Raw genomic sequence first — 144,179 nt, 5'->3', positions numbered from 1 at the left:
TATTTGGAATTCGCAAAACGGTATGTATGTACAAAATCGCTATTAAATAGCTATTCTTTACCATTCCTAATTTGCGACTAGCAAATTGCTAATCGCAAATTACCCATTCATTTCCATGGGCCAGGAGGCCCATAGGAATGAAGGTGCAATTTGCGATTAGCAATTAGCTAATCGCAAATTAGGAATTTCTTCAAGGGTGCAGGGGTGTCTCAAGAACACCCTGCTGCACCCCTGAAAAAGACATTTGGGTGCATATGGCGCACATACATGCCCTAAGGGCATGTATGGGCGTCATATGGCACCTTTTGTTTTCTGGAAAAAAGCTTTTTGAAAAGAATTCGCAAATTACCACCAACTAGAAGTTGGTGGTAATTTGTGAATCCTTAATGGCATTTTCTGAATATTTTTTGTTTGATACATTGCATTTAAGGAATCGCAAAATTTGCGATTCTTTAAGTGCAATCGCAAAATAAGGAATAGCAAATTTTGCGATTCCTTATTTTGATGCAAAAATGTTTGATACATACCATTTAGGTAATTAGCATTCGCAAAGGCCTTTGCGAATGCTAATTAGCTTGATACATATGGCCCATACTGTCTTATGCACAACAGGCAGAAGAATTTGGGCTCCATAAATTACAACTCTTCCTTTATTAACAACGTAGACACACGCTAAAACTGTATAAGGAAAGTCTTACTGCCCTTCCAGATTTCACCCCACTGGTGTCCAAGATTACCACAGAACCCATAATAGAAAAGGGAATTTCACAGATTTACAAATCACTTGCAATAAACACACTCAACCTCTACATGGGTTTGAAGGAAATGTGGGAGCGTGATTTGGGGCATCTGTTAGATGATGCATGGATTGAGGCAAAAATGACAACCATGACCCTAATAATAACAGCCTGACTCTAGTTTAAGTATTTGCACAGGGCTTATCTAACACAGGAGAAACTATGGAGTATGGGTTGGAAACCTGATCCCATATGCCGCAGCTGCAAGATGGAACGGGGCACCTTTATTCATGTAATTGGCAATGCATGGTCATTCAGAGACTTTCATCCAGAGCCTTTAATGCGCTAGAGAAGGAGGTTGGTTTTCATCTAGATAGAGACCCCAAAATGGCATTGCTGGGGGTATACCTGGGCTGGGATGGCCATGCAGGAAATAAAAAACTAGTTGGATTTGAATCAAAAAGGTACATAGCGGAACATTGGTGCTCTGTTGTGACCCCTGTGTTCTCGTAATAGCTGAGGGGTATGCACTACAGGGCCCTTGTTGAAGTATCAGTCTATAGGGGCCAAAGGCAGCCCTCAGAAATATGCTTGGATTTGAAGATCCTAATGGGAACACTTCAGTACTGTGCAGACAGCACCAGGCGTAACCCAATCAGGCCCTAGCTCTGCCTAAGGAGCAGAATCTGTGCAGTAAATATCAAACCATTGTAGTTTTACAGCAATTGATTAAAAATGAGTGGTGGTAATGTAGTGCTGTGCACTGGAGTTGCACACAGCTGATACGTTGTGAGGGCGGAATGTATCTGGTTTAACCTGTGTTTTTCTGAGTTTTGAAGCTGCGAATGAAAAACGAATCAAAAGATGTTTTTAAAAAGACTGGCGCTGTGTGTTACACTGCTGCAGTTACACAAACTTTTGCCCACAGTAGAAGGATTCACTCGGGCTGTATGAGCATGAGCAATATTTAAAATAATCCTAACACAAGATTTAAAGCATTATTAAAACCAGTGATACAGGGTGTATATGACTGGTACATATGTATTTATATATTTATAGGTGTATATTTATTCTATCCATTGTATGAAATAGACACATATATACTATATCCATGGCAGAAAAATAGGGTAAAAACGAAAACATCACACATGCTATTTACCTACGATAAATCAATATATTCAAACAAAACAGGATATCTGATAGATTTAACCCATAATCTTGCAAACAGAAGTATAGGGATCTTATGGTATTTAAACCGATATTTATGGCAGAACCTAGTTGTAAAACATTTAAACGACCAACATAATATTGTCTAAATTCTAACAAGCTGACATTAATATGACATTGCTGATAAGCGGATAATGACAAATAATTGCAAGCATAGTCTTATATATCTTCCATCAGCAAAACGGCACTGCACTTTAACATTTATACACACTATGCACTAAGAGCACTTTTAGACTGTCATATCAATAGGGAAGATTGAACGTCTTATCCAAAATGTGTTATTCCATGGTCTTTTTGTAATTTACACATTGGTGAAAATGTGTACAATTATATTTGAATTTTTTCATGAAGGTGACTAAGGCAGCCATATGAGGATGAGATATATTTAATCTTCTGTGGTGCAGCACAATATGACTTAAGGCGTCATTATTAAAAAAATGTCATTATGAAAAACAAAACATTTTTACATTGATGTACTTATTTTTACTCTTTTAACAAATTATTTGCAGTTTTTAAACACGAATACCAGGATGCATGCTGCTAGTAAAATCATCAACGTATTTATGAAGCATTTTACCATGTCATTTTAAACATACCCTGTGAAACTACAAACTACAAATTAAGTATCTCTTCCATTGCTATGACGGTCGTACATGTGAGCACAATGTTATGTTATGTTATGTTATGTTATGTTAACCGGATTTGTAGAGCGCGCAGCTGCCCCAGCAAAGGGGCGTCCCGGCGCTATAATGGACAAAAAACCGGACACAAGCAGTACCAAAGACACAACCATAACAACTCTAGGAATCCAAAGGAAAAAGGAAGGTTTTTATGGCCTTCCTAAAGACCAGAAGTTCGTCAATAGCGCGGATATGGACAGGAAGAGAGTTCCATAGCCTGGCAGCAAGCACTCTGAAGGAGCGGCCACCGGCCCTAGCCCTCTTGAAGCGCGGGACTGTGACCAGATGGAGTCCTGAAGATCTTAGAGACCGCGGGGGTACATACGGTGAGATAAAATGCTCCAAGATCTGAGGAGAGGAGTGCTTCAGAATTTTAAATGAAAGGCAGAGAGACTTGAACTTAATCCTCTGAGCAACAGGGAGCCAATGGAGTTTATAAATGTTTTTTTTGGCCGAACAGAATCTCGGCAAGCCTACCAGAGCCCTGGCGGCAGCGTTTTTTTAACGCGTTGAAGTCTGGAAAGTTCGGCCTGATTAGCTCCAAGCAGAAGGGAACTCGCGTAGTCCAACCTGGACAAAATCGTAGCTTGTACAATAAGCTGTCTGGTAGGAGCATCAAAGAATTTAAAAATAGGTCTGAGTCTACGAAGAGTCCCGAAACACGTGGCAGCGGTTTTCTTAGTGTGAGAGACAAAACTAAGTTTAGAATCCAACCAGACCCCTAGGTTTTTGACCTCAGTGGCAGGGATAGGGGTTGGGCCGAGCTCAGATGGCCACCAATGATCACCCCAGAGATGACTCTGCCTGCCAACAATGAGCACCTCGGTTTTTTCGGCGTTCAATTGCAGGCAATTGTCTGTCATCCAACAGGCCACTGAGCTGATTCCCTCACGGAACTTACCCACCTCAAGGTCGGAGGCCCACTTATTGCAACCGCCAGCTGCGTGTCGTCAGCGTAGGACACCATAGTCAGGTTCCAACGCTTGGCGACAGCAGCCAGCGGCTGCACATAAAGATTGAAAAGTGTGGTGCTAAGAGCCGACCCTTCCGGAACACCCTGTTCCGCAGGGTCACTTTAAAAAAGAAAAAATATACCGGAACATTGTCATGTGATCAAGGCTAATTTTGAGTTGAAACGCGTAATGGTGGCTGTGTGAAGGCTGTGAGCGCCGCTCGTCCTGCGTTCGTCCTGTGCACCGAGTATGGTGTAATCACCCCAACGGAACCCTCCGCAATGAAACCTCCAAAATCTCCAAACTCTCTTAATGGAGAGAGGTTGCTCGGTACTCATGGTAGTGCATAGTCTCTACTTGCAGGGGATACGAGCGAGAAGAAGAATCCCCTCACGGCATTTCGTGTCAATTATTGGCGAACTTGGCAGCGCAGCCTCTGGTCTGTGTACGACAGTGGCTGCAGCAGCGGTGGTACTAGTCCAGGCTGGATCAGTTGTATCGGCGGGGGAGAGGAGTGCAATGCCTCCCAGGCAACCTCGAAGTGACAAGCAGGAGAAACCTGCAGCTGACAGCACAGGAGTTGAGACGGCAGCAGAGCGGGCGGCTGCAAGGAAAACCCTGCATGGAGTAAAACCCGGGGATGCCATTACTACAAATGGACGCCATGTTGGGGAAGTTGCCAAAAGCAAGACACAGGAGCAAGTCGGCGTTCACGATGGGGTCACAAAGCCGCAAACTGTTCCTGGGATGTTTTCAGGGCTTAGGAAACCTACCAGTAAGCTGCTGAATGCCGAAACGGTGACACCCCCGGGATTGGGGGTGGGGACAGAAATCTGGAACTGATGTAACCCCTGGAATAAGCGCGAGTGCTGATATGGTGACGGTGGAAAAAAGGGATATGTTCATTATCCCACTAAAGGAGAGGACTAGGCTGGATCTGCCCCAGAGCAGGTAAAGCGGGGAGACTCTGAAAATCCTGCAAATTTAGGGTGGAGCGAGGCTGTCGCAGCTCTGGATGTAAACGCAGACAAGTTTGTAGCTCAGATGGGGGGGTGTCTGGGACAGAGATCACTACAGATAATTCAGCAGACAAGACAGGGACTCCCTCCCACCCATTATCAACTGACATTGCAACTATATCTTCTCATCTGCTACCAATTGATATAGCTGTTGCAGTTGTTGCTGTAGAAGAGGACTTGCGAACACCACAACTCAGAGACAATTTTTTCTCCCTTAATGAGGACTCTGAATTATCAAATGTAAGTAATAATTCTGAACTAGAGAACTCTGCATCTGATAGTCCTCTCTCTAACCCTAGCACTCAAAAGCGACTCCCCTGTAAATTAGCTGTACCATTGAGGGGTCTGGGGAATCAGGGTCTGACCACAGCCAGCTTCGGTGGGACTATTCGACTACGGAGTTAGTGGGAAAACATGGTGGCTCAAATCAACTCTGCTGAGAGACTGGGAATACTAAAAGCACCGGAAAGCCTGATTATTCCAGCGAGACTCCCCCTTCAATGGCCTTGATCTATGCCACCCTCAAACAAATTCAAGGGGAGGCTAGAGCAGAACATAAGCGCGCTCATCTTGCAAATAACAAACTTCAGGGCGCAATCCGTAAAGTTAATAAATCATGTATAGAGATCATGGAGAGAACAACTGCTCTAGAGGAGCGAGTAGTGGCTTTAGAAACAAGAGCAGAGGCGTCAACTTGTCACACCTTCTCAAATAAAGCGCAAATGACTGATGTCATGTGGAAACTTGAGGATTTCGAGAATAGTCAGCGCCGCAACAACTTAAGACTTCTTGGCTTTCCGGAGTTTGCGGAGGGGAGCGTCATCAGAGGCTTTGTCTTGCGTCTAATGAAAGAGGGCTTCCCAGATCTCAGGCAGTGGGACTGGGAGAAGGAAATTCAGCGGGTTTATCGCTTCCACCTAATGCTTAAATAGAAAAACGACTCCAGCAACGCTGACATTAAACCCAGAGCTATTTTAATTTTTTTCGGTAATTTCCTACTTCGCCAGGCTGTATTTGACAAAGCTAGACCCGAATCTTGACGATCGGCAGAAGGATTTTAATTTTTCGTCAGGCCGGAATTTTTGTCACAGTACTGTAGAGAGAAGATGGAAACTCCGGCAGTTAATCTCTCCTTTTCAGAAGATTGGAGCACAGGCATTTCTTCTCAGTCCCGCTCGGCTTAAAATCATTTACAAAGGCACGACACAAATGTGTACTTCAGAAATTCAAGCTCAGGATTATTTGAATGATATTTCCAGGACTACAGTCCCAGCGGGACCTGAGGGTTAGGGGTTAAGGGATGACTAGCTTGGAAGATATTAACTTCCTCCAGCCCCTCTTTTTCTCTTCTTGCTTTAATTCTGTTATTGAATCGGGACTATAGGATTTATGTGATATATGAGGCCTACTGGACATAGCACTGGTGAAGGGGGTTTGCGGAGGGGCTGGGGGTGGTTCTTACTTTGCTGTCTTCATTTAAATAGGACCAGTTGGACGGGCGGCGGGGGGCTGCGCCTTCATGCAGGAGGCATCACAAGGTCCACTGAACCCTTTTGCCTTTGGATAGTTGGGTTGGGACACACGAGGGGGGGAGGGATGTTTTTCATTTAATTTTTGGGTGGTATGTAAGATGTCAGAACTGGTAATTTTTGGTTGTAAGATAATGGAAGATTGTAAGGAAGGCGGAATGGATAATAATTTTTTAATGGATATTTTGTTCTGTCTAAATGGGGTTGAATAAATTAAGGATAGCATCTATTAATATTTGCGGTCTGAATAATCCTGCGAAAAAACAAACGATTAATATTGAAATGCAATATTTGAAGGCGGACATAATTTGTCTCCAAGAGACCCATATCAATCAATCAATCAATCAATCAATCACTGCATTTGTAAAGCGCGCTACATACCCGTGAGGGTCCCAAGGCGCTGGGGGGGGGCTGGTGTTGATCGAAGAGCCAGGTATTGAGAAGTCTTCTGAAGGCCAGCAGGTCCTGGGTCTGTCGTAGGCTGGTAGGGAGAATGTTCCAGGTCTTGGCGGCGAGGTAGGAGATGGATCTGCCGCCGGCGGTGGTTTTCTGGATGCAAAGGACTGTGGCGAGGGCGAGGGCGAGGGTGGCAGAGCAGAGGTTGCGGGAGGGGGTGTGGAAGCTGAGCCGGTTGTTGAGGTATGTTGGTCTGGTGTTGTGTAGTGCTTTGTGTGCGTGGGTGAGGAGTTTGAAGGTGATTCTCTTGTTGACGGAGAGCCAGTGTAGACTTCTCAGGTGGGGTGTGATGTGGCTGCGTCGGGGGACGTCGAGGATCAGTCGTGCCGAGGCTTTCTTGATTCGTTGTAGTCGTCTCAGGAGCTTGGTTGTTGTTCCTGAGTAGAGGGTGTTCCCGTAGTCGAGTCTGCCGGTTTGAGGGCCTGGGTGACGGTTTTTCTCGTGTCAGGAGGGATCCATTTGAAGATCCTGCTGAGCATCCGGAGGGTGTTGAAACAGGACACGGAGACGACGTTGACTTGCTTGGTCATGGAGAGGGTGGAGTCGAGGATGAAGCCCAGGTTGCGTGCGTGGTCGGTGGGTTCCGGGGCTGTGCCTAGCGATGTGGGCCACCAGGAGTCGTCCCAGGCTGAAGGGGTGGGTCCGAGAATGAGGACCTCCGTCTTGTCTGAGTTCAGCTTTAGTCTGCTGTCCTTCATCCAGTTGGTGACGGCCTTCATTCCTCTGTGAAGGTTGGCTTTAGCAGTGTGGGGTCTTCGGTGAGGGATATGATCAGCTGGGTGTCGTCGGCGTAGGAGATGATGTTGAGGTTGTGCTGTTGTGCGACGTGAGCGAGAGGTGCCATGTAGATGTTGAACAGCGTCGGGCTAAGGGAGGATCCTTGTGGGACGCCGCAGATGATCTTGGTGGTTTTAGAGCGGAAGGGTGGGAGGCGGACGCTCTGGGTTCTGCCGGAGAGAAAGGATGTGGTCCAGGCCAGGGCCTTCTCTTGGATTCCGGCGTCATGGAGGCGTGCTGATAGGGTGCGTGGGCAGACCGTGTCGAAGGCAGCTGACAGGTCCAGGAGGATGAGGGCGGCTGTTTCTCCTTTGTCCATAAGGATCCTGATGTCTTCAGTGGCGGCAATGAGGGCGGTCTCGGTGCTGTGGTTGCTGCGGAAGCCGGATTGTGAGGAGTCCAAGATGTTGTTGTCTTCTAAGTAGCAGGTTAGCTGTTTGTTGACAATCTTCTCTGTCACTTTTGGCGGGGACGGAAGCAGGGAGATGGGCCGGAAGTTCTTTAGGTCCTTGGGGTCCGCCTTGGGTTTTTTCAGCAGGGCGTTGATCTTGGCGTGCTTCCAGCTTTCCGGGAAGGATGCTGTCTCGAAGGAGATGTTGATTGTTTTCCGGAGGTGGGGTGCGATGGTTGTGCTGGCAATGTTGAAAACGTGGTGAGGGCACGGGTCGGAAGGAGATCTGGAGTGGATGGAGTTCATGGTTTTGATGGTGTCTTCGTCGCTGACTCTGGGTCAGGTGGTCAGGCGACTGGTGTGGATGGAGGTCTTGGGGATGGTGGTCTCGGTGGTGGGTGCGGGGGTGTCGCAGTTGAAGCTGTCGCGGATGTCGGTGATCTTGCGGTGAAAGAAGGTGGCCAGGGAGTCACACAGTTCTTGTGATGGTGGGATGTCGTTGGTGTTGGAGCTGGTGTTGGAGAGTTCTTTCACGATGCTGAAGAGCTCTTTGGTGTTGTGTGCGTTGTTGTCTAGGCGGTCCTTGAAGGCGGTCCTCTTGGCGGTCCAGATGAGTTGGTGGTGTCTGCGGGTGGCGTTCTTGTGGGCTGTGAGGCTGTCTGGGGATCGGTCACGGAGCCATTCCTTCTCAAGCTTCCGACAGGTGTGCTTGGAGGTCCAGTGGTCCTCGGTGAACCATGAGGCTTTCTTGTTGGTGTGGTTGGTTGTGGAGATCTTGAGAGGGGCGAAGGTGTTGGCGCAGTCGTTGATCCACTGTTTGAGATTGGTAGCAGCGGAGTCAGGGTCGCTGGGGTCGGCGGGTGGTCTCAGGGCAAGGGTGGTGGCCAGTTGATCTTTGGTGACCTTGCCCCAGCAGCAGCGTGGCAGCTGTTGGGTGCGGTGGTGTGTGGTGGGTTTCCTGAAGGTGAAGTGGACGCATCTGTGGTCGGTCCAGTGGGGTACGGTGGTGTGGTTGAAGGAGACGTGGGGGCTCGCGGAGAAGATGGGGTCCAGCGTGTGTCCAGCGGTGTGGGTGGGTGTAGTCACGAGCTGTTTGAGTCTGAGGTTGGTGAGGTTGTCGATCAGGGTGGTGGAGTTGGCATTGTTGTTGTTCTTGAGGTGGAAGTTCAGGTCCCCGAGGAGGATGTAGTCCATGGAGGCAAGGGCGTGGGTGTTGACGAGGTCGGCGATGGAGTCGCTGAACTGTGGTCTTGATCCAGGTGGTCTGTAGACGAGTGTTCCTCTGAGGGTCATTTTGGGGTCGGTGTAGATCTGGAAGTGCATGTGCTCGGCCGTCGTGAGGGTTTCATCGGTGTTGGTCGAGACTCTGAGGGTGTCTTTGTGGACGATGGCAATTCGACCTCCAACTCCATTGGCGCGGTCTCTGCAGGAGATCTTGTAGCCCTGTGGGATGGCAATGGCGATGTCCAGCGCTAAGGTGGTGTACAGCAAGGTCTCCATCAGGAAGGCGAAGTTGGGGCGATGGAATCTAGGAGGTCCCAGAGTTCGATGGCGTGCTTGTGAGCAGAGCGGTTGTTGAGGAGGATGCAGTGGAGGTGGTTGGGTTCTCTGTTTGGGGGTTTGGTGAGCTGGATGCTGGTGAATCTGCAGTCCCGGCAGGTTAAAGGCCCTTGGGTGTGCTTCGGGATGGCCTGGTAGCAGGGGTGGTATCGTCCGGGTTTGAGTGCGTGGAGGGTGCTGGAGTCGTAGGGGAGTCTGGCATTGCGGGGGACATGGAGGACAGGGGTTCTGGTGCTGGGAGCGGACCAGGCGCGGACGGGCGCAGACAGGCTTGCCTTTGGCTCGCCGCCGGCGAAGGCTAGCAGGGCTAAGGTCAGCGAGCTCGATGGATATTAGTTAGTCTTAGCTATAACTCAAGGGTCTCTTACTAAAGGGGTGGCTATTATGGCAAAGAAAAAGCTGGGTTTAAGCTTCTCGCGCTCCAAATCTGACCAGTACGGTAGATGGGTCATTACTCAATGTGATATGGGGGGTCAAGATTTAACTATTTGCTCCATATATGGATCTGTGTTAGATGATTCAACTTTATTTGAATGGCTGAATGTGGAATTGGTAGGCTGGCCCCTTCCCGTTATTATCTGTGGAGATGCTAATATAAATCTAACTAATCACACAGGAGTAATTGGTGGCAGTTCTTATATAGGACGTAAACTCAAAGTTTTTAAGGCAGTTGCATGCCTGGTCCAAATTGAATATGCATGATGTGGGATACACTTTTTACTCTGCCCCACATCAGAGTCATGCCAGACTTGATTATTTTTTCATATCTCAACAACTATTAATCAATGCTAGCATTCAGAAATACCCACGGGTGATGTCTGACCATAGCCCGCTAGTGTTGAAAATTTCTGCACAGATTAATAAATCCTCTATTTCTCGCTGGACATTTAATAGAGCATTAGTCTACGACAACGAATATCGACAACATATGAATAAATCGATTCCACAATTCTTGGAAGAAAACATAGGAAGCACTTTGGTTGAGACTATATGGGACACACTGAAGGCCGGGATCAGAGGGGAAACAACTAGGTTTGGATGGGTGGCACAATCTAAAGAGAAACAATTTTTACAAGAGCAATATCAGAAATTAAATGTGGCTGAAACTCGACTGATCCAAGCTATCTCTAGCAATCAAGATATTGAACAGGCTCAAAATAGGGTAGCTGTATCTAAATCTGTTATTACGGAAGCTTCAGCAACTAAAGCAGCAGGGAAATATATCGCCAGGCGCTCAAGGTTATATGAATGCGGTAAAAAGTTGGCCAGGTATTGGCTATGCGTACTCGACAACGCACCGTTCAGGAAAACATTGTAGCTATAAAAAGGCCAGGGAAAGGGCTGGTGGTCGAACCAGGCGAAATACGGGCTGCTTTCCATGAGTATTATTAGGAACTTTATCAAGAGGATATTGATAACTGTGATGAAGCAATTGATAAATATCTTGATAGCTTTCTAAGGGAGAAACTCACCCAAGAAGAGCAAACAGCTTTAGAAACTACTATATTAACAGAAGAAATTCAGGATGCCATTAGCTCACTGTCTGGGGTAAGGCAGCTGGCCCGGATTCAATACCGGGAGAATTTTATAAGACGTTTGCTTCATCACTGTTAGAAATTATGAAACAGGTTTTTTTATTTTTTTATTTGAACCAGTACAAACAGGAGTTAAAACATAGAATACACAGTTACAGAAGTTCAGAACATACTAACACAATGCTGTACAAGAATACTAAAAAAAAGATTGTTGCACGGTAACACAGAGAATTAACATTGCTTAAACGATACAATAATGATTACACACAACACTGTCGGATTCAGCCATTTGATGACTCAGCTAAGGTTGCTAATGCTAGGAATCGAACTGATACAAGCTTTCCAATTAGTAACTGGAAGCCAGATCACCTCCCCCATTTTCCTTGCTTTAAGACCCCTTGTGGCATATATGGCAGTTTCATAGCTAAAAACAACCAAAAAACGAGCCAACCACATCTGGAAGCTAGGTGGGTCAGCATCCTTCCATCGTGCGGACAAAATGATTCTTAATACAGCTGTACCAATAAATACCATTCTTTCTTCACTTCTTGAAAGATTCAGAGAGTTATCGTATCCCAATACATAAAGTGTCTCAGACTCAGGGATTTTATGCCTGAACAGCTCTTCCCAAAAGTCTGATATCATACTTTTGATTACAACAAGCTCACTACAGTTACTAAACATATGAATTAAAGTAGCTGGTCCCTGTAGGCATCTGGGACACAGATGATTATACCTTTTACCCCATGCGTGTAATTTGGTGGGAGTATAATAAAGACTGAATATAGTTTTAAAAAGCTGTGCCTTAAGATTGCTTTACATGAGAAGGCGATGGGCCAGTTCTAAGCCTCTATCAATATCCACATTGGGGTTTCCTAATTTACCCGCCCAGCTTATTTCAGATTTTTCCAAATCATCTTGAATTCTAGTCAGTAGGATATCATATAATATGCCAATTCTAATAGTTGATCTATTCATTGCATCGATAATTTTTATTCTTAGCAAACAGATAGTTGATTCTTTTGCTTTAAGCTTAGCAATCACCTGTACAAATTTAAGATAATCTCCATTAGACAATTGATACTTCAATTTTAAATCTGACAAAGTAGTTACAAATTCTTTAAACAAAAAATCATTAACTGTCCTAATTCCCAGCATTTCCCATTTCCTAGATATAACATCAAAATCGAGGCCCATTGTAGCCTTTGAGTGCCAAAGAGGTGTATACCTATTTATTTTCCCAATATGCATATGTTTAGTGACCTTAGACCAAACCCTCCAGGCAGTAGTTACAATTCCAAATTTTTGATTTTTTTTATAGTATATCGCATCTGTTTGCCTCAGGAAAAGACCCTTACCTTTCTGCCCAAGTACAAGCTCATATATTGAAGGTATTAGGCTAGTATCTGTATTAGTTAAATTATCTGAAGAGCTAACCAATGGAGCCATTTGTTGAAGAAATGTAGCCCAATAATATAGAATGGTATTAGGAATGGCAAGCCCGCCTCTATTCGGCGGTAGTGAAAGAAGTTTGTGGGATCTCCTGATCTTGCCTTGCTGCCATACAAATTTGGACATAATAGAGTTAATGTTTTTAGTGTCTTATCATCAATGGCGAGAGGGATCGCTCGGAATAAGTATAAAAACCTGGGTAACACATTCATTTTCAAAAAATTACCTCTACCTATGATAGATAGGTGAAGACTATTTACACGATCCAGATCTTTTGGCAAGAAGTGGGTCAAAATTAAGATTAGGTATAAGTTTAATATTAGAGCTGATAGTAACACCCAGATACGTGGCCTTATTGACTCTCCTTTGATCCGAAAAAATAATATTATCCGTACATAATATAACTGTCTTCCCCTTATTCAGGGAGTATCCCGAGTGATTACCATACTCGAGTGTCACATTCTCTACTTCATTCATAGTCTCAATCGGATCAGATGTAATAATCGCAATATCATCGGCATATGCCAATACTTTCGTCTCGAATTGACTGCAGACAACCGGTTTAATTGCCTGATTCTCCAAAAACTTTAGAATTAGAGGATTTATATATAATGCAAATAATAAGGGTGAGCAGGGGCACCCTTGCCTGGTGCCCCTGGAGATGTTGATGTAACCGGATTCTGAACCCATCATCTGAAGCTTTGCCTTGGGGGATAAATACATAGATTTAATGGATTTAATAAATTTAGGGCCAAAATTGTTTCGTGCCAGGACTGCCCATAAGAAGTTCCATGAAACACGGTCAAAAGCCTTTTCTGTGTCCAGTAGAATCATCGACATCCGGCCCCCCGTAACAGACATGGCATCAAATAAGGTAATAGCCCTACGTGTGTGATCGGTGGTACCCTTGCCAGGGACAAACCCATGCTGCCACGGGGAGACCAGGTGCTCGACGACCCCACTGAGCCGAACGGCCATCACTTTAGCATATAATTTGGAGTCCGAATTAATTAGTGAAATAGGGTGATAAGAAGTTAATTGCTCTGGGGATTTACCCTTTTTAGGGAAAACAATTATATTAGTCTTGTTCCATGACTCGGGGGGGGGGGGACCCGTTCCATTGTATCCCTAAAAATAGATCATGGAGTATGGGACCAAGTTGGTGACTCAATATTTTATATAGGTCGAGCGGTATCTTGTCAGGGCCAGCGGCTTTACCAGATGAGAGTGATAACAAGGCTACCAACACCTCAGCCAGTGTAATTTCTTTTTCAAGATCCTCCCGAGAGGCATCATCTGGTATTCTCCCAGCCTCCGGGGTATTAAGAAGATTATTAAGATATGAAAATGATTCACTTTCACTCATAATTAAGTCCTCTGTATATAATTTCTGATAGTATTGTTGGAAGGTATAGATAATTTCTGGGGTTTGTTTGTAGGTCTGCCCTCTATCCTGTATGGAGCTAATATTGTTAAAAACATTCTTCTGTCTAGTGTGTAGTGCAAGTTGCTTGGCAACCCTTTCACCACTCTCATATATATCCTTCCTGTGGGCTCTATATGTTTCGACTGCTTTCTGACTAAGGCTCGAGTTGAGTTCTGATTTCAACACTGCTACTTGCTACATAGCACGCTTGCCGTCTCGCCCCTGTGAAATTTGTATAGTGTACTCTTCTTCTGCTTTAGATAGGGCTCGTATCTTTAAATTATATTCATTGTTTGAGTGTTTTCTAGCCCTACTTTGTAAACTAATTGTTTCCCCCCTAAGAGCAGATTTGAAACAATCCCAGACCACATTCTTTGAAGCACTAAATCGATTGTTGTTAAAAAATTCTTCAACCCAGCTTTTAATGAAAGTAATATAATCCTTATTTGCCAAGAGTTTGCGATCAAACGTCCATGGCCTATGTTGTTTAAATGAGGCTATAACGTTAATTGTAAGAATGAGTGCATTGTGGTCTGAAATGATTTTTGGGCATTTACTATTTGAAGATTGTGAGGCTAGATCACTAGAAACAAGCATATAATCTATCCGAACATGCTTCTGATGTGGACATGAGAAGTAGGTATACCCCGGATCTTGATGTTTCGTATGATCCCCTATGTCAATTAAGCCAAAGCTATCCGTCAGTCTCTTAACAGCTTTGTAAACCTTCGGCTTGCGACCGGTATATTTCTGTTGCGGAGGGTATTTGCTTGATTGTAACTTGAATGAAATATTGAAATCACCGCATATAATAAGTGGGCCCTGCCATGTAGCAAGCTCAGATTCTAAATATTCAAAGACTGCGGGATCATCTTGATTAGAATCATAGATAGTACAGATTGTAATACCGAGGGCAAGTTTCACAATCGCCCATCTACCATACGAATCTGAAAGCTGACGTGATACCGCACCAAGAGACTTTTTAGCTAAGATCGCTACCCCCCTAATTTTCGATTTTTGTGTCGATGTTACTAATAAATGATATCCCTTTACTCTCAGTATTGATCTCTTAGCCCAGGGCACATGCGTCTCCTGGAGGCATAAGATATCAACGGGGTTTAAGCTAATTAATTCGCCCAGTCGATGTCATTTATCTGCAGTCAATTAACCCCCAACGTTCCACATTTGAATATTCAACCTACCCATTGCTTTATAAAACATTTTGACCCAGTAGCCTTCCTAACATACCGTTTATTGAAATGCCATGACTTCCTTCTCTTTAACTTTGTTTTACTTGCAAAAGTACCAAAGAAAGGGCAAAAAATAAAAAACACTATGACTCTTGTTAATAGGCCTGGTTCTTTTTTTAGATTTGAAATTTTCCCTCCCCTACCCCTCCAACCCCTCAACCCACCTCATAACACCCCCCCCCAAACAAAGGCATACAGACTCCATAACAGTCTGGGTGATAAAACGCAGTGCGACACCCGAGCTACCACCTTGCAATGTGTAAAAAGACAAACAGAAGAAAAATGAGCCACCAGAGAGCTGCTAATTATTAACCAATAAACATTCTAAGGCTCTCATTATGATGTAACCATAAGCATCTGATTACTTTCAATACACCCCCGCCAATTCAGTCGGCCCTCACCTTTCTTCCTAATAAACTAGTAACAAATAGCTCCGCTAAATACCATATAGCTAAAAGATGGAAAGACAACACTTTGTTCATTTTCATTTTCATATGAATTAGTAGATTAATCCATGTGCTAATCATTCCCTCTTATTATATCTCATCCAAAAAAGCTTTTGCTTTGATCTCTGAAAGAAAGAATTTTGTCTGGCCACCTCGAACAACTTTCAGCCGTGCTGGATTATTCAGAAAGGCCTGGACTCATTTATCCTGAAAAGGCTTCATTAATGAGCGCAATCGCCAGCACCTTTCGACCGTTGCGTGGCCAAAGTCTGGTCGCGTAAAGTACGAGAAGTCATTAAACGTAGGTTTGTGATCGGGTCTAGCTTACTCCGCAACTGTCTGCCTTAACAGAAAGCTTCCAAAATACACCAGTATTGCTCGAGGATAGACTCCAGGTTTAGGTGGTGGGTTGAATGGCATCCGATGAGCTTGTTGAATTTCAACTGTAGCAGGGTTTCCGTTCTCCCACAGAACTGTGCATAAAGATCTAGAACCTCAGTGAGTTAGGATGATCCAAAACTCGCCTCAGTATCAGAAATCCCCTTACCTAGCTATCTACAGTGTCTCATGGATCATTATGAAATGATCCATGTCTTAGACAAACCAGAACATGATCTTTAGAATACCTCAGGAATTGTGGAACACATGAACACTCTTTCGTTATACAATCATTTCAAACCAAAACTGAGAGTCAAAGAACACACGTGCAAGTTTGAAATATTTATTATTCAATGCAAGGTTCTCAAACGCAGTAGCTTGTATAATACCAAAATGCATATTATAAAAATCAGAGTTAGCAGCATAGTCACTAATCCATAGTAAGCAAAAGGTGATAGCATGTTACAATGCAAAATCTCTAGAAATCTATATCACCTATATTTTGCGCACCCTATTTAGCATATTATATTATATCTAAGAAGGTCTCATTCGGGTTTTAGCAGGGCGGACCCATACCTCTAAATGTCAGTAGGAGTAGATCACATCAACAGCTACCAGCTCTCTTCATGCGCAGCACCAAGTGTCTAGAGCCCAAATGTTGGCATCAACATTATTTGTGTTATGTCATATGGATACTTCGTTACATATATTGCGTTAAGTTAGCATGAGTGTATTACATGTCTAAACAGCCATTTTTCCTTCGGCTTCAGTTTTGCACACAACACCTACTTGTTGTTGTCGCTTTCACCCTAGAAGCGGTGATGTGATTTATTTGAGAATAATATGTTATTACTATGCTATCAGTTTTGCTTGGTACACTTGGTACAACTGTCTGCACACTGAGAGCTGCACACTCTAAGAATAACCTAACACAAGGTTGCTGGGAGGCCTGATCCTCGCACCACATTAGACATAACACAAATAATGTTGATGCCAACATTTGGGCTCTACGCGGGTTTAAGATAGAGTTACAGGGAATGAACGTAGACACTTGGTGCTGCGCATGAAGAGAGCTGGTAGCTGTTGATGTGATCTACTCCTACTGACATTTAGAGGTATGGGTCCGCCCTGCTAAAACCCGAATGAGACCTTCTTAGATATAATATAATATGCTAAATAGGGTGCGCAAAATATAGGTGATATAGATTTCTATAGATTTTGCATTGTAACATGCTATCACCTTTTGCTTACTATGGATTAGTGACTATGCTGCTAACTCTGATTTTTATAATATGCCTTTTGGTATTATACAAGATACTGCGTTTGAGAACCTTGCATTGAATAATAAATATTTCAAACTTGCACGTGTGTTCTTTGACTCTCAGTTTTGGTTTGAAATGATTGTATAACGAAAGAGTGTTCATGTGTTCCACGATTCCTGAGGTATTCTAAAGATCATGTTCTGGTTTGTCTAAGACATGGATCATTTCATAATGATCCATGAGACACTGTAGCTAGCTAGGTAAGGGGATTTCTGATACTGAGGCGAGTTTTGGATCATCCTAACTCACTGAGGTTCTAGATCTCTATGCACAGTTCTGTGGGAGAACGGAAACCCTGCCACATGGCGGTAAGTCTAACTTTGGACATGAATTTCTGTGTCACTTTAAAATAAAACGACCCAGGATGTGATTGATTAAAGTCTGTAAAATAAGAGTATTTACCCAGAAATGTACTAGAGCTCCCTTGTAAAGGAGCAGGGCAATGTTCCCACTGTGTGTAATTCACAGGAACCCTCCTGGAACTTGTTTTATGTAAGAAATGATTCCCATAATGTTGAAAACAAAACAAATCACCATAATTGACAGAATCTAAGTACAAATCCTCAGCATCAAAGGCCGCATAATATTTTAAATCAGAGAACAATGCTTCCACGGCCTGAAGATCCCAATCATCAGAACAAATATTTTGTTTAATCACATCTCCCATGTTTACTCTAAGCACATTAGGAACATTAATAACTTCTGTGGGGCCATGTATCTGAAACCTAACCGCATCCCACACAATCCCATCAAGGACAGGCCAAGCAGTAATCTCTACTGTATTTAAGTCTCTTTTTAGTCTGTCCGCTGAATGTGAGGAGGAAAGAGGGGCCAATGTTCCATTAAGGTACCGAATTCCTGTTCTTTCTTTCACATAATGGCCATCGATCAGGCGGAAAAAATAAAACACAAAACCAATTGACATAAAAAGATAAAATGAAAATAGTATCAGCCAAACATATGTCCAAGGTGGAATTAAAAAATGTTTTTTAAATACCGTGGTATATTTTGCAATAGTCGATGGTTTCTTTGAAAGTTCCGAATCAGAGTCAAAAGAGAATCTGGACTGGTTAGCCAAACGAGCTTGTAAATCAGACATAGATAAATCAGCAGGATCTGCATAGGTCAGCTCATCAATGTTAGTAACAGGAATAGTATTTAATAAAGGACTGGATATAGCAGGCATCTCAAGTGACACCTCCTGTTCTGCACCAGATGTAATAGCCAGCACAGAGTGCCTCACCATGGAAGGACAGGATACAGCCGGTGTCATGCTATGAAGAATCGGCCACCCTGTGTGCCTTGACATTGTCAATAGAAATAAATCTGTTTTCTTTACGACCTGGAAGTGGTGGTAATATGACTGTTCTTGTGCCCTTCACTCCAAGAACTCGAACTGGTGCTCGATATGAGGGACCAAACTCTTTCTTGTTATCGATCTTCTCACGAACCAGTTCTCCAATTTGGGGTAGCCAGCCAACTACCGGGATCTGCAACGCATCATCCGACGTGGAGGGCAAGTGTTCCTTAGCTAGACTGTCTCTGGTCTTTTGTAGATCCTGTAAAACATTGCAATGTTCATCTACGTCAAAGGCCGCGGCCTGGGCCTGGCAGTCTAAACCATCGAGGTCAGGGACGTACATCTTGATACCAAAGAGCATTTCGTATGGGGTCCGCCCACCCAGAGACCTTCTAGGGAGATTATTAAGCGCACGCTGCACGTCATTGAGGTGGGCCAGCCAGTTTCCACCAGTGCCTATAACTCGGGCTGTCAAAGATTGCTTTAAGTCGCGGTTCATTCGTTCTACTACACTATTGCCCTCGGGCCTGTAGGGACTTGAAAACTTGACTTGGACTCCCAACGAAACCATAGCATCCTTGTACGCCTTAGAGGCGAAAGCCGGACCCTGGTCCGAATGGAAAGTACCACAGGCAAAAATTCCCACAAAGACACGCAAATCTTTAATGACAGTCCGCGAATCAGCGCTTCGATGCGGCCATACCCATACAAAGCGTGTGCATGAGTCAACTGCTACTAAGATGTATTTAAACGCAGTATCAGAAGAAAAAGGACCGCAGTGATCCAAATAAACGCAACCAAGCGGTTTATTAGAGATGTACAACTGTGTCTGAGGCGGACGCGCAGCAGTAGAAGGCTTAATCTGCTGGCAAATGTCACACATAAGGACATAATCGCGCGTCTGTTTATACAGTCCCCGCCACCAGAACCTTTGTTGCAGCTGAATTACAGTGGCTGAGACGCCCGCATGCGCAGACGCCACACCCTCATGAGCCGCTGTAATCAGAGAAGCTCTGCGATCCGAGTTGGGAACTAGACGTTCGCCAACTTCAGGAATTTTCACATAAGGAACCTTATCGGGACTTAAGTGGTATGTGTACTTCGAAGGGAACCCCGCAGGATATTTACCTCCCTTCTCCGTGGCAGCAACAGCCGCCAAGATGTCATCATCTATTTTGCTTTTGGACCTTGTGACTGCTGCAACTAAGTATTTTGATACCGCAGACTTCGCTGCCTCATCAGCAAGCGAATTTCCAACAGCGTGGACCCCCACGCGCTGATGGCCGAGAGTATGAATCACAAACACGAGCGGCAGTTTCTCTTTAAGTTCCGCCACTCGGACCCAGATCATTTTATGTTTTATTGTGCTACCTTTGGAATCACGAAAATCATTCTGAATCCAAAAGAACAAGTTCTCATTGTAAGACTGGACACAGTAGTAAGAATCACTTACGATTAAAGTCGTCACACTAGGATCAGCGTACTCCAATGCGAGCATTAGAGCACGAAGCTCTGCTAATTGTGCGGTGCAGTCCCCTAGTGTTTGCGTGTGCACGACACTGGACTTGAACTCATCGTTCACCATGGCACCGACCACAATGGCGCAAGCGGAAACGTAGGCATGTTTAGAGCCATGCGCAACCTGCGCCGAACCATCAGTGTAAATGATACAATGGAAATCCTCCAACGGCCGCATCGCTAAAGGAGCCGGATGAACAAATTCATACTGTAAATACTCCTGCGACCGTAAAGCGGCGTCAAAAATAAACGTGACATCCTGGGATGTCAAGGATGTAGCCCACTGAATCCACCAAGGGTGCAAAGCTTTAGAATTTGGTACACTGGCTTTCGTGACTGCCTCCAAGGCAGGACACGGGGTAACAACCAACATGCGCTTTCCCTGCGACAGGGCACGTTCCTTAAGAATTGCCATCTGCACAGCCGTTAAAACTTTCTCCACAGTGGAAAAACGCAGTTCAGCCGAAGTGTACAAGTGTGACTTGTAAGCAATAGGTACTGTATCTCCTTCATTAAAAGTCAGGTACGTGAAACCCACCGCCCCAGGGATAATTCTTATCACCAGGTTGGTCTGGTTATCACAAGTCTGTAAATAGTCAGAAGCGAGCAAATCAGCCTGCAAAGACTGCAGAATGTGTGAATGCTCAGGCAGCCAGCATGATTTGGAAAAAGATGGTTGTATCAAGGCATACAAAGGCTTGATACGCTGGGCATATTCCGGAATGTATGTCCTCCCGAAATATAAAAAACCCAGTAAAGACTGTAATTTTTTCAGCGTTGTCGGAGAGCGCAACTGCGCGCACTTCTCCAGGAAGTGAGGAGCCAACCCCTTTCCTTCGTGGTTAAGTTCATAACCCAGAAACAACACTGTGTACTCCGCAATGTGTGATTTCGCAAAGTTAAACTTGTAACCCATGTCTGCAAAGTTACAAATTATGCTGTTTACTCGACACAGATGCTCCCAAAGTTCGTCGTCTGTGAGATAAATGTCATCCACATAAGAACAAGCAACTGGATCGAAGCTCTCCAAAAGAGAGACAATGCGGGCGGAAAACACTCCAGGACTATTCTTATAGCCCATTGGGAGTCGTTTAAACATTTTTTGTACACCGCCGCACGTAAAACTGGTCCATTGGGAACTTAGACCATCTAATCTGTGTGCATAAAAACCATTGGAAATGTCTAGCGTGGTTTTGAACCGTTTACGCTCAAGACTATTCACTAGGGCAGAGCCTTGAGTATTCTGTACTGCACAGTTACGGCAATGCGAGTTCAAATGCCGGTAATCCAAAACCAGACGATATGAGCCGTCCGGCTTGTTCACAGTAAAAAGGGGATTATTCATTGGTGACACACACGTTTCAATTACACCTTGATATTCCAATTGTTCAAGGATAGCCGCGACACAAGCTTTAGCTTCACGCCGTATGGGATACTGAGGTTGTGGCTGCGGCTGTGACCGTAAAGGAATCTCATGGCTAGGAGATAATTTATCCCAGCCACACTGATTTCGGTACACAGCCGGCGCAATCGCCAGAGCCCACTCTTCTGCAAAATGCAGCGCTTCCACTCTCGATACAGTGTGCGCGAAACTGGGGAGGATCACCTCCTCCCCTCGCGGAGCTGCGAGAACAAAAGGTGGGGGCCAGTCAGCCTCCGAAAGTAAAATGTCATACGTAGATGAAAGATTTTCCCAAAACACCCCTTTTACAGTTCGCTGCATGTCACCTTCTATTAACAGGACAATTTCAAAAAGTCGTTCAGGGGGAGCAACATGTGTATCAGCCGTTTCAATCACAACATAAGTGTCAGTCGCTGTCACCTTCAACAGTGGACGGAGGGCCTCTCTCACTATGGTAATCTCCGCCGCGCTGTCCAGCAAGGTCAGAGCCCACGTCAGATTCCGAAGCCGCGTTCTCACTATCTGGGGCATATCGATGCGCCGTTAAGGCTGCAACCTTCTTCTTGGCAAACTGCGGTCCCTTGGGCGTAGAGTCGTCCCGCTGATCCCCTTCACTTCGCGGGCGGGGCTGACCACGTCCTTGCTGGCCACCCCTGCCCCTGCCGCCCCCTCCACCACTGGTTGACGGAGCCGATGAGTCCTGAAAGGAACGAGGAGAGCGTTGGTCAGAAGCCTGAAATCTTTCAGGCGATTTAATCGTCGCGCGGTCGCGCAAATCATAAACTCTATCCGACTGCGCAGGCAGCGAAGGCGCAGGACTAGAAACCTGTGTCTGCTGTTGTTGTTGTTGCTGCTTACCCTGATTCTGCTTTTTCGGCCAATTTTGTTTTTTGGACTTGGGTTGTCCACCCGTTTCCGAAGACTGTTCCTGGGGCTGTTTCTTCTCCTTTTCAGAAAAAGCCTTTACACCCTTAGAAGTGCGGCCAACCATTTTATAAGCCGCCACAATAATCCTTGCTAACTGACGGGGTTTATCGGCATCGGGAACTAACGCCAGAGCATTGGCCACCTGAAAGTTCACTGCATCCCCCTTGACATTCGCAAGGATGAGTTCGCAAACCACATCAAAGGAGCCACTCAGACGCATACCCAATTCAACCGCCGACTCCGGTCCGTGATCATCTTGAACACGTTTAAGGACCGCAGACAGGTTGGACACAGTCGGGGTGCCATAGCACCTCGAATAAACCGCTGCAAAAGTCTTACCCCATGTCTCACAGTCAACAAGTTCAGGGGCCAAATCCTTCGGTAAACTGAGCGTAAGAATCCGGTGTTTCTCACCAGGAGTCGTATTAGGAAACACAGCCTCCAGCTGGTCGAATTTCTCGGCAAGCCAGAAAGGAAAATCATCCTTATCCTGGGGCTTCTTGCCCATAACGGAATTCACCATGACAGGACTGATTTTCAAACCAGACTGTTCCGCTCGAAGCTGCGCACCTGCGGGGGCTGCGCCATGAACATTACGACCAATGTAATGAACAAGCGCCCTAATCACTCCAACCGCGACTTCATGAAGACGCCGCAGGTCAGCCACATTACAAGTGGCGCGATTAGGGTGAGGAGTAAATCCACCCAAAGCGGGCCAATTTGTGCCCGGAATGGACAAAGGGCCTAACCTCGAATTGGTTAACGAATGGGGTAGGGCGCCACCAAACCAAACTCCGTGCTGCCAAACATCTATAGGTACTTCCAGTGCCCTGTACGGAGCATAAGCCGCCGGTACAGCCGAGGCAGTGTATGAATGGAACACACCAGAATTAGCGTCCACTGCCGGAAATGTCACCCATGAATAAAACAATTCGTACGGGTACGCATGTTCCGCACTCACCACTAGAACCACAGCTAAGCCATCCACAGGGACATTATATGCCCGCAAGTGGTCACGAACCGCGATACGGCTATGCTGCGGTATGTCCACGGCCATGGTAGCACAGGAAGAGAAAAAAGACAAAGAACACTTTGTAGCACAACTGGGTAGTAATTCAAAGAAACCGTTTTTAGAAGAATTCAAGCTTGAAAAGACCTATTTTAAAAACAGGTAGGTTTTTACGACACCACCGTTTACCGGAAACGGGAATGAAGGTGTCAAGGTTTGAATGATATACTACTCGAGTGTCATGATATAAGGCCAACAACGTACGGGCGCCATGTAGCAGGGTTTCCGTTCTCCCACAGAACTGTGCATAGAGATCTAGAACCTCAGTGAGTTAGGATGATCCAAAACTCGCCTCAGTATCAGAAATCCCCTTACCTAGCTAGCTACAGTGTCTCATGGATCATTATGAAATGATCCATGTCTTAGACAAACCAGAACATGATCTTTAGAATACCTCAGGAATCGTGGAACACATGAACACTCTTTCGTTATACAATCATTTCAAACCAAAACTGAGAGCCAAAGAACACACGTGCAAGTTTGAAATATTTATTATTCAATGCAAGGTTCTCAAACGCAGTAGCTTGTATAATACCAAAATGCATATTATAAAAATCAGAGTTAGCAGCATAGTCACTAATCCATAGTAAGCAAAAGGTGATAGCATGTTACAATGCAAAATCTATAGAAATCTATATCACCTATATTTTGCGCACCCTATTTAGCATATTATATTATATCTAAGAAGGTCTCATTCGGGTATTAGCAGGGCGGACCCATACCTCTAAATGTCAGTAGGAGTAGATCACATCAACAGCTACCAGCTCTCTTCATGCGCAGCACCAAGTGTCTACGTTCATTCCCTGTAACTCTATCTTAAACCCGCGTAGAGCCCAAATGTTGGCATCAACATTATTTGTGTTATGTCTAATATGGTGCGAGGATCAGGCCTCCCAGCAACCTTGTGTTAGGTTATTCTTAGAGTGTGCAGCTCTCAGTGTGCAGACAGTTGTACCAAGTGTACCAAGCAAAACTGATAGCATAGTAATAACATATTATTCTCAAATAAATCACATCACCGCTTCTAGGGTGAAAGCGACAACAACAAGTAGGTGTCGTGTGCAAAACTGAAGCCGAAGGAAAAATGGCTGTTTAGACATGTAATACACTCATGCTAACTTAACGCAATATATGTAACGAAGTATCCATATGACACAACATCCCAATTCCAGTTTGTCAATTCGGGCAATGACTCCTTAAACAGCCTCACCACAAAAGCACGCACATTTTCCCTCTCCACTTTCTCGGGAATTTCTAATATGCGTAGATTGTTCCTGCGCTGACGATTCTCGAAATCTTCAAGCTTCCATTTAATATCAGTTAATTCTGCTTCAAGTAGCTTGATCTTTTCTGAATTCGCCGTAGCCTCATTTTCATTAGAAAGCACCCTTGCCTCGATCTCGGTGACTCTTTCTCCAAATTAGTTACATGTCTTTGATAGTTTTCTGACCACCCCTTGCATTTTGCGAAGAGCAGCTTGCGATCTTTTGCTGTCGAAGGCTGTCTCTTCCCTGTGAGCTGCAATAGCGTGCAAAATAGTCTCAACGGCTGTCGTGGGAAGCTCAGAGCTATTGGTATTGTCGGATCCTTGAATGGTACACATAGGCTGGCTGGACATGGAGTGGCCCTCAGTTGGACCCCCTACACCTCGCTGTTTAAATCTGGATGACGAGATTGGTTTAGATCTTACAGTGTTAACTTTCATGCTCTCTTCAACACTACTATCCTCGGAGGTGCCAGACATAGACTCCCCATCAAACTCGGTCTCATCTGACCATTCTGCCTCTGCATCCGCCCCTGTCTCATCAGAGAAAGAGTAGAAATCATTTATTTCCTTATCCCCCTCCGGTATTAGATTGTCCATTGAAGTCGAGGGTCTTAAATCTTGAGCAATTTTGCTGGATACAGTAGGGCCGCTAGCAATATCTGGCAGCACCAGAGCTAGGGAGACATTTAATGCAGATGCTGAGGCCGTTAAATTGGTGTTGCCCCAGGGGTTTCGGATGTAATTTGGTTTGATCCCTCATTAGAGGACAGATTAGCAGGGATATTAACCTCGTTCAATTGCTCCTCTTCCACCCCCATTATATTTTCGCCCGCTCCAGAGAAGGACATGCATTTCCCCCCTAAACATTGTTCGACATTCACAATAGCCTCAGCCGTCTCTTCAGTCTCATCGGTCTCCCCAACAATAACAGTACCTACAGTTCCAATAGAAATCAAAGACTGGACATCAGATGCTTCATTTATTAATCCTGCTTCGAGAATCTGGGAGTTAATCAATTGCTGATCTGGAGAATCAGTCCCAATGCCTGGGTTAGCTGTTTCTATGTTTTGGGACTGTCGGCTTAGAGCTGGTGGTTGTGTTTTACTTTGAATTCCTTGTTTTTTCAAAAGCATGTCCATCACTGTATTGCCAGGGGTGGCTGAAAGTTGTACGCTGTCTTTATTTAATTTTCTTCTAGAGGCCAATACCTCCTGCCTCGGGGAACAATCCATTGTTGACGTTTGTTGCTTCTTTCCTTTCGCCTTTCCCGTGGGAGAAGGGACGTTCCCTGGCCTCAGCATACGGGAAAGCATACGAGAAAGCCGACATGAATGGGTGGTTACATTCCCTCTGGTAGCAGCGGAGCTCAGGTGTAGTGCTGCAACGCGGTCTAGAGCCAGACCGCCATCTTGCCTCTCTCGTAAAAGAAACAAGTATTTTTGAGCGCTCAGAACGGGTTGGGGGTACCGAAATCCTGGGAAGCAGCTAATATAGCCATATTCCCTAAAAAAGGAAAGCCACCAGAAGAAATGGGATCCTACCGGCCTATTACTTTGATAAACAGCGACATTAAAATATACGCAAAGATACTGGAAATCCGCTTGGCAGCTATAATTAAGCAATTAGTATCACCTGTTCAGCATGGATTTGTGCCTGGACGAAGCACGATTGAACATATTCAGCGTGTTATTACCTTATTGAATGCAGCTGGCATCACAGGAGACCCTATCGGACCTATTCTGCTAGATGCAGAGAAAGCGTTCGATAGGGTCTCCTGGCCGTTTTTATGGGCAACGCTTAAGGATAGAGGTATAGGAGAAAAATATATCTCTGCCTTAAAATCAATGTATCATAATCCTTTAGCTCGTATATCTATTATGGGGGAGATGAGGGAACCTATCGCTATTAGTAGGGGGACCCGTCAGGGTTGTCCCTGCTCACCCCTATTGTTTGCGGTCTATAAAGACCCTTTGATTAGGAAGATAGAAGCAAACCATTTTATTGAGGGTGTGCTGTGTATTGGGGGGCCACACGAAAATATTGGCTTATGCCGATGATTTAGCTATAGTCACATCTAATCCTAAATTAGCGGTAAAAGAAAAATTGAAAAAGCTGCAGAGGCCTATGGGAAACTTTCTGGGTATCGATTAAATCAAAATAAAACACAGTTGTGGTTCGAAAATTGGTGTATTTGGGGATTGAAATTGAGGCAGATGTATCTAAAATTATGGATAATAATTTAGACCCTCTAATCGGGAAATTTAAAACTGAATTTGCTCGTCTAGAAAATTTGAAGTTTACTCTTGTGGGCAGATGGAATATTATTAAAATAATCTTTTTTCCAAAGATATTATATTTTTTTTGGGCCATTCCTTTGTCAGTTAGCAACTCTTGGTTTAAATTAATGAATCAACTGTTCTCTAGATTTATCTGGGTGAATTGTCGCCCTCGCAGAGCCTTAAGACTGTTAACTCTATCCAGAGAAAGGGGGGGGTGGGCCGTTCCTAACCTTCTATTATATTATTGGGCTACAATGTTGCAGAATATGGGGATATTGCTTAATGGAAAGAACGAGCTTATAAGAGATAGGACCTCTGTCCCCATTTTTTTAAATGATTCTGGGTACTGAAGCTAAGAGATGTCTACTACGAAATATTGACTTCAATTATTACAAGCGGGTTAGGTTTAAGACCTTAATTTGTGCATTTAAAGTTTGGACCGCGGTCCGGAAGAGGCTGGGATTGGGCCGATATAATGTATACACCCCTATTTTTAGGAACAATCTCTTACCCTATGTTTTTAATGATGGATATATGAAGCAATGGCATGATAATGGAATTTGAACAATCAGAGATATTTTATGTGGGTGCGATCTGCTTCTGTTTGATATCATCAGGGACAAATTCCGTCTGGATAATCGACAATTTAAAAAAAATCTCCAAGTAAGAGATTTTTTAGTTAAAAAACTTGGAGGACCCTCTGTCAAGTCAAGTCAAAGTCAAAAGATCTTTATTCGGAATAAAAAACATCCATAAAAGTACATATAAATTGCAATTTCAAACAGTGCAGTACAATGATATAACAGCCGAGATAGAGCATAATTCAGTCAATCAATTCCACAATAACACATAAATGTCCCTCTTTGCTTAAAAACAGCAGTATATACAATATTTTTTTTTTTTAAAAACAGATAAAATATGGCAGCACCATTAATGAATCAAAGTCAATACTGTGCAAAATGCAAAATGTGCAAAATGAAGTATAAAGTGCATAGAACAAAAGTGCAATGTGCGAAATGTTATGCATCAATTTGTAAAGTGGCTCGTGACCGAACGGCATCTTTAAGAAAACAGCTCACTCTGAATATTACCTCATCTGAACCCAATAGTAATAAGGTCCTCAATGCTGTTCTAAAATTGAACAACTTACATTTTCGACAATAAGGCATTAAATAATGAGCAGAAAACAGTTTATAGAAATCACAGAAAAACAAAAAGTGCGTGAGACTCTGTTTCATGTTTGGATTACATGGGCAACTTAAAGTTTCCAGATGTTGATTGTAGCCCAGGGGGAAGTTTAAGAAGTTTACTATGCTCCCATCCCGAAAGCGAAACAGTAGGCTCCTATTCCATCTACCAAGATGTAAGCGCAAGTATCTCTGTGGGGGTCCCGGGTGACTGTTTAGGGATTCAAAATAACCCATATATTTTGTAACAGTACACTTTGAAAAAATGTTCCCTTCCCGCTCCTCTCTGTACAGATAATATAAGGCCCTTTGAATAATAGTCTTATGTGAGCGATCTATTAAACCAGGTGAAGTAAACTAATTACCGTGCCCTACGCTATCTAAGCATTCTTTTACAGCTTTTAACCACGGAATACAGTGTGCCCTGTCACATTTCAGGCAATCCAAGATTATATCACGGGTCAAAGTGGCAGCCGGGTTAATCCATACCTTTAGCCAGAAGAGTACTGGTCTAGATCTCACGAAATCCTCTATATATGGGATGTTTAACTCGCTGTGACATATATAGTGTGGGGAACAAATAATCCCGCCCAGCACCTTCCGACAAAATCTATTTTCTTCGGTCTGGATATGGATACAGTTTGTGTAGCCCCAAACTTCAGCGCCATAAGTACCTGTTGGAATGCATTGGGTTTGGTAAATCTTTACTAGTGGTAGGCATGGGCGTAAAATCCGTTCCGCTCGCGGATTTTGCGGATTTTCGGTAAATCCGCAATCCGCGAGATTCGCGGATTTCCCGCAAAATCCGCAAATCCGCGCGCTGCGGATTTTTTGCTTGTGTTCGCACTGCTCGCGGCCCGCGGCGCGGGCAGCAACAATCTCGCACTCGCGAAATTACAAAAAAAAATAAAAATGGCGGAGGAGTGAAGGAAGGAAGTGGCCCAGTCTCCAACTTCCTGTTCCTGTCCAGCAAGTTCCTCCCATTGGGGAGGGGTGAAGGAAGTGCCCCAGTCTCCAACTTCCTGTTCCTGTTTCCTTTCCTGGCCATTTTGGATTCGATCTTGACTGGGAAGGATTACTTTTTGTGGATGCTGCTGGATATTTGGATTTGAGGCCTTTTGGATTCAAAATTTGATTTCACAAGTAAGTTGATAAGTTGATGTTGTTTGTGGTGATTTTTGTGTGTGTTAATCGACTTTTGGGGTGGTGTTGGGGGCTGGCTATGTTGGTGGTGGGCCATTTGTAATAACTTTTGGATTCGAAATTTGATTTCACAAATAAGTTGATAAGTTGATTTTCTTTGTGGTGATTTTTGTGTGTGTTTTCCGACTTTTGGGGTGGTTTTGGGGATTTAGCGGGTATTTTGCCGCGTTCGCGTCGTGAAGCAACAATCTCGCACTCGCTAAATTGCAAAAAGTGCAATTCTGCACCAGAAAACCACCAGCAGGCAGCATAAACCTTCTGAAACTTGATGGATGGCATTGGATTGTGGTGATTTGTGTTGTCTTTTTTGACTTTTTGGAGTAGGGGTTGGGGGCTGGCTATGTTGGGTGGGGCCATTTTGAAGCATGGTCCTCCTGGCCATGTGGATGGGGGTCAAGCGGCCATTTTGAAGGCAGGCAGTGAGCTTTGTGCCATAGGCCTGCACCCATTTTTCCTTGCTTTCACCCCTTGTGCCCAGGTTGAGTCAGTGGTACATGAAACTAACTACATGCCTCTCTGTGGGCTCTCTTGGTTCAATGTTGAATTCCTGTTTCCCAAAAATGTAGCAATTCTTATTTTTGATATTTCCATATTGTGGTGTGCACGTGTGTATTCGAAATTTGATTTCACAAGTAAGTTGATAAGTTGATTTTCTTTGTGGTGATTTTTGTGTGTGTTTTCCGACTTTTGCGGTTGTTTTGGTGATTTTGCGGGTGTTTTGCCGCGTTCGCGTCGTGAAGCAACAATCTCGCACTCGCTAAATTGCAAAAAGTGCAATTCTGCACCAGAAAACCACCAGCAGGCAGCATAAACCTTCTGAAACTTGATGGATGGCATTGGAATGTGGTGATTTGTGTTGTCTTTTTTGACTTTTTGGAGTAGGGGTTGGGGGCTGGCTATGTTGGGTGGGGCCATTTTGAGGCATGGTCCTCCTGGCCATGTGGATGGGGGTCAAGCGGACATTTTGAAGGCAGGCAGTGAGCTTTGTGCCATAGGCCTGCACCCATTTTTCCTTGCTTTCACCCCTTGTGCCCAGGTTGAGTCAGTGGTACATGAAACTAACTACATGCCTCTCTGTGGGCTCTCTTGGTTCAATGTTGAATTCCTGTTTCCCAAAAATGTAGCAATTCTTATTTTTGATATTTCCATATTGTGGTGTGCACGTGTGTATTCGAAATTTGATTTCACAAGTAAGTTGATAAGTTGATTTTCTTTGTGGTGATTTTTGTGTGTGTTTTCCGACTTTTGCGGTTGTTTTGGTGATTTTGCGGGTGTTTTGCCGCGTTCGCGTCGTGAAGCAACAATCTCGCACTCGCTAAATTGCAAAAAGTGCAATTCTGCACCAGAAAACCACCAGCAGGCAGCATAAACCTTCTGAAACTTGATGGATGGCATTGGAATGTGGTGATTTGTGTTGTCTTTTTTGACTTTTTGGAGTAGGGGTTGGGGGCTGGCTATGTTGGGTGGGGCCATTTTGAGGCATGGTCCTCCTGGCCATGTGGATGGGGGTCAAGCGGACATTTTGAAGGCAGGCAGTGAGCTTTGTGCCATAGGCCTGCACCCATTTTTCCTTGCTTTCACCCCTTGTGCCCAGGTTGAGTCAGTGGTACATAAAACTAACTACATGCCTCTCTGTGGGCTCTCTTGGTTCAATGTTGAATTCCTGTTTCCCAAAAATGTAGCAATTCTTATTTTTGATATTTCCATATTGTGGTGTGCACGTGTGTATTCGAAATTTGATTTCACAAGTAAGTTGATAAGTTGATTTTCTTTGTGGTGATTTTTGTGTGTGTTTTCCGACTTTTGCGGTTGTTTTGGTGATTTTGCGGGTGTTTTGCCGCGTTCGCGTCGTGAAGCAACAATCTCGCACTCGCTAAATTGCAAAAAGTGCAATTCTGCGCCAGAAAACCACCAGCAGGCAGCATAAACCTTCTGAAACTTGATGGATGGCATTGGAATGTGGTGATTTGTGTTGTCTTTTTTGACTTTTTGGAGTAGGGGTTGGGGGCTGGCTATGTTGGGTGGGGCCATTTTGAGGCATGGTCCTCCTGGCCATGTGGATGGGGGTCAAGCGGACATTTTGAAGGCAGGCAGTGAGCTTTGTGCCATAGGCCTGCACCCATTTTTCCTTGCTTTCACCCCTTGTGCCCAGGTTGAGTCAGTGGTACATGAAACTGCAAGCCTCTCTGTGGGCTCTCTTGGATCAATGTTGAATTCCTGTTTCCCAAAAATGTAGCAATTCTTATTTTTGATATTTCCATATTGTGGTGTGCACGTGTGTATTCATAAATGCCTACTTGCAAACTATTAAATGAAGCGCCACATATGCAACATATATTTAACTGATGTTCCTCTGTCTTCGTTTGCTTTTAGGTGCACAAAGTCAAGAACTCTGCATCATCGTTGAGCATCAGTGCCAGGAAGAAGTCCTGCTGCGGCCTGCTGTTCCGACATCTGAAGAAGAATCAGAAGATGGGTCCGAAAAGAGGTGCCCGTAGCTCCTCTTGCAAGAAAGATGTCTCTACTAAGGAGAAGAAGAAGCAAGTGGTACCACTTACCAAGGAGTCTGGTGCCTCGACCACTAAATTTATGTGGAAAAAAGAACCAAAGTCCACCATGAGTGCTGCACAGGTAGCCTGTTTATTGGTTCAATCACCAACGACCAGTGATGTTGGCTCAAGTACTATTCAACAACCAAAGCCGCAACAACAACTGCATGAGCTAACAGTACAAGCACAAGTACATGCGCAAGGAGCTGTCCGAGAAGGAGCTGGTCGAGAAGGAGCTGGCCGAGAAGGGCAAGGCCGAGAAGGGGAAGGCCGAGAAGGGGAAGGCCGAGAAGGAGAAGGCCGAGAAGGAGAAGGCCGAGAAGGAGAAGGCCGAGAAGGAGAAGGCCGAGAAGGAGAAGGCCGAGAAGGCGAGGTCCATGAAGAGTTGCAAGTAGAGGTCAGTGAAGAGGGCCATGTAGCGGCGCATGGAGCGGTGCAAGTGGCCACAATGGTTGTTCTTCCCGAAGTCGGGGCACAGGAGGAAATTGACTTTGGACCCGGGGTATCAAGTCAGGAAGACGAAGCCACTCCTCCTGATGATTCATTTTCTCCCAGCTCCCCAGCAAGGAAAAGATCAAGGAGGGTGTGTAGAAGTTCCTCTTCAAGCCCCGCTCCATCAGATGATCTGGATCCAGATTGGCAACTATCTCCGACGTCTGAGAGGGAGGCACACCATGAGCTGAGAAAGGTATCAAATGTTAAAAGGAAGGGCCCCGGAAAGCTCATACTTATGGATCCGAACGTCGGACTTGATGAAGTGGTGCATTCTGATGTTGATGAACAGGATGACAGCAATGACCTAGTCATCACACACGTCATTCCAGCCACACCGGCCATGCAGCAGACAGACATTTATACCCTATCCCGACGTCATGCTGAGCGTGACCCTGGCGATGTGGCACTGGTAGCACCACCAACGCAGTCATGTAGTACAAGTTCACCAAAACCTACAGCTCCCATATTTTCTCCCCAGAGGGGAACTCCATCCAGCTCGACTCCCTCAAGTAGGGTTGCTGCAATAATTGCACAACCCAGTAGAGGTCTGCAAGGCTCATCCACCACTGCTTCATCTGGCATTGGCAGTATCATCACCTCGTGCGGCAAAACCAGAAGTTTCCAGTCCCCAGTTTGGAACTATTTTAGTGTCCATGCAAAGCATGATAACCTAGCCGTTTGTTCCATTTGTACGACTACAGTTAGCCACGGTAAGATTGGTACCAACTATGGTACCGGAGGCCAGCTAGGTCATCTTGAAAGAAGGCACTCTGTAGAATGGTTTGCGCACCTAGCAAACATCAAGGCAAAGGAATCCCAAAGGGCAAGTGGCCAAAATAAACCCGTACTAGGTGTTTCATCTGAAGATGACGGGGAGGTAGAAGAAGCGTCAGACATTTATTCGGGCGCACCCAGTACCCCTGGCAGCATCACACCCTCCGGAACACATAGGAGGCACACTGAGAGTCTGGGAGACACACCAATGCGGAAAATGTCAACACTGAGCAGAAGTGGGTCGAAGAAGGCATCAGCATCATCCATTAAACTTGTCCAGCGCAGCATTACAGACATGTTCTCCTCAGATGCGCCATTTCAACGCAACCACCCAATTGTGCGCCTGTATAACACTAAGCTGGCTAAAATGCTAGCGGTGGACCTTCTCCCTTTTTCGTTTGTCGAAGGTGTGGGTTTTCTTGAACTCGTGGCAACACTGGCCCCTAAATGGAAGGTTCCTAGCCGGTTCTATTTTGCCAGGGTTGCTGTTCCAGCACTACATAAAGAGGTGCTTGAGTTGGTTGGGGCAGCTTTGCAGAAGAGTGCTGTTCACACTATACACCTGACAACAGACATGTGGACCAGTTGCCAAGCCCTTGATTACATGTGCATCACTGCACACTGGGTCTCTTTTTCAGGGGTTGCTAAACGGATAAATGCAGGTGGTGACTTGGTCGACATTTTTAAGGGTGCTCGTAAACATGCAACATTAGCCATGTTTGGCATGGAGAAAACTCATACTGCAGACAACATTTTGCATGACTTTAACAAAAAGGTCTTGCAATGGCTGCCCAAAAGAAATTGCAAGGTTGGTTATGTTTCTACTGATAATGGCAGCAATGTAGTTAAGGCCATGGCGGACGGTGACTATTTCAGAGTGCCGTGTTTGGCGCACTGTATGAACCTTGTCGTGCAAAAGTTCTTGAAAAAAGAACCTGCAGTCGACAAAATACTGACCATCTGCAGAAGAATATGCACACATTTCAACCATTCTTTTAAGGCCCGGAAGGAGCTGAGGCGCCAGCAAAATGTACGTAGAATGCCAGTGAAAGCACTTATCCAGGAGGTGGCAACACGTTGGAACTCAACCTTCTACATGCTTGAGCGTCTGCATGAGCTGTTTCCAGTAGTCAATGAGTATTTCTACAACCTGGGTGGTGATCCGACAGAAATGATGCTAGCGGTGGAGCAATGGCAGCTAGTTAAAAGCCTGACAGACATGCTTCGTCCTTTTGAGGTCTTCACGCGTGAAGTCAGCAGGGAGGACTGTTCTTTGAGCAAAGCTATCCCATTGTTGCTGAAGCTCGAGCACCAAGTCAAGGTGGTGTCTTCAGAATTAAAGGATGCGGGAAAGAATGAAGCATATGAGTTGGCGCAGAGATTATTACAACGCCTAGTTAGCAATAAACGGCTTGTAAATATCAAGAAACAACAGCACTACATGTGTGCTACTATTCTGGATCCACGTTACAGAAAGCCATTGTTAGGAAAAGTATTAATTCCTTTTGAAACTTCAGATGTTACAGAGTACAAAGGTTGGCTAGCTCGGTCAGCCATTCGTTTTGAAAGAGAGAGGAAGGAAACTGTAGGAGAAGACAGTACTAGTGAATCAGCAGGCCAACAGGCGTCGGATAAAAGCACTTCTGTGCCTGTGGCAGAAGTGAGTGTCTTTTCCTCTGAGCCGTTAACCACACCAGCAACCGTATCATCTGCACCAGGCACAGGCGATATGTCTGAAGAGGATTGGCTAAGTCAGCTAGGGTTTGCTTGTCCCAGAAAGGACACAGAAGTGCAAAGTACAGGAATGCGGGAGAACATTGTTTCAATGGTGCAGGCCTACCTGGATGACTCAACAGCGGTCAATATTACTGAGGACCCATTGGCGTATTGGCATGGGAAAAGAAACATATGGCGAGAGCTCACCAACCTGGCTATCAATTACTTGTCTTGCCCACTCGCAAGCGTGTCTTCAGAACGTGTTTTTAGTTCTGCTGGTGGCATTGTGACTTCCAAAAGGTCCCGCCTCTTGCCCGCAAATGTGGAGCGGCTCACCATGATAAAGATGAACCAGCACTTCATACCACCAGATTACAAAGTACGAGAATACACGCAGGAAGAAGAGGACACCGACCTACCTGAGGAAAGTTCTCCTCAGTTACCACAAGTACTACCGACTGAATTTGCAGAGTATGAGGACGAGTTCATTTTCCCTGACACCGAGTTCTGAAAATGAGTCAATGATTCATTAACTTTATTTTTAGTTCGACTCCTTATTCACTTTTATTCCTGTGTGTCTGTCTTTCTTTGTTTACCAAGTGCTTGATCCCATTCACAACAAAACTGTAATCACCCAATCAAAGAACAAGCCCATCAGCAGAACTGTCTTGCCGCAGCATTCATCAGGTTCACAAGTTAGTTGCCAAGAACTCAGTCCTGGTCGTCTATCCTCCTCCTCCAGACTCATTCTATCCATTTCCCGTAATGCTGATGCCTGGATTCCGCACAATGAAGAAACTTACGTTGACGAGTTGCTGCAGAACGCTTTAGCACACTGTGAATTCCAGGTGGAGACAACCCTTCAACAAACACAAATTACAGGTAAGATAAGCGTTTGGATGGGAGGTAGTATAATGGAGTATTAGGAGGAGAGGCGAGAGAGTGACAGTGGTACTACTAGTAAACTCCTAGGACTCTTGATTATGGAAACTCTGTGACAGGCATTTAACTTTGGAAAACATTTGGCCAACTACAGGTTGCTTTTGCTTTGCAGAAAATCCACGCCGGGAAACTCCAGTTGGGGCCCAGCTGCAGAACGCTTTAGGACACTGTGAATTCCAGGTGGAGACAACCCTTCAACAAACACAAATTACAGGTAAGATAAGCGTTTGGATGGGAGGTAGTATAATGGAGTATTAGGAGGAGAGGCGAGAGAGTGACAGTGGTACTACTAGTAAACTCCTAGGACTCTTGATTATGGAAACTCTGTGACAGGCATTTAACTTTGGAAAACATTTGGCCAACTACAGGTTGCTTTTGCTTTGCAGAAAATCCACGCCGGGAAACTCCAGTTGGGGCCCAGCTGCAGAACGCTTTAGGACACTGTGAATTCCAGGTGGAGACAACCCTTCAACAAACACAAATTACAGGTAAGATAAGCGTTTGGATGGGAGGTAGTATAATGGAGTATTAGGAGGAGAGGCGAGAGAGTAACAGTGGTACTACTAGTAAACTCCTAGGACTCTTGATTATGGAAACTCTGTGACAGGCATTTAACTTTGGAAAACATTTGGCCAACTACAGGTTGCTTTTGCTTTGCAGAAAATCCACGCCGGGAAACTCCAGTTGGGGCCCAGCTGCAGAACGCTTTAGGACACTGTGAATTCCAGGTGGAGACAACCCTTCAACAAACACAAATTACAGGTAAGATAAGCGTTTGGATGGGAGGTAGTATAATGGAGTATTAGGAGGAGAGGCGAGAGAGTGACAGTGGTGCTACTAGTAAACTCCTAGGACTCTTGATTATGGAAACTCTGTGACAGGCATTTAACTTTGGAAAACATTTGGCCAACTACAGGTTGCTTTTGCTTTGCAGAAAATCCACGCCGGGAAACTCCAGTTGGGGCCCAGCTGCAGAACGCTTTAGGACACTGTGAATTCCAGGTGGAGACAACCCTTCAACAAACACAAATTACAGGTAAGATAAGCGTTTGGATGGGAGGTAGTATAATGGAGTATTAGGAGGAGAGGCGAGAGAGTGACAGTGGTACTACTAGTAAACTCCTAGGACTCTTGATTATGGAAACTCTGTGACAGGCATTTAACTTTGGAAAACATTTGGCCAACTACAGGTGAATCAACACGATGACAGTGTTCCGTAAAACAAACTTACTGCAAAACCACCACCCACCAGGCTCAAAAGTAGTAAAAAACAGCTATGCTCAGATAAAGTTTGAAAAAGTATATTTTTATATCCCTAACAAAATAAACTCCCGCAAGACCCTCCCTAACCCCAACAAATAAATAGTCCATCAAAAGTCCCCAAAAACCCCAACTCCCAATTCCCACCCCCCAAAAGTCTCTAAAAAAGGGGCAAGGGACACTCTACGGATGCAGGTTGTTGAATTTGGCCTCCAGGGCATCAAACTTCTCCTGGATGATGGCTTGATCTAAACGGAGGCCCTCCACCAGAGTCTGATACTCCTTCCATCTCTGGACCTCCGCCTCTAGGTTGGACACTCTGCGGAGTGCAAGGCGCAAGCGAGCCTTTACAGTACTGTGAGGAGGTGCAGCCTTTGCTGCTCGGCGGTGGCGTCTTCCAGCACGGCTCCGGTTGGCTGGAGCACTGCGCTTACCGGCAGAACGTGGGGTCACGGAGGAGGATGCAGAAGATGTTACACTGGAGTGCGTGTCGTCCCCCTCCATTTCCACCAGCCGGCGATATTGCGCAACAGTGGCATCCAGCCTCCGTTGCCGGGCAAGTACAGCCCGCATACTCCTGCTCGGTTTCCATGTTTTGGTATTACCAACTATAAGAAGAAAGAAAAACATAATCTGTAACGAATGCTCTTTAAAAATATGATTAACACAAAATGATTCAGCAGGAAGTTGTGTCACAGTACAACTAGCAACTAGCCAGCGCAGTACAAAACTATTGAGGCCAGTATCATGGGCGTCCGCATGGAGGGGCAAGGGGGGGGCGCTTGAATCACCATTTCCCTTCCCACAACTCACTTGTATCCTTGGTTTGGTGCTCTTTCATATGAAAGAGATCTGGCAGAAGTGAGTGACTTTTCCTCTGAGCCGTTAACCACACCAGCAACCGTATCATCTGCACCAGGCCCAGGCGATATGTCTCTATCTCTCTCTCTGTCTCCCTCTGTCTCCCTCTACCTCGCTGTCTCTCTCTCTGTCTCCCTCCCTCAACCTCCCTCTGGCTCCCTCCCTCTCTCTCTCCTTCTGTCTTCCTCTCTCTCTGCCTCTATCTGTCTGTCGGTCCCAGCCTGCTGTAATTACCATATTGTAATTTGTCACTGGTCCAGCACTGGATACACATCATATGCTATCTAAGAGTCAGATAGTACCATGATCCAGCTTACCTGTACTCCACACCACCGCTGCCTGCTTCCTCACAGTCTGATTGTCCACTTGCGCCGCATCCTCCCCAGAGTCGCCCTCAGACTCCGAGTCGATGACGATCACGTCCGAGCTGGCCCCGCCACCAGCTGTTCCACCTAAAAAATATATTTAAGACTGTTAGATTACACCACTCACTAGTATTTGGTCTAGGAATGAAGAAGTTTGAAAACAGAAAAAATAATTGACTGTCTACTCTAGTCTAAAGTAAAAATGTCCCTCCTTCCAGGGAAGGCTGTTGTCTTGCTGCACTTTTTTGTCACAATTGATGAATGCTTGCTTAATTTTAACACACATCTTTTTTCTCTGAACAGACAGACGCTGGACTTCTACGGACAAGAGCAACCAACTAAACCAGGTGAAAGCTCGGCTCGACCACAAGACATGTGTTCCATTACTCATCAACTCAGCACCAAGCACTTTTCCTTTTCCAGCTAACTTTATTTTAATATATGTGTTTACTTTTACTTTTTTTAATAAAGCTTTTAAACTTGAATAGACTCTGTGGTTTTTGGTCCTCCAAGCTAGAGTGACTGAGAGAAAGGTTTTGTAATTTTTGCAAGGAGGAGTCCGTGCCGCTGACACTACCGAGTTTATACTATAGTATACAGTGTGCCAAACACGCCACTCTGAAATATTATTACTCTGGTCTTTGGTGTCCATAGTAAGGTTTGTGGAGAATTGTCCCTGCAACAGTAGTATTATTGATTTAGCTCCTATCTAAACACTGTTTCGAAAATTTAAATTAGGAACGCTTGGACAACAATAGGTCCTCTATATTTAAATGAAAACTTACTGGGGCCAGCAAAGGAGCACTCGCCGCCCTGGCCTGCATCATCCTCCTCCTTTGGAGCCACTGCATCCGCTGTTTCTGTCCGCTTGCCCCTGGGCGGACCTGACGTACAACATGAAAGAAAGAACAGAAAAAAATGATGATTGCTGCTTGTCGATGTCCTTGTCAACCAAATCAAACATTTAGAAAGAACAAGAACCAACTATTTTAGCCAAAAAGAGGGCTACAAAGGAAGGACTGCACCTGAGCCTCTACTCAGTCATTTAGGACAATGATGCGTCACTGAAACCCTGCGCCTGCATGAAGCAGGCTTACGGCTTGACGCAGCATTGCTGGAGCTGCGCCATCGTTGCAACGCAACTCCATCAATGAGCCGCCTTTACGGCACCGATGCGTAACGCTTCGGTGACGTTTTGGCACCATGGCGTGCCGCATTGAAAATACGGCGCACCATGGGTGGTGCTGGCGTGCCTCACACTTTGCAGGGATGCACAGGTAATGCACTTAGGGGCATACTTACGAGTTCTGGGCTGCACACCTCCAGAGGTGCACCAGAACAAAATGCGTAACTCAAAACTAACCTTGCGTCACGGCAGATGCGCCGCAATTACAATGCGGCAAACCCTGGCGCAAGGGTAGGCAGATGCGTGATGCATCTCGTGACGAAAGAGGGGCGCATCTCTAGAGTCGCGTCGCAGGCGCGATGCAACTATAGCAATGCTCAGGGATGCCCAATACTCAACATACCGCATCAGTCCTTACGCCTGCTTCAAGCAAGCAGGCATAAAGAATTGACGTAGCAGCGTCGCGGAAGTGCCTGCGTTAAATCTTGTAGATTTCACGCAGGCACTTTTGCGAGGCGCACATCTGCCTGACCGCCACCCCCCCCCCCTCCCCCTGCGTGGCAACGCACCCATTGTGGCGCAGGCCCAGGTCTTAACGTGGCGCATCTCCTTAGAAGCATCACGTTGTACATGACTCGCTGGGATGCGCCACGTTTACGTCGCTGTGCGTCAGGTAAGGCAGCGTAAACGTGGCGCAAGGGGCTTGTAAATCTGCCCCTTTGTGTCTAGCATTACGCAGTTCTGTAAAGTACACTCATACATTACTCAGCCCAATTAAATGAACACAAAATAGAAAACAAATAAGCAGTGGCACCGCCACAGAGAAAGAGAGCAGTGCACCTGAAATGCACAGAAGATTTTGAAATATTAATTTAGCTCTCCTATCAATGTAATCAGCAGCATTATTGTTCTTTGTAAAAAAGTTAAAGCAAACATTTGCAATATTAACACACAGAGCAGGAGAAAAAACAGAGTAGTGAGTGATGAAAAAATTGCTACTACTACTCACCAAGCCCGGGGACCTCCACTCCCAGCAGATCGAGCAGGTCGTGCTCCCGCTCCAGAATATCGGTCCAGCGGTGGGTCACCTGATTATAGGTGCGCTGGACCCCCGTGATCTTAAAAAGGGCCCGGCACACCTGCCCCCACCGCTTCCGACGCTCCTGGCTGTTGGTATAACCGGCAGCAATCCTGCCGCCTGCTGCGATGGTCCTCGGGAGACGGCGCTGCACAAAATAAACGAGTGTGCCCACCTCCTCAGGGCTGAAGATCTCCCTGGGCACCACCATTTCCGCCCTCAAGCGGCCACACGGGAGCCGGGCACGGGCTGCGGTGCCCGGCTTGGGCAGCTTGACAGCTGTCTTCACCATGTTCTGGGCAGGTAAGGAGATAAAATGAAAAAGAATAGGAGTAGAGAAGAAGGAAATAAAAGTTTAAAAAGTACTTGAAAAGTAAACAAAAGTAGCCTAAAACACAAAAATATAGACCTAAAAAACAAGAGGGATAGAAAAAAAGTTTAATAGATCAAAAACAAAATAAAATAAGCAAAGGATGGCAGAGATATACAGAGGATAGAAACACCATGCCCAGACACATAGGAATGAATGAAAAACAAGATGGCGGCCGATCACGTGAGCGTAAGTAGGTTCTCACGCGATTTCTCTCGCGAACTCGTGCAAACTTGTATTCGCAAGGCGCTCATCGCGCGAGACTACACATAGCGGGCGGAAACGGAAAAACGTCACGCAAACAAAATGGCGGCGCCCAGAAACCTTGGGGTAACTCGCACGAGTTCGCGGCTTACACGATCGATTTCGCACGACGCCGCGCCTCGCGAATAGTGCGAAATTACCGAAAAACGAGTTTTGCAAAAGGAAAAGCTATGAGCAGGTGCAAAAGTTCAACCTCATCATTTGTAACCATTCCCTGTAGTGCTTCCTGAAGGGGCCATCCAGAATTCGGTTAGGTTCCTGTTAAAAAAAAATTACATTGCAACAAACAGGAAAAGGAAAGGAAAGGGAGCAGACAAGCAGGTGCCAGCCTTCATTAATGTCAGTTGGGGCAGGGCAGGTGTTGTTGTAATTTAATTATGCAAAACTTAAGGCACTTAGCAGGTGTGCTTTGCTTTGCCACAATAATGTACACTCACTGGTCAACCAGAGGGTGCTGTGATGACACCGAGGGTGGCATGGGTGTGACAGCCAGAGGGTGGCATGGGTAAACCAGAGTGCCAGTGTTGACAGAGGATGGCAGTGCTTTGTTTGCCCCAATAATGTACACTGGTGAACCAGAGGGTGCTGTGATGATACAGAGGGTGACATGGGTGAGCCTGAGGGTGGCATGGGTGAACAAAGAGAGTGCCAGTGGTGACAGAGGGTGGCAGTGATGAAGAAAGGCTTGCAAACAGGCTGGGCACGTAGAAACAACAAGTTCGCAAAACTGGCGACCGGACAAGTAAGTTCGCAATTTGCGAAATTGCACAAAACCCTCGCGAACTTGCAGAAACGCGTGCGAACACCCCAAAAAATAAAATCCGCAAAATCCGCGAGGATTCGCCGATTTTGCTGATTTTCGCAATCCGCAAATCCGCAAATCCGCAAATTCGCGGATTGCGAATCCGCAAAATCCGCCCATGCCTAACTAGTGGTTGAATCACCTCTGCATGGTTGGGTTGTCGTAAGGAGGTGACACAATTTATCGCTTTACCCAACTTGTTCCTTGCATAAGAAACATGTGGTTGCCAAGAACCAGTGTTAGAAAATAGCAACCCCAAATAGGGAAAAGTGCAAGTGCTTCTTAGGACATTTGTCCCTGATTTAATCTCAGTAATTTTACACTTTTTAGGGCCACAGCTCATGATAAAAGATTTTTTTAAATTTGTGGTCAAGCCTAGGTCAGCCATAAAATGGACAAAACCTGAAATTAAAGTGCGCAGTGCCTTAGGTGTGCGGCCCATTAGGACCGCATCATCTGCGTAAAGAAGAGTGGGTATGGGGACCCCATTCACGTAAGGTACATCTTTTGTTAAAGTACTCAGGGAGCTGCTCAAATCATTAATATATAGAATAAAAAGCAGGGGACCCTCTGGTTTTCTCAAGGTACTGGTAATTGAGCTACTAATTAAAGATTCTTGCTCACTGGGGGGGATTTATAAACTTTTGACTTACTTACTACCCGATGATCTCACTAAACATGTGGACCGGAGGCAAAACCCATTAGAGCTTAATACTGGGGAAGCTGAGGATTCATTACTTTTACCGCAGAGATCATTTATGGCTACAAATTTACAACTTCAGTATTAAAAAACGTGCTTCAATTTATATATAACACCTTCAAAGATTGCTAAATGGGGTAGGGTAACTGGGTCTACTTGCCCCCGCTGCCAACAACCAGCAGCCGATCTTGTCCATATGTTTGCGGCATGCCTGACACTTGACACTTTTAAAAAGAGTGTTAGAGGCTATTTAACAAGTATTCTCTGTACAGAAATTGATCTGACACCTAAGTTGATTGTATTAGGGATAGGCGATGCTCACCCTTGGAATTCTAATTACATCTTTTTATTTGTTGCCTGCACAGTTTTCAGGTTGTGTATAGCTACGCATTGGCTTGACCCTATTCCTCCCAATGGGACAACAATGGTTGGGAAGGCTCTTGTCAATTTTCAGATTTGAAAAAGCTATATATGCTAGATCAGGTCATAGACTGAGAACAAAAGGTACGGCTATCTGGGCTCCTTTGCTGAATTGGTCCTATCGGAATGAATGAACATAAAATATTAGGTTGCCTAGTATTCTACTATGTAAACTTTGTTTTGTTTTAATTCTCATCCTTGCGCCATATTTAATTTCATTTCATTTCATTCCTGACATTTGTACCAATTGTGTTGCCTCGTGTGGAGGTGCGGCGTGGGGGGGTACTTCACTGTTATTATGGACTTTTTGGTTTTGTTTAAACTGATTTGGTTTAAAAAGAAAAAAATGAAAAAGAAGAATTAAAAAATAAATCAAAAATATTTGCAGTTTTTAAACGCAAATACCAGGACGCATGCTGTTAGTAAAATCATCACAGTATTTATGAAGCATTTTACCATGTCATTTTAAAAATCCCATTTAAAACTACATACTACAAATTAAGTATCTCTTCCATTGCTACGACAGTCGTACATGTGAGCACAATGTCACTTTAAAAATATACCGCAACATTGTCATGTGATCAAGGCTCCTTGTGAGTTGAAACACGTAAAGGCGCAATCCTAATAAAATACTGTATTATATTATACCTGTGGTCCGTGTCCGTGGTTTGGAAGAATCCGAAGTACTGGCGGCAAGTGCAATATGTGATCCAGGAAGGTTTTGCCTGAATCCACATGGACCCCCGCTTACTAAGAGGTCTAAGCCGAAACAGAAACCAACATTGTGCACAGTCTCCATACAAAATAAATAAGATACACTGCACAATCGACAATTCAAATATTTCAGGATGTCGAGTGACACTACAGGACCGCGAAGCAGCGGCTTTATAACTTTTCAGTAATCTGCCAACAGTGCTCCCCACAAAAACGCCTAGTAGTAAAACCAACATAAACAGCACCACCAAAGACAAATTCAGACAATTAGAAAAATGTATGCATCAAGAACAGAGCAAGTGGTGGGAGTCTAAGTCTTTGCAGAGATATATGGACGTAGGAAGAATACCACGAGGTCTGAGAATCTTCATTGCCCAGAACTTCGAAAATCAAAACCCCCTTATGATGCAAGAATGGGCGGACTGTAACTTAGAAACTTCCAGAAAATTGATTTTGATTCTCATTAATTATGCCGATGTGGATAGAGCCTCTTTGTTAGAACAAATCAACAAATTAAAAGAAGAGATTGAGAGAAACGGACAAAGTGAAGAACTCTTAACAATGTGAAAGGAAATGATAACGCGCTTGAAAAAGGAAGAGGACATAATAAAAGAGAGGAAAGCTTACATATTCTTGAGCAACAAAAACGACTACGAGCTGGGTCAGATTTTTACATTTTCTAAAAAATATGATATGATGAGAGGTATCAAGGACAAAAAAAGTGATGAACAAACACCAAGCACTTCACGGAGTTATGATCGAACAGTACAAACGTCTAATTCGAATTTAAGTTCAGCACCAGACAGTGGCTCTGATTCAGAGTTAAGGGACACTAACAAAAATTCCCTACATAATAGAAAGACCCCAGGTGAAGAATTGCATTTTTTGTCATGGAGTACAGGGCAACACTTCGCCAAGAAATCTGCAGGCCAAAACAACAACAACAGAAACTACAAACATAGGCAGAGTAGGAAGGCCAATCGGCAACACCACAAGACCCAAAAGACAAGCGACAGATAGATGGAAACAACCCTAGAAGCCCAACCATTGACTCAAGATAGCAAAACCATCATTAACCTGGCAATAATCAACCTAACCAAAGCAGAGGAACAAATATTGAGCTTAGGATTGTCTCACTGTCCGGAAAGTAATTTCTATTATGCAAAAAACAGAATGGATATATATCGATGGATAAGGAAATTGAAGCTCAAGAAATATCACATGCTCAAAAACAAAGAAAAAACTCCCAATGTAGGAATAAAGGATCAATGACAAGAAGATCAAAATCCCATCATTTCGGTAGACAGTGATAGTACATTGTCATTGGATCTACAAGAACTATGGACAGAAGGCCACACAAATGACACCCAAAACAGCAGGTCAGAACCAACAACGGTGGAGATCCCAAATATAAGCACAAGTATAGAACCAGCTATACAACACCATTTAGAGGAAAATCTACATTTAATCCTATAATGGGACGTGACTCCGTAGATATCTTCAACGAACAGATTGTTGCCCAGCTCAAATGTTTACATTACAAAGTTGGAAACTCTAAAGACAAATACAACCAACGGAATATGACATATCACAAGTTGATGAACCGACTGGAAAAAGAAAGCTCTATCATCATTAGAAATGCCGACAAAGGTGACAATATTGTCATATGGGATAAAAAAAGAGTACATCAAAGAGGTATTATCACCATTGAGTGACCAATCATGCTGCATCAAATGCAATGGGGCAGAATTAAAGCAAATTTCAAAAATATACAATGCCAAACTAAACACCTGGAAAACTAAAGAATTATTACCTAATGAAGAGTACAATTTAAAAAAAATGACCATCCAGTAACTCCTTCAATCTGTTTTATCCCAAAGGTCCACAAAGATTCTCAAAACCCGCCAGAAAGGCCAATTATTTTGGCCGACAATGGATTTTTAGAAGATACATCTCAATATGTTGACTATTTTTTACAAGGACTTGTTCAATCATTACCATTATATGTGCAGGATAGTAACAACTTTTTAAACAAACTGACTGACTGCACTTGGCAAGATAACTATCTTTTAATTGCGCTGGATGTGACTTTGCTTTATACAAGCATAAAACACAGATGTTCGAACGCACTTAAACATTATTTGTCTAAAAGAACAGATCTACTGATGCAACACAGTTAAATGTTAATTGAAATTGTATCATTTTGTTTAGACAATAATGTATTTATGTTTAACAATATGCTATATAAGCAAACCAGAGGTGTAGTCATGGGTGCCAGCTTTCCCCCCAGTTATGCATGTCTCCACATGGGGTGGTGGGAGGAGATGGTACTCAGAGTAAAATTCAAAGAAAAAGATACAAAATAACATTTCGGTATGGCTTCGCTATATCGATGACCTCTTTGTAGTATGGAAGGGCACACAACAGGAAGCGCAGGAGTTCATCAATACTATCAATAATAACAGATTGAACCTACATTCCACTGCCTCAATCAGTGCAGATTCAGTAAGCTTTCTAAATATGCAGGTGCATATAAAAAACAACACAATAGAAACAAAGCTCTATCGTAAAGAGACAGCAGGCAACGGGACCCTACATGTCAGCAGTGCCCATCTGAGGCATTTGATAAACAGCATCCCCTATGGGGAAATGCTGAGACTTAGAAGAGTGAATAGTGGTCTAGCAACTCTCAAACAGGCTCAATAAGAAAGCAATCAGGTTCCTGCTAAGAGGTTATTCACTAAAGACCATAGAAAGTGCCTTTGCCAAATCCATGATGGTTGAAAGATTAGATTTGATTCAGGGTAAACACAAAAAAGCAATCACTGAGTCAGAACAACATGCCATCTCCATGACACCTAAACAACAAGAGTTTAGGATAATCATGGAATTCAGTAAACAACACAAGGAAATACGTAATACTTTCAAGCGCAACTGGCCTTTGATATGAGATGACCCTACAATAGGAACCACACTACCTAGTAACATTTCAAACACCCAAAGTAGGGCACCCTCGATGCGAGACAAACTGGTGAAACTAGTCCAGAGAAAATAGAAAGCTGCAGCTGGTTAACAACACATAAAGGTTTTTTTTAAATGTAAAGTATGCAAAGCGTGTCAACAGGGGATTAATACAACAACATTTACAACCTCTTTCAGCCCTGGGAAACATAAGATCAATAAACTTCTAACCTGCAAGACAGAATTTGTAATCTACGTCCTGTTGTGTCCATGCGGCTTACAATACATAGGGAGCACAAAACTCCAAGCCCACAAGTGAATATAACAGTATATGCGAGTCATCAACAACCAGGCAACACATATCCTGTTGCCAGACACTTCAGGGAATACCATAACTCAAAGAGTGAAGACTTAAAATACTTCCTCATAGATTCAGTACCTGCAAGTAGAAGAGGAGGCAACCAGGAGGAAAAACTACGCAAGTTAGAAACCAGATACATCTTGGAAATGGATTCAAAACAGCCAGGGGGGCTTAACATTACAGATGATTTACACACCTGCATCTAGATTAACTCAACATAAGAAGAGAGAAATAGCTATCACCGTTACAACAGGTTTTAAACCAATAAATATGTTTAACTTTTGCATTGGATGTTTTAAGGTATTTTTATACTTATATATATTTATGTATTTATATGTTTATAGACGTATATTTGTTCTATCCATTGTATGAAATAGACACATATGTACTATATCCATTGCAGAAAAATAGGGTAAACACGAAAACATCACACATGCAATTTATCTACGATAAGTCAATATATTCTGACAAAACAGGATATCTGATAGATGTGACCCATAATCTTGAAAACAGAAGTATGGTGATCCTATGATATTTAAACCGAAGTTTATGACAGAACTAAGGTGTAACAAAATTTTAACGACCAACATAATATTGTCTAAATTCTAACAAGTTGACAATAATATGACATCGTTGATAAGCGGCAAATGACAAATAGATGCAATCAAAGTGTTATATATCTGCCATCAGCAAAACGGTACTGCACTTTAAAATGTATACACACTATGCGCTAAGAGCACTTTTAAACAGTATGGATCAGTGTGTGCTTGTATTAGTTATTGTATTGGAGTGAAAGTATATGTTAGTATATGTTTAAATAAGTGAGGTGGTTTGTGTATAACTGGACAGGTTAGAAAATAAAAGTGTGATTCATTATTTCCATTACTGACTAGGTGTGTGAATAACTATGAATGAGAGGCGGTGTCTGAGTGTCTGTATAGATATGTGACTGTATATGATAATGCTACATTGATGGCTGACTGTATGTATGAGTTACTTTATGGGTGAATTAATTGATGTGTGTAGACCTAGGAATTAGTCAGTGGATATGTACTAACTGGTATTGGTGTGTAAATGGTTTTGAAAAATATAGTCTGTAATTTAGAGTGGGTGTATCAAGTGTTATATTAAGGTCTGATGAGGTGCATCAGATTGTCACATGGATGATGTCATCAGGGATATCATTTGAGATGTCATCAGTGATGTCACTGACCAAGTCATGAATGATGTAATATGTGACGTCATCAGCAGTGCATTGCGGGGGCGCGAGTTATAGTTAGCTCAACTAACTATAACAGCGGAATTTCTATTGTATTGTATGAGTGAAATGTCCAACTAACTATAACCTCCCTGAAACCTATGTTTTTTTCTGTGAATTTCTAAGGTTTTTTAAATTCTAATTCCTAACTATAACATCTGTAAAACCTATGTTTTTTTCCGTGAATTTCAAAGGTTTTTTAAATGCTAATTTCTAACTATAACATACCTAAAACCTATGTTTTTTTCAGTGAATTTCAAAGGTTTTTTTCAATGCTAATTTCTAATTATAATGTTCATTAAACATATCTTTTTTTCTGTGTTTTTTAATTATCATCCCATTCTCAACCTGGTGAAAACTGCAAATCTTACCACTCTTCCATCGATACCTTCCACCAACAAAATTGCCACAAACGAGAGCCACAACTAACGCTAATTATATGCAAAGTAGGAATTCCCGTGTAAAAAAAAACCACAAAAACACTACTTCCCCATATTTTCAACAACCAGCCAAATCTGCAATGCGATCCAAAAAGCAGGCAATAAGCCGAGTTAGAAGTAACAAATTAACATCAACCTTTAACTGGTGTAATGAGGTCGACTATCTACTGCGTGAATTGGACCCAACTCAGTCACATCTAAAGACCAACACGTGATAAATATATACTGATCATGTAGCTCGGACACCCAACAAGGCCACAACACCCAGCGCAATCACCACCAGAACCTCTCCCGCTACTACCACTGAGGCAGCCAAAAACAGGACAATGGACCTTCCCAAAATACCATGTCCCTCAGACGCTCAATAGCTGAATGTTGGGAGATGTGGCAACCAACTATATATGAAGAAGGCAAGTCACCCATCAATAATAATGCACACAATGCCAAGTGTAACGCTGATGTGCTTCCCAGACCTCACTATGCAAACCACAAACCTCTCCATGTGGAGATATACTATTGATACTTATACTGTAGTGCACAGTGGACGCAACCATGTTACCTTAGGCAGTGGGGAAGATCTTGGTCATGTAGCTGTGTTGCCCCCCCCCCCCCGAGAAGCAGAAGCGGAGGGGGCTGGTGCAGCGTACTTCACTCCAGCATAGGAGTATGAATAAATAGGCCAGGCCCTGGGCGTGGTTCAGTTCTATTTCCATAAACAATCTCTTGCATTGCAGTGTACTATGTGTCTTTAAATCAGTAGGATTTATTGTGATCAATATTGGAGAGAGCGTTATGTATTTTGATTCTCAGGTTTGTATAATGGCTCACGTAGAGTGTCTTTTTCAAATTCTAATTAAGTTGTTGTTGTGAAAATACGAACGCTGATAGTTAAAAGCCCTAGACACAGGTCAGGTGACCCCTACGTGCACGTGATGACTTAGGTAAAACGAATTAGCATATAAAGCGCCAATAGAAACACATGGCGTTTACTGCATCAAACAGAAACGGAAATATCGAGAAAGCGCTGGTTCCCTGCATGAAGTAAGTGTTAGCAGTATGATGGGGCCGTAGGGGGTGATGCTTTATGTACGGACTCAGGAAGGTTAAATAGAAGTGGGGATGATTAGTCAATGCATTGGATGTGAAGATTAGAGGGATCCCGACACCGCTTTTTTCTAAAGTGGATGCGAATAGTTTTTTGGCTTTCTTATAATAATACCAAAGACAGCCGTATCCAAATCGGGGAACTAAAGGATATACTGCACCCTGTGAATATAGATTGCAGAAATGCATGGGTAGCTTGGGATGGATAATAACGTTTTTTGCTTCTTACCATATATCTTTTTAGTTAAATGAAAGGACATGAATATAAGAAGGACCCAATTTATTTTATATTCCTGCATTTTAAAAGGGTGCAAAATTAAGTAGGTCAGTGTTATTAGTATCATTATTAACATTGATGGAACACTCTAAGACAGATCTAGATGTATTATTCATAGACTGTCAGAAAGATTGTTTTCTAAAATATATTTTTGTTGATTTTTGAAAGGGGTTTCATACCAGGGTGAATCAGCACTTGGCTCCTTCAGAATAGACTATTGGACCTATATAACTGTTGCCAAAGGAGTCTCTGATTTTAGAGAACTACACAGCGTAGGTAAGCCCTTAATTCTGTAGTGGCTGTGATGTTCAGTGTGTATATGGTGAGGAAGAATGCCCGAGAAGGTGGATGAATGCGTAGTGGAATAAGTTTGAGGAACACAGAGGAGCATTGTTGAGATTAAAAATTAAAAATGTTGGGGTTATATAAAGGTAGTAATGAAAAAATCTTTTTAATTTGAACCAGTGAGGAGAAATTAGTGTAATAATGTATTGTATATACTGTATTTTGTATATGGAGATTTCAAATGAATTTTAGTATTTACTTGATGTTTTGCATTATAGATAATCCAATTCAATTCAATTCACGAATACTTTATTCGGTATAAAAACAATACCATACAAAGTGCATTATTTTTAAAAAAAACAAAAGGGAGTATATATAAACAATCACAGAATAAATATTTCATATCTAAAAGCCCGGTTGAAAACAGTTTATACAATAAAACAGAATCCTGGGCCATTTTAGTGCAGCCAACCTTTCTATCACATGAAGTGATCGGAAACCATTATTCATCACCTCTAGTGTTCCTTAGTCTCACAGCAGATCTCAAGAAGTTTACCATACTAAACAATGTTAGAGGATCCGCTGAGAGTTTCAAAAACAGTAGGGCCACTTTTGCCTGGTTGAATCTGGCTTGCCTTAAAAGCGGTTTTAAAAACATTGTCCTGGGGTACGCATAAAAGAGACATATTAAAACGAAGTGAAGACTGTCCTGCGGAGACTGCTGGTCACAGCCGCATGATCCCTTTATGTCCATATCTGGTGTGTTCCCTGCTGGAACTGATAAAATGTGGTGCAAGAGATTCAACCTGAGTCTGGTTATTAGGAATCTGTCATGTTTATTGTGCATATTGGACAGATAAAATTCCATTCCTGGGGTTGATTTTGTTAGCAAGTGGGCTCTCACCGAGGATTTCATCAGTTCTCTATCCTCCCTTTCCGAAGCTATTTACCTTGTGTATCCATCTTTATGATACCCTTGTCTTTGCATCTGAGTGTCTTCGCTCTCCAGACGAGTGGTCGCTCCCCTGCCTCCCTGGCGCACTGTGGTATCGTTGTTCCGCTTTTGTCTGTCCTAATTAACTGCCTGCAGTCAGCCCCGCTTGCCGCTTTGCTTATTTTACATTTTAAACCGCGTTTGTCATTGTGTAAACATTATTGCTGTATTTGCGCATTCCGCCCCAAGCGCTCCGCTCCGCTGACCCCTCCGCTGCCATTTTGAGTGTTATTGTCCTCCTTCGTGGCCCGCCCCGCCTCCCAGCTGAGACGCCCTCCCACTGCCTAGATACAGCGCTCCGTGTCCTGAACGCGCTGTGACTCGCTTCGCTCTCCAGCCGAGTGGTTGCTCCCCTGCCTCCCTGGCGCACTGTGGTATCGTTGTTCCGCTTTTGTCTGTCCTAATTAACTGCCTGCAGTCAGCCCCGCTTGCCGCTTTGCTTATTTTACATTTTAAACCGCGTTTGTCATTGTGTAAACATTATTGCTGTATTTGCGCATTCCGCCCCAAGCGCTCCGCTCCGCTGACCCCTCCGCTGCCATTTTGAGTGTTGTTGTCCTCCTTCGTGGCCCGCCCCGCCTCCCAGCTGAGACGCCCTCCCACTGCCTAGATACAGCGCTCCGTGTCCTGAACGCGCTGTGACTCGCTTCGCTCTCCAGCCGAGTGGTCGCTCCCCTGCCTCCCTGGCGCACTGTGGTATCGTTGTTCCGCTTTTGTCTGTCCTAATTAACTGCCTGCAGTCAGCCCCGCTTGCCGCTTTGCTTATTTTACATTTTAAACCGCGTTTGTCATTGTGTAAACATTATTGCTGTATTTGCGCATTCCGCCCCAAGCGCTCCGCTCCGCTGACCCCTCCGCTGCCATTTTGAGTGTTGTTGTCCTCCTTCGTGGCCCGCCCCGCCTCCCAGCTGAGACACCCTCCCACTGCCTAGATACAGCGCTCCGTGTCCTGAACGCGCTGTGACTCGCTTCGCTCTCCAGCCGAGTGGTCGCTCCCCTGCCTCCCTGGCGCACTGTGGTATCGTTGTTCCGCTTTTGTCTGTCCTAATTAACTGCCTGCAGTCAGCCCCGCTTGCCGCTTTGCTTATTTTACATTTTAAACCGCGTTTGTCATTGTGTAAACATTATTGCTGTATTTGCGCATTCCGCCCCAAGCGCTCCGCTCCGCTGACCCCTCCGCTGCCATTTTGAGTGTTGTTGTCCTCCTTCGTGGCCCGCCCCGCCTCCCAGCTGAGACGCCCTCCCACTGCCTAGATACAGCGCTCCGTGTCCTGAACGCGCTGTGACTCGCTTCGCTCTCCAGCCGAGTGGTCGCTCCCCTGCCTCCCTGGCGCACTGTGGTATCGTTGTTCCGCTTTTGTCTGTCCTAATTAACTGCCTGCAGTCAGCCCCGCTTGCCGCTTTGCTTATTTTACATTTTAAACCGCGTTTGTCATTGTGTAAACATTATTGCTGTATTTGCGCATTCCGCCCCAAGCGCTCCGCTTCGCTGACCCCTCCGCTGCCATTTTGAGTGTCGTTGTCCTCCTTCGTGGCCCGCCCCGCCTCCCAGCTGAGACGCCCTCGCCCCTCCCCCCCCACTATCCATATATGACAGGAGTCCCCGCGTGCAGCGTTCACGCGCAGCGACCGCGCCCAATCCGCGCCAAAGGTGCGCCAAAGGTGCGCCAAAGGTAAGCCCGTCTACGCCCGTCCGCACCTGGACCGCGCCCAGCGCCAGACCCCCTGGCCCCCGTCCCTCCCAGCCCCCCCGCATTACCTACGATGCCGCCACCCTCCTAGCCCTTAACCCCGGTCGCGCCCCCAACTGCGTCCAAGCCGCTCCTGGACACACCCATGGACCTTTCTCCTGCTACTCCTGCAAATTCATCGGCACCGACAACATCTCCGCTACGACCACAACACAGATTCCTGACCCCAACCACCTACAGTGCATCCTCCTCAACACCCGCTCGGTCCACAGACACGCCATTGACCTATGGAATCTACTAGACACCATCTCTCCAGACGTCGCCTTCCTAACAGAAACTTGGATGAACGCTTCCTCCGCCCCAGACATCACCATTGCCATCCCTGAAGACTATAAGATCACACGCAAGGACCGCACCGACCATACAGGAGGAGGAATCGCTATCGTCCATAAGAAATCCATCCGCATCTCAACCAGCTCTGACGCCAACCTCGCTAACTCCGAACACCTTCACTTCCAGATCCACATCGACCCCAAGACCACTCTCAGAGGCACCCTCCTCTACAGACCACCAGGACCCCGCGCAAAATTCAGTGAAGACATCACAGACTTCATCACCCCACACGCGCTCCCCTCCAAAGACTACATCCTTCTGGGAGACCTCAACTTTCACCTTGAAAAGATCAACGACCGCAACACCGCCACCCTCTTAGACAACCTCGCCAACCTCGGACTTAAACAACTAGTCACTTCCCCCACCCACATCGCAGGTCACACACTCGACCCCATCTTCACCTCCAGCAATCATGTCTCCTTCAGCCACACTACGGATCTCCTCTGGACTGACCACAGCTGCGTTCACTTCACCTACAACAAGCCGAAACCCATCAACCACCTCCAACCAACTCTGCAAAGAAACTGGAACAAAATCACCACAGACCAGATTTCCGCATCGCTCCTTCTAAACACCCCAGCCCACTCTTCTAACGCAAACGAAGCCGCCGCCAACCTCACCCTATGGTTATCCAACACCGCCGACACCTTAGCACCACTGAAAAAACGTCAAAGCAAACCTGGCAGCAAAAAGGCCTCATGGTTCAACGATGATCTTAAGAAGTCCAAGAAACTCTGCCGCTCCCTTGAAAAGACCTGGAAAAAAGACCCAACCACTAGCACCAAGGACGCCTTCAAAAACGCCACCCGCACTCACCACCAACTAATCCGAAAGGCCAAGAAAACAGCATTCAAGGATCGACTTGACAACAACGCCCACAACAGCAAGGAACTTTTCAACATCGTCAAGGAATTTACCAATCCCTCAGCCAACTCCAACGACATCACCCCCTCTCAAGCCCTCTGCGACTCCCTAGCCTCATTCTTCCACAAAAAGATTGCAGACATCCACAACAGCTTCGACAACCAACCCGGAGACCAACCCACCCGACCATTTGCTGAACATTCTCCCCACGTGAACACCCTTAACAACTGGAACCCAATCTCCACTGAGGACACAATCCGCCTGATGAATTCCATCCACTCAGGATCTCCCACAGACCCATGTCCTCACCACATCTTCAACAAAGCAGACTCCATCATAGCACCGCACCTCCGAGACGTCATCAACTGCTCCTTCAACTCCGCCACCTTCCCGGAAGACTGGAAACACGCTGAACTCACCGCCCTTCTGAAAAAACCCACAGCGGACCCCACCGAACTCAAAAATTACCGCCCCATCTCGCTCCTTCCATTCCCGGCCAAAATCATCGAGAAAGCTGTCAACAACCAGCTCGCCGCCTTCCTCGAAGCCAACAAATCCCTCGACTCCTCACAATCTGGCTTCCGAGCAAAACACAGCACTGAGACCGCCCTCATCGCAGCAACAGACGACATTCGAACTCTACTGGACAATGGAGACACAGTCGCCCTCATCCTCCTCGACCTCTCCGCAGCATTCGACACAGTCTGCCACAGCACCCTTTTACAACGCCTCAATAACATCGGAATCCAAGGAAAAGCACTTGAATGGATCACCTCGTTCCTCACCGGAAGAACCCAGAGAGTCCGCCTCCCACCATTCAAGTCCGAGGCCACTGAAGTAATCTGTGGCGTACCACAAGGATCCTCACTCAGCCCCACCCTCTTCAACGTATACATGAGCCCCCTCGCGGCCATCGCCCGCCAACACAACCTCAACATCATCTCTTACGCGGATGACACTCAACTAATCCTTTCTCTCACCAATGACCCCAGCACCGCCAAAACTAACCTACACGAAGGAATGAAAGAAGTTGCCGAATGGATGAAACAAAGCCGTCTGAAACTGAACTCAGACAAAACAGAAGTCCTCATCTTAGGGACATCCCCCTCTGCATGGGACGACTCCTGGTGGCCGGAAGCCCTCGGAAAAGCACCCATCCCGACAGACCACGCACGGAACCTAGGCGTCATCCTGGATTCTTCACTCTCAATGAACAGACAAGTCAGCGCCGTATCCTCTTCCTGCTTCAACATTCTTCGCATGCTCAGAAAAACATTTCGCTGGATCCCCACCGAAACAAGGAAAACAGTCACCCATGCTCTGGTCACGAGCCGACTGGACTACGGAAACACCCTCTACGCAGGCACTACCGCTAAACTCCAGAAGAAACTCCAACGAATCCAAAACGCCTCAGCCAGGATCATATTAGACATCCCACGCAACGAACACATCTCTGGTCACCTTAAAGACCTCCACTGGCTACCTGTCAATAAGAGGATCACTTTCCGACTGCTAACCCACGCACACAAATCACTCTACGACATCGGACCAGAATGCCTCAACTCACGACTGTCCTTCTACACCCCCTCCCGCCAACTACGCTCTTCCAGCCAAGCCCTCGCCACTGTACCTCGCATCAACAAGACCACCATGGGAGGCAGATCCTTCTCATACCTGGCTGCTAAAACTTGGAACTCACTCCCCGCTTACCTTCGCCTTACCCAGAACCACCTAGCATTCAGAAAGCAACTTAAAACGTGGATATTTGACAAGTAATCCTCCTCCCCTGTCTAAGCGCCTTGAGACCCTCTGGGTATGTAGTGCGCTATACAAATTCTCTGACTTGACTTGACTTGACTTGACAGGTTCATCAAAATATTTAACGTAGCCCAGCCCTTTCAAGGTATCCCTTACATATTTAAGCCAAGGTATAGTTAGTCCCCTATCCAGGGCAATGCAATCCGTTAGTATTTGCCTGCTTAAAGTGGCCTCAGGGTTCATCCATATTTTAATCCAACAGGTTATGGGTTTGAGTCTTAGCCTGTCGCTGATATTAGAGAGGCCTAACTCCTCATGAACAATATGGGAAGGCGTGCTTTGTGGTACCTGCAGAATCCTTCTCAGGAATTTATTTTCCTCATTTTGAAGCAACAAGATATCTCTAAAACCCCAAACCTCGCTTCCATACAAGGTCCTAGCACAGCATACTGAGGTGTACAGGTGCATGATTTCCTTTGGTGACCAGCGGCCTAATCTTTTTGCAAAATTCATGATTGAACCCACCAAGCAAATTTGGGATCTACATTTGTCATTAATCAATCTTTTAAAACTAAGGTGATTGTCAAATAAAATCCCTAGATAATTAAAAGCCTGCGCTTTTTCTAGTTTGTGAGACCCAATTGTAAAAAGAAAATTCTTGGACAGTCTTTTCCCTGTTTCCATAATATAGGTTTTAGTAAGATTGGGTGTTAGGTCTATCTCCTCCATAAAGCTGACAAAGCCATCAATAAGGGAATGTAGTCCCCGGGCTGTGCGGGCCAGGAGTACCGTGTCATCCGCGTATAGTAGGACCGGTATACCTCTCCTACCTATGTGCGGACAGTCCACCCCTAGGTCTCCTAGCGCCTTGTCCTGACCATTTATGTATAATGTGAATAGAAAAGGCGCCAGGATGCATCCCTGCCTTACACCTCTTGAACAAGGGAAGAGATTAGTTGTGTTCCCCTCTTCATTAAATCTGACCTGTGCAGCAGTGTTCTGGTGGAGCACTCTCAAGATATTTATCACGTCTGGGTCTACCCCGAGCTGCCCTAAATATTCCAGCAGTTTCCTCTCATTCACCCGGTCGAAATCTGCCGTCAGGTCCAGAAAGGACAAGTACACCGTCCCCTTACTTGCCTCATTGTGTTTGGCCACCATTTGGTATAGATTAAGGCATTGGTCTGTTATAGATAATCATAAATCAGCGACAGTACAATATCACTTTAGTCTTGAAAAAGAAGTTCCAACTATATTACCTTCGAAACGGGTCGACGCCTGTTGACCATTAACTCATCACTCTGCATCTGCCTTAAATGTTTATGAATTTCAACACATTAGGGTGATTTTATGGAAGTTTTTTGTCATGAGTCATGGCATCTAAAGACAAAGTGTATATGTCTCCTTTTTTAACTCTTGCATCAGGTTTTTAAAAGTGTTTACATAATTATTTTTTGGTGTTCTTGTGAGCAACAGATTATTGTTTTTGTGGTGGGTAGGAGAAATAGGAATCTTCCGCAATTTCTGTACTAATTTTTACACTCTACTTTTAATAAATGTATTACCTCAAATGTATAAAACTTAGGGATAGATGTAGGTAATCTCATTTTACTGATTCCTAAATACCGAATTTTACAGAGTCGGTATTTAGGAATCGGTAAATATGATGTAGGTGATGAATCGGTAAAATTTACAGATTCGGTAATATTTCTTATTACCGATTCAGTAATACCGATTCGGTAATAAGAAATACCTTCCTATTCATTCCTATGGGCCTGGAGACCCATAGGAATGAATGGGAAGCCATTCACTATTACCGATTCATTATTTATTGAATCGGTAATAGCAGGAGCATATTCAAGGGTGGCAGGGTGTCACATTGACACCCTGTTGCACCCCTAAATCGTGCATGTGGCACCTTGAAAAAAGCAAAATATTGCTTTTTTAAAGGTATTCGGTATTTACCACCAACTTTTAGTTGGTGGTAAATAATGAATCCTTAAGGCATTCACTTGAGTGCTACCTACATAGGTTTTAAGGATTCAGTAATTTACTGATTCCTTAAAATAAGGAATCAGTATTTTACCGATTCCTTAAAATAAGAAATCAGTATTTTACCGAATCCTTAAAATAAGGAATCTGTATTTTACCAAATCCTTAAAATAAGGAATTGGTAAATTACTGAATCCTTAAAACCAGCCTCCTACATTAGAAAGGGCTAAATACCGATCGGTAACGGGAAAATCACCAATTTTACGGCCGTTACCGACCGGTATTAGCTACCTACATCTGGCCCTTAGCTCTTTAATTTATGTTATAAACTGTACAATGAAATTTGGTTTGTTAGTTTCAACAGTGACTTCTCGGGTTGAATGTTTTGTTTGATTGTTGAACCATAAGAAGTATGTATGTTTGGTAGGATAGTTTAAAGCAAGAGCACATTCACTCCTAAAGGACATTTGTCTTTTAGTATTCACTTCTGGGAAGACCAACAAGTCTGCAGAGCGATGGCACTCACCCTGGCATGTGGCTGCCGCCATGACTGTGGGCCTCCTCCATACAAGCCCCCTGCAAACCCAGCAGCACAGCACCGCAGAGTTATGTCTGTACCGACAACTGCCTTCGATCTACACTGCGGACAGCAGGGTTCACAATTTGAATTCAGCCTTGATTTATTATTTGCACAGAAAATTGTATTCTATGTCTGCGAATTTTGTCAAGAAGAAGTGACAAAAAGCATTCCTCGATGTCTATTCTAACTACTGCCTTTGATCTACACTGCGAACAGCAGGGCTCACAATTCGGATACAGTGGCAATAGCAGACGATGCAGTCCAGTTTGCAAGACACGTTGCTTCCAGTGCGGCCCGCCGGGACCACGCATCATTGCAGGATGCGCACACGCTGTGTGCTTCAGGTGCTACTAACTCACTGCATCATAAGTCATCTCCATGTGCCCTTATCAAGGCAAAACATTGAACCCAGTGCGGCCCGCCGGAACCACGTATCATCGCAGGGTGCGCACACACTGAGTGCTCCAGGTGCCACTAACTGTGCAGCTCAACTCAACACCACATGACTGTGCTCCCATCCTGACCGCTGCCTGCGCCCTACACTGGGGTTACACGGTTCACAATTTAAGATTAGTAGCGACGCAAATTGTGTAAGAGACTATAATGGGTTAAGAAGACCAAATGCTTCCAATCTGTGCAGCTCAAGTCAACGTCACCTGCCTGTGAGCCTTTGCTAACTGCTGCCTCCGGTCTACACTGTGGACGACCAGCGACACGTGGTGCCAACTAACCCTGTTCAACGCAAGCCAATCCCTCATGTGTAACTGGTTCCTGAGTCCTGAATAGCAGCGACCACAACACCAGACTCCCTTCAATCAGTGAAGGATATTTGCATATGGAAGGCCAGCGACACGTGGCCAGTGGGGCCACCAACTTATGCACATGGCTATGGGCCCCTGCTCACCGCTACCTCTGACCTACACTGTGGAAGACCGGTGACACGTTGTGCCACTAACTCTGTTCAACTCAAGCCGATCCCACATGTGTATCTGTGTTCTGAGTCCTGAATAGCAGTGACCCCAACTCCATGAGACAACTACAGCAGCAGACTCCCTTCAATCAGTGAGGCATATTGACATATGCAGCGGCGGAAACACGTGGTGCCACTAACTTTATTCAGCACAAGCTGATCCCACGTGTGTAACTGTGTCCGTAGTCCTGAATCGCACTGACCCCAAGTCCGTGGCAGTGACCACAGCACCACACTCCCTTCGATCAGTGAGGCACATTTCGATATACAAGGCCGGCAACACGTAGTCCCACTAACTCTCTTTAACACAAGCCGATCCCATATGTGTAACTGTGTCCTGAGTCCTGAATTACAGATACCCCAACTTCGTGGCAGCAACCACAGCACCTCACTCCCTTCGATTAGTGAGGAGTATTTACAGATTGAAGTCTTCCGACAAGTGGGGCCATTGAACCAGCCCTACGCAGGCTGGTGGGGCCCCCAACATATGCACATGCCTGTGGGCCCTTCCTCATCACTACCTCTGGCCTACACTACGGTCAGCAGGTCTCACAATTAGGATACAGTCCCTATTGCACATGAAGCAATCCACTAGGCAAGACACATTGCTCCCAGTGCGACCCGTCCACATCAACCATCATCACAGGCTCATACAGTCTCAATGCTTCTGGTACCACTAACCCTATTTAACACAAACAAATCTCACATGTGTAACTGTGTCCTGAATCCTGAAAGGCAGTGACCCCAACTTCGTGGCAGCGACCACAGCACCAGACTCCCTTTAGTCTTATTTGTTGTTCTTTTCGTTATATGTAAATCTGTACATGACTAAGATTCTTCTTTCTCCAACCTCAAACGGGCACTTCGGGCCCAAGAAGGTTGTTGGGGGTATGTTGGTAATGTGGGAATCGGGTACGTTACCTGCTAATGTGGGGGAGAGGGAGCGTCAAAGGGGTATCACTCACAGAAATAACTCCGATATGTTTTCACAAATGCTTCGGACAGATGCCAACTGACGGACTGAATCACAAAATGGTTTTTCAATACTTATATAGTGTGAGTTATGAACAGTTCATATCCAGGCTTGCAGAGGGACAGCTGCGGCCTGTCAGCTCGACTCCCAGACGCCGTACTACGGCCCGTCTGCGTCATTGTGTCTATCCCTGCCCTGTTCCATCGTACGTCACGCCACTCCGATTACGTTTCGACGTTGGCCCCACAGAGATACCTGTTGCAGGCGTAGTCGCTGTTGGTGTGCAGATCGGTGGTCTAGTTCCCCATATCTCACAGCCAATCTCTGAGGGCAGGTTTGCACACACACCACACCCATCCGGGTGAACAGTGCCTTCCAAATGCAAGTAGCAGATGTGGTTGAGTTGAGCAAATTGTATCCTATATTATGTACTCCACGTTCAAACTGCTTTTTCTTAACCAATCACAAAGATGCTTTTCCACAAAACGAATGTGCACCCTACTTTTAAAAAATAATGCTTTTCATCTCCCTATCAGGTATTGTTTTGTATGTGAAAAAATATCTAGTTCCCCGTCTTTAAACATATCTCTTATTCTACGAATGAACTGCATGAGCTACAGACATCTTTCCATACCTTTCAGCCACACCTTCAAAATGCTTGTGTGGATCGTTGAACATAGCTATGTTTTCTGGTGCAAGAGGTACGCAGAACAGAGACGTATTGACTTAGACCTAGGTTTAAAAAATGTGGACATTAAATGGTTTCCACGGAGAGGATTGAAGTGGCACCAATTGTTGCCTTTGGTTAACACCTGTTTGCATCTCCAACACCCTGACCTCATGATTGTGCACTGTGGTGGAAACGACCCAAGCACATTGACTGGGGTAGGTTTGGAAATGCTTATGAAGGACACCTTTGGACAATTGATATTACTTTTGCCTCAAACTGTCTTTGTATGTTCCAATATATACCAAAGACAGAAGTGGAAAAGTCTCAAAACAATTTTGTCCTCAGATTGAAAAATCTTGGAAGAAAGTCAACAAAGCTGTGTCTGCCTACCTCAGAGACCACAAAAAGAGGTCCTTCTACAACAACAACACAAGTTTTGATATGGCTGACATCTACAGAAGTGGTGGAGTAAACTTCACAGATCAGGAAAATCGTGTTTTCCTGAATAATTTGAAGCTGTGCATCCGCACTTATATGTAGCTCCAACTAATGAACACAAGAGCTCTTTTTAGAGCCACCCTATAACTTACAAATGAGGTCTGCTATTTTAGGGCCAGGTAATGGCAACTTCCAGACCCTCGCTAAAATGTATTCTCCACACAGATGTGGCGAAGGGGCCACATCATCTCACTTTGCAGCACTGAGCTCTCTCTTTGATCACCGGCTCTACTCACCCATAGGGGTCAGTAGTTTGCGCTTTACCAATACCATATTGATTTACCTTCGCACTCCCTATACAACACAACCTAAGCACCATATACAAGTTGGACAGGTGTGGCACAGCGCCCAGAGCACATGACTTCATAGCATATGTCACACAGTTTGGGCTCACAGTTTCATCCCCTAGTCCAGCAGCAGCTCAATTTACCAGCATCACACTCTAGGCAATACCTGAGACAATACCTCACTTAATTTCCGTACCCAGCACTTTCAGACCGGTAGGGGTCAGTAGTTCAGCGACTTTACCCTGACTCCTTTAGCAGCTCAGCTTACGCCCCCAGCGCCATCACACCTGTAGCAGTGAGTAGTTTGCACTTCACAAATACCAAATTCATTTGATACGCCCGCGAATGTACCTTCGCACTCCCTGTATAACACCCCCTAAGCACCATACACAAGTTACAATGTTCGAAACAAAAGTTCCTCTGAGTAGCTATAACTACATGCTGACACCACTTGAACAGATGTGGCACAAAAAAATAAAATTATTAACCTTTTCGGTTGTTTTCTTAACTACTGTGTGACTCTTATTCTTATTACTGTTGTTTGCTGGTATCCACCATGGTGTTAAATTTTAGAGCACTTATCACGGGAATAATGGTGATCTCTGCAGTTTGCAACAACTTCTGAATACTGTATTAGATTTATCTCAACTTTAGTTGCATTAAAGTGCTGATAATGAAATGCAGAATAGCCGTCCCATACAAAAAGACACGAGCTGCACCTCTGCGATTTATTAAAAATACTAAAATCCTGTATTGATTTGCACATAGGTAGTGCCTCCACTTACAGTGGACACACAAAATCAATATATCTCAATGTATTTATATTGATTAGGAATAGCGTGTAAGGTGCTGCATCTTGACGGGATACACTGCCCAGTTTGTATATTGTTCTGCACACGAAAAATGACATCACAACTTTCACAACTGCAATGCGAAATTAACGCCTTAACCTCAGCGGTTTTTCTGCCACGGTGCGGGCGTTCTGAAGAGTGGGCGGGGCTGCGTCGGCCGTCAGCCGACGGCGGCACTAGGGAGGTAGTCCTGCCATCCACCCACGACCGACGGCAGCACGCAAGGGGTTATTTCCAGCAATAACCCACGTTATCACCAGGAATTTTACACCTGCTTTCTGCTGGTGTTAAGCAGGACGACTTCCTGCAGCATGAAAGGCAACACAGCCAAGAGCCACACCAGAACACCCACAGGTGCCATTCAATGAGCACAATACAGGGATACCCTTGAGGACCACAAGACTCTTCGCAACAACACCAGGACCACCAAAGCCCCCCAAACCTGCATCTGAGCAAGTGTGTCTGTGTCGTCATTGTGTTAGCATGATAGGCACGGGACCTGCTACATTACGGAGAACATCCATGACAACGCGGTCAAAACACCGCGCTGCCATTACGACGCATCTTTTACAACGCAAGTCGTTACCACGACTTGCGCTGGAGGGCGCTCTAGAATAAGGAATAGTAGATTTACTATTCCAACACTTTCCCTACTGTACGTAGGCTGGTGTTGGAATAGTAAATCTAACTATTCCTAAGTCCAGCACCCTACAGCGCAAGTCGTGGTAACGACTTGCGTTTGTAAAACCTGCGTTGTGATGTACCGCGATCTAAAAGATGGCGTTGTAACATCATACAACCCTACATCAAAGTGTGCTGACTTCAGCAGACGTTACAATGTCACCTCAGCGTTGGCAGTGACCCTGGACATGTAGCTACGTATGCATCCTCCTGCAAGCACAACACACGTGTGCTGGTCCGGCGTACACAGGTCTGCACAGGGGTGTGCCTATTCGGCCAGGGAAACGGGGTGTCTCAGACTGTGTGCAGATAGTGCGGTAAGTGTATCTCTGTGTTCTGGTGTGGCCTGCCACAAGGAATAGACATTACAATGCTGTGCCGTATGAGTGCACGGGATACCACAGCGCACCGCACAAAAGTGTGGGGGCTTGCTAGAGGGAGGAGCAGCTGTTTGGCAACATAACACACAGTGAACCCGCCCATGTGCCACGAGCTGGGCATCTCATCCATGATGACTACGGTCACAGACATCCCACAACACCCACAACCGGCTTTTCTACACATCCTGTATGAATGCAGCATGGTTTTCACTTCTATGCTTGTTCAGTGGTGTGATGTTGCCAGGTTGTGTCACTTATGCTCCTTGTTGGTGTGTTTCATTTTGGCCATTCTTTTTCCATACTTGTGCTGTACTTCATTGTACATGTGTGCCATTGTGCCCATCTCCCCCTGTCCCCCCACTCCCTGCTTCTTCCTCTTCCTGGTACTGTTTCTATACTTTTGTTCCTCCACACATAAATACAAGTATTAAACAAAGTAGAATACTTCCTTGATTCTTTTACGTTTCAAAACTTCTCTCTATTAGTTTCTTTTTAATTTTCCATATAAAGGTTTTTTCATATTCAACGATACATCAAAGTCAGCAGTCAACACCATGTATAGATAATTCTACAACACGTGCAGGTTAAAAGTTCCTCAATTTTTTTGAACCTAAAGATTTTGTTTGCAACATTTTCTCAACCATTTAACGGCACATGCAGGTTAAAAGTTGAGTTGAGCAAATTGTATCCTATAATATGTACTCCACGTTCAAACTGCTTTTTCTTAACCAATCACAAAGATGCTTTTCCACAAAACGAATGTGCACCCTACTTTTAAAAAACAATGCTTTCATCTCCCTATCAGCTATTGTTTTGTATGTAAAAAAATATTTAGTTCCCCATCTTTAAACATATCTCTCATTCTACGAATGAACTGCATGAGCTACAGACATCTTTCCATACCTTTCAGCCACACCTTCAAAATGCTTGTGTGGATCGTTGAACATAGCTATGTTTTCTGGTGCAAGAGGTACGCAGAACAGAGACGTATTGACTTAGACCTAGGTTTACAAAATGTGGTCATTAAATGGTTTCCACGGAGAGGATTGAAGTGGCACCAATTGTTGCCTTTGGTTAAAACCTGTTTGCATCTCCAACACCCTGACCTCATGATTGTGCACTGTGGTGGAAACGACCTAAGCACATTGACTGGGGTAGGTTTGGAAATGCTTATGAAGGACACCTTTGGAAAATTGATATTACTTTTGCCTCAAACTGTCTATGTATATTCCAATATATACCAAAGACAGAAGTGGAAAAGTCTCAAAACAATTTTGTCCTCAGATTGAAAAATCTTGGAAGAAAGTCAACAAAGCTGTGTCTGCCTACCTCAGAGACCACAAAAAGTGGTCCTTCTACAACAACAACATAAGTTTTGATATGGCTGATATCTACAGAAGTGATGGATTAAACTTCACAGATCACGAAAATCGTGTTTTCCTGAATAATTTGAAGCTCTGCATCCGCACTTATATGAAGCTCCAACTAATGAACACAAGAGCTCTTTTTAGAGCCACCCTAAAACTTACAAATTAGGTCTGCTATTTTAGGGCCAGGTAACGGCAACTCCCGGACCCTCGCTAAAATGTATTCTCCACACAGATGTGGCGAAGGGGCCACATCATCTCACTTTGCAGCACAGAGCTCTACCTGAGACAATACCTCATTTAATTTTTCTACCCAGCACTTTCAGACCGGTAGGGGTCAGTAGTTCAGCGAATTTACCCTGACTCCTTTAGCACCTCAGCTTGGGCCCCCAGCGCCATCACACCTGTAGCAGTGAGTAGTTTGCACTTCACAAATACTGAATTCATTTGATACACCCGCGAATGTACCTTCGCACTCCCTGTATAACACCCCCTAAGCACCATACACAAGTTACAATGTTCGAAAAAAAGTTCCTCTGAGTAGCTATAACTACATGCTGACACCACTTGGACAGATATGGCACAGCGGCCAGAGCACATGACTTCACATCATATGACAAACAGTTTGGACTCACGCTTTCATCCCCAAGTTTGGCAGCAGCTCAGCTTAGCAGCATGAGACGCTAGACAGTGCTTCACATATTTTCCATACCCCAGGACTTTCAGACCAGTACGAGTCAGTAGTTCGTCCTAGTATATAAACACATGCTGACACTACTTCCACAAGTGTAGTGCAGCGGCCACAGCACATGACTTCACAGCATAAGACATACAATTTGGGCTCACACTTTAATCCCCTAGTCCCGCACCAGATCACCTTAGCAGCATCAGACTCCAGGCAATACCTCACTAAGGGCCTCATTAGGATGGCGGTGAATCCGCATCCTCCGGGCCGGTGGAAGCCACCGCCGGCCCGGAGAATGCGGATTCACCGCCGCGGCCACAGAAAACACCCACCGCCAGATTAGGATGGTGGTGGGATTGCGGTGGGACCAGCGGCGGACGGCAGGTCCATCCGCCGCTGATCCGCGGGGTGTGGAGGGCTATTTGGCGGCGGTGTCTGCAAAACACCGTCAGCCAAATTAAGATGTGCATTGTAACATGCTTTTCCACGGCGGCTTTTCCGCTGTGGAAAAGCATGTGGTCTTTGGTGTTTGGGGGCCCGTTGCGGGCCCCCAGGGTGTTGGGGGGTGGGGGGTGCACATGGGGGGTACCTAGGGTACACCCCAGCATTTACATGCACAAAGCGGCAGGCGCGGTGCCTGCCGCTTTGTGCATGTAAATGTAAAACATGCATTTTTAACCTTGCGTTGGGTGCTGCTTCAAGCAGCACCCGCCGCAAGGTTAAAGATACAGGATGTGACTGCCAGGGTAGCGGTCACATCCTAATTGCACCGGAGGGACAGCCACTGCCCCTGCGGACGGTCCCTCCACCTCGGGGGTGGCGGACGGACTCAGGTTAGTCCGCCATCCTAATGAGGCCCTTAATTTTCGTAGCCCACCACTTTTACACCGGTAGGGGTGAATACTTCACTTCGCAACCCACTCTGTAGCACACCCTTAACACCCCACAGAGGTTACAGTGCTCCTACCTTCCTTTCCTACTTTTTTCGCCCTTTTTTCCCCTACTTGCTTCAATGGAATCACAAAATGGCAGCCAACACTTCCAAGTTGCAACCGCTCGCAGCGCTCACAACCAATTAGCTGCAAGCTCGTGCTCGTAAGGCCTCAGGCAATCAGATGGCAGAATTCCTAAATATCGATATCTGTAAATTTTGATATTCGATATTTCTCAAAAACTACTGAATGGATTTACACCAAATGAACAAAAGTGTGCTTTCTAGAAGAAAGACCCTTCCCCCTGCCAAATTGGGGATAATTCCGTACACCCTTTCCACCAGTAGCCTGGTCTAAAAATTCCTAAGGAAATTAACATGGAGAAAACATGTTTTGGGACCCTCCTTTTATCTCGGCTGCCCCTTGACCAATCACCCCCAAACTTCCAACATAGGAGCTGATATGAAAAGAATTAGGTTTGAAAATTTCATGAAGATTCATCAAATGACACCAAAGTTATAAGCAAAACAGAAAATGCTCTTCCTATGGAAACTAGGTACTAACTATAACTACCTACTGGCGACCGCCAATAGGTATAATATATATATATATATATAAGAAGGAAGATTTGTTAATTCAAAACTCTGACAAGGGTGGAAATATCGTCCTATGGCCATTATCGGACTAACTAAAGGAAGCATATAAGCAACTGAATAATATCCAATGTTACAGAAAGAGTACTCCAACAAAATGCAAGACAATGCAGGACACATTGTTCAAAAGTCTGTTAGGATGGAAAGGTTTGGGTCTCCTGAGTGGGGATGAACATAAATTCATCAAAAAAGAACATCAGTTGGTAGCTTAGATTTTTTTTATACCTAAGGTCCACAAGAGTTTAACTACGCCACCGGGTAGACCCATTTTTGCAGCGTGTGATGGACCGCAAGAAAACCTCTCCAAATATATTGACTATTTTTTACAGACTCATATGAAGAATTTGGAATCCTATGTCCAGGATACTAGTGATTTTCTTGGCAAAATCAAGGACATTGTTTGGAGCTCTGATTTATTGTTGGTAACATTGGATGTGTGTTCTCTGAATACTAGTATAAAGCACAGAGATGGTCTATGGGTAGCAGAATATTTTCTTAGCACTAGACCAATGGAGTTTGCACACCACATGAAAATGTTACTGGATATGTTGTCCTTTTGCTTAGAGAACAGCTATTTTTTTAATGTTCAATGTTACTAGCAGGTGCAAGGTGTGGCCATGGGGGCCAGTTTCTCCCCCAGTTATGCCTGTCTTTTATGGGCTGGTGGGAAGAACTGGTCCTCAGGCGTGAGTTTGAACACACCTGCACCCACAATATAGTTTCCTGGTTCAGATTCATTTATGATCTTTTTATTGTCTGGCGCGGTACTGAGGAGAGTGTGTTGAAAATTATAGATGAAATGAATGTCAATGATTTTAACTTGAATTTTACATTTGATATCAGCAAACACTCTGTGACATTTTTAGATGTGCAGGTTTTTATAAAAAACAACATCTTAACAACTACCCTTTTTAGAAAACCAACGGCGGGCAATACACTACTCCACGCAACAAGTGCCCATCGCCCACACTTGATAAAAAGTATACCATATGAGGAGATGCTTCGCATTATACGTATATTTAGTGATTCTATTGATGCGAAGGAAAAGCAACTGGAGAGCCTAGCCAGATTTTTAGACAGGGGCTACAGTTGTAGAGTGGTAGAGGCCGCTATGAGGAAATCACAAGCGAAGCCCAGAGAGGAACTTCTTGAATATAAATCCAGGATCAAACAGGGAGGTGAAAAAGACAAATCTGATCCCGTACGATTGATTCTAAAATACTCAAAACAAGAACGAGAATTGAGGAGCATCATTAGACACAATTGGCACTTTATCCAGGATGATCCTCTGATTGGTGACCTAATTCCCTCAAACCCGGCAATAACCTTTAGAAAAGCAATGAGTGTGGGTAGTATGCTAGCCAAAACAGTCAAGAAAGTTTCAAGAAAGATAGCTGGCTACCGTTTAGAAAGGGTTTTTATAGATGTTCAACATGCAAGGCCTGTCAGTTTGGTATTAACACAAAAACCTATATAACAGCATTCTCAGGGAGTACAAGAGAAATTGAACAACATCTAACTTGTAAAACTGAATACTGTATTTATGTCCTGGAATGCGATTGTCATCTAAAATATATAGGCAGTACTAAACTGCAGGTGCACAAACGAATCTTACAACATTTAATGGCAATCACGAACAAGGACCAGAATTATCCTGTTGCAAGACATTTCCAGGCGGTGCATAACAGTAACCCAAAATGTCTTAGATATTTTGCAATAGAATCTATCCCCCTGACAAAGAGAGGAGGTGACAGGGAAACTTGCCTCTGACGAACAGAGACAAAATACATTCTTGAATTTGACTCTAAGGGGCCAGGGGGGTTAAATGCAACATAGGATCTTCATACATTTTTATGATCAATTTAAAATCTGGAGTTTGTACTAAAATTGCGCTTGGTATGGATTTTGTAAGTAGAAATTACGTCGTATACATGAATTTGAAACCTCTTTAATGAATTAAATACCACTCTCAGGTATTAGAAGCATGAGTTAAAACACATCATTAATATACTGGGATCCTCTGCCAGGGCTGCTTTTAATGATTGATTTTAAGACATTTGGGGTCGTTTTTTATCTATTTGTCTTTTTATCAATTGTTTTAGGTATGTCACAGGGAGATATTTATTGTGGTTTTAATGGCATTTTGACAAATTTACACACTCAGTACTACATTTTAGATCAGAAATCAGTTTAACAATTTAAACTTGTGTTTTTGCTTTCATTTTCTCCTTTGAATCTCTATTCTTATATGTATGCACTTTATTGATGACAGTCATTTTAATTGTCAGTACCAAGGCACAGGTCACTTTTTTTTCTATATTACTGTAGCACCATGGCACTTTTCTCAATATGAGATTGATGAATTACACAGGACTTTTAACATTAGGGTCTGTTGTTATTGAATTTACAAAGACATGTAAATATGATTGCTGAGGTAAAAGGATTAGAATTACCCAGCAACATTTTTGGGTGGAACACAGTCTAATAGAATTGCAGGATAATTGTTGAGAAAAGAAAAAGAGAAAAAAAGTGGGGAAAGAAAAGATAAACAATTAGGCGAATGCAGAGAACAGTTTTTCTTATATATAAAAAATTACTTTTTATTTATATTTGAAGGTATATTTTGGGTTATTCCACACATGTTAAGGTGAGCACACTAGATTATGTTTAATAGGATCATATTAGTTTGACAGGGATAACAAATACATTTTTTGGCATTTTATGCGCTTATATATTTTTTCATATACAGAAATGAATTGATATGTTTTCTGCTGCTTTGTAAAAAATAATCTTTTTCAAAATGAAGAGTTTGAAATATAGGCATTGATGCGGTTATTGTATGATTATAATATTTCAAACTCGAATAACAATGCAGGAAGTTTTCTGAAATGTTGTTGAAAAATGGAAATATTTTTTCCATGTTGACTTGAATAATGATGCATTTGCACTTTAAAAATGGGACCGGTCAGAACGCAGGATCAGGTGATCAAGGCCGCTTGGACGGCCGAAACGCGTCCTGACATGAAAAGGAAATAAAATAATGCTGGCACATGAAGTTGGTCTACGCTCGTGATTCCGCTTTCAGGCGGGGTTTTATAGTTGCGAGGTGTTATATATATACATATATATGCAACAACTCGCAAAGTACTTCGCTTATGAACAAAAATCACGAGCGTAGACCAACTTGTGCTCCAGCAATATTTATTTTTCAATCCCAGATTCGGCAAAATGCGTTTCGGTCGTCCAAGCGGCCTTGATCACCTGATCATGCGCAGACACTTCTCCAAATTTAACGTGCTAGTGCATCAAAACATTTCATGTACATAGGAAAAATACTTAACAGTTTAAATACTTTAACAGAATAAGATTACATTTAATAATCTGCATCTTTTTCTTTTAGGGATATTTTTGTATATATATATATATATATATATATATATATATATATATATATATATATATATATATATGTACATATTCACTGAAAAAAACATAGGTTTCACACCAGTTATAGTTAGGAATTAGCATTTAAAAAACCTAGTAAATTCACTGAAAAAACCATAGGTTTCACACCAGTTATAGTTAGCTGGAAATTTTACTGACATAAAACCATTGAAATTCCACGTTATAGTTAGTTGGACTCACTATAACTTGCGCGCCTGCAATGCACTGCTGATAACGTCACAGATTACATCACTCATGACATGGTCAGTGACATCACTCATGACATCACTGATGACACCATCCAGTGAATGTGTGTCTTTCTGTAAAATAAATATGTTTTATATATGTATATGTAAAGGTCGATGGAAGAATAAATGTTTAAATAAGTGTCTTAATGGATGTTTTAAAAAAAAAATTGATTGGTTAACTGGCTTATTAAGTGTATCTTAGTGAATACATATATTAGCAAGTATTGTTTAAATATTTAAATGTTTGTATCAGTGTTTCACTTTGTGTATAAGTGGCTGCATGGGTTGGTGAGTAGCTACATGTGTGTGTATATGGGTTATTAGATGTTTCTTAGTATCAGTATGAGTGTCTGTATGGTTTGGTGGGGGTATTACTTAGCACATAGATGCATCAATGACTGACTCACTGTTTGTATGTGTTTTGAAGACAACATATATGCAGGACTGTATGGGTGTGTTAGTGAGTAAATGACTGTCTCACTAGTGTTTTTATCATTAACGGCATATGTTTTAATCTAGTATATGTGAGTATTGATGTATATAAGTGAGTATATGTGAGATTGTAAGAGTTCCTGTTTAAATAAGTATGTGTTTCTATAAGTGATTGTTTAAGAGAGTAGGTATGTGTAAGTTTCTTTAGAAGTAAGGTGGTAGTGTGTGTATAGTTATATATGCAAATAAATGGATGTTCAATTGTTTTTTTGGATGACTGTCGGTGTGTAACAGGATGTATAGGTGTATCACTAAATATGAGAAGTGAGTATATGTATGAGTGACTATGTAGAACTGTTGCTGAATGAGAGGATGTGTATATAGAAGGTGGAATTACTGAATTGGTTGTTGTAACTGGTATGGGTTCCTCCACTTTTTTGAAAATGTTAGTTTCTATTTTTGAATATGTGTTTCAAGGGTTACTTTACAGTGAAAGGAGGTCTGTCACTCTGTCACAAGGATGGTGTCATCAGTGATGTCATGAGTGATGTCACTGACCATGTCATGAGTGATGTAATCTGTGACGTCATCAGCAGTGCATTGCAGGCGCGCAAGTTATAGTGGTCTAGAACAGTTTTTTTTTTCCAAATGATGAAAGCCCCCTCCTTTTTTCTTTATTCTGACTTTGTCCTTTGACTGAGGAAGACCTGTTTGGAGATCTGTCTCTAATATATTCTACTTAAAAATTGCTACAGTAGCAGCAGCAGCTGGAGCATTTGCCCCACCACCACCACCACCACCATCAAAAAGACCAACAGAAGATCACATTGTAAATGTAAATGTACATGTATTTATATAGCGCAAATCACTGACCAAGGTCGGTATCTAAGCCGCTTGCTTAGGGAACCCGTCCTGGTATTCCCCTGTGAGATAATCCCGGCAGGGTATCCACAAGGTGAAAGCCAGGCATCCCGCCGCGAGGGGCCGTTGTGGAGATTAAGCAAGCTATTGCCCAGAGTCGCAGAGTGTGAACCCGTGAGTCGAGAAGGCACCGGAGCGAGAATTATCGAGTCCGTGGAATTTTTTAGCCCAAGACCCGCCGAGGCGGGGAATTGAACCCTGGTCCAGGGCCGATCTCAGCTTCCGAGTCTGCCGCCTCTAACCCCTGAGCCACACTTCTCCACATTGGTGGTCAAGAAGAAGAGGAGGAGGAGGAGGAAGAGGAGGAAGAGGAGGAAGGCTCAAGGCAGTCCCTGCAAGAAGTTCATCAGCCCTACAAACCAAAAGAGCACTTCGTATGGCAGTTCTACAAAATCCCAAGGGGTTTCAAAAAAGTCAACGCTGCGAAGGTGACTTGTTTGATTTGTGGTGCTGAGCTGTCCAGGGGGAACCCTAACAAAAAATATTCCTTCGGGAATCATACCATGATTCGGCACATGATTCGTTGGCACCCAATCAACTATTCTGCTGCAGAGGTAAGGGACCTCTGCAGTAAGCTACCCCCATCATCATCTAATCACTCAACATCAAAAGAACCAACTCTATCGGGTTCAGAGGCAACAGAGACAATGCCTATCATACAACCCAAATTTAACAATTTTAAAATCATGTGCAAATATTGTGGTAAGTTAATTTGCTATGGTGAGTAAAGTGTTAAACTTATGATCTGTGCTGGGGATAACCATAAGTGCCCGAAAAAACCCTAATTTTTTGCAGTATTTTTTTTGCTCCAGTTGATCCATTTACAATTCCCTGTTTTTTGTTTCTCCCCCAAGAAAATACAAAAAAAATATAAAACTGTTCAGAAAAGCCATAAAAAGTAAAAAATGTTTAAAAAACAATAAAAAAATATAAAACAACAAAAAGAAGAAAAAAACCAGTTATTTTTAGAACTACCTCCAATTTATAAATAAAAGCTTCATTTTTAAAAAACTCTGATTCTTTTTTCCCCATGATACGCTCCCCGGTACGCTCCCCGGTACGCGTACCGGGCGCTCCCCCCGCGCAAATCGAAAAAAAAATTTTTTTTTTTGCCCCGCGGGGCCTTTTTATAGCCCCCACATGAAACCTAGGGGGTCAGGGGGGTCTACTCTGCCCCCTAATGGTCTCTTCCCCCTTTGTTTTGGCCACCTCTTGTGTCTCGATCCTACCGAGACACAAGATGGCGGCCGCTCCGGACCGTTTGGAATGTTTACCGACACCCGAGAGCCAATCAGCTTTCTGTGCGCAAATCGCGTGGCGCGCCCGGAGCGCTCCCCGGAGCGCGTACCGGGGCGGGCTTACAGATATATATTTTTTTTTGAACCTAAATTACTCAAAATCCACTTGAGCACATATCTTGAGACATAGCAAAGGCACATCGGGCTACCAGTCCCTACAATTTTGCCAAGTTTGATGGAAATCCATTCAGCCGTTCGGGCTAAAAGTGAAATCGACCGCCCTATGGAAATTAACATGGGGAAAACGCGTTTTGGGACCCCCCTTTTATCTCGGCCCCCGCTTGACGAATCCCCCCCAAAGTTTCAGGGAAGGACGAGAACGCCGCGAGGCCATTTTGAGGAAATTTTCAGTCAGATTCGTCAACCGGCGCCAAAGTTATTCCAAATAGAATTTTGAAATTTAACATTGAAAAAAATCCTAACTATAACTACCTACTGGCGACCGCCAGTAGGATATATATATATATATATATCTGTTGTTCTGTAAACTGCTGCATGTGTTGGTCAGTAGCTATATGAGTAACTATATGGGTTATTGATTGGTTGACCAAGTATTTGTATGGGAGAGTGAGTGTGTGTGTGTGGGTGTCTGGGAGGTGTGTGACTCTGTGCATAGATGTGTGAACAGTTGATTCACTAGATGTATGGGTTCAAAACTGCATGTGGAAACAGCTGTATGGGTGGTTGACTGTGTGCATGAGTGTATTGGTGAGTGAATGGATATCTCAGTGCTACATGTCAAAGTAAGTACATATGTAAAACACAGTACATGTGAGAGTTGACATATATAAATTACTGTGTATAAGAGCTAGTGAATGTGTGAGTAGCTGCATGGATCATTGAAAACTTGTATCAGTGATTGTATAAGAGAGTAAATATGTGTTAGAATATGTTTGAATAAGTAAGGTGTGTATAACTGTATAGTTGAGGAAATGGAGGTGTGATTGATTCTTTGCATGACTGACTAGGTGTATGAGTAACTCCATGGATGAGTGACAATCTGTGAGTGTCTGTTTACACTGAGTGTATCTGAGGTTATATTAGAGTCTGAAGAGGTTCATCGTATTATCACATGAATGATGTCATCAGTGATGTCCTCAGTGATGTCATTTGAGTTGTCATCAGTGATGTCATCAGTGATGTCACTGACCATGTCATGAATGATGTAATTTGAGATGTCATCAGTGATGTCACTGACCATGTCATGAATGATGTAATATGTGACATCATCAGCAGTGGGTTGCGGGTGCGCGATATATAGTTATTGCATCTAACTATATATGCGAATTTCTATGGTTTTGTGCGAGTAAATTAAGGTTTTGTAAATGCTAATCCCTAACTATATATGGCCTAAAACCTATGTTTTATTCTGTGAATTTCAATGGTTTTTTAATAGCAAATATCAAAAGCTGTCAAATGTCAAGTACGTGATAGGTCAAAACTTTTTCGTGTTTATGCACGCTGATGTGCTTTGAACGCTGCCCCCCCCTCTTTTCTCTTAGTAGTACTCTCTCTTTGCAGATAGTGAAGGGTAGTTAACGCAGGCCTTTGCCCCCGTTGTAATCTGTCGTGCCTGCTTGTCTCTCCATTTGATTGATTGTTATCCAAGCATTTACTGTTTTAGAATTGATTCTCTTTGGTTCATTCTCTATTTACAAACAAGCACAAAGTCGCAATACTCTGTTTAGTCTTTGCAGATAGTGAAAAATCGTGTAAAAAAACAAAAGTAATCGAGCAAAATCAGTAGGCCACTAATGGGATCTCTTTTTGACCTCGCTAAAATAGAAACATTAGGAACAACCCTTCATGAGAAATACAAAAATAGTGAGATGAACTGAGCTCCACACCATGAAGGCTGCAAGACAGCTCGGCTCCGCCACCCACCCCGCCCAAAATAACGATAAACTCTATGCAAATATTATAAATATATACAACACACCAGCAAAGTAACAGGGTAAAACATTTTATTAAATAACTATTTACATAACTATTTTATACTTTTTGTTGCCTGATCCGGCTAGCTCAATCGATCGAGCATGAAACTCATGCACTCTGATAGCAAGCGTTGCTGCTGATGCTATGCAGACAAAAACTGGTTTTCAGTTTGTACATTCATCAAGATTTTTCCATCCAAGGCAGGTTGAGAGTTTGTAGAACGATGGCTTCAGGTTTTCAACATACGGTGTGGTGGCGCGGACTGGGAGGGGGCGCTTGGCTCCTGCCCCCTCCCCAAGTCGTGTTGCCCTGGTGTGGCCTAAGATCGCCCCCGACATAGGCGGCCGGCTCCCGGGGTCCGGCGGAACTTTTTGCCTTTTGATGACTCTTCCATTCTGGACCTTGTCCCACAATCCGTTTGACCTGAAGACACGCTGTAGTGGGGCGCCCCTTTACCGTTTCAGTTGCCATTCTGCCCGCTTTTGCTACACTGTGCCTCTTCCGCCATTCAGCTGTTTACCGCCCGCTCTTGCGACTACAGCGTCTCGCTCACCATGTAGTTGAGTTGCTCCCGCTCTTGCGATGCAGCGATAGGCGGCTGCCACAGGACTCTCAAAATGGCGGCCGGCTCTTCAGATTTGGGAGTGATCCACTAAAATTGCCCTGGGACACCTTGGAACTCGGACGCTTGTCTACTAGGGCTTGGGCCCCACTCTCGAAAGCGTCCCCTGAGCCTTGAAGATTCTACAAAAGTCTTGGGGGCCCCCGACTCCCACAGGCTTCTGGTGGGGAGCGGCTGCCATGATTGCTCGTGGAATGGCCACGACTGAGCTACGAGATGGTGGTGCTCTCATGCTGACGCCAGCTTCAGTCTGAAACATCCAGAAACACTGTAGACTACCAATTCGATCAGTTCCGGTATCGCCCCAACGTGACCCGGTAGGGAAGAACTTGCCCTCCCCTCTTTGACTGATGGTTCTTGTTGCCTGTCCCTTCTCTTGTCATTTAACAGAACTTTTTAGACTGCTGAAAGGGGTTGTGTTCCGACCGCTGGTTGGTGGAGACATTTTGACTATATTCTGGACCTACGTTGTCGCGTAATGCGTCATATGACGCGCCGCGTTAGCGCACCCGGAAGTGCTCCGGTGCGCGAAGCGCAGCTTCCTGGAAGCCATCCGGGGCGCGGCGCGTAACGTAAGCATAACAGGTCATGTGACTTGTTTATAAAACTTTTCATTGGTTCATTTTACTTTTGTTATTCTAATGATGAAAGGCTTGGTCTAAGCATGGGCGAATTTTGCGAATCTCGCGTTCGCGAATTTTGCGGATTTGCGAACTCGCAATCCGCAAAATCCGCGAATTCTCGCGAATTAGCGGATTTTTTTTTTTTTGTGTTTGCGCGGGTTTCTGCCAGTTCGCGAGGGTTTTGTACAATGTCGCAAATTGCGAACTTACCTGTCGGGTCGCAAGTTTCGCGAACTTGTTGTTTCTACGTGTCCAGCCTGTTTGGGACACTCTTCTTCATCACTGCCACTCTCTGTCACCACTGCCACTCTCTGACTACTCATGCCACCCTCTGGCCCACCCATGCCACCCTCTGTTTCATCACAGCACCCTCTGGTTGTCCAGTCAGTGTACATTATTGTGGCAACGCAAGCACACCTTCCCTGCCTCAAGTGACCTGAATTAATTTGGGGCTGATTAATGTGTCACAGAATATTTCTTTAGCTGGCACCTGCTTCCTTAGTGCTTCCTGATTAGTGAACTTTTGCACTTGCTAAGTGCTTTCATTGTTGCAAAATTAGTTACAACACCTGCCCTGCCCCAACTGACAATAATGAATTAGGGGCTGATTAATGGATTTGAACTGCCAGCCTGGCTCCTGCTTGTCTCCCTTAGCTGTAATTCAGGACCTTTGTGGCATATGTGTAACTATTCTGAGGTTCAGAGCAGGGTCACATAATAGTTGCAACTGGCAACTGAACTCTGGAGGGGCCCCTCAGCAAGCACTACAGGAAATGGCTACTAATGATGAGCCTGAACTTTTGAACCTGGTAAGTAGTTTCAGTTTTGATTAGATCGTATTTCTGCAATTTTGCACTTATTCGCGGGGCGCGAAGTTGTACTGGGAAGCCGCGAACTCACGCGAACAGTGCGAGCAGTGCGAGCAAAATCCACTGCTCGCGGATTTGCGGATTTTGCGGGAGATTCGCGAATCTCGCGGATTGCGAATTTCCCCAAAATCCGCAAAATCCGCGAGCGAAACGGATTTTCCACCCACACCTAGCTTGGTCATATGACCTAAAAATTACGCTTTTTATTGCTTTCGAACATTATTTTTTCTTAAACATATATGTTATAATGTTCCAGGCTAATGTACTTTCCCGGAAAATTTACAACTGTCCTGCAAGTAAAATATATTCCTTTTTCTAGCAAAAGGGCGTTTCTTCGTCCCATGACGGAGCCGTTGAGCAAAAGATGCTCGGCCTGCTGTCTTAGTCGCCGATACGCCTGAATATCAGATTCTTATCGATCACTTTATGTTGCAGGAGTAAAAAACACAACAGCCCTTGACCATTTATCTTAACTGCGTTCCTGCGTATTATACCTTTTATCCGTCATGTAATTGGACTGCTTTATTTCACTTGCCTTTTACTGATTCGAAAACAGTGACTAAAATTAAAAACTTTACCAATGTAAATACTACTACCATGTTTTGTTTTAAAAACCTTTATTGTGAAAATGTCAGTATACAAATACGGGCCTATAACCACGTGGGCCAGCCACGGAGCAAACTGGAATCGTATATGATGAGGAGACATTTACACTGTAGAGGAACGTAACGAGCGGGCCATTAGGTTTCACACCAGTTATAGTTAGCTGGAAATTTTACTGACATAAAACCATTGAAATTCCACGTTATAGTTAGTTGGACTCACTATAACTTGCGCGCCTGCAATGCACTGCTGATAACGTCACAGATTACATCACTCATGACATGGTCAGTGACATCACTCATGACATCACTGATGACACCATCCAGTGAATGTGTGTCTTTCTGTAAAATAAATATGTTTTATATATGTATATGTAAAGGTCGATGGAAGAATAAATGTTTAAATAAGTGTCTTAATGGATGTTTTAAAAAAAAATTGATTGGTTAACTGGCTTATTAAGTGTATCTTAGTGAATACATATATTAGCAAGTATTGTTTAAATATTTAAATGTTTGTATCAGTGTTTCACTTTGTGTATAAGTGGCTGCATGGGTTGGTGAGTAGCTACATGTGTGTGTATATGGGTTATTAGATGTTTCTTAGTATCCGTATGAGTGTCTGTATGGTTTGGTGGGGGTATTACTTAGCACATAGATGCATCAATGACTGACTCACTGTTTGTATGTGTTTTGAAGACAACATATATGCAGGACTGTATGGGTGTGTTAGTGAGTAAATGACTGTCTCACTAGTGTTTTTATCATTAACGGCATATGTTTTAATCTAGTATATGTGAGTATTGATGTATATAAGTGAGTATATGTGAGATTGTAAGAGTTCCTGTTTAAATAAGTATGTGTTTCTATAAGTGATTGTGTAAGAGAGTAGGTATGTGTAAGTTTCTTTAGAAGTAAGGTGGTAGTGTGTGTATAGTTATATATGCAAATAAATGGATGTTCAATTGTTTTTTTGGATGACTGTCGGTGTGTAACAGGATGTATAGGTGTATCACTAAATATGAGAAGTGAGTATATGTATGAGTGACTATGTAGAACTGTTGCTGAATGAGAGGATGTGTATATAGAAGGTGGAATTACTGAATTGGTTGTTGTAACTGGTATGGGTTCCTCCACTTTTTTGAAAATGTTGGTTTCTATTTTTGAATATGTGTTTCAAGGGTTACTTTACAGTGAAAGGAGGTCTGTCACTCTGTCACAAGGATGGTGTCATCAGTGATGTCATGAGTGATGTCACTGACCATGTCATGAGTGATGTAATCTGTGACGTCATCAGCAGTGCATTGCAGGCGCGCAAGTTATAGTGGTCTAGAACAGTTTTTTTTTCTCCAAATGATGAAAGCCCCCTCCTTTTTTCTTTATTCTGACTTTGTCCTTTGACTGAGGAAGACCTGTTTGGAGATCTGTCTCTAATATATTCTACTTAAAAATTGCTACAGTAGCAGCAGCAGCTGGAGCATTTGCCCCACCACCACCACCACCACCATCAAAAAGACCAACAGAAGATCACATTGTAAATGTAAATGTAAATGTACATGTATTTATATAGCGCAAATCACTGACCAAGGTCGGTATCTAAGCCGCTTGCTTAGGGAACCCGTCCTGGTATTCCCCTGTGAGATAATCCCGGCAGGGTATCCACAAGGTGAAAGCCAGGCATCCCGCCGCGAGGGGCCGTTGTGGAGATTAAGCAAGCTATTGCCCAGAGTCGCAGAGTGTGAACCCGTGAGTCGAGAAGGCACCGGAGCGAGAATTATCGAGTCCGTGGAATTTTTTAGCCCAAGACCCGCCGAGGCGGGGAATTGAACCCTGGTCCAGGGCCGATCTCAGCTTCCGAGTCTGCCGCCTCTAACCCCTGAGCCACACTTCTCCACATTGGTGGTCAAGAAGAAGAGGAGGAGGAGGAGGAAGAGGAGGAAGATGAGGAAGGCTCAAGGCAGTCCCTGCAAGAAGTTCATCAGCCCTACAAACCAAAAGAGCACTTCGTATGGCAGTTCTACAAAATCCCAAGGGGTTTCAAAAAAGTCAACGCTGCGAAGGTGACTTGTTTGATTTGTGGTGCTGAGCTGTCCAGGGGGAACCCTAACAAAAAATATTCCTTCGGGAATCATACCATGATTCGGCACATGATTCGTTGGCACCCAATCAACTATTCTGCTGCAGAGGTAAGGGACCTCTGCAGTAAGCTACCCCCATCATCATCTAATCACTCAACATCAAAAGAACCAACTCTATCGGGTTCAGAGGCAACAGAGACAATGCCTATCATACAACCCAAATTTAACAATTTTAAAATCATGTGCAAATATTGTGGTAAGTTAATTTGCTATGGTGAGTAAAGTGTTAAACTTATCATCTGTGCTGGGGATAACCATAAGTGCCCGAAAAAACCCTAATTTTTTGCAGTATTTTTTTTGCTCCAGTTGAGCCATTTACAATTCCCTGTTTTTTGTTTCTCCCCCAAGAAAATACAAAAAAAATATAAAACTGTTCAGAAAAGCCATAAAAAGTAAAAAATGTTTAAAAAACAATAAAAAAATATAAAACAACAAAAAGAAGAAAAAAACCAGTTATTTTTAGAACTACCTCCAATTTATAAATAAAAGCTTCATTTTTAAAAAACTCTGATTCTTTTTTCCCCATGATACGCTCCCCGGTACGCTCCCCGGTACGCGTACCGGGCGCTCCCCCCGCGCAAATCGAAAAAAAAAATTATTTTTTTTGCCCCGCGGGGCCTTTTTATAGCCCCCACATGAAACCTAGGGGGTCAGGGGGGTCTACTCTGCCCCCTAATGGTCTCTTCCCCCTTTGTTTTGGCCACCTCTTGTGTCTCGATCCTACCGAGACACAAGATGGCGGCCGCTCCGGACCGTTTGGAATGTTTACCGACACCCGAGAGCCAATCAGCTTTCTGTGCGCAAATCGCGTGGTGCGCCCGGAGCGCTCCCCGGAGCGCGTACCGGGGCGGGCTTACAGATATATATATTTTTTTGAACCTAAATTACTCAAAATCCACTTGAGCACATATCTTGAGACATAGCAAAGGCACATCGGGCTACCAGTCCCTACAATTTTTCCAAGTTTGATGGAAATCCATTCAGCCGTTCGGGCTAAAAGTGAAATCGACCGCCCTATGGAAATTAACATGGGGAAAACGCGTTTTGGGACCCCCCTTTTATCTCGGCCCCCGCTTGACGAATCCCCCCCAAAGTTTCAGGGAAGGACGAGAACGCCGCGAGGCCATTTTGAGGAAATTTTCAGTCAGATTCGTCAACCGGCGCCAAAGTTATTCCAAATAGAATTTTGAAATTTAACATTGAAAAAAATCCTAACTATAACTACCTACTGGCGACCGCCAGTAGGATATATATATATATATATATCTGTTGTTCTGTAAACTGCTGCATGTGTTGGTCAGTAGCTATAGGAGTAACTATATGGGTTATTGATTGGTTGCCCAAGTATTTGTATGGGAGAGTGAGTGTGTGTGTGTGGGTGTCTGGGAGGTGTGTGACTCTGTGCATAGATGTGTGAACAGTTGATTCACTAGATGTATGGGTTCAAAACTGCATGTGGAAACAGCTGTATGGGTGGTTGACTGTGTGCATGAGTGTATTGGTGAGTGAATGGATATCTCAGTGCTACATGTCAAAGTAAGTACATATGTAAAACACAGTACATGTGAGAGTTGACATATATAAATTACTGTGTATAAGAGCTAGTGAATGTGTGAGTAGCTGCATGGATCATTGAAAACTTGTATCAGTGATTGTATAAGAGAGTAAATATGTGTTAGAATATGTTTGAATAAGTAAGGTGTGTATAACTGTATAGTTGAGGAAATGGAGGTGTGATTGATTCTTTGCATGACTGACTAGGTGTATGAGTAACTCCATGGATGAGTGACAATCTGTGAGTGTCTGTTTACACTGAGTGTATCTGAGGTTATATTAGAGTCTGAAGAGGTTCATCGTATTATCACATGAATGATGTCATCAGTGATGTCCTCAGTGATGTCATTTGAGTTGTCATCAGTGATGTCATCAGTGATGTCACTGACCATGTCATGAATGATGTAATTTGAGATGTCATCAGTGATGTCACTGACCATGTCATGAATGATGTAATATGTGACATCATCAGCAGTGGGTTGCGGGTGCGCGATATATAGTTATTGCATCTAACTATATATGCGAATTTCTATGGTTTTGTGCGAGTAAATTAAGGTTTTGTAAATGCTAATCCCTAACTATATATGGCCTAAAACCTATGTTTTATTCTGTGAATTTCAATGGTTTTTTAATAGCAAATATCAAAAGCTGTCAAATGTCAAGTACGTGATAGGTCAAAACTTTTTCGTGTTTATGCACGCTGATGTGCTTTGAACGCTGCCCCCCCCCCTCTTTTCTCTTAGTAGTACTCTCTCTTTGCAGATAGTGAAGGGTAGTTAACGCAGGCCTTTGCCCCCGTTGTAATCCGTCGTGCCTGCTTGTCTCTCCATTTGATTGATTGTTATCCAAGCATTTACTGTTTTAGAATTGATTCTCTTTGGTTCATTCTCTATTTACAAACAAGCACAAAGTCGCAATACTCTGTTTAGTCTTTGCAGATAGTGAAAAATCGTGTAAAAAAACAAAAGTAATCGAGCAAAATCAGTAGGCCACTAATGGGATCTCTTTTTGACCTCGCTAAAATAGAAACATTAGGAACAACCCTTCATGAGAAATACAAAAATAGTGAGATGAACTGAGCTCCACACCATGAAGGCTGCAAGACAGCTCGGCTCCGCCACCCACCCCGCCCAAAATAACGATAAACTCTATGCAAATATTATAAATATATACAACACACCAGCAAAGTAACAGGGTAAAACATTTTATTAAATAACTATTTACATAACTATTTTATACTTTTTGTTGCCTGATCCGGCTAGCTCAATCGATCGAGCATGAAACTCATGCACTCTGATAGCAAGCGTTGCTGCTGATGCTATGCAGACAAAAACTGGTTTTCAGTTTGTACATTCATCAAGATTTTTCCATCCAAGGCAGGTTGAGAGTTTGTAGAACGATGGCTTCAGGTTTTCAACATACGGTGTGGTGGCGCGGACTGGGAGGGGGCGCTTGGCTCCTGCCCCCTCCCCAAGTCGTGTTGCCCTGGTGTGGCCTAAGATCGCCCCCGACATAGGCGGCCGGCTCCCGGGGTCCGGCGGAACTTTTTGCCTTTTGATGACTCTTCCATTCTGGACCTTGTCCCACAATCCGTTTGACCTGAAGACACGCTGTAGTGGGGCGCCCCTTTACCGTTTCAGTTGCCATTCTGCCCGCTTTTGCTACACTGTGCCTCTTCCGCCATTCAGCTGTTTACCGCCCGCTCTTGCGACTACAGCGTCTCGCTCACCATGTAGTTGAGTTGCTCCCGCTCTTGCGATGCAGCGATAGGCGGCTGCCACAGGACTCTCAAAATGGCAGCCGGCTCTTCAGATTTGGGAGTGATCCACTAAAATTGCCCTGGGACACCTTGGAACTCGGACGCTTGTCTACTAGGGCTTGGGCCCCACTCTCGAAAGCGTCCCCTGAGCCTTGAAGATTCTACAAAAGTCTTGGGGGCCCCCGACTCCCACAGGCTTCTGGTGGGGAGCGGCTGCCATGATTGCTCGTGGAATGGCCACGACTGAGCTACGAGATGGTGGTGCTCTCATGCTGACGCCAGCTTCAGTCTGAAACATCCAGAAACACTGTAGACTACCAATTCGATCAGTTCCGGTATCGCCCCAACGTGACCCGGTAGGGAAGAACTTGCCCTCCCCTCTTTGACTGATGGTTCTTGTTGCCTGTCCCTTCTCTTGTCATTTAACAGAACTTTTTAGACTGCTGAAAGGGGTTGTGTTCCGACCGCTGGTTGGTGGAGACATTTTGACTATATTCTGGACCTACGTTGTCGCGTAATGCGTCATATGACGCGCCGCGTTAGCGCACCCGGAAGTGCTCCGGTGCGCGAAGCGCAGCTTCCTGGAAGCCATCCGGGGCGCGGCGCGTAACGTAAGCATAACAGGTCATGTGACTTGTTTATAAAACTTTTCATTGGTTCATTTTACTTTTGATGAAAGGCTTGGTCTAAGCATGGGCGAATTTTGCGAATCTCGCGTTCGCGAATTTTGCGGATTTGCGAACTCGCAATCCGCAAAATCCGCGAATTCTCGCGAATTTGCGGATTTTTTTTTTTTTGTTTTTGCGCGGGTTTCTGCCAGTTCGCGAGGGTTTTGTACAATGTCGCAAATTGCGAACTTACCTGTCGGGTCGCAAGTTTCGCGAACTTGTTGTTTCTACGTGTCCAGCCTGTTTGGGACACTCTTCTTCATCACTGCCACTCTCTGTCACCACTGCCACTCTCTGACTACTCATGCCACCCTCTGGCCCACCCATGCCACCCTCTGTTTCATCACAGCACCCTCTGGTTGTCCAGTCAGTGTACATTATTGTGGCAACGCAAGCACACCTTCCCTGCCTCAAGTGACCTGAATTAATTTGGGGCTGATTAATGTGTCACAGAATATTTTTTTAGCTGGCACCTGCTTCCTTAGTGCTTCCTGATTAGTGAACTTTTGCACTTGCTAAGTGCTTTCATTGTTGCAAAATTAGTTACAACACCTGCCCTGCCCCAACTGACAATAATGAATTAGGGGCTGATTAATGGATTTGAACTGCCAGCCTGGCTCCTGCTTGTCTCCCTTAGCTGTAATTCAGGACCTTTGTGGCATATGTGTAACTATTCTGAGGTTCAGAGCAGGGTCACATAATAGTTGCAACTGGCAACTGAACTCTGGAGGGGCCCCTCAGCAAGCACTACAGGAAATGGCTACTAATGATGAGCCTGAACTTTTGAACCTGGTAAGTAGTTTCAGTTTTGATTAGATCGTATTTCTGCAATTTTGCACTTATTCGCGGGGCGCGAAGTTGTACTGGGAAGCCGCGAACTCACGCGAACAGTGCGAGCAGTGCGAGCAAAATCCGCTGCTCGCGGATTTGCGGATTTTGCGGGAGATTCGCGAATCTCGCGGATTGCGAATTTCCCGAAAATCCGCAAAATCCGCGAGCGAAACAGATTTTCCACCCACACCTAGCTTGGTCATATGACCTAAAAATTACGCTTTTTATTGCTTTCGAACATTATTTTTTCTTAAACATATATGTTATAATGTTCCAGGCTAATGTACTTTCCCGGAAAATTTACAACTGTCCTGCAAGTAAAATATATTCCTTTTTCTAGCAAAAGGGCGTTTCTTCGTCCCATGACGGAGCCGTTGAGCAAAAGATGCTCGGCCTGCTGTCTTAGTCGCCGATACGCCTGAATATCAGATTCTTATCGATCCCTTTATGTTGCAGGAGTAAAAAACACAACAGCCCTTGACCATTTATCTTAACTGCGTTCCTGCGTATTATACCTTTTATCCGTCATGTAATTGGACTGCTTTATTTCACTTGCCTTTTACTGATTCGAAAACAGTGACTAAAATTAAAAACTTTACCAATGTAAATACTACTACCATGTTTTGTTTTAAAAACCTTTATTGTGAAAATGTCAGTATACAAATACGGGCCTATAACCACGTGGGCCAGCCACGGAGCAAACTGGAATCGTATATGATGAGGAGACATTTACACTGTAGAGGAACTTAACGAGCGGGCCATTAGTTTGCAAGAACTAAGGTGTCTAACAGTTGCGGAATGGGTGGACGTACATTTTGTAATTAAAATACGACAGGGCCACTTACAATAAAATTTTCTAGATATACATTTGCGGGCAAGTACCATGGGTGACGTTAATTCGAACTTACAATAGTACAGTAATCAATAACACATCAGAACTTAATATCAATAAGGATGTCGAAATATTCAATCAATTCTCGTCCCCGCCCGCCATGTGCTTCAAAACTGTATACGTATCTCGTGATATCAAGGTTGTGCAGCCAGTACACAACAAGGAGTTACGAGTCCCATTTATACCAGCGCCATTTTGGGCGAGGCCGGGCAGGTCCAGGATATAGTCAAAATGTCTCCACCAACCAGCGGTCGGACCAGAACCCCTTTCGGCAGTCAAAAAAGGTTCAGTTAAATGACAACAGAAGAGATAGGCAACAAGAACCAACAGTCAAAAGAGGGGAGGGCAAGATCTAAAGCCATTGTTCTACAAACTCTCAACCAGCCTTAGATGGAAAAATCCTGAAGAATATACAAACTGAAAACCAGTTTTTGACTGTATAGCATCACCAGCAACGCTTGAGTCAGCTTTGTGTGAAGCCGCCATTTTGATTCAATCAATAGCGTCCCCCTGCACACATTCAGGGACCTGGTCGTGTCTTCAGGTCAAACGGATTGTGGGACAAGATGCAGAAAGGAAAAGGAAAAAAGTTCCGCCGGACCTCGGGAGCCGGCCGCCTATGTCATGGGCGATCTTTGGCCACACCAGAGCAATAGTTAAGCTGCAGCAGGTGCAAATAAGCTTCAGACAGTGTTACAAGCACTGCTCAGAACTCTCAACTATGGCACTCAACATCCAGGACTTGCAATCCGGATCTTGGCGTCTTGTGCTGGTTCCGACCTATTCACACATCGGTCCACTACTGACATCACCTCATAAGCCAACGGGGCACCCCACGCCGACTTTTGGTGCAGCATTGTAGGATGGCCACACCAGTGCGGCAACTTGCTAGACACCACCTCGGTGCCATCCAGATCTCGGCGCGTTATGCTGCCTTCGGCCTACTGTAGCCGCAAGTGCGGACGCAACTCAGCTGGATAGCGAGTGAAACACCAAGGGGCGCCCCACTGCAGCCGAGGAGCCTCCATCTTGGGGGCGACGCACAGCATCACATTGCTTTCCAATGCAGTCAGATCCTCAAACAGCCCCCACTGACTGAAGCGACCTCACAGGCCAACGGGGCGCCCCACGCCGACTTTCGGCGCAGCATTGTAGGATGGCCGCACCAGTGCGGCAACTTGCTGAACACCACCTCGGTGCCATCCGGATCTTGGCGCGTTGTGCTGCCTTCGGCCTATTCGCACATCGGTCCGCTACTGACGCCGCCTCACGTGCCAACGGATTTTCTACGCTTTTTATAGCAGCGCGTAACGTAAGCATAACAGGTCATGTGACTTGTTTATAAAACTTTTCATTGGTTCATTTTACTTTTGGTTTCCTAATGATAGAAGGCTTGATCATATAACCTAAAAATAACACTTTTCATTGGATTAAAACATTTTTTTTTTCCAAAACGATGAAAGCCCCACCTTGTTTCTGGATGTTTCAGACTGAAGCTGGCGTCAGCATGAGAGCACCACCATCTCGTGGCTCCGTCGTGGTCATTCCGCGAGCAATCATGACAGCCGCTCCCCACCGGAAGCCTGCAGGAGTCGGGGGCCCCCAAGACTTTTGTAAAATCTTCAAGGCTCAGGGGACATCCGAGTTCCAAGGTGTCCCAGGACAATTTTAGTGGACCAGGCCCAAATCCGAAGAGCCGTCCGCCATTTTAAGAGTCCTGTGGCAGCCGCCTATCGCTGCACCGCAAGAGTGGGCGCAACTCAGCTACATGGTGAGCGAGACGCTGTAGCCGCAAGAGCGGGCCATAAACAGCTGAATGGAGGATGAGGCACAGTGTAGCAAAAGCGGGCGGAATGGCAACTGAAACGGTAAAGAGGCGCCCCAGTACAGCAGACGAGCCTCCACCTGGGAAGGCCCGTTCACACCGCCTCCCCCCCCCCCCTGGGGCGCCCCACGCAGTTTTTCAGAGCAGCATTGTAGGATGCCAAAACCAGTGCGGCAACTTACTGGACATCACCTGGTTGCCATCCACATCTCAGCGCGTTCTGCTGCCTTGGGACTATTCGCACAACAGACCGCTACTGACGAGGCCTCCCCCCGCACCACCCGGGACACCCCACGCCGTTTTTCGGAGCTGCATTGTAGGATACCAAAAACCAGTGCGGCACCCAGGTAACATCACCTGGGTGCCGTCCAGAACTCAGCACGTTGTGCTGCCTTGGGACTATTCGCACAAAACACAGCTACTGACCATTGTTGCTTCTTTTTAAAAAAAATGTTTAAATGTATTTACTGTTTTTGTTGCGTTGTATATATTTATAAGTTATTAAAATGTTATAATCCTACTACTTTGTTGGAGTGCTATATATTTTTAATGTGACACATAATTGTAAAAACTTTGATGTACAAAGAGGCATCCCTGGAATCTTCCGCTTCAGGCTCGGACCCACACACCCTCACAGTGAGAATCCCCTCCCCAAGCACAATACAGGATGGTTATCAGATAGTAGGAACGCGTGTGGTGTGACGGAACTCATCGGGTGGGGGCCTTGATCTACTGTAACTCCTTTGAAGAGGGGTAATTCTCTACAGCTGGGGCCATAAACTACACCTGCAGGGCTACGTGATAGCCTGGGACCGGCCTGGACAATCGGACACAGAGGAAGAGCAGTGTCAGAGGGTGCGGTAGTGAATAGGGTGAAAGGGAGGTGTCGGGCGGGCACAGGGTGTGATTCTCAGAGAAGAACAGCGCAGATGGGAGGAGGTTTCTGGCCCATGCATGAGAGAGAGAGCGGGGGTGACCAGTGCGTGGGGAGATGCTTGCGAGGGTGGGGAGCCATGCAGAGGATCAGCGGCGTGCAGAGAGTGGGTCTGGTCAAGGCATCTAAAATGGCTGCCGTGCTCAACAAAAGTGTGGCATTGCAAAAAAGGCAAGATGGCGCAGACAATGTTTATCAATAAGGATTAATTTATAACAATTATTTTTAACAAAATATTTAATCGCAGTGACAAAATGGCGGTCAACAGTTCCTGATTTCCATCGAATCGAACGTTAACAGACGTCACGCAGCAAAAAAAAAAAAACGCTCACGAACAGCGCAGATGGGAGGAGGTTTCTGGCCCATGCATGAGAGAGAGAGCGGGGGTGACCAGTGCGTGGGGGAGATGCTTGCAAGGGTGGGAAGCCATGCAGAGGATCGGCGGCGTGCAGAGAGTGGGTCTGGTCAAGGCATCTAAAATGGCTGCCGTGCTCAACAAAAGTGTGGCATTGCAAAAAAGGCAAGATGGCGCAGACAATGTTTATCAATAAGGATTAATTTATAACAATTATTTTTAACAAAATATTTACTCGCAGTGACAAAATGGCGGTCAACAGTTCCTGATTTCCATCGAATCGAACGTTAACAGACGTCACAAAGCAAAAAAAAAAAAACGCTCACCCACAGCCGCTGGAAGACATGTATCAACATATATGAGCCTCCTCAGCCACCCTCAGAAAACATAAGGGGTCAGGATACGTCTCCCGTACCCCCTTATACCTAGTAATTTAATTAAATCGAAACACAAAAATGCGAATTCACGTTTCGCTACCAGTTTGCGACCCGGTTCGCGAACCGAGAAGTGCTTCTACCGCGAAAAATCAAATTTTTTTTATTTGCCCCACGGGACCCTTTAATAACCCCAACATCATTCCTAGGGGGTCAAGAAGGATCTACTTGCCCCCTTTCATTAAATTCCCCCTTCGTTTTTCTCCTCTTGTCTCTCGATCCTACCGAGAGACAAGATGGCGACCGCACCGGACTGTTTAGAATGTTGACAGACACCGGAGAGCCAATCAGCTTCGCTACGCAAAGCTCCGTTACGCGAAAAGTACGCGATCTGGTGCGCTATCTGGGACGCTGTCACAGATATATCTGTTTTTTTAAACGTTAATTTCTCAAAATCCACTGGAGCACATATATTGAGACCCAGCAAAGGCACATCGGGCTAACAGTCCCTATAATTTTGCCAAGTTTCGTGTAAATCCATTCAGCCGTTCGAGCTAAAAGTGAGGCCAAAGGCCCTATGGAAAAATGAATGGGAAAAACGCGTTTTGGGACCCCCCTTTTTTCTCGGCCCCCCCTTGACGGAACCCCCCCCAAATTTTCAGGGGCTGCTCAGAAACAAAATGTGCCATTTTCCTGAAAATTTCCGCCGATTCCGTCCACAAACGCCAAAGTTATTAGACATAGAATTTTCAAACGTTCCATAGAGAAAAAATCCTAACTATATATACCTACTGGCTATCGCCATTAGGTAATATACTAGCAGCCCGCCCCAGCATTGCCTGGGGCAGAAAGGGGCTGGGGCAGTACACCCACTCCCGCCCCGACCCCCTCCCGCACCGACTCACTCCAGCCCCGACTCACTCGCGCCCCCCTCCCGCTCAGACTCACTCGCGCCCCCCTCCCGCCCAGACTCACTCGCGCCCCCCTCCCGCCCAGACTCACTCGCGCCCCCCTCCCGCCCCGACATTTTCATTTACTGCTGCCTCCTTCTTTCCTCCCCCTGCATCACAGTCTCACTTTCCCTTTCCTTACCCGTGCCGCCGCTCCTCACTGCACAGCCGCTAGTCACTGCACCGTCCTCCTCCTTGTCGTCATCACGCACGTCGCGTCGTGGCCAGCGCTAGGTCCCGGCCGGCGCTACTTTCAGGGGACTACTTTGTTTACAAACGTAATTTTTTTAATGTACTTTTTTTTTTATATATAGCCTATGTCCATCTACACACCCTGACATTTTCATAGATGTATCGGGTGTGTAGATTGGCGCTGTGGTTCCTGAATTTACCTGGCCAAACGGTGCAAGTTCTCTCTTTATAATAGTAGTATAGATATAATAGCTGCTTAAATTCATACAATATTAATACATTTGAACCATTTTGTGAAAATATTCATTTTCCTTTACTTGGAAACTAGCCAAGGCAAATTAATTATCAGCATAAATGCTTACTTTCAAATTGACTTTTGAATGTCCTTCTTATGATGCAATATATATTTATAACAAGTTACGTGCTCACCTCTGTGTATAACTGACTAAACCATAAATTGATGAACAAAATTAGAAACAGCAAAGCATCACTGAACAGCAATATCACTAGGCAATTTTCAAATCATACATATACTAAATATTTGCAGCTATAACCTATAGTATACTATATATAGCTGATCCAAAAAGAACCATTCAATTTAAATGATTCATTGAACAATAAAGTGCCATTGTGCTGCTACAGTACTTAATTTTCAAAAGGATTCAATTATTACTTCGTTGAACCATAATGTGCTGTGCTGAAACAGTACTATGATGAAAGTGTCTTATGCCCAAGTATTAGACTGTAAAGTGACTTATGCTTAAAGAGTGCAAAAAATAGAGGCATAACGGAGATTCAGTACCATAAAGTGAACAATGGGCATATACTATGTGCAAAATGCGCATCCTACTAATCTGTCAACATGTGTGCAAAGTTTTTTCAGGACTAATCTAAAACGAAAAATCCCTTTATGTGATAAAATAACCTATACTCCATGATACTACTATAAACAATTGGCTAAAAGACACCTGAATAAAAACTACCCAAATATCTTAAAAACCAATCGTTAAAAACCGTATTCATAAATTAAATTTAGCTAAAAAGGGTTACATTATATTAGTTGTCCTTTACCCTGATAACCAGTTGACATACAAGTATACAGTTAATATACAGCACTGTAGGCCTTCATTAAAAAAATTCTAGTGTACACATATAACAGATGACATTTCTTCTTTATATTGTTTAAACAGACTTATCATCACAAAAATGTGTGGAGATCCTCTGTCGCATTCAACCCTCCAGGCCACTTAGATTCGAACTCCAATATGTAGCTTGTTTCTGTTCGTCCAAGCTTAGCTTCTCTATCCCCTCCTCTCTTAGTCGATGGTATTGACTATATAGCAAAATATTTTAAATATTTGGTGTTGCTATCATGTACAGCCTGGAAGTGTCTTGCGACCGGATAGTTTTGATCTTTATTTGTGATGGCCCTCAAATGCTGTAAGACCCTTTCGTGCACTGCTAGTTTTGTGCTGCCTATATACTTTAGTTGACACTCGCATTCCAGGACATACACACAATGTTCAGTTTTACATGTAAGGTGTTGTTTGATGTCTTTGTTTGTACCTGAGAACGCTGTTTTATAGTTTTTTGTATTAATGCCAAACCGGCATGCTCTGCATGTCAAGCATTTATAAAAACCCTTCCTACATGGTAGCCAGATGTCTTTCTTGAAGTTTTCCTGACTGTTTCTTGATAACATGTTTCCCATGCTCATAGACTTTCAAAAAGCTATTGCTGGGTTTGAGGGCATATGGTCACCTATCACAGGATCATCCTGGACAAAGTGCCAATTTCTTCTTATTATGCTCCTCAATTCTTTCTGTTGTTTAGAATATGTTAGAATCAGTCGGACCTGCTCCACCTTTCCCTTACCTACTTCCTGCAGTTTTTTAGTTTTGTAAGTAAGGAATTCTTCCCTAGGTTTTAGCTGGGACTTTTTCATTGCAGTTTCCACTACCTTTTGGCTATACCCTCTGTCCAGGAACCGTGCACAGCTCTCTAACTGCATCTGCTTCAAATCCGCTGGGTCACTACTTATGCGTCTAATGCGAAGCATTTCCTCATATGGTATACTTCTTAAAAGATGGGGAGGGTGGGCCCTAGTTGCGTGAAGCAATGTATTGCCTGCAGTCGGTTTTCTAAAAAGGGTAGTTGTTAAAACATTGTTTAAAATTAAGACCTGTACATCTAAAAATGTCACAGAGTGTTTGCTGATGTTAAAAGTAAATTTTAGATTAAAATCATTCTGATTAATATCTTCAAAAAACTTCAGGAAACTCTCCTCTGTCCCATGCCATACAATAAAAAGATCATCTATAAAACGCAACCAGGATACAACATGGTCTGTGCAAATTTGATCATATTTTCGCCTGAGGACCAGTTCCTCCCACCAACTGTCATATGGATACTTCATTACATATATTGCGTTAAGTTAGCATGAGTGTATTACATGTTTAAACAGCCGTTTTGCCTTCGGCTTCAGTTTTGCACACGACACGTACTTGTTGTTGTAGCTTTCACCCTAGAAGCGGTGAGGTGTTTTATTTGAGAATAATATGTTATTCCTATGCTATCAGCTTTGCCTTGTACACTTGGTACAACTGTCTGCACACTGAGAGCTGCACACTCTAAGATTAACCTAACACAAGGTTGCTGGGAAGTCTGATCCTCGCACCACTTTAGACATTAGACATAACACAAATAATGTTGATGCCAACATTTTGGGCTCTACGCGGGTTTAAGATAGAGTTACACGGAATGAACGCACACACTTGGTGCTGCGCATGAAGAGAGCTGGTAGCTGTTGATGTGAACTGCTCCTACTGACATTGAGAGGTATGGGGCCGCCCTGCTAAAGCCCGAATGAGACCTTCTTAGATATAATATAATATGCTAGATAGGGTGCGCGAAATATAGGTGATATAGATTTCTATAGAAATTGCATTATAACATGCTAGCACCTTTTGCTTACTATGGATTAGTGACTATGCTGCTGACTCTGATTTTTATAATCTGCATTTTGGTATTATACAAGATACTGCGTTTGAGAACTTTGCATTGAATAATAAATATTTCAAACTTGCACTTGTGTTCTTTGACTCTCAGTTTTGGTTTGAAATGATTATCTAACGAAAGAGTGTTCATGTGTTCCACGACTCCTGAGGTATTCTAAAGATCATGTTCTGGTTTGTCTAAGACATGGATCATTCCATAATGATCCATGAGACACTGTAGCTAGCTAGGTAAAGAGATTTCTGACACTGAGATGAGTTTTTGGATCATCCTAACTTACTGAGGTTCTAGATCTCTATGCACAGTTCTGTGGGAGAACGGAAACCCTGCTACATGGCGCCCAACGGATTGGTTGGCCGTATTTCATGACACTCGAGTAGTATATCATTCAAACCTTAACACCTTCATACCCGTTTCCGGTAAACGGTGGTGTCGGAAAAACCTACCTATTTTTGAAATAGGTCTTTTCAAGCTTGAATTCTTCTGTAAACGGTTTCTTTGAATTACTACCCAGTTGTGCTACATACTGTTCTTTGTCTCTTTTCACTTCCTTTGCTACCATGGCCGTGGAAATTGCGCAGCATAGCCGCATCGCGGTTCGCGACCACTTGCGGACATACAATGTCCCTGTGGACGGCTTGGCTGTGGTTCTAGTGGTGAGTGCGGAACATGCGTACCCGTACAAATTATTTTATTCCTGGGTAACATTTCCGGCTGTGGACGCTAATTCGGGCGTCTTCCATTCATACACTGCCTCGGCAGTACCGGCGGCTTATGCTCCGTACAGGGCACTGGAAGTACCTATAGACGCTTGGCAGCACGGAGTTTGGTTTGGTGGCGCCCTACCCCATTCTTTGAACGCTACGAGGTTAGGTCCTTTGTCCATTCCGGGCACAAATTGGCCCGCCTTGGGTGGATTTACTCCTCATCCTAATCGCGCCACGTGTAACGTAGCGGACCTGAGACGTCTTCATGAGGTCTCGGTTGCAGTGATTAGAGCGCTTGTACATTACATTAGTCGTAATATTCAAGGCGCAGCCCCCGCAGGTGCGCAGCTTCGAGCAGAACAGGCTGGTTTGAAAATCAGTCCTGTCTTGGTGAATTCCGTTATGGGCAGAAAGCCAGATAGTACGGATGAATTTCCTTACTGGCTTGCCGAGAAATTCGACCAGTTAGAGGCTGTGTTTCCTAATACGACTCCGAGTGAAAAACACCGGATTCTTACGCTTAGTTTACCGAAGGAAATAGCCCCGGAACTTGCTGACTGTGAAACATGGGGTAAGACATTTGCAGCGGTTTACTCGAGGTGCTTTGGCACACCTTCAGTTTCGAACCTGTCTGAGATCCTCAAGCGTGTTCAGGATGATCACGGACCAGAGTCGGCGGTTGAGTTGGGTATGCGCCTGAACGGTTCATTTGAGACAGTTTGCGGTATTATCCTTGCCAATGTAAAAGGGGATGCACTGAACTTTCAGGTGGCCAATGGTCTGGCGTTAGTACCCGATGCCGAGAAACCCCGTCAGCTGGCAAGAATTATTGTGGCGGCTTATAAAATGGTTGGCCGCAATTCTAAGGGTGCGAAGGTTTTTCTTGAAAAAGAAAAGAAGAAGCCCCAGGGGCAGTCTTCGGAAACAGGTGGACAGCCCAAGTCCAAAAAACAAACTTGGCCCAAAAAGCAGAATAAGGGTAAGCAACAGCAAGAACAGACACCGGTCTCTAGTCCGGCGCCTTCACAACCTGCGCAGTCAGAGCGAGTTTATGAATTGCGCGATCGCGCTACGATTAAATCGCCTGACAGATATCAGGCATCTGACCAACGCTCTCCTCGTTCCTTTCAGGACTCATCGGCTCCGTCAACCGGTGGTGGAGGGGGCGGCAGGGGCAGGGGTGGTCAGCAAGGACGTGGCCAGCCCCGCACGCGGAGTGAAGGGGACCAGCGGGACGACTCTACGCCAAAGAGACCGCAGTTTGCCAAGAAGAAAGTCGCTGCCTTAACGGCGCATCGATATGCCCCAGATAGTGAGAACGCGGCTTCGGAATCTGACGTGGGCTCTGACCTTGCTGGACAGCGCGGCGGAGATTACCATAGTGAGAGAGGCCCTCCGTCCACTGTTGAAGGTGACAGCGACTGACACTTATGTTGTAATCGAAACAGCTGATACACATGTTGCTCCCCCTGAAAGACTTTTTGAAATTGTCCTATTAATTGAAGGTGACATGCAGCGAAAAGTAAGAGGGGTATTCTGGGAAAACCTTTCAGATACGTATGACATTTTGCTTTCGGAGGCTGACTGGCCCCCACCTTTTGTTCTCGCAGCTCCGCGAGGGGAGGAGGTAATCCTCCCCAGTTTCGCGCACACTGTACCGAGAGTGGAAGCGCTGCATTTTGCAGAAGAGTGGGCTCTGGCGCTTGCGCCGGCTGTGTACCGAAATCAGTGTGGCTGGGATAAATTGTCCCCTAGCCATGAGATTCCTTTACGGTCACAGCCTCAGCCACAACCCCAGTACCCCATACGACGTGAAGCTAAAGCTTCGGTCGCGGCTATCCTTGAACAATTGGAATATCAAGGTGTAATTGAAACATGTGTGTCACCAATGAATAATCCCCTTTTTACTGTTAACAAACCGGACGGATCATATCGTCTGGTTTTGGATTACCGGCATTTGAACTCGCATTGCCGTAACTGTGCGGTACAGAATACTCACGGCTCTGCCCTAGTGAATAGTCTTGAGCGTAAACGGTTCAAAACCACGCTTGACATTTCCAATGGTTTTTATGCACATAGATTAGATGGTCTCAGTTCCCAATGGACCAGTTTTACGTGCAGCGGCGTACAAAAAATGTTTAAACGACTCCCAATGGGATATAAAAATAGTCCTGGAGTGTTTTCCGCCCGCATAGTCTCTCTTTTGGAGAGTTTCGATCCAGTTGCATGTTCGTATGTGGATGACATTTATCTCACAGACGACGAGCTTTGGGTGCATCTGTGTCGAGTAAACAGCATAATTTGTAACTTTGCAGACATGGGTTACAAGTTTAACTTTGCAAAGTCACACATTGCGGAGTACACAGTGTTGTTTCTGGGTTATGAACTTAACCATGAGGGAAAGGGTTTAGCTCCTCACTTCCTGGAGAAGTGCGCGCAGTTGCGCTCTCCGACAACGCTGAAAAAATTGCAGTCTTTACTGGGTTTTTTGAATTTCGGTAGGACATACATTCCGGAATATGCCCAGCGTATCAAGCCTTTATATGCCTTGGTACAACCATCTTTTTCCAAATCATGCTGGCTGCCTGAGCATTCTGCCATTCTGCACTCTTTGCAGGCTGATTTGCTCACTTCTGACTACTTACAGACCCGTGATAACCAGACCAACCTGGTGATAAGAATTATCCCTGGGACGGTGGGTTTCACGTACCTGACTTTTAATGAGGGGGATACTGTGCCTATTGCTTACAAATCACACTTGTACACTTCGGCTGAACTGCGTTTTTCCACTGTGGAGAAAGTGTTAACGGCTGTGCAGATGGCAATTCTTAAAGAACGAGCCCTGTCACAGGGAAAGCGCATGTTGGTTGTTACCCCGTGTCCTGCATTGGAGGCGGTCACGAAAGCCAGTGTACCGAATTCTAAAGCTTTGCACCCTCGGTGGATTCAGTGGGCTACATCCTTGACATCTCAGGATGTCACGTTTATTTTTGACGCCGCTTTACGGTCGCAGGAGTATTTACAGTATGAATTTGTTCATCCTGCTCCTTTAGCAATGCGGCCGTTGGAGGATTTCCACTGTATCATTTACACGGATGGTTCGGCGCAGGTTGCGCATGGCTCTAAACATGCCTACGTTTCCGCTTGCGCCATTGTTGTCGGTGCCATGGTGAACGATGAGTTCAAGTCCAGTGTCGTGCACACGCAGACACTTGGAGACTGCACCGCACAATTAGCAGAGCTCCGTGCTCTTATGCTCGCATTGGAGTACGCAGATCCTAGTGTGACAACTTTAATCGTAAGTGATTCTTACTACTGTGTCCAGTCTTACAATGAGAACTTGTTCTTTTGGATTCAGAATGATTTTCGTGATTCCAAAGGTAGTACAATAAAACATAAAATGATCTGGGTCCGAGTGGCGGAACTTAAAGAGAACCTGCCACTCGTGTTTGTGATTCATACTCTCGGCCACCAGCGCGTGGGAGTCCACGCTGTTGGCAATTCGCTTGCTGATGAGGCAGCGAAGTCTGCGGTATCAAAATACTTAGTTGCAGCGGTCACGAGGTCCAAGAGCAAAATAGATGACGACATCTTGGCGGCAGTAGCTGCCACGGCGAAGGGAGGTAAATATCCTGCGGGGTTCCCTTCGAAGTACACATACCACTTAAGTCCCGATAAGGTTCCTTATGTGAAAATTCCTGAAGTTGGAGAGCGTCTGGTTCCCAACTCGGATCGCAGAGCTTCTCTGATTACAGCGGCTCATGAAGGTGTGGCGTCTGCGCATGCGGGCGTCTCAGCCACTGTATCACAGCTACAACAGAGGTTCTGGTGGCGGGGACTGTACAAACAGACGCGCGATTATGTCCTTATGTGTGACATTTGTCAGCAGATTAAGCCTTCTACTGCTGCGCGTCCGCCTCAGACACAGTTGTACATCTCTAATAAACCGCTTGGTTGTGTTTATTTGGATCACTGCGGTCCTTTTTCTTCTGATACTGCGTATAAATACATTTTAGTAGCAGTTGACTCATGCACACGCTTTGTGTGGGTATGGCCGCATCGAAGCGCTGATTCGCGAACTGTCATTAAGGATTTGCATGTCTTTGTGGGAATCTTTGCTTGTGGTACTTTCCATTCGGACCAGGGTCCGGCTTTCGCCTCTAAGGCGTATAAGGATGCTATGGTTTCGTTGGGAGTACAGGTGAAGTTTTCAAGCCCCTACAGGCCTGAGGGCAATTCTGTAGTAGAAAGAATGAACCGCGACTTAAAGCAATCTTTGACAGCACGTGTTATAGGCACTGGTAGAAATTGGCTGACCCACCTCTATGGCGTGCAGCGTGCGCTTAATAATCTCCCTAGAAGGTCTCTGGGTGGGCGGACCCCATACGAAATGCTCTTTGGTATCAAGATGTACGTCCCTGACCTTGATGGTGCAGACTACCAGGCCCAGGCCGCGACCTTTGACGTAGATGAACATTGCAATGTTTTACAGGATCTACAAAAGACCAGAGACAGTCTTACGAAGGAACACTTGCCCTCCACGTCGGATGATGCGTTACAGATCCCGGTAGTTGGCTGGCTACCCCAAGTTGGAGAACTGGTGCGAGAGAAGATCAATAACAAGAAAGAGTTTGGTCCCTCATTTAGAACGCCGGTTCGAGTCCTTGGAGTGAAGGGCACAAGAACAGTCATTTTACCACCACTTCCAGGTCGTAAAGAAAACAGATTTATTTCTATTGACAATGTCAAGATACACAGGGTGGCCGATTCTTCATAGTATGACGCCGGCTACATCCTGTCCTTCCATGGTGAGGAACTCTGTGCTGGCTATTACATCTGGTGCAGATCAGGAGGTGTCCCTCGAGATGCCTGCTATATCAAATCCTTTATTAAATACTATTTCTCTTGCTAACATTGATGAGCGGACATATGCAGATCCTGCTGATTTATCTATGTCTGATCTAAATGCTCGTTTGGCTAACCAGTCCAGATTCTCTTTTGACTCTGTTTCGGAACTTTCGAAGAAACCATCGACTATTGCAAAATATGCCACGTTATTTAAAAAACATTTTTTAATCCCTCCTTGGACCTACGTTTGGCTGATACTATTTTCATTTTATCTTTTTATGTCAATTGGTTTTGTGTTTTATTTTTTCCGCCTGATTGATGGCCATTATGTGAAAGAAAGAACAGGAATTCGGTACCTTAATGGAACATTGGCCCCTCACTCCTCCTCGCATTCAGCACACAGACTAAAGAGAGACTTACATTCAGTACAAATTACTGCTTGGCCTGTCCTTGATGGGATTGTGTGGGATGCGGTTAGGTTTCAGATACATGGCCCCACAGAAGTTATTAATGTTCCTAATGTGCTTAGAGTAAACATGGGAGATGTGATTAAGCAAAATATTCGTTCTGATGATTGGGATCTTCAGACAGTAGAAACATTGTTCTCTGATTTGAAATATTATGCGGCCTTTGATGATGAGGATTTGTATTTAGATTCTGTCAATTATGGTGATTTATTTTGTTACCAACATTATGGAAATCATTTCTTGCACAAGACAAGTTCCAGGCGGGTTCCTGTGAATTACACTCAGTGGGAACATTGCCCTGCTCCTTTACAGGGGAGCTCAAGTACTTTTTTGGGAAAATACTCTTACTTTACAGATTTTAATCAATCAAATCCTGAGTCTTTTTACTTCAAGGTGAAACAGAAATCCATGCCAAAAGTTAGACTGACTGACACAAAATTGTTGTATTCAAAGTCCTTTCTAGAAAGGTTATCTGTGGATGGCTATGAGTTATGGAAGGATGCTATTGACCTTAAATCGGTTTGGGGTACCAAAGATTGGCAGGTACAAGGCCCTGAGGCTTTGCATCGTGCATGTCTCATCCCGAATCACATGTTGTTTTTAAATTCGACTATTTCCCAAACAACATGTTTTGGATTGGCTACATCTAAAAAATTAAATACCCCTACTATCCCTGATTTAGAAGAATATTCAGGTTGGAGTAATTTCACTACATTGCCCATAAGTGAGGTACAAGCACTTTTGCAGAATTCCTCTTTTAATATTTCCAGTTTTGATCCGGATGGGTGGCTTTTATGGCAAAGAAGCTCTGATTCTTGCCAAAGTCGTTTTTTGGGTTTGTCTGAGGGTTTTACACGCATCAGGCCAGATCCCAGGTTTGACTCAGATCACACTGTTACAACTTATTCAGTAGGCAAATTGTGTCAGAACTGGTTACAACATTCCACTTTAGCTGCAGTTAAACTGCATCTGTCCCAGTTGAATGAGAACATAGAGTTAAATGATTTTATAAAAGGCCCGACTATGGGTAGGTCTAAACGTTTTATTTATGCTATTTACAATGAAATTTGGAAATTTTCAAGGGTCGAAGCAGCTAAACGCCTGAGGGCTATTGATCAAGCCAATTTGGAAAAAGTGCTTGCAGTGGTCGATAATAGTATTAACACGCTTTCTTCCAGAATTTACACATTGGATAATATTGTTTCTTCTGTTGTTGATATTGTGCATGATGAAGTGTCCACGTTATACCATGGTCAAAATCAATTACGTTCTGTAATGCAGTTTGCCTGGACTCTACAGACAATTAAGGCTGGTCGAGTTCCCTGGACCTCATTGAACGTTTCATCACTTTTTGCCCCTTTTAATCTTACTGATAAACAGCGCATGCTTTCAATGCGTGATGCATCGTTTTCTATGTTACATATTGAGAAGCTAGAATCCTTACCTTTCTCTGTTGCTGAAACAACCACTGCCACGTGGCTTATTCATGGTTTAATTACATTACCATTTCCTTTATATAAATTTACTAACTGTATGCGGTATATTGCTATAGGACGATATGAGCCACTAGGCAATGCATTCCTACATGAGGCATGGTCATTACCATACACATACAGATGTCTGAAAGATGGAAAAGAAGTGAATCTTAATGGTGAGGAATGCACACAGTCACCTGACCATTCATTAATATGCAGACACATTCAGTTACACGGTTCTTGTAATCAGGACCGCCCAAATTTAGCATGTGTTTTAAAAGGCACGCCAGTTCCAGCAGTAGTTCCCACATTTACTTTATTAACAAATGGTAGTTATTTGCTTTTAAACAACGAATTATGTTGTGGTTTATTAATTGGTGTGGCTTATATAGTTACTGTATCAGAGCGTGTAGTGTGCTGCAAGAACGTCCTATACCCACCCACGCATGGCTCTTCAGATGTCTCCATCTGGCCACGGATCCCAACCTTGGAAGCGAAATTCAATGGTTTAAGTAGAATAAGGGCTCTTTTGTCTCAAAAACAAGTGACCCTGAGTTCGGCCCGGGAAACTTATGTCCTTCACATAGCTAACACCCGCACAGAGGTGCAGGCGCTTTTAAACACTGATTTGCCATTTCATTTCTGCGAGCTGGTACACCAGATTTTTAATGCTTCTTCAACGACTGGGCTGGCACATTTTTTTTAAACTAGTAAGCAGTGGCCTCGTGACTACGTTTGAAAAAGTTTTTTGGTATCATTCCCACGTTTTTCCACACTATTTTTGGGAGTTTGTTTGGTGGAATACCTGTATTGTTGGCTGTGGCCGCAGGATTTCTGTTGGTGTTTTTCTTCATAAAACATGGATGCCTATCCTGCGCAAGACGCCGTTCAACGTCTCCTGACCCTGTGTCGTAATCGGATGCTCAATTACTATGGAACATTGCCGCTTGCAGCATTAAGCACGGCCTATAGATTGTCATTTCGGTTCACCGACTTCACGTGTGTCCAACCTGTGTTTCACTGCCTGAGCTGCGAGTTCGATTGGGCCATTGATTTATGCCTATGCTTGAGGACTGCTCCTGACGTCGATTTTGATCAGCTAATGCGTCCCGTTGTGGCTCACGAGCTGATCTGTTCTGGCGAGAGAGTTATGGCCTTGGCAGCGATAAATGGAGTTCTGGGCCAATGGGAGATCTCTGCAGCGGCGAATGCCTTTCTGACACACAGCGATCTGGTGAACCCACCGAGTTGTCCTCTGACGTTGCAGGAGGATCCGATGCTGGAGGAGCACGTATGTTCTTTCCCATTGCTAAATTGGATGGCTGAACTATTTTCGGATGATGGCAGTGATTTCATACTGGAGGCTGTTGCAACTTTCTTTGCATATACTTTCCAATCGTGAGTTGCCTGGAAGGAATGCTTTGTTGTGAAATATAACTTTCCCCTCGCTGAATTGGAGGGATGGACTATGTTCAGCTGATGGAGAGTTCACTGACGTGATGTCGCTGGAGATAACGTCTAGGTGGCACATGACTTTGGATATCGGATAAGTGCCTTGGTTTTTTCTCTTACAAACATTTGAAAGGATGCGACCTGGTCATACATTTCATAATTTTTGGACCTAGCGGAAGACTTTTGGTTCAAGACTTTTGTTATTTTTTAGATTTGAGCCCACTGTAGGCATTCATACATATTCATTCATACATATTCATTCATACATATTTTTAGCTTATTTTAGCTCAAGATTATTGAATTTTGCTTTCAAATTTTGTATCTGATTTAGTATTGCCTTTTCCCTTATGATTGGCGGTGCTCGGACCAATGGGGGGGTGTCATATGGATACTTCATTACATATATTGCGTTAAGTTAGCATGAGTGTATTACATGTTTAAACAGCCGTTTTGCCTTCGGCTTCAGTTTTGCACACGACACGTACTTGTTGTTGTAGCTTTCACCCTAGAAGCGGTGAGGTGTTTTATTTGAGAATAATATGTTATTCCTATGCTATCAGCTTTGCCTTGTACACTTGGTACAACTGTCTGCACACTGAGAGCTGCACACTCTAAGATTAACCTAACACAAGGTTGCTGGGAAGTCTGATCCTCGCACCACTTTAGACATTAGACATAACACAAATAATGTTGATGCCAACATTTTGGGCTCTACGCGGGTTTAAGATAGAGTTACACGGAATGAACGCACACACTTGGTGCTGCGCATGAAGAGAGCTGGTAGCTGTTGATGTGAACTGCTCCTACTGACATTGAGAGGTATGGGGCCGCCCTGCTAAAGCCCGAATGAGACCTTCTTAGATATAATATAATATGCTAGATAGGGTGCGCGAAATATAGGTGATATAGATTTCTATAGAAATTGCATTATAACATGCTAGCACCTTTTGCTTACTATGGATTAGTGACTATGCTGCTGACTCTGATTTTTATAATCTGCATTTTGGTATTATACAAGATACTGCGTTTGAGAACTTTGCATTGAATAATAAATATTTCAAACTTGCACTTGTGTTCTTTGACTCTCAGTTTTGGTTTGAAATGATTATCTAACGAAAGAGTGTTCATGTGTTCCACGACTCCTGAGGTATTCTAAAGATCATGTTCTGGTTTGTCTAAGACATGGATCATTCCATAATGATCCATGAGACACTGTAGCTAGCTAGGTAAAGAGATTTCTGACACTGAGATGAGTTTTTGGATCATCCTAACTTACTGAGGTTCTAGATCTCTATGCACAGTTCTGTGGGAGAACGGAAACCCTGCTACACAACCCATAAATAAACAGGCATAGCTGGGGGAGAAACTGGCCCCCATAGCTACTCCTTGCCCTTGCTGAAAAAATTGACCATTAAAAAGGAAAGGATTATTTTCTAAACAGAATGACAACATATCTAGTAACATTTTCGTATGTTGGGCATATTCTATTGGTCTTGTGTTGAAAAAATATTCAGTGGCCCGAAGCCCATCCATATGCTTGATACAGGTATATAATGAACATACATCTAATGTGACCAATAGAAAGTCCGAACACCATGCTAGATCTTTAATTTTTACAAGGAAGTCACTAGTGTCCTGTACATAGGATTCCAAATACTTCATATGGGTCTGTAGAAAATAATCAATATACTTGGAAAGGTTCTCAAGTTGCCCTTCACAAGCGGCTATAATGGGTCTTCCGGGTGGAACCGTTGGGTTATTGTTAACCTTTGGGATAAAATAAAAATACGGCACCAAAGGATGTTCTTTCTTGAGAAATTTATATTCATCCCAACTCAGGAGACCCAAGCTTTTCCATGCCAAAAGGTTACTACATAATGTCTCTTGTATTACCTTATATTTCATGGGGTTACTTTTTTTGTTCAATTAATCAAAAAAGGACTAGCTGGAATGGGGTTGGTATGATATTATATTATAATCATAATAGTGACTCAGTATTGTTTTGTCAGAAGGAGATGGCACCTGTTGGGTGTCTTTTGAAAGCCCTCACCCACCAACCTAGTTGGTGGCATGCTTCATCATCGGGCCCACCCAGTGACACCTAGCGTGTCCCGGGTGTGCTACGACGCCGGACTACAGCGGAGCAGGTATGTCACTGTGTGTGCGGTGAAGGGTGTTAAGTAAGTGAGTTTAAAACGGCTTGGCGGGGGTCCCAGTACCCGAAGGGTGAGAACACTTTGATGGAGGCCCATGAGAAACTATTCTCCAAAATCCAAAGTTTCTTTGTCAAAACTGTAGTTTCTAATAAAAAGAAAAAGGTTCAAGAGAGTCAAGGATGGTACGACAAGAGTTGCAGGATAGCACGTCAAAATCTTAGCATGGAGTTGAGAACCGGAAATGCATCAACAGTTAGGTTGGCGAGAAATCAGTATAGACAGACCCAGAAACTGGCAAAGAAGCATTGGGATGAGGATTGCTGGCGCGAACTCAAGGAGGCATGTGCCTCCAAGGACTCCAAACGTTTCTGGGCCACAGTAAAATGGGAAAAGGGGGGCATAGCTCCCCAGCCGATGAACCATGTCCCGAAAAACAATTGGGTAGAATTTTTCCAACCACAGTATGCCCGTAACCCAACATTTACCCATGATTGTCCCCCTCCACATGTTTATTACAAAACTCCAATATTTGTTGAAAAGGATGTGAGCATTGTATTGGATTGTGTAGCAGGGGGCAAAGCTCCAGGTATGGATGGAATTCCGGCTGATATATTTCTATCGGATCGGAACTCCTGGTGTAGTTATTTCACAATGCTGGCCAATGCGGTGGCAATGGGAGGGAAAGTACCTGCCTCATGGAAGGGAGCTGAAATTATTCCCATATTCAAGAAAGGTGATAGAACTCTGGCTAAAAACTACAGACCCATTAGCTTGATTGATACAGCGCAAAAACGAATGGGCCGACTAGTCCAGAATAAACTGCAGCAATGGATTGATGAAAAGAATATTTTGTCATCTTACCAAGCAGGGTTTCGCCCTTTAACTAGTAGCGTTGATCAAGTTCTCCACTTTCTAACCATCTACTGGAGAAACGTTACTCTAAAGAAGGGGACATTGTATGCAGTATTTGTGGACCTAAAAGCCGCTTTCGACTTGGTCCCCAGAGAAAAACTCTGGCAGACCTTGGCGGATGCAGGCTTAAGCCAGGAATTGCTTACACTCCTTGTCCGTCTCCACGAAAATAATTTTGCAAGAATCAGATGGGGCAAGCAAGGAGAAGTAACTGATCCCTTTCCGGTAGAACGTGGGGTGAGACAAGGGTGTGTCCTAGCGCCGACTCTCTTCTCAATCTATATAAATGGTATTGTTGAACACCTAGAGAAGATTGCTAGTGACGCCCCAGTAATTGCAGGCTCCCGTGTCCCCGTCCTTATGTTCGCGGATGACACGCTCTTACTTTCCCGCACCCCCAGTGGTCTCCAAAAAGTGGTTGATGCCTTTGGTGAGTTTTGTGATGGTAGGGGCCTTGAACTGAATACCACCAAAACAAAATTCATGTGCCTTAACCAGCAGTCCACCTTTAAAGGTGTAATAAAATATAAAGGTACTCCCCTAGAAAGGGTGGACTCTTTTTCTTACCTAGGCATCATCCTTCAGGAAAACATGAGCTGGAAATCACATATCAATACAACTTTACTAAAGTTTAGGCAGTTAGCAGGTGCAATTGCCCTAAAACATCGAACCTCGCTAACAAAGCCGGTAAACTGTGCATTGGAAATTTACACCATGAAAGTACTGGGGGCTTGTTTATATGGATCTGAATTATGGGGGTTTTCTAACCTGAGAGATCTGGGCCGAGCAGAAAACAGATTTCTACGAGGGCTTGTGATGGTCCCACAAAGCACACCCACAATTCCATTAAAATTGGACCTCGGAAGAAAAAGTATAGAGGACATAGCGAGACTACGGCCTCTTCTATATTGGAGACGGATCATGGTGACTCCAGAATTAAGACACTATGCGGCGGCCTTGATGGACGTCATTAAGTTCGACCGTTTCCATAGTATCCCATGGCTAAAGGAGCTCCGGGGACTCCTTGTAAAACTGAAATTGGAATATCTATGGGATACCAAAGATGTGACCTGCTTCCCCACGAAAGCAAAGCTGAAAGAACTATATTGGGAAATGGTGTATCTTACAATATCTTGTGATGGTTCAAGTTCAAGTCTAACAACTCGCTTCTTGGATATAAAAATGTACCCTTCATGCGAATCTTTTTGGGACGTCATTGAACGACCATATGACAGAAAACTTTATTTTCAATTTCGCATAGGTACACTTCCGGTGAATGCCTTTAAGAAGCACTGGTCCCCAGCTTGGGACGAACACTGTCACCATTGCAATGAACAAATTGAGCACATTTCCCAATTTTTGTTCTGTTGTCCACTGTACTCGACCCCTAGACGTAAATGGCTAAAACCAGTGTGCTTAAATATGGGAACTCGCAGCCAATCTGTAGCCCTTAGGATACTTGAATCCGATTGTTCCACTGTGTTTGTGGTTGGTGTAGCAAAATTTCTGGCCTGGGCATGGGTAATTCGTACTCGTTCACTAATGGCAATTACATCCCAATGAAATTATGTACATTATTAATTCTGCACTTTGCCATATGAACTATTATATTTTAACCTTTAGAAAAAACTTACCTTTTATGAATGTGATAATGCTTTGTATTTTTTATGCATTTATTCGACAATCTACGTTTAATATGTATTTTAGAAAGTATTTTATGTGTAGTATTTATTTGTATTAGGGTTAGGTGAATGCTTTTATGACAAATGTCGAATAAAGCTTTAAAACTGAACTGATTAATTGAACATATAAACCGGGGATCTGGACTAGCTATCTGGTCCTCTCTCTCCCTCTTGATACACGCACGTTACTTTTTTTGTAACATTCGACATTGTTCAATTGGCTGTACGCTTCCTTTAAATAGTCCTCAACTGACTGGCTATATATATATATATATATATATATATATATATATGTATATATATCAAAAACTCCTATCTCCTTGCTCTGCTCGTTTCCTCAGATGCCAGGTAAGAAAGGACACGGACCACCAAATTCAGATGCTGGTTTCTTTATTTCAGTGCTGCCGCCATAACGTTTCGGCCTCGAAAGGCCTTGATCACATGACAGCGTAGTGGTGTGAGAGCCATGAAATTAAAGTGCAAGTGCTACCAATTAAACAAATCACATGTAAAGGCATGGAAGACAGACTTAGATGCAGTGTGAAGCAGTCCAATCCCGTTCCGCGTCAACCATCATAATGTGTGGTATAGCCTTAATTTCACAAACATGGTTCACAATTTAGAAATCATAATTTAGAAATCATAAAAACCATATATAGTGGCAACGCACTGTCATATGAAGGTAAAATACATTTAAAAAGTATCATTTCATACTTCTCAAAAATTGCTATTTGTTCCACTTGGTCTTGGTATGATATTACACACTGCATATAGCTAAACATCAAGCTTATTGTCATATAAAAAATATCAAACTTGGAAATATACATATGCTTGCATTTTCTAAAATAACGGGTAAAATCCCCTTATGCCGAAAGTCAGAACACGTGACTAGTAAAGTGCAACACGTGACTAGTAAAGTGCAAAACTAGTGCTAAAACGTGTAAACATAATCATATATTGATAGGTCTTAGTCTTATGAGTTGTACGGTCCCACGCTGAGCCCAGTCGTGGGTATTGTGCAAATCAAGACCCTGCATGTAGTCCTGGTACCAACCAAATGTCAATTACTATAATCCCAGTTACATAACTCATTGAACTAGAAAGCACATATCCAAAGGTAAGACAAAATCATATACTTGGACCTAATATTTCCAGCCCTAGAATTACAAGGCATAAATGCTGGTGCAGGCCTAACACATTCATCATTGAAACTAGGTTATATTAAAAGTTGGTTATGTTGAAATTAATGCCTGATAGGTATAAATGACTCCATGTACAAAAGTGCAAATTGTGCTATAAATATAGATCAAACGCTCTAAGAATTGACATCATTAAAAGCATAAATAACTATCAAAAATGTTAAAAAGTTATCCTAAAATCATCTTAATGAAACCACATTTTTTCTGATCTCATCATATTAACAGTACATAAGATATCGGTGCAAACAAGTGTAAATTTTCTCTGTCAGATTAAGCCCTCCTGGTTGCTTACTATCTAACTGGAGGATATATTTAGTCTCCAACTTTCTTAACCTTGATTCTCTGTTTCCTCCCTTTCTGCTGGCATTGATAGAATCAATCACATAATATATGAGTCCCTTGTTGTTACTCTGATGGAACTCTTTAAAATGTCTGGCTACCGGGTAGGTGTTGTCCTGGTTTGTGATGGCCCTCAGATGTTGCAATATCCGTTTATGGACCGGGAGCTTATTGCTCCCGACATAACGAAGGGCACAAGGACATTCCAAAATATAGACCGCGTATTCAGTCTTACACGTAAGGACTTTACTTATATCATGTTCCTTACTGCTGAACCCATCTCTATACGTCAGTCTATTACTACCATGGGATCAGGCCTTACAAGTTTTACACTTGAAGAATACTTTGTTAGTTTGCCACCATGTAGTCTTATCTAAAACCTCTGGTCCAGTATCAACCAATCTGTCTCTCATAGAAGGGGCACAACTGTATGTGATGGATGCCTGTCTGGGAAGTGTGCTGCCAATGATGGGATCCTGTAGCACCGTAGGCCAATTCTTATTAATAATTCTACGTAAGTCTCTATGTTGGTTTCAGAACCCCGTAATTATCCTAAAAAGTTCAACAGGTACTAACGATTTAGGGAGTACAACTATCTCTGATGTAACTGCCTCATCCGAGGTACTATATCTACTGAGAAGCTGTTCACGGCTGATGAGCATGAACTTCCGAATGGCATTATTGATGGTCTTTATAGAGTAACCTCTTTCTAAGAATCGCATAGTACTGCGGGCCTGCGCTTGTTGCAAGTCATGTTCTTCACTGCACACCCGCCTAAGGCGGATCATTTCACCATAAGGAATACTTGAGATCAAGTGAGCTGAGTGCGCACTTCCAGCATGCAGTGTAGTATTACCTGCAGTACTTTTCCTGAATAGGCGTGTTGCTAATCTACCTTCTTGTACGTAGACTTCAGTATCTAGAAAGGCCACCTTGTCCTGACTTAAAGTCACTGTGAATTTAAGATTACATATATTCACATTGAGTGTTTCCACAAACCGCAATGCTTCAGCTTCACTCCCCCTCCAAATTACAAAAAGGTCATCAATGTACCTGTACCATGTTCTTACATGTCTATCCATAATCTCCCGGTGCTCTACCCGGAGGACCAGTTCCTCCCAAGCCCCCATGTGCAAACACGCGTAGCTTGGGGAGCAACTGGCCCCCATGGCCACACCCTGGAGCTGTCTATACACCAAATTGTTGTACATAAATATGTTGTGATTGAGACAAAATTCCAACATAGAGATTAACATATCGTTGTGCTTTTCCCGTGCTCGGTCTCTGCGTGACAAATAATACTTTACCGCTGCAATGCCATCAGAGTGTCTTATGCTTGTGTACAGCGAAGTTACGTCTAAAGCCATTAGCCAGTCCCCTTGCTGCCATGGAACCTTGTGTATTTTAGACAAAAAGTCACCAGTATCCTGGATATATGAATCCAGGCTCTTTACAAAATCTTGTAAGAAGTAGTCTATATATACACGGAGGTATTTTCCATCAGTCCCCCTCTGGCTGATATGATGGGCCTGCCGGGGGGGTTGTTAGCATCCTTGTGTATCTTAGGTATATGGTACAGTGATGGTATTATCGGAAAATCATTCCTCAAATATTTTTATTCATTTTCCGATATCAGTTTCTTACTTCTACATTTTGATAAATATTGGTGATATTCACTCTGCATGGTTTTAGTCTTGGTAGCATGGATTCGTTCATAATGTTCTCTATTATTTAATTGGGCATAGGCTTCTTTGTCATAGTCTTGTTTGGTCTGTAAAACAATATTCCCGCCCTTGTCACTTGGGCGCACAACGATATTTTTATTGTTCTTCAATTTGATCATCAGAGCCTCATATTCAAATGTATTTTTATCATATCTGAATCGGCTGGTGCAGGTTCTACCATGTAGGGCTTTAAGCTCATTAGTGACATTCTCGTGAAACAAATCTATATTGTCCCGTGGCATGACTGGGATAAACGCGGAGGGTGGCCTGAAAAATGTCTGTGGCGCTTCCGGTGTAACAGGCGCCAAGGTTGCACTCGTCCCTATGCTCAAGTTGGCGCTTTGTGTAGAAATGCCTAGATCTTCAGCATTCAATATTTCATTCAGTTCTTGTGTCAGAGCGCCCTTCACTGGACCTGGGATCTGTGTCATGGGGGAGCTCAAAGAATAATTGGCGGTTTGTTTAAGTTGGTGGAATTTTTTTAGTTTTAATTTTCTCACCGCTTTGTAGACATCTGTTCTAGCTGTAGTACTCCATTGTAAGTAGTGTTAGTATGCGTTTATACTAACCAATTCATCATGGTCCTAGTGAGCGAGACCTCCGAGGCACAGCTCATAGAATGTCCTGGGGTGTGCATCCGTGGGATATTTATGTTTGCTATTAGAGGGCGGATGCATGGCTTCCACCTTATGATAGCAAATCCTTGTTTGACTAGTTGAAGCGAGAGGAGGAAAACCTCGTATCGCTTTAATAGAGCGGATCCGGATGGTAAAAATGGAGAAAAAAAAAGCTGGGTCTCACTCGTTGATTTAAATTAGGCTATTGGTGGGTAAGGTTCCGTGGCTAATCCTAATATTATATTGCGGGGTCTCTGTAGGACTGGGGATCTTAATGTTACATGTAAATTAGGCGCAGAAGGGCACCGAGACGTTTTATTAGCGTAGGGGATCGCCACCTTCTCGGGTATTGTTTACTAATTGTTAGAGGGGCTTCGAGGCCAACTGAAGTCTGGGGATTGCCACCCTCTGGGGCTTTACGTAAATATGCAGGGTGTGCCTCTGCAGTCCATGAAGCCGCGGTAGTCCTAGGCAGTGCCTTATTGATTCTGTAATTACACAGGCAGTACTCATGGTGTTATAAAGTGATACACGCATAGAACCCTTGCAGTTGTAGAATTACGCATGCTTCATTTATGAAATAATCTATTGGTTTATATTTGGTAGGTGCACCGCTAAATTAGAAATGTTTTCTCACTAAACCTCCTATAAACAGACGATTTTCACAATAAACTACAGACAAGTGTTGTCCGAAAAGAAGACCTATGCAGTCAGTTATTTATTGGAAAAAAAATAATCTTTATTAAAACAACACAAATAAATGGAAACGCAAGTTTATTAGAACAAACAACAGTTTAACATGAAATACGTGAGCAGGACTCCTCCGGAAGCAGCATAAAAAACCTGAAAGACAAAAATGAAACATAAGTATGTGTGCCATGTGGAAGAGGAAAAGAAAGGTAGTCCGAATGAAAGGAAGATAGTGAGAATGGGAGGGAGAGGGAGTGGGTGGAAGAGAGAAGGGGAGGGAGAGTCAAAAGAACAGAGGGAGGAGGAGACAGAGCGCAGCCTATTGCACCCAGCCCTCAGTGTTTACGTCCTGTCCCCCCTTTGTCTAGGACACTGGGGTCCGCGAGAAAGAGTGTGGTTGAGCAAGTCCTTAAAATGAAACATATGAATAAGGCCAGAGATTACATTATTAGCTATGGGAACATCGCTTGCCTGCACCTGTGAACCCAGTGTGCTGCACCCCAGCACCTTCCCTGGCACTGTGCTCAATTGTAGGTCCTGTGCTCCGAGGCTTCACTGCTCACCTGTCACCATTGGTGTGTCCAACGACGTGTTGGTGCTAGCTCCGAGTCCGGGGTACCTTTTTAGGGTGGGAGAGCAGGTCTCCAGTCAGGGACGGTGTCTTGATACCACGATGGAAGGCGTCAGAAAGCCAAGGGCATCATGACGGGGTAAGCACCCGCTCCGCCCATTTTCGGTCAATTTAATGTCTGAAAAGGGAGAAATAATTTAATGGTGGAAACGTCTGGAGGTAAATGAAGGTTTATTTCAAGCTTAATAGAAAACACCAGTTGAGTGCATCCTTCACTTTTGAAGTACGATCTACCAACTGTTAGTGGTAATCATGGTTCAAAGAGGAGTTGGAGTGCACGACAATACACAAAGTCAAATAATAATATGTTATAACAAGGATTAACATACAAAGGAACAGAGCGCATGCTAGAAGTATAATGTGCACGTGTAATGCAGTGGCGGAAGCCTGTGTGCATGTACACTTAGTAATGAGCTCACTACAGTGCCCTAAAAGCCAACGCCACATGTCTGTAGGGCAGCTATGCCCGCTGGCTCAGGCCTACAGTACGGTCCAGTAGATCCCTAAAATGAGTCAGATATGTGACTGAATGAGGTCAGAGATCACATCATTAAGCACAGCAACATCGCTTGTTCGGACCTGCGCACCCAGGCTGATGCACCCTACCCCTTCCGCAGCACAGCGCTCTACACGTGTTTGTAGGGTAGCGCTGCCCGCTGGTTCAGGCCTACAGTACAGTCCAGCAGGTCTTTAAAATGAGACAGAGATGTGACTGAATGAGGTCAGATCCCAATATTACGGACGGCCATAACGCTTGTTCGCAGCTGTGCACCCAGGCTGATGCAACCCAGCCCCTTCCCCCGCACTGTTCTCAAATGTAGGTCCTGCGCACCACGGCTTCACTGCTCACCTGCCACCATCGGTGTGTCCGTCGACGTGCCGGTGCAAGGTCAGACAGAGTCCGAGGTACTTTTGTAGGGTGGGAGAGCAGGTCTACGGTCGGGGACGGTGTCTTGATACCACAATGGAAGGCGTCAGAATGCCGAGGGCATCATCAAGGGATGAGCATCCGCTCCACCATTTTCGGTCAATTCAGTGTCTGAAAAGGGAGAAATAATCTAATGGTGGAAACGTCTAGAGGTAAATGAAGGTTTATTTCACACTTAATAGAAAACACCAGTTGAGAGCATCCTTCGTTTTTGAAGTCGTGGTTCAAACAGGAGTTGGAGTGCACGACAATACACAAGGTTAAATAATAATATGTTATAACAAGGATTCACATACAAAGGAACAGAGCGCAAGCTAGAAGCATAATGTGCGAGTGTAATGCAGTGGCGGAAGCCTGTGTGCATGTACACTTAGTAATGAGCTCGCTACAGTTCCTAAAAGCCAACACCATGTGTTTGTAGGGCAGCGTTCCTCACTGGCTCAGGCCTACAGTACGGTCCAGCAGGTCCTTAAAATGAGACAGACATGTGACTGAATGAGGTCAGAGATCACATCATTACGCACGGCAACATCGCTTGTTCGCACCAGGCTGATGCACCCCACCCCTCCCACAGCACCGTGCTCAATTGTAGCCCCTGTGCACCCAGGCCCCACTGCTCACCTGCTGTCATTGTTGTGTGTGCAAACATTACGGGCAGCAGTGTTCAAAATTCAGTTGTAGTGTTGATTGCAGGATGGTGTACACCTCATGAATCCCTTTGGAAACACGATGGGCAGTAGGGTTCACCATTTAGAACCAGTATTGATTGTCAGGATGGTGTTCTCCTCATGGATCCTTTTTTTTATTACACATTGAGATATGCAAGTTGAATGCGGACATATCACCTGAGGCAGTTTGGAAGAACTGGGACATGTGGCTTTGTCATTATCCTATTTATACATACGCAAAGTGGGCAGGGCTTTTGTACGCCAGGGCAGCATAGGGGTGTGAATAGTTGTTCCGGGGATCTGGGCATTGTTCAGTTCCTGCCTGGCCAGGAAGTGTAGTTATGTGTGTTTCTTTTGCAGTTTTGATGTCGCAGAATGCGTAATTTATATTAATGTAGTATGTATCAGGAGCATGTATCAGTGATGTCATCTGTGATGTCATTTGATATGTCATCAGTGATGTCATCAATGATGTCACTGACCATGTCATAAGTGATGTAATATGTGACGTCATCATCAGTGCATTGTGGGCGCGCAAGTTATAGTTAGCTTAACTAACTATAACAGGTAAATTTCTCTGGTTTTAAATGAGTCAAATGTTCAACTAACTATTACGTCCCTGAAACCTATGGTTTTTTTTCTGAATTTCTAAGGTTTTTCAAATGCTAATTCATAAATATATGGTGGCAACAAGCAATGCAGGTATGAAGAGTGAAGTACAGAGATGGATGTAGTTTTAGTTATAGAAATGTTGAAGTATAGCTGGCACATTAGAAAGGCCAGTGCATAAATAGCAAGGCCATTCAGAATCTTTACGTATAATTTGGAGTCTTTTAGTGCTAATTAAACATGTAAAATCTGTACTACAACTCACAATATGCAAAATAGAGAACATGGATTGTCTTACCTAGTTACACATGAGCAAGAGAAAGATGAGAGTATGAAGGGTGGGGGTAAACCATATTACTGTTGTCTAGAGAAGGCAGCCCATATTGCATGGTGGAGAGGACATCCTTCTCGACGCGGGTGAGATGGAGGCAGTCTCCAGTTGGTCCTCCAGACAGAAGTCTTGCAAGCTCAATCCGGGAGACGTATCCTTCACCCCCTCCTCTCCTGCCATTTTTTATGTCCCTCGCAGTCTGGACCTCCTCCCTCAATACGTTGATCGCATCAGTCACCTCTTGACATAAGGCTGCATTCTGGGCTCCACTGAGGGAAAATAGAGGTAGCCATTTGTGATTTTGTGTCACAAATTTAACTACAAGGGCTGTCTCCCCCTTAGTGAAGTTTTGCTTCCTCCTCTGCACAGGTAGCAGCCTTAGTTGAGTAAGTGCCATAGACTAAGTTGCACAGTAAGGAGCAAGAGGCAAATGCTGAAGAAGAAACAAATCCTAGGTTTTGGGCAGTTTATATATGTGGTTACAAGTGGATGTGTGGCAGGTGTGCTTAATTGATTAATTGATTTCAGGTGTATATAATTTTCCTATTAATTGCCATGTATAGGTCTCCTATGTACTACCAAGCAGAGGTCGTTGTGTGTGGAGATTCTGCCCCATGTATGGAGTCTGCTATTCTCAACCATGCGAAGCCTCCACCCTGTGCGGAGTCTCCACCAGTCATAAATATGGCCGTACGTTACATGTGGTAACTTTACAGTTGAAAATTATGACAATCCAGCTTCCACACCCATAAGTGAGGAGGTTGAGACAGGTAAGTTACACTCTTGTAGCAAATTTACACTCGAAGTTTGGGAATACCAAAAAATAGGAAACGTCCTCAAAAGTGTAAACTTAACAAAAAGTGCAAGTTACCTTTGTGAATTAGGACCTGTGCCCAGTTTGTTATCTGCACATTGATGCTTGTGCCATCTCATCAAGTCTAAACATCTTTGAACATTTCCTGAGGACATATGTTAACATTCTGGACATCAGCTTGATTTTTTTTAACCCAAGGGCCATATTTGCTAGTAGATCACACAACGCAGCCCAGCAAGGCAAGCTGCTGCTCTGCATTTTGGGGTAGGAGAGAGCTAAATAGTATAATTTTTACCAAGATATGGACCTGTTTAGCTCTATCTATGCGCAGGTGAACATCTGGCTGCCTAGCGCTAACGCAGGTACCAAGGTGCAAGGGTGCCTGTATTACAGGGTGGATCGTTTTTGTGCTGGAAGAAATATCTTCCTGCACAAAACAAAACTTTTACAGCCAGATTCATCAAGGGAAATTGCACTCGCAATTGCATTTAAGGGAGATTCCTTAAATGCAATTCAGGAAACTTTTAAAATTTGCGAATTCGCAATTTCCGGCCGCTATTTACCGTGAAGTCTGACTTCGTGGTAAATAGCGGAAACTTAGAAAAATGCACCTCAGTGCATTTTTCTAAGTCGTATGTTACACACACACATGTCCTTTGGACATGTGTGTGCGCAACATCAGGCTACATTTCCATTTCAAGGGTGCTACAGGGTGTCCTTTGGACACCCCTGGCACCCTTGAAATCGCAATCTTATTTGCGATTAGCAAATTGCTAATCGCAAATAAGGAATGACTCACTTATTCCTTATTTGCGATTAGCAATTTGCTAATCGCAAATAAGGAGGCTGTAGGAATCGCAATTTATTTTGCAATTTCTACATGAATCCCGATTTGAGAGTCCTTAATAGCGATTCCTTAATAATCGCTATTAAGGACTGGCAAATAGGGACCATGATGAATCTGGCTGTTAGAGACATATTCCTCTTTTTACAGCACACATCGAAAGATGAAGCAATGAGAAAAAACAAGACATCGCTCCTTGTTACTGTGTTGAGTAGGCTCACCATTTTGGCACAAACCCAGTCTTTGTAAATCTGGGTGTGCATCAGAATACATGGGGGGACTCACAGGAATGCCCATGCTCCACTCATGTAACGCATGGCAGCTCTCTACGGTGCGATGCTTTACTTTGTATTTACCAAATCAAGCAAAGTCACACAAATCGACTTTAAATTGCTTACTAAATGCTAAATTGCATTTTGTGTTGGGGCTACACCACCAAAGTGACTCAACCCTGACGCAAAATCTTAGTAAATCTGTGTCGAAATCTCTGACATGCCTGTGTTGAAATACATATTTAATATTAAATATGCCTCAAAAATAACTTCTTAGTCAAAGCAATAACAACATGTCTGGTTGCCCAGGATGGATTTCAGATATATGACACAAAAATACGTTCTGGTTTCGGGAGGAAATCCTTGGCAACAACGTGTAATGTTGATTTTCCATATTAAACCCCACAGTTTAGGAAGCTCACTTCCACAGTGTGCTTTAAATGACACTTTTCACTCATTACACAATGCACACAGGGGGTAAAATGATTAAAACAACAGACTGGAATAATTTACTTCTTGCCACAAAATGGTGCAAATAGTTTTCCGGGGATCATGTTGAGAGCTCTTTTTTTGTAATTTTGTTTACCACCTTCTCTTGCATTGTGTCCCCTGACACTTCTTAGCCTGCCTGCGAATCACCAACAGCTTCCTGATGGGCATGTTTAGGAGGGGAAAAAAACTTCTCAGCACAACTTAAATGATGTCATAAGATCCGTGCCTCGCTGCACACAAAGGGCATGGAATTGGCTTCCAGGGGCGAGAACAACAACGCAAGCAGCGATTCCCATACAGATTAGGTAAAGTGCATGACCGGGGTGATGAGACTGGTAGAGAAAAAAAAAATGTGAAACGATCACATCTTATAGAGCCTCGAACTCGAAGTTTCTTCTACCTTACATTTTTCGCGTTTTGGAAAAACATATGCTGGTCACGAGAATTGTTGAAACTCGACTGTTAATCTGTAAACCAATTAAAAAAGCATTTTAGCATCCAGACATTATATGGGGCCCGATACACAAGGTAAGCTTCAACTTTTGTGTTAACTTTACAATGTTTGCTATTCAAAAAAGTATTTTACTAATAGCATTTTCACTAGTCTCCGCCCATAAAAAGATAGGACTGTCCTATCTTTTTATGTGCGGCCACTCCACCGTGGTAAAGATACTACTAGTAACATGCCTTTGTAAATAGCAAACATCCTGAACTTACATAAAAGTGTAAGTTTACCTTTTTGAATCAGGTCCTCTTTATTATATTAGCGACGGAAAGTATATTTGTTATGGCTCTTGGTACCAGAACAGAAAAATTTATATTTTAGAATTTAGAAATATGAAGGAGGAAATGTGCTAGCAACTTGCACCGCGTCACAAAGTAACACATACTTAGTGCACAATGTTGTGCTGGGATTTATTTTCAATTTCCCAAAGTAATGCAAAGTCATTTCTTTACAATACTTTATGCCATTTTGCATCAAGGGGCCATACCATAGCTGGTACATGGGCATGGTAGGGTGTTGAAATATCGATTACAAAAATAAAGTTGACATAAATATAGTTGTAAAAATATCGTTTACAAAAATATCGACACCCTATACTTTTACAGGTAAGTACATAAATATCTACTCAAAAATATCATAATAAATATAGATGTAAAAAATATCGACTTTTTAAATTAATTAAAATTACATTAAATAATAAATAAATATAAGTACTATTAACAAAATAAATGACATTACTTTTATTTTTTAACTATTTAAAACAAATTAACTACACTTTTTCATTATAAACTTAATAAATGTGTACATATACATATATTTAACACATTACTTTATATAACAACAATAATACATACATATAATTAAAATATACAATATATTATTAGTTAAAACATTTGAAAGCGTAGGTGTAAAAATTACTATTCCCACTCCAGAGGGTGCAACAGTATGGAAAGCGTTGGATAGCGTAGGGGTAAAAATTACTATTCCCACTCCAGAGGGTGCAACAGTAGGGAAAGCGTTGGATAGCGTAGGGTTAAAAATTACTATTCCCATTCCAGAGGGTGCAACAGTAGGGAAAGCGTTGGATAGCGTAGGGGTAAAAATTACTATTCCCACTACAGAGGGTGCAACAGTAGGGAAAGTGTTGGATAGCGTAGGGGTAAAAATTACTATTCCCACTCCAGAGGGTGCAACAGTAGGGGAAGCGTTGGATAGCGTAGGGGTAAACATTATTATTCCCACTCCAGAGGGTGCAACAGTAGGGAAAGCGTTGGATAGCGTAGGAGTAAAAATTACTATTCCCACTCCAGAGGGTGCAACAGTAGGGAAAGCGTTGGATAGCGTAGGGGTAAAAATTACTATTCCCACTCCAGAGGGTGCAACGGTAGGGAAAGCGGTGGATAGCGTAGGGATAAAAATTACTATTCCCACTCCAGAGGGTGCAACAGTAGGGAAAGCATTGGATAGCGTAGGGGTAAAAAAGTACTATTCTCACTCCAGAAGGTGCAACAGTAGGGAAAGCGTTGGATAGTGTAGGTGTTAAAATTACTAAATGTATTTACTCATTTATAAAATAACAAATCTTTATTTTTATTTAATTAATCATTAATTAAATATTTATTCAATTAAAATGTAATTAATTCACTACATTTTCACTAAAAAATTCCAGTACACACACCTAAAATTAATTAAACAATGAACATAATTAATTACATAATTATTAATCAATTAACTAATTGAAATTAATTAACTATTATTTATTACACTATTTATATTCATTTAAAACATTAATTACTCTATTATTTTATTATATTTAAATTACTTCCCACCCTACTCCCCTATAAACCCACAACCCGCTACGGAACTATTAACACTAAATTCCACATAAAGTACATTATTAACTAATAAAATACTACAAAAAATACTACTTTGACAACAAATACTCATTAAAAACACTACATTACTTAAAATTATTTAAAAAACGATATTTTTGTAAACTATGTTTTTGTAAACGATATTTATTACAACTATATTAATGTTATCGATATTACTTACCTGTCTGTCGATATTCTGGTCAAACTATATTTTTGTCATCGATATTTCTTCCTGTAGATATTTTTGCGGCGATGTTTAGGTTAGTCGATATTTTTACGACGATATTCCTGCTCTGTACCCATGGGCATAACCATGCAACCACCCTTTAGTCTTGCCGCAAATCCCTATCCACTAACATTTGTAGACACAGATTTGTGCCAAAAAAGTATGCCTCCTTGAGGCAGGTTTAAGAGTGGATCAAGGTGTGAGTCCCCAATCTTTAAAGCATTGCATGGGTGCTATACTGTACAGTACACATACAAAATGGGAAACATTATTAACATATATCAAAGCATAGTTTTTGTACTGGAAGGGCACCCTGGTGCAAGGGTATGTGTTTTGGTAAATGGCAGTCTAAAGTGCACTAGAGCTGGGAGGAGAGAAACACACCACCCTAGCTTAGTAGATATGGTGCTGGGTTTCACTCTTTTTGATGTAACAGAGTGCTGCATTCCATCACACATTCGTGAATTTCCCCTAAAGTGTTCTGCAAGTTGCAAATTGGACTCTCGGCAAGGCTGAGGGACCAATGGTCGGGTAATTGAGTGCCATAAATAGGGTAATAATTTGATTTGATCTTGATATTTATATTGCGCAGCAGTCACCCGAGGGCATCAAGGCGGCAATACTTGCTGTTTACAGCACTTAGAAACAGCAAGTGCGTGGTGCGAAGTGTTATAAAACAATCTTGTTATTATTATTATTATTTTGGAACGCCCCAAACTTTATGATCTCTGACATGCACCCCTTCCAAAATAGCAGCTGGGTGGAGGACAAAGGAAACAATCTAAAGGACTGAACAAATAAATTTTTATCCTGGCAGGTTTTTATTTTTTACTTTAATGGAAGACTTCTATTGCAGTAGTTTTATAAGTAGAAATACTCTCTCTTCAATAGACCTCGCTTTATTTAGAGTGACCAATGCATTAAGATTACATTTTCTTCATCTGCAAACTTTTTCAAACAATATGGATCGACTAGAAGATGTCTTCCGACTGCACTGCTTGGCTAAAACAGGGCCATTGTTAGAGCACTTGTAGGGAGTGTAGGAAGTAATAGGATTCCTTGTTCAACACATTGGCTGGGGTGACTGTCCCAGTGAGATAGGGGTTGACAGAATTCAAGGAGTAGAATGGAATATGAATGATGATGGGTCTACAGGTCAGTTTGTCCAGGAATCCTCACCCACTTTTTTGAGAATGAGTGTGTTACCATGGGACTCAGTCCTTTTTTTTTTTAAACCATATTTTATTGGCATTTGTACATTGACAGTGCATACAACTGTTCGTATACTGGTTTAGCCTTTGGCGTGCCATCCTCAATAACCCTTTCCCAACAAAAATATCCCCGCTCACCCCTTGAGTCGCTTGCTAATAAGTGAGATGTGTAAGATATATGCGAAGAGGTGGTCAGGTTTGAGGTCCCTAGAAAACGTTTGTTGTCTCGCTGTTTCCCTTAGTTGGGACTCAGTCCTTTTGTGAGGAAAGTAAGATGGTATATGGGCCAGGCAGGGTAGTTTAAAAATGAAATTGGGAAATACAGGCAGCACACTGTACCGTATACAACTATGTCTCTTATGTTACAAAATAGTCACTAACAAGGATAGTGCTAACGGATGTGCAGCAACTATAAATACAGCCACTGTGGAGTCCTACCTGGAGAAAGGCAGAAACACAACCCTAACTCGGACACAAAATGCAATGACAAATGTAATTGAAATCCCATAAATAATCTTAGATATCAGAATACATAACATCTTTTCCCTTAGCAATATGAAAAAGATGGTTATGAATTTCCTCTTATTTATTGGTTTGAGTATATGTTGTTGTTCAATTACATTGTGCTTTTAGGGGTTGTTATTGATTGGTGTAAATATTGTGAGGTCATAAGCATTGCATTTAGTGTGGGAGTAACAGTTTGCACTGCTGTTGTGCAAATTAATTGCAGACCTAATCATAACTTGAAATTTCAGTGTTTGTTATGTTTTAAATCATAACTGCATACTAACTGTGTCTTTTCAGGGAATTTCTGGGGTTTCTTTAAACCAATATTTAGGGCCAAATGTACAACCGTTTTCAACAGTCGCAAACAGAAAATCTGGCCATTTGCGACCTCTCAAAAGGATTGTAGCATGTACAAATCCTATTTTGCTAGTCAGTTACCTATGACTGACTCACCAAATAGGGTTTTCAAGCCGCTATTAGGAAGGGGTGTCCCAAGGGCGTCCCTTTCTAATGGGTGGTAAAGCCAGTCGCAAACAGGAAGGGGTCCCCAGGGGATCCCTTCCCCTTTGTATTTGGAAGCGAAAATATTTTTTAAGAGCCAGTAGTGGTCCCATGGATCATTGCCTGCCCTTAAATAATTAAAAGAAAATGTAGCAGGGATTCTGCTCATACACAGAACTGTGTATAGAGACTTGGAACCTCAGTGAATTAGGGTGTACCAAAACTCACCTTAGTAGCCAAAATCCCCTACCAGACTAGCAATAAGTGTCTCATTGGTTTTTCCATACCCCCAATGATTAGACAACCCAGAACATGTAACTTAGAATACCTCAGGCAATGTGGAACACATGAACACTCTTTCGTTATGCTCTCATATCAGTCCAAAACGGGGAGTAAATGAAGACACGTGCAAGTTTAAATATTTATTTCTAATTCTGTGCTCTCAGGCGCAGTATCTAAGCTAATACAAGCAGACATATTATAAGCAACAAGATTATCAGCATAGTTACTATTCCATAAAATACAAAAGGAGAAAGCATGTTAAAATGCTAAATAGAAATAGGCTAGATTACACCTAGATTTCACCCTCCCTTGCTATCAGGTTATCTTATATCTACAGAAGGTCTCTTGGGTTTACAAGGGCGGCCCCATACCTCTGGTCCTAGTCAAAATGGATCACATAATTTCCTACACCAGCTCTCTGCATACTAATGTTCTCCAAAGTGTGTTTGCATGCCTGCGCAGTGCATTATTAAACGTGCCAAAATCAGAGGTGGCCACGGCTGCATATATGTTATGTCTAGAACGTGCGCTGATCAGACCGAACAACAACCAATGTTTTGAAATAACCTTGAAGGCCTCGGCACACACTGTTCAGACAAAGTTTACCAAGCAAAGCTGCTACTATAGAAAAACATATTATTCTTGTGTGAAGCAAAACAGTCTGCTAGACTCTAACATGTTGTAATATTGTGTGCCGTGTGCAAAAGGCAGCAGAAAGGAAAAATGGCGTTTAAACCTCTAATAAGCGCATGCTAACTTAACACAGTGTAAATGCAAGGCACATCCCCATGACAGTTTCAGTTTTTTCTTTTAAACGCATCCCGTTTTCCTTTAAGGAAAATTGCTGTTTTTGACAAAAATGTGTTGCTTATTTAAAAAACAAGCACAGACATGGTGGTCTGCTGCCACATGATTGTAGCCCATTCCCAAAGGGTCCCAAATTGCTATCTGCCTCATGAATATTGATCTACTTTTGTAGATCGGCTAAATGCAGATGAAAACATTGTCACGTATTTCAAATTTTCCTACTTACTTTAATTTGTTTTTGACTGTAAAGACTAGTTTCTTTGGAAAAACCATGCTGTTGAATTCAGAATCATGTTAACATTTTAGAAATTTGTAGTTTTCCAGGTTTACTCATGAACTCACACCTCTTTACCTCACAAACTGCGAGTAAGGTAGTAACCAGAAAAATAGTAAATAATAATTACCATTTAGAAAATTGGTAAAAAAAAATTGTGAAGGCTGAAGCACAAACTGTCACATGTATATGAAAGGGCTCAGTAGAAGGTGGCAGATAGCCTCACCATTTAAGTTGTCAAACCTATCCTTAGGTGTTATAAGGAATTTATAAAGCACAGTTAAGTTATCATTAGTATTGGTTGTAACACCAGTATATGTTTAGCATAATCCTCACAAATTCACTTTAACAACCCAGTTAGAGTAGAGTTACAGTTATAACTTCAAAACCCCCACAATCCATAACTCAGACACTAACCATCCAAACCATACTTTGCACACCAGTTATGGCTAACTCCACGAGTTAGAGAGTAGAGAAGGGTGTTTCACTTACCACTCTTTGCTTCCACTGAGGTGCTCCCTTATGCTACAAGGGGTCACTAAAGTCCCTGTGAGAGTGGCAGCACCCACAGTGGGCCATTTGTTCCCTTGAGGGGCTGGGGTGCAGTGTGCTGCTGCATAGAGGCTGATAGCGTGTGTCCTTCTTCTATCAGACTCTCACCCGGTGCATGTCTAACTCTTTTTGGGCGGGGCGGCATAGACAGTACCCTAGGAGGTTGCATCTACAACTGTATTTAATTTTGTTCTGGGGATACTCCATGCATCCTTCAAAAGGGCCTCCTGGGGCAGCATGAATTGTGTAAGGTATCAGCTATGTAGCCAGCAGCAACACACATTTGAACTTTCCTGTTCTTCCATCTCTATGCCAGTGTTGGGGTACTTGTGCTCCTATCAAAGGATGTATTGGGAAACTTATAAAAACATTTGAAATGTTCTCAGGGTAATCATCATAAAAATTTCAGTTGAGGGAATAAAGACATGTGGTTATTTAGTTCTATTGCACTCCCAAGATCATACATATTTAACTAAACTAATGGAATGAAAGTAATTTGCATGCCTTCGAAATGCAATACCATCCTACCCTGTCAGTTATTCTGGCTATCCCTGTGTTCCCTCCTCAGTCAACTAAACAGTCTGTGTTCTCTGCAAGTGCTCCATCCTTTTGTTGTTCTGCTTGGCGGGGCTCTGATGACTGCATGATACCCAAATTGTACCCATTCTCAGTGAGATTTGCTACTGGCATATCAACCCAAGCACACCTCTCTGAAGGCAGATCTAGTAGATGGATAGGGAGAAAGCTGCCAGCATAGTTTCGTTGTCACATTAGATTTCCTCCTGTTCTGTTGAAACCCAATTATCCCCCACTTTCTCTATTACTATTGGCCTCCAAGATACCGAGAAAAGATGGAGAGGGCTGGTTGTCCTGGAATTAAAAAAAGGTTTGACCTGTTCATACTGAATTAACATGTGATTCTTGACTTCAGAAGCTAGCAAATGTTAGACAGCAAAAAAAAGCAATTCCCCAGGACTGTACTGGTTTGTATTGAAAGACTTGTGTACTGCTTCATGCCGCTTATAAGACACCAAAGCCCTTTTGAGTCATCAGCTGAAAGGCGCAGAAGCTTGTTGTGTATTGCTAATGTTGTGTGGCCTGTATGGGACAAATTGGGAATAATGCATGAGGGACGTAAATGCGCTCCAGTCATTTCATGGCAAACTTGTGGTTGTGCTTAATCATGAAGTAAAACAGAAAGTTTTACAAGAGAATTGCATTTTCAGACCTCTGCCATGTTCTTGTTGGTTGTGCTTTGTTGGTAGATCGTGGGTTGATAGTGTTAGGTATCATGTATCAAATAATGTGACCACAATCTTTAGGGAATGCGGCTGTCCACAGCCCCAGCAGGGAGCCAATCCAGAAGGGCGACCCTTTAGTGTCATTTAGGCACCGCTTACCCGCTCTAGTGGTTGGGGGCTCCTGTAGGAGTCCACTCACCAAGTCGTCACAGTGGTGTCAGATCCGGTGCGCCAGGTGGGGGGGGAGGGCATATAAGCCTCCCCCGCCCCTGCTGACGGTCTTTATCTCACCAGCCACGCCGTCTCCCACCCCACCGGTTACCCAGTGACCAGGCTGGTGGACAGGGTACTCAGAATGTTTTCTTTTGTGTTGCAGGCGGAGTTACAGGGCGTTCTGGAAGCAGACGCGTACAGTAAGGGTACCTCTGCGGCAGACGGGTACAGTAAGGGTACCTCTGCGCAGCACAGTACGGGTGCCAGAGGCAAAGACCAGGAGCCTCAGGTTCCTGGAAAACCGTGACGGCGACCCGTTAGTCCTTCGAGCGGTTTGGGGCCTAACCAACCGGGGGCTTGCCCTGCTACGCACCGCCCTGAAAAGGGTATAAGTAGAAGAGACGAACATATCATGTGATCCAGAAGAAGATCATCAAAGATAGCATTGTCTGGGTGTCCCACAGTGCTAGCTCAACAGATGGGCGGGGCAGCATAGGTTGGTACAGCTGCCCGCCCTTGGATCACCCATAAGATAACCCACATATTGCATACTCTTGTATGGAACAAACCTGCAGCAATATTTTCCCAGAACAACGTTGTCTTGTGTATTTATTCATTCTTGCATGCTCAGACTAGGGGTGGAGGAAGTTGCAGATAATGGCACTATGCATACACATGGGCAGCAGACAAGAGCATGGGCTAATGGCATTTTCCTAATGCACCACTAGAGTCTTCTCCACGGAAGATGGCGTGGCTCACCCTCCACTTGGTACGACCAGGAATAGCGCTGGCCTAGACTGGGCTCCTTAAGGGACACCTACAGGAGCACCTAAGCCCTCCAGGGGTTATCAGGAAGGGTGAAACACACAGCAGGGGGGGAGCACGAGTAGCCTATGTTTCCACAGAGACGTGCTGCAAATATACCTTTGGTGAGGAGGTGCTCTACTGGAGATGAAAGTGCTGATTCAGGCGGCAGAGTCGCCGGAGGCCAGCTAGGTGTGTCAGGAGGTGAGCACCGGACACCCAGTGCAAGAGTCTACAGCTTGGCCTCATGGACATAGAAAGAGGACTATGTCATTTCTCCCTCCTGACCCAGCCTGAGTATTAATGGGAAGCGAAAAGGACACAACAACTCCAATCCTTTTGCATGTTAGTTTACTTTTCTCTCCTGTGCTCTGTGGCCTGCTTTCAGGGCGAAAGCACAAGGTTGAGCCTGTCAGGGGGGGGGGGTTGGGTGGGAATCTGTGCATGCAGTACAATGGTGCCCCATGAGTGATGCACTTTCAAGGCCTCACTGACTAGATTATTGAACTGGTGACATATAATATTGAGAGAAGCTTGAAAGAGATGGTGAGAGATGTGTGAGTTCTCACCCGATAGAAGGCCACTGACAGTTCTGGAGCATCTGACAGCCATTGTAGGGAGTTGGGTGTCCTTCACTGACCATTAAAGGTCTTCTTTGCCCCAGCGGATGGAGAATTAATCTAACTAATGGACCCTTCTCTAGACTACCTGCTACATTCATCTACATTATTACAGTACCTTCAATGTACTAGCAGACAATGTGTACCAGCTCTACACTCTAGTGGGACTGACAGCATTATACTGATATAGGGCACCGCTTATACCCGAGCTCCCCACCACTTCTTTGAGTTACTAGGAGTACCCCCCAATCCAGATGTCATAACCAACTGCACACTTCCTCAGAGCGACAACCACCATGTCTAAGAGAGCGCAACAACTGCTGGCAAGTCTTCAAAACTAGCAGCGGACGAGGCAAAACCAGCCTAAAACCCAGCACTCTAGACTACTATGCATGAACTCACTGCACTTCAACTGTCAAAGGCCACAGTGGAGGATACCATAACTTAGTCAGCGGTGGAGTTCTTGTCCAAACAATCGGACATCACCTCATTTCAAATGCTTTTGCAAAGCATAGAAGACACGCTGCTCCTAGTGGAACAGAAAATCATCACATCCATAGACTTGAAACAAGATCACTGGTTCATGCAAAAGAAGACTGCAGATTTAGTGGACTGGAGCCATCAAGATAAACTAGCATCCCGGGAAAATGGAGGTGTACTAGATGATCACATTTTTGACACATTTTATCCCAGAAAACATGATGCTATCATTCACTCTCCCATTGAATATCCAGCGAGTGAACAGAGTGAGATCATGTAAGCATGGGACTAAAGGGGGCCCACAACAGATAATTGCCTAGTATTGTATCAGGCACCAGCACACTGAACAAATCATAGACACAACGAAAAACATGGGCCCTTTATGATGGGACACCAACAGTTCTCCAACACAGTAGACTTCTCAAATGAAACCAGCCTGAAACAGAAGACCTTTTTGGTGCAACAACAATGTTTAAAGAAGCTGGCAGTAAGCTAGAGACTGCTCAATCCAGCAATTATGCTCATCACATCCAATGACAAAACAACTTTGTATGAGGATCCTGACAACTAGAGGTGTAGCTGGACTCAATAAAAGGCACAAACTTGGGATACTTCCTAGTGCTGGGAGAACTTGGTGTACCATCCACCACAGTCTGATGTGACCCCAGGGTAAGACCAACTGGGGAGAAGGGGCAACTAGAGGAAGTGGCCAAGCACAGGTCCATTGCCAAACCAATTCATTACAACAAATTGCTTCCTCCTAGGGACAAGTCCCAATCGCCCTTGAAATCATGCTGATGGATAAGAATGTCATCCGGTGGCAGATAAGAGACTTGATACTGACTATCTTGTGTTCCCTTCCCTTCTGATATATTGTTTGCTTTCTCCCCCTGTGTTTTTCTAGCAATTCCACATTTATTCCTTGGCTCCCACCACATTGCGGCAGTTTGTCAGGGCTGTGTATTTACTGCTGAGGATTCTAGCCTCTCCCCATTTCAACCTACACCAACAAGACAATACAGCGGTACCTATTGTTGTAGTTGAACACAAAAAGGGTTTTTTTTCCCCACCAACGCTGTGAACTAGTCACTTGACCCAGAGCTTGCCTCCCTTGAAAGCCTTTCCCTTACACTCTAACACAAATAAGATAGCCACGGCTTGTTCCTATTCACTGTGGGTTTGCTTTGACTTATTCTGCGAGGCTGTGCAGCCCTGTGAAGGGAAGAAGGCCCCTGGGTGTTAGGTTCCCACTTGAGTTACAGTTTGACCTCCCCTCAGCAGGATCCCTCAGACGTCTTCCTTGGAACGCATTTGATTTGCATCTATTTCTATCAGTCACATAGGTTATCCCCATTGTCTAAATAAATCCACTACATTACCAATACTGAAAACCTGTCCTCCCTGGGACTGCTTCCACTCCACAGGCTCCAAAAGTTGTTTTTCTAGACACACCAGCCAATTCTCTTGTATCTTAACTGGGGCACACTGTAGCACATGATTCTCTTGACCTACATGCCCTCCCCTAATGCACATGTTCCTACAAGCTGCTAGTGATAGTATCTCTGTATGTGAATGAATTCACTCATTCCATTAAGAGAAAGAAATATTGGCCTATCTTCACACACTGCGCCTGGACATAGCCTTGCTCCAAGGAACCTCCCTTTCGGATGCAGGGTGTTGTAAATTGCGCCAAGGTTGGGTGGGGTGAAATGTACTGCTGACGACCCTACCTGCACCACTACAAAGGCCTACTATGAAGGAGGGGGTTGCACTCATCATATGAAAAGGAATATATGAAGTTTGGCAGAAACCCTGTGGTCATTATGATCCTTTGCTCTGTATACAGTAGGGGTGGGCGGAATTTGCGTAGCTGCGCTACGCAAAGCTCTGTGAAATGGTAAAAGATCTCTGCGAGCAAGCAAACGTTCAGCAAACACACGGTATTGCTTCTTCCGTCCATTCGTGATGCTTTTTTCCTGTTCGCGAACGCTGTTTGCGTGCTCGGGGAGAAATATCTCACGAATACGAAAGCGCAAACAAGCAAAAACGTCTGCAAAGCCACAGATAGCGGAATTTTTGTCAATTCCGTGTTCTCCGCAAAACGCAAAATTACCCAAATTCCTCAAATTCTGCGAGTGGAACAGAATTTTCCACCCATGCCTAGTATACGGTCTAATCTACACAAAGGGTGAGGTATTAAGGGCCTTAACATACATCGTATTACAGAGCCCACACTTGAATATACTTTTAGGGGACAAATGGAATATTACCCTCTGCCCTTACCGGGGTAAGTCATATTACCTAGGGTCTAGGAATATGACAGAGGACTAATCCTGGATCTCCATTCCAATGTCTCCCTCTGTGACCCCTGGAGATTACTCCATCCTACAGACAGACAATACATGTGCATCTCTTGTGTGCATGGGACTTGTTAGAGGATAGGCTACTCTCTGACCTCAATCTTACTCCTGCACCAAGTGGGTGACGCTATTATCATACCAAATGGCATCTTGGATCACAATGCGATCCAGATTTGGCTCGACCTCTAGTTAAGCACGCCCCTCCAGGAGAATGATGACTCAATGTGTCCAAATACAAATTATCACATTAAAAACAAAAATTGCACACAATATTATGCACATACCTGAATGAGTTTCATCCCATCAGATATTCTGGGCAGTGGGGAAGCATGCAGAAGGGGCAAATTAAAGCGAGACTATGCCCTTCTGAAAAGAGAGGCAATAATACATCAACGAGACTTAGTGAATCAAGTGTCAGATCTAACTCACACTTATGAGGCAACACACACCTAAGACTGATCTACAATAGCTGCTGCAAAACTCCACACTGCAAAAAGCAGAAACTACACTCATCAGGCTCAAACAGCGTCACTATGAGCGAGTGGAAAAAGAAGGGATGATTATTGGGTTTGCCCTTGCGACACCAGGTGGCCCAACAGAAAGTCAGAGCTATTCAGGACACCAGTGCGTTGGTTTTGAGCACCCTATTGACATCTTCAATATATTTCAGCTGACTGCTCCCTAATGAAATTCCTATGAAGACACCTTCCTCTTACCCCTCAGTCTCATGAAGCTCACTCAGGAGCAGGTGCACTCACGTGACCAAGACATAACAGAGGACGAGATTGTAGGGATGATTGTGGGGATCACTGACACAATATCAGAAACAGCAATATCGTGAAACAAAAATATTGCAGACAAAAATATCATACCCCTATACTTATAATAGTAAGTACAAAAATATTAGAAACGAATATATTGCTGCACATTGATATTGTTTTTAAAATATGTAGTTAACAAATAGTAAATCTTAAATATGTTAATATACAACATTAACATAATGTAAATTAAACAAGTATAAAAATATTTAATACTATTTATAAATATATATGCACTGACAAATGCATGCTCAATGCAAGAACATGCCCACAACATCTATGACCTCCTAGAGGAAGGCAGTCTTGATTTTCTATGTATCACAGAAACTTGGCTGTCAGAAGAATCAAACCCTATTATCTCCAACACCACACCAAATGACTTCAAAATATATAAAAAAGACCAACTAGAAGGCAGGCGAGGCAGACTAGCAGTTATCCTCGGAGAAGAATGGGATTTCCGAAACATTGGGGTAAATGACTTGCTGGACACAGAAGCCATCGGTTTTTGTATCTCCCTATCACAGAAACACTCAGTAGCTGGGGTTCTAATACATAGGCCACCAGGTCCAGCTCGCTCTCTTCTGAATTTGTTTGATCACACACCTAGCCCTTAGTTATGCACATTTCATGATCTTAGGAGACTTTAACACACATCTGGACAAAACAGACAACTCGGAAGCCTCGGTCTTCAAAGAAATAATGTATTTGCTTAATCGAAAGCCTGTACATGGTGAAACCGACACATCAAGGAGGGAACACACTGGATGAAGTTTGTTCCAATGTGTTAATACGGATGTAGGATCCGCAACTACTGTCATGGTTGGATCACCTCTTAATCAGATTCTCATGGCAACGGCCAGTAATACAGGATCCTTCCCAGAACATTCTGACCCATATTGGGACAGCTTTCAATAAAATAGACCTGCAGGAATTCTCAAATGTGCTGAAACAACATCTCCCAGAGTTATCATCTGCATACTGAATGATGCTCTCATGAAATATTACAATTGGATCAGAAACACTGCAGAAGATCTAGCGGCGTTTTTCTGGAGCAGAGCACGTAGAAGTACACCTTCTAGTACATGGTTCTCGGCTGCCCTCATAATAGAGCAAAAACATTGCAATACACTAGAGCGTAAATGGAGGAAGGATTATACCTCAGCTGATAAAGAGACCTTTAAACTTGCACAAAAGGTATAATATATGGCTATAACCAAAGCAAGGCAATCTTACTTTGAGGAGCACATAGGAAAGGCAGGAACCAGATTTAAAGAGAATTTCTCTATAGTCAAGAGTTTTATGACACTTACACCAAGGCAGCCTCAATTGACCAGTGTGAAATGCTGACACGCTTCTTTACTAATAAGATCTCTAGCATTCAAGCCACCCTAGTTACAGGATAACTACCTGAGGTCGATGCCGAGATCATACAGCTTACTAGGAAGATCACAACAGCTCGGATTAACCTCAGCAGTTTTAACACTATTCAGTTGGACTGCTCACTGAGGGCTCTTAAAGCCATCAAATCCGGCTCTCCCAACAATCCTGCACCCCTGAAGCAACTGGATTTGGTGGCAGAGACTATCAATCAGGCTGTAAATTAGATTTTATATACCCTAATAAGTACAAATTCAGTCCCTAGTGCATGAAAGCAGGCGAAGATCCTTCCACTTATTAAAAAGCCAGCGGCGAACCCTGCTATTCTGGCCAATTATAGGCTTATCTCCTTGCTGCCAGCTTTATCCAAACTTTTGGAGAAGCAGGTGAATATACAACTGTCAAACTTCTTGGAAACCAATACGTTGCTACACCCTAGCCAATCTGGCTTTAGAGCCTGCTATAGTACAGACCCTGCATTGATTGAAGTATCAGAATATATCAAAGGAACCCGAGATGGGTGGACCGTACTGATTATGCTGGACCTGTCAGCGGGCTTCAATACTGTACCCCACACACTGCTGTTTGACCGCCTTCAGGCCATTGGAGTGACAGGGCTTGCGTTGGACTGGCTAACATCATTTTTTGCAGACAGAAGCCAGCAGGTTTGGATTCTTCCCTGCTAGGCCAGCCCAAGGAAGCAGGACACAGGTGTTCCCAAAGGCTCAGACCTAAGTCCATCACTCTTCAACCTACATCTCACGCCCCTGTCATGTTTAGCAGAACAATTGGGAGCGAAGGTGTTATCCTATGCAGACAACACTCAATTTAGTTTTTCCTAGAGCAAGAGATCTGAGCTGTAGGGCACACAGATTAAAAACTGCCTTACCACAGTCTTCTACTGGCTAGCCAACGCTCAACTCAAATGCAATGAGGAAAAAACAGAAATACTCTTCTTTGTGACATTCCCACTAAACTTCTGGCTAACTGTTTGGCCAGACGATGCCTCCCTTCCAAGCCCTCAGAAGGATTCTATAAAACATTGGGAATAACCTTTGACTATAGGCTTCTTTCCATCAAGTCAAAAGGTGGGTAGGTACATGCTTTGGAATTCTGATGTCCCTTAAGATATTTCTGCCCTGCTTTCCTTTTCAGCAAGCAAAATAGTCACCCATTAGTTACATCTATAATAGATTATGACAATGCACTGTACATGGGCATACCACAATATCTAATAGACAAATTACAGGTGATCCAGAACATGGTAACTCACCTTCTGCTAAATATCCAGAGAAGGCAATACATCAGCTCACATTTGCGCGGATTCCACTGATAACCCATCAGGAAGAGGGTCAAATTTAAGGCTCTGACACAGGTACATGATGCCTTGTATCAGACTGGCCTCGATTACCTTAGAGCTAGATTTTGCTTTTACAACCCTTTTAGACATTTCCAATCTACCAGCAAACTCCTGGCAATGATCCCGAAGATCCAGCATCAAAGATTAGGAGGCAGATGATTAACATTCCTGGGCGCATCAGAAAATCATTGCTGTTCAGAAACTGAAAACTTGGTTCTTGTTGCAAGTCTAATGCCCACCCTGCTGACCTCTCTACTTCTGCGCTGGGACACTTCTTGGAGTAGTTGTGAGCATTATAAATTGCTTTTCATATCATAACATATATATTTAAACATGCACACATATATATGTGTGTGCATGTTTTTATAGACATATACAATGTAACTCTATTATTAAACATTATATTTTACATTAAAATATATATTTTATATTTGTTTCAATTTCCTGCTTTAAAAAACACACACACACATATATATATATATATATATATATATATATATATATATATATATATATATATATATATATATATATATATATCATCCAAAGATAATCACCACTCCATTACACAGCAATAATCCAGCACTCCACTTGACAATTTTCACTCGAGTTTTATTCAGTTACAGTGACCGCATCTACGCGTTTCGGCAGCAGCGCACTACCTTGTTCACAATGCAGAGCGCCATTTCATCACGTTTAAAAATACTCTCAATAGATCACAAACAGTGACAAAGGACAACAATTCATTGGCACATTATAGTTCGTCATTTCACAGAATTTATGGGCGCCATATTGGAACATGTTCAAACCATAATATTAGCTATACGTTTTTATCATTTTCGTAGCTCGAGTGCATAACAGGTAACCCTATCCAAGTTCTAGCAATATAGTTCATCACTTACACAGAACATCTCAGCTAGTGGAACCCACAAAGATTTAATTTCCTTGTTTTTGGGAAAAAACAATTTGTAACATGTCTTTTAGCTGCCCACACTGTATTTAGGATTCATTCTAAAATTTCAAATGACAATACTTCTTTTCTTTAAAGTGCTAGTGCTCAACCTTACATTTTTTCTACAACCTTCTTTCTCTTTTTTGTGTTTTTTACAGTACTATGATAGTTAAAGTGCTAGTGCTCCCGCATATAAAAATTCATATACTTCTCTATACATTATTACAATATAAAGTGCTTAGTGCTAATTTTTTTATTTGAATAATTTAAGGTGCTACATTGAAAGTGCTAAATACTAAAGTGCCAGTGTCCTTTGTTCTTTTCCTTAGTCTGTACACATTTAAAAAAAAAAGATTTCTCCGAAAGTGCAAACTTGGTTACTCTTCTTAATGCAGGCAAGTAAATACATCTTCATCTATATTTAACCTATTTGGTTCTTGACTTTCGAACTCCAGTATAAAGTATGTTTCCAGTCTTCAGAGTTCCTGCGCCCTGTTCCGCCCTCTCTTTTTTCTGGGGATTTCAGCTATACAACAGTATTGCATCAGTATAAGATTACTTTGGTGATTTTTTCAAAATGCCTGGCAACCGGGTAATTTCTATCTCTGTTCGCAATTGCTCTTCTGTGTTGCAATATTCTCTTGGAGTTTGGTAAGGTGGTACTGCCTATATAGATCTTTTTACAGGGGTATTTTTAACATATAAACTACAAAGCTTGACCTACTTGTTAAAAAGCCTTTTATCTTAATGGTTTTATTATAAGGTCTTTTAAAATTTCTAAGATTTTCTCTGCGCTGACGCGCTTTACATTTAAAACACTTTCTAAAACCCATTCTCGGTTGCAGCCAAGAGGAGGCGCTTACACTCTCTTTGAATATATATATATATATATATATATATTCATTGAAAAAAAACATAGTTTTCACATACAATATAGTTAGGAATTAGCAAACCATTTAAATTCATTAAAAAAACCATAGGTTTCACACGTTATAGTTAGCTGAACATTTCTCTCATACAAAACCTTTGAAATTCCTCTGTTATAGTTAGGTCAGCTAACTATAACTTGCGCGCCCGTAATGCACTGCTGATGACGTCACATATAACATCACTCGTGACATGGTCAGTGACATCACTCATGACATCACTGATGACATCTCAAATGACATCACTGAAGATTCTCACAACAAATGCTTCTTCTTAGAAATTCAAAGTCGAATAATTATAATGGGACAGAACTGTCAACACTCGCAATAGGAAAAGTTACGAACCAATCAAATCACTTCTTTTAAAGTCACATGGCTTTGCGTACCCTTATGATGAGCTTGCGTAGTTCTTTCAATACAAGTATGCATGATGTTCTACCGCGATTTGTGTAATTCTTTTTAAAAGTAATATATGATTATTACAAGTAATAAAAAAAATCATAGTTATCCCAAATGTCTGCCCTTAGTATGTACATTAAAAACATACATGTTTTAAACCAAGTAGAAACATTACACCCTTTTGCATACAGAACGCCGTACATGACGTCACACCGAAGCTTTAATGCGACGCGTAACGTCAAAGCATATTCGTACAGTATGTGCAGGTACACGCTGAGTATGATAAGCAGTTCAAACTATGGTGCGATCACCCTTTCAGTGACTAATCAGAGCTCAGGGCGCGCTAAGAAGAATGATTAGAAGTGCAGACTCAATTCAGACCCGATTCTGGGCCTGCCTCTGTGTACATTATAACACCCCCCACCCCCATCTCTCTCTGTTGTTAATTGTTGGTGCACACACTCATACTTGCACATGTGTGGTGCACGCCCGCCCACAATACCCACATGCCACCACCTAGCATGCTTGCTATCATTTAGCCTGGAAATCAATACATTAGCCAATGTGTTGTCGCCCAGGGCCATCATTCTTATAGACAGCGAAAACGCTACCAATGACGGCCCTGGGCTTGGTTTGGTCAGCCCCCGTGGTTCCCATATAATGCGGGCACTGACATGAGCACACTCTCTTTTGCTTGCCTCTGCTACAATGACAGACAGACTGTCAAAAACACCCCAGACTCAGCGAAACCACAGCCTTTCAAAACACGACAAAAGACGACAGAAACAAAGGTAAGAGAAGACGTCACAACATCAGCCTCCACTGTAAATTGTATATGCATAATACTAGTTTTTTATCCTTCATATGGCTTTCCTACCCCTCAATGGTTTTAAATTGTACTTACATAATTGAAATATTTCTTTATAAGTCACGAGGTCTTATACACCTCCAATCTTATAAATTGCGTGCCTACATTTCTGTGTCGTATTTCTGTACTACGTCACGTGCTTAGGCCTCTATTATTATTAATTGTGCGTCCATGATAGTATTTTTTTTTTCTGCGTCACGACACTGTCCCAGGCCTTTATTAACTTATTGATCTTCCTTTGTTTGCTGGAGCTGCAACAGTCTTAACTACGGAATATTAAGAACCCACATTAATATTCACTTTTGATAGTAGTTATGCAACTCAGTTTCAATGACTAATCAAAATGTCCTTTTGTTTCCTTCACCAAACATCGTTCAGAGGCAACCACGGCATATCGAACAACAGCAATAGAATTCACTGCAACTTATTGAATATACTTTGACGTATAGAAGCAGAGTTCAAGTCGAGTGGTGAACTCCGGTGGCCGCAGTCTTCATACAAGGTAAGCACAGCAGCCTAGATCTACAAAGCCTTCATAGGAATGCATTAGAAATAAGTCGGCATAACGGGCATCAGTAACGCAGTAGGCACTTCCATATAGACACCACTTGAACGCGGCACTATAACAAGTAAAATGTACCAGGTACACTGCACTCGTAAAACTGTAGTGTAACTTTTATTTGTGAAACGAGAGAGGGCCATATTATCAACCCTTGGCGACAAAATTATTGCCACTTTATCGGCAGCAAACTGATAATATGCTCTATGGAATTCCAATAGAAGCTCATGTTAGATATGAAGGACATCTGACATGAGCTTCGATTGGAATTCCATAGAGCACATTATCAAACCCATTATCGCCACTTTAGCGACTCTTTCCTGCCGATAAAGTGGCAATAATTTTTGTCGCCCAGGCTTGATATTATTGCCCAGAGTGCGTAGAGTACAGCAGCTTCTCTGTAAAATGTATAATTACCTCCGAGCAGTGACAACAGATAGGTTACAACAGTCTGACAAACAGATCATCAACCTTATTACGCCACTTTTGAGTCACTTTTAACATAGGTAAAGTGATGCAAAGAGCTAGTAAATCTACGTCTGGTTCAACAAAAAATCTCAGCTCCAGACTCTGCGACACAGTTTTAATGATGTTTTCTCTCTCTCTCACTCTCGGTGACATAATTTCTCTTTCTCTCTTAAATCTAGACACTGCTGTCTGCTTGGATGTGTAGAAGATCTGCTCAACTTAAGTTGTCAACTCCACTTCCTAATGTGTTTGGCGCAAAGATTACACAACGGTAAGCACAGTGGCCTAGATCTACAAATCCTTCATAGGAATGCATTAGAAATAATTTGGCATAACGGGCGTCAGTAACGCAGTAGGCACTTCCATACAGACACCACTTGAACGTGACACTCGTAAAACTGTAGTGGTAGCTTTATTTGTGAAACGAGAGAGGGCCATAGTATCAACCCTTGGCGACAAAATTATCGCCACTTTATCGGCAGCAAACTGCTGCTAAAGTGGCCATAATAGGTTTAATAATTTGCTCTATGTATTTCCAATCAAAGCTCATGTTAGATTTGAAGGACATCTGACATAAGCTTCGATTGCAATTCCATAGAGCATATTATCAAACCCATTATCGCCACTTTAGCGACACTTTCCTGCCGATAAAGTGGCAATATTTTTTGTCGCCCAGGCTTGATATTATTGCCCAGAGTGCGTAGTGTACACCAGCTTCTCTGTAAAATGTATAATTACCTCAGAGCAGTGACAAAAGATAGGTTACAACAGTCTGACAAACAGATCATCAACCTTATTACGCCACTTTTGAGTCATTTTTAGTGATGCAAAGAGCTAGTAAATCCACGTCTGGTTCAACAAAAAATCTCAACTCCAGACTGTACGACACAGTTTTAATGTTGTTTTCTCTCTCTCTCTCTCTCACTCTCTGTGACATCATTTCTCTTTCTCTCTTAAACTTAGACACTACTGTCTACTTGGAGGTGTAGAAGATCATCCCACCTGAAGTTGTCCATCCCAGTGGCTGCAGTGTTTGGCCGCAAGCTTTATACAACGGTAAGCACAGAGGCCTAGATCTACAAATCCTTCATAGGAATGCATTAGAAATAAGTCGCCATAACGGGCGTCAGTAATGCAATAGGCACTTCCATATAGACACCACTTGAATGTTGCACTATAACAGAACAGAAATATACGAGTCACACTGCACACGTAAAACTGTAGAGTTACCACAACTTGTAATGCTTCAGCTCATTTACTCACATCTACATAATACTAAACTCTAATTTTCTTTTTTCTTTTGCAGATTACCAATCGGACACCTTTTGGAATCCATTTCACAATTTCTTTATAACATTGTTTAACTTATTTTGCCAGTTCTAATATAGTTATAATTGAGTTTTGTTTATATTTATTGTTTAATAAAAATTAATTTAAAAAAATACATACTTCTTTTATTTTGTGGGGGAGGGGTATAACGGTCCACAATAAAAATAATGTTGAAATACTATAGTAAGATATTCAAGACTAGGATTGAAAACTACTGAGTTCTAACCAACTGATATAATAAATACAATGGTGAGAAACTACTAAAATGGCGGTGGAGGGAGTACGTAATCAAAGTTTGGCGCCTCGGCACTAACTTTCAAATAAATATATAAAAAATATGACTATTAATACTGTACAAAAGTACAGCATCGGATGAATCACACGAACCGGGAAAAGAAAGCAACAGATTTACTAACTGATATAAAGAAAGGTTTGCTTTTTGAACTTGAAGAAAAAAACGTGAACTACGAAACGACACTGAGCATGCGAAGAGAGTACAACTGCTACACCAAAAAAAGGAAAGCTTTACATACAAAAGGCGATACATTATCGCAGCTTTTATTGACAGGAAACTGCAGATAACGCGGCGATAATGAGCTTGATTATAGGCCCTTGTAACTTCCCATAGCAGCCCAGGTTCTGATCCTAACCTAGGCTACTATGGTTATTCACAAGTACATATTATCAAGCCCAGTATCTCTGCTTTATCGGCAGTTTCCTGCCAATAAACGCGACAATAATGTTTCGCCTTTTGTTGATGATATGGACCATTGCTATTTTTATTTACCAGTAAACTTAGGTGCATATTATCAAGGACCGATGTTAAAATTCAGCACCGGATGAATCACACGAACCGGGAACAGAAAGCGACAGATTTACTAACTGATATAAAGAAAGGTTTGCTTGTTGAACTTGAAGGAAAAAACGTGAACTTCGAAACGACGCTGAGCATGCAAAGAGAGTACAACTGCTACACCAAAAAAAAGTAGAGCTTTACATACAAAAGGCGATACATTATCGCCGATTTTATCGACAGGAAACTGCAGATAAAGCGGCGATAATGTGCTTGATAATAGAACCTTGTAACTTCCCAAAGCAGCCCAGGCTCTGATCCTAACCTAGACTGCTATGGTTATTCACAAATACATATTATCAAGCCCATTATCTCCGCTTTATCGGCAGTTTCCTGCCAATAAATGCGACGATAATGTATCGCCTTTTGTTGATAATATGGACCATTGCTCTTTTTTTTGACCAGTAAACTTAGGTGCCTATTATCAAGGACCAGTGTTAAAATTCAGCAACGGATGAATTACACAAACCGGGAAGAGAAAGCGGCAGCTTTACTAACTGATATAAAGAAAGGTTTGCTTGTTGAACTTGAAGAAAAAAACGTGAACTTCGAAGCAACGCTGAGCATGTGAAGGGAGTACAACTGCTACACCAAAAAAAAGGAAAGCTTTACATACAAGACGAGATACATTATTGCCACTTTTATCAACAGGAAACTGCAGATAAAGCGGCAATAATGTGAATGATGATACTTGTAAAGCGCACTGTTACCCCATCTCGGGGTGTGCTGGCGCTGAAGACCGCTGGGGAACCTGTCCTGGCTTTCCCTGTGAGATGTTCCCTTCTGGGTATCTCCAAGGTGAAACCAGGCATCCCCGGCGTCTGTGGGGGGCCGTTGTAGGGATGAGGCAAGCTTAATGCCCAGAGTTGCCGAGTGTGATCCCTGGTTAGAGTAGGCACTGAGGCGAGAATTATCGAGTCCGTTGACCCTGGTCCACAACCCTGCCGCGTCGGGAATTGAACCCTGGTCCCAGGCCGTTCTCTGCTTCCGGGTCTGCCGCCTCTAACCAGTGAGCCACACCACTCCACAATGTGCTTGATAATAGGCCCTTGTAACTTTCCATAGCAGCCCAGGTTCTGATCCTAACCTAGGCTCTAATGGTTATCCACAAGTACATATTATCAAGCCCATTATCTCTGCTTTATCTGCAGTTTCCCGCCAATAAATGCGATGATAATGTATTGCCTTTTGTTGATAATATAGACCATTGCTCTTTTTTTTGACCAGTAAACTTAGGTGCATATTATCAAGGACCGGTGTTAAATTATCCCCGTTTTATTGGCAAGAAACTGCTGATAAAACGGCAATAATGAGCTTCATAATACGGCCTTGTTATTTCCCATAGAACCCCATGATAGCACCAGAACATAGGCTTCTATGGGACTTAACAAGGACGTATTATCAAGACCACCCTCCCAACATTAATAAAAAACTCCAGAAAATGTAGATACCCGGAGCTGAAAGATCATGTTACATATCACTGCCCCAGAAATGTGGCATTCCCTGCGACATGAACGGGGACAGAGAGAGAGCTCAAAACATATTTTATGTTTAAAGACCCGAGGGGTGCCGCTCCCAGAGACTGCGGGGAGAAGGACTGTAACCCCCCCCGCATACTTCAAAATAAAACCAGAAGAGTGCCGTTCCCCAGTGCTCGGGGCACCTTACAAGCCCCCATTATGCAGAAAAATTGTTCCGTAATTTACCCCCCCGGGACCTAATAAATAAAACAGACTTCTACTTTTTTTCTCACCTTTTCCACCGCGTACAAGTAATGAATGAGTACCCCACCATTTTTTATTTATAAAAAAAAAAAATTTACCCTAAAGATCCATGTACCACCCACTGACCAAGACTATAGGCTCAGAATGTTTCTACCCTGCCCCCTTTCCTTATTTCTCAACTTTGTTTTACTGTTTTCTTGTGACTCTGCTCTTCCGACAAACAACATGGCTGCCAATACTTCCTGGTTTGGAGTATTGACAGCCAGTCAGCATGCAGCTCCTGCTCGTAATTGTAGAAATGTACAAACGCGTACGCCACGATTTTTCTTTAAAAAAAATTAAATAAAAAATAGAGCCTAAACATCCATATACGACCCCCTAAGCAAGCCTACAGGGTCAGAATATCACTACCCTACCCCCTTCCCTTATTTCTCAACTTTGTTTTACTGTTTTCTTGTGACTCACTTCTAGCGAGGCACAAGATGGCCACCAACACTTCCTTGTTTCAAGTGTTGACAGACAGTTCACAGCCAATCAGCATGCAGCTCGCGCTCGTAATTGAACAGATTTCAGTACACGTACTGAATTCCGACTCTAAATTTTGCCATGATTTTACTTGCAATTTTCTCAGAAACACTGAACGGATTTACACCATTTAACAAAAAGCACAATCTGCAAACAGAACTCTACCTCTCTGCCAAATTTCGTGTAATTCCGTTCAGCCGTTCGGGCTGTAGCCCTGGCTAAAGGTCCCTATATAAAATTGCATGGGGAAAATGTGTTTTGGGCCTCCCCTTTTTTCCCGGCCCAAACTTTCAGGGAAGGAGCGGAACCGAGCAGGCCATTTCCTTGGAGAATTTCACGAAGATTCCTCCACCGGCGCCAAAGTTATTCCAAATAGAATGTTGAGGATTTCCTGTGGAAACTAGGTCCTAACTAAAACTACCTACTGGCGACCGCCAGGTAATATATATATATATATATATATATATATATATATATATATATATATATATATATATATATATATATATATATATATATACATATATATATATATATATATATATATATATATATATATATATATATATAATTCAAAACAGGTTGGCCCCCAGTGGAAGAGCCGCAATAGGTAGGTTGTTTGCCGTTTTATTATTTCACAAAGGCTGCATACAGTTTTCACCAGGAAGTCATCATGGAAGGCTGCCAGACGCGTTTCGGGCTTTGAACCCTTAATCATTGGCAATTCAGCATGAACAAACAGGACCGGCTTGTGCAACTGGATTTAAACATTGCAGACACCTCCCCAGTGGGCGTGGCCACGCCTGTGGCCTTCTGGTTTCTGTAGTTGCACATTTTAAATCCTCGAATGAGTCCGTCCTGAAATGGCATGATTTTCTCAATTATAAATGCCAAGTGGGCTGATGCGCAATCCTGTCAAAACATGCTGCATTCTTTCTTCCTTCATGACAGACTACCTCCCATAATGAAATCGGATGGTCTCACCTTGGGGACGCTGCGCTCGCAGCGGGGCTTCTTCCGCAGCCGGAGCGAGCCGCTAATGTCATTCAAAACAGGTCACCCCCAGTGGAAGAGCAGCAAAAGGTAGGTTGTTTTCCGTTTTATTATTTCTTAAAGGCTGCATACAGTTTTCAGCAGGAAGTTATCATGGGAGGTGTCTGCAATGTTTATATTGAGTTGCACAAGCCGGTCCTGTTTGTTCATGCTCAATTGCCAATGATTAAGGGTTCAAAGCCCGAAACGCGTCTGGTAGCAAAGGCACATCATGTGATGAGTGATGTCACTGACCATGTCATGAGTGAAGTAATATGTGACGTCATCAGCAGTGCATTGCACGCGCAAGTTATAGTGAGTCCAACTAACTATAACGTGGGAATTTCAATGGTTTTATGTCAATAAAATTTCCAGCTAACTATAACTGGTGTGAAACCTATGGTTTTTTCAGTGATTCACTAGGTTTTTTAAATGCTAATTCCTAACTATAACTGGTGTGAAACCTATGGTTTTTTCAGTGAGTATATATATATATATATATATATATATATATATATATATATATATATATATATATATATATATATATATATATATATATATAT

The 144,179-nt window shown here is 43.5% G+C and overlaps 1 protein-coding gene across 1 annotated transcript; it reads right to left on the bottom strand.

The window, feature by feature from the left end:
- Positions 1-37,209: 37,209 nt before the first annotated feature.
- LOC147724115 (uncharacterized) lies at positions 37,210-107,343 on the bottom strand. The gene is made up of 4 exons (XM_086917994.1): positions 107,254-107,343; positions 39,038-39,236; positions 38,205-38,339; positions 37,210-37,634 (listed from the first exon to the last, which is right to left on the bottom strand). Exons 1-4 carry the CDS (start codon positions 107,341-107,343, stop codon positions 37,210-37,212), a joined length of 849 nt encoding a protein of 282 aa, XP_086774120.1.
- Positions 107,344-144,179: the final 36,836 nt, after the last annotated feature.

Source organism: Lissotriton vulgaris, chromosome 4_1, assembly GCF_964263255.1.
Source record: "Lissotriton vulgaris chromosome 4_1, aLisVul1.2, whole genome shotgun sequence".
In the NCBI taxonomy this organism is placed as follows: Eukaryota; Metazoa; Chordata; class Amphibia; order Caudata; family Salamandridae; genus Lissotriton; species Lissotriton vulgaris.
This window is presented reverse-complemented; position numbering and strand designations above follow the sequence as displayed.

Excerpts from the sequence above, each read along its gene's own strand:
- LOC147724115 (XM_086917994.1), bottom strand. The coding sequence starts at position 107,343 with ATGACGTCCCAAAAAGATTCGCATGAAGGGTACATTTTTATATCCAAG. Across the intron at positions 38,340-39,037 it reads GTGCTCCTTTGCTGGCCCCA|GTGGAACAGCTGGTGGCGGG; the intron begins GTAAGTTTTCAT and ends TATATTTTTTAG. Across the intron at positions 37,635-38,204 it reads AGCGGTGGTGTGGAGTACAG|TTGGTAATACCAAAACATGG; the intron begins GTAAGCTGGATC and ends TTCTTCTTATAG.